Source organism: Protopterus annectens, chromosome 9.part0, assembly GCF_019279795.1.
Source record: "Protopterus annectens isolate FY-2018-M chromosome 9.part0, PAN1.0, whole genome shotgun sequence".
NCBI classification, from domain to species: Eukaryota; Metazoa; Chordata; order Ceratodontiformes; family Protopteridae; genus Protopterus; species Protopterus annectens.
This window is the reverse complement of record NC_056743.1, coordinates 1,762,223,753-1,762,367,931: the sequence shown is the minus strand read 5'-3', so window position 1 is coordinate 1,762,367,931 and position 144,179 is coordinate 1,762,223,753.

Genomic DNA, 144,179 nt, shown 5'->3' with positions numbered 1-144,179 from the left:
TAAGGTAAATAAACCTAAATTACAATTTTGTAAAACTGAAGTATGATATCTAGGCTATACCATTTCAATTGCTGGTAGACAACTAGATAACTGTAGAAAAGAAGCTATTTTACAGGCACCAATGCCCAGCACAAAAAAAGAAATGATGTCATTTTTAGAAATAACAAATTTTTGTCGTAGTTGGATTCCCAACTATGCAGAGGAAGTAAGTCCACTTTCAAAACTTATTTTCGCACTTCCCATGGCAGCACATGACGCGCTGCAATGGACGGATAAGGTAATACAGGCATTTACTAGGGTAAAACAGTTGATAGCAGGATCTGCAACACTTAGCTTCCCTGACTATACAAAACCCTTTGTTCAGACAGTAGGTTGTAAGCAGGGCTTTATGACATCGATTCTGTTGCAAACTTATGGGGATAAGTTGAGACCATTAGCTTTTTATTCCAGTAAATTAGACACAGTGGCACAATCTTTGCCACACTGTGTACAAGCAGTAGTCGCAGCCGCACAGGCTGTGCAAGCGTCTGCAACCCTAGTTTTGTTTCATGACCTTACCTTACGAGTACCGCACTCTGTCGCGGTAATACTACTGCAGGATAAAGTTACCTTTCACTCTCCTAGCAGACACTTATCCTGCATGACAACGTTACTGTCACAACCACACATGACCATTGAGCGATGCACCACTCTTAATCCAGCCCCGCTGTTACCTACAGCTGACGATGGTGCCCCTCACATGTGTTTAGATTTAATACACTCTAATGTCTTACCCAGACCAGACCTTAAGGACCAACCTTTGGCAAATTCAGATTGGACCCTGTTTGTAGATGGGTCAGCACGTAAGAATGAAGCAGGTATTACACAAGTGGGTTATGCAGTCACAACTGAGACTACGGTACTAGAGGCAAAACCCCTCCCCAGGAACCTGTCCGCACAAGCCTCTAAATTGATTGCTTTGTCCAGAGCATGCACCATCTCAAAGGATAAGGCAGTTACTATCTACACAGATAGTCAGTATGCTTTTTCCACGGTCCATGTCTTTGCACAGCAATGGAAAAATATGGAAATGGTTACATCCTCAGAAAAGAAAATAACCCAAAAGGATTTAATCCTTAGCCTCTTACAAGCTGTCCAACTGCCACGGGGATTGGCCATCTGTAAGTGCGCAGCACACACGAATGCCAAGGATCCGGTATCACTTGGAAATGCACTGGCTGGCAAAACTGCAAAAAGTATAGCCTTAACCTCTACCTTTGCACTCGAGACCACACTGAAGGAACTTCACCCTACAGATAAATTTGATTTACAAACTTTACAGGTAATGCAGGAACTTAGTACAGTTCAGAAAAAAACAGCAATGGATTAAATATGGGGCTATTCAAAAGCAGGGAGTTTTTGTAGGTCCAAACGATAAGTATGTCTTGCCAACGAACCTTTTTAGGTATGCCTCATTAGTGACGCATGGCCCATCTCATCTGGGCCCTGCTGCTATGGTTCAAATAATCCAGCAAATTTTCTGGACCAAGGGCTTTATAGCGTACGCTAAACGATTTTGTTTATCGTGCCTGCTTTGTGCACGATACCATGGTGGTGGGGTGCGGATCACCTCAGCAGCTTTTCCGCTGCCTCCGTATCCATTTCACACAATCTGCATGGATTTTATTGAACTAACTCCTGTTCAACAGAAGCGATTTGTGTTAGTCATTATTGACGCTTTTACAAAATGGGTTAAAGCTTTTCCGGTAGCACACCCAGATGCACTATCAGTAGCCAAGGCCCTTACAAATAACATTATCCCTCATTTTGGGCTACCTACACGCATCTATTCTGATAATGGCAACACATTTCGTAAACCAAGTTATTCAAAAGCTGGCCGTCGTTTTTCAGATCGAGTTTAAACATCACTGTTCCTACCACCCACAGTCAGCAGGGTTGGTTGAACGCCATAATGGCATTGTCAAAGGCAAGTTACATAAACTCATGGCCGAGACACATCAGTCTTGGATAAACTGATTACCTCTGGCGCTCTTGTCCATGCGTACCACTCCCACCTCAAAAGGGGTCACACCATTTGAACTATTATACGGGAGAACTTATTACGTCCCACAGTGGCAAAATCTTTTGCCTGCGGAACGTGAGGGGGGTGAAGAGAGCAGATTACATGAGGAAACTGTTGCTGACCAGAACTAACACCTCTTTAACGAATGATTGCTTTTCAGATCAGAAGAACAACAGGATCCTGGAAGTGGAACCCGGCAATTGGATCTGGGTTAAAATTGTCAAGAGGAAAAACTGGGCCTCGCCAAAGTGGGAAGGTCCATACCAGGTTTTGATAGCAACACCGACAGCAGTCCAAATAAAACAAAGAGCATCGTGGATCCATCTGACACATTGTAAACTAGTAAAACAGTTTGAACTGAACAAAAATTTGGGTTCCCCTGAGGAACACTGATTAGTAGTAATCTTGTTTTGTATAAATATCTGACTATTGTAGCAATGCAGAAAAATACCGGAAGGGAGCAGCCCTTCCCACAAAAGCATTATAAAATAATTTTGTTGTTAATAAGTGTGATTGTTACTTTTCTGTTTTGGACGTTTTTATTTTCAAACAAGACTAACCAAGTAAAGAGAGATGAGAATACGGCCTGGCATCCGCCTTTTAATACATACCAAGCTATTAAGTATGCATATGCTCTATCTTTTAATGTTTCAAATTGTTGGATATGCACTGCTATCCCTACTGTACATGGTGGTCTAATGTTAGGTACAGTCCCTTTGGGGGCAAATGATACATGGACTAATTTACTATTTGAAACTTCAAAGGTAGCCTTAAAGGACAAAATAGCATTACCCCTCATGGGTCGCCAGAATAAAACTGTATGCTTCCAAAGAATGGGCAAGATTAAGGTTGGATAGAGTCAGTGTAATGTAACCATAATTCATAACTGTACAATAGATGGGCACTGTGCAACGAGTTTCAAGCCTATAAAAGTGCTTGTTAACAGTACAGGGCTTATTAATGACACAAGTTTCTTTGAAAAAAATGTTATCTGTGTATGATCTGTTGTTTAAAGGGCTGCAAGACAAAAAAAGTCACTCTGTTCCAGTCAATATTACACTTAAAGTAAATGATTGTTATTTTATCTGTGGTAAAAAAGCATACAAATGGTTACCAAGGAATTGGTCAGGCAGTTGCTTTTTGGGTTATTTAGCACCAGCTATAAGACATACATTTTCTCTTCCCCAAAGTAAAATACGAAATGTACGTGCTGTTAATAAACCTGTTAATCCCATAGGTAACGTTTATGCATCCTGGATCTATCACCACGATTTGGCCCATAGTAGCAGCAAGGGGCTATCACACATGGACTTGGGCAATGATGTTATTTCCTGGGCTGGTATTCTTCCAGCGTATGGGACAGTAAAATCCATTTGGGAGCTCAAAAAACTGTCAAAACTGTTAAAAACTCTGAGCAATGCAACTTTTTCTGCGCTAGAATTGAGTTGACTGCAATGAGGACTGTAGTGTTGCAAAATCGTTATGGTGCTTGATTTCACCCTAGAGGTGAAAGGAGGTACCTGGGCTCTTATCCAAGAGAAGTGTTGTTCATTCATACCGGACAATGAACACGACATTAACAGCCATCTAGAAATCTAGAAATCCTGCAGCAAGTTTCTAAACTTACAAAACCAGGACAGAATCCATTAACTGACTTTTTCCAAAATTGGTTTGGAAATTGGGGAACAGTACTTATAAATGTCTTAATTGCTATATGTGTTGGTGCCATTATATTCCTACTGTTGGGTTGTTGCTGCATTCCTTGCATCCAAATGATAATATCAAGTTTATTGTCTGCCAATGCAACTAAAGCTTATTATTCTAAATATACAAAACATGAGTCATGCGAAAAACTGTATGAATAAAATGTATTACTGGTGATACAAAGTGTTGTTAGGGGGGAAATGTAGTAAGAATCTTTGTGTTCAACATCTTTGTATCATGTATAGTAAGGGTTAAAATGTGAAACTGCATTGCGTGCAAAGAAATAAGCTAAAATAAGTTGTTTTTCTTGTAAAGAATTTGCTGACCAAAGAGGAATGCACAGATGTTACCTTGGTCCAGGCACAAGCTTATCTTGTGTCTGACCTCTGACCATCTAAGGCTCCAGTATGTGAATTTATAGCCTTGACTGAAATTCCTTGTCTAGTAACCAGCTGCTGTGTACGTGAAGAAGAGGGTATAAAAACCCATGTAAAGTGTACAGAAATTAGACTGCTGACAAACCATGTACTTTGTAGCATGTCTCCATGCATGTAAAATAAACCTTTTTGCTTACTTTTATCTGCGTGATTCTTCCAGTATATGTTAAGAGTATTAAAATCTTTTGACAGATAGCAAATGTGTACAAGTATCAGGTGTGCCCCCCCCCCAATCCTATGCAGAAATGTAGAAACAGTCAGGTGTGCCCCCTCCCAATCCTATGTAGAAATATAGAAACAGTCAGGTGTGTGCCCCCTCTTCCAATCCTGTGTAGAAATGTAGTAACAGTCAGGTGTGCCCCCCTCCCCCAATCATGTGTAGAAATGTAGGAACAGTCTGGTGTGCCCCCTACCCTACACAGACATGAAGTAACAGTCAGGTGTGCCCCCCATTCCTATTTAGAAATGTAGTAACAGTCTGGTGTGCCCCCCAATCTGATGTACACACGTTGTAACAGTCAGGTGTGCCCCCCCAAATCCTATATAGAAATGTAGTAACAGTCACGTGTGCCCAACTCCAATCCAATGTAGACATGTAGCAACATGTATGTGTAGGTATAATACCAGTGGAGCACAGATGGCCTGAGGTGGCCAAGGTAGCAAGATAGATTGTAGCATTTGTACAATATGCAGGTATGCGTGCATTAGGTTGGTGTGTGTTTCATATTGTGTGAGAGTGGTCAGTATGCATGCATGTTGAGGTTTGACCTGGTGGCCATTGCCCACTACTGCCGATGACAGGGCCAAGTCCCCACAACTGCAGTGCCAAAGAAAATCCCCCCGCCAGTATAACACATGCTAGCTGTAAGCCACTGTAAATGTATGGTGGTAATATGTGTCACCATCTGAAAGATGGACATGGCATGACTGTTGGGCTAGATATACAAGTAGTACACAGGGTAAAGTACCCCAGACATACAGTATATAATGTGTAACCATGAAATGGACACACCCTTGGAATTGTACATACAGGTATGCATCACATTATCTGGGCTTGTAGTAGGAAATACCAATGTCGTCTGGCCGAACACTTGCAGATCACAAAGGTGATAGGACTGATGTATTGGGAAATGGCTGATGTCCCTGCACAAGCCAATATAACTGGAATGCCCCATGCATATCTGTGAGTCAGATGCAAGTAGTGTCCATAGCACACATGCACCCAGCTCATCCAAACACCACTCACAGGTACCTCTCTGGTCATATCCCTGCTGTTGGGAATGGGTACAATATGATCTCCACCTGTGTATGGCAATAGCGAAAGAATGCAGCATGCAGTGCAGGTGTCCCATACAGGTGTGTCCCTAGCTGTAAGCAGCACCCTGCCAGCATCCACACCACCTGATCAATACTGATAGAAAGTATAGGCATGAACACCTAGCACACTGACCCTGTCACCCCGGGGGAATATACTGTATGGTAGTGTGGGACTGTAGGACAGACTGAATGCAATGGCCTGCTACAGCTGGCCTGCATCACCACCAAATGGCCTACAGGCCTCTGCGAAAGGCCTGTATCTCACCTGTACTGCCAATGTATGTTATGTCCTGGACACCCAAATAACAACATAATACACTCCACATAAGCTATATGCAAGGCCATGTGGACAAACCACAGTAACATGTCCACCATGTCCCAGTGCATGAACTGTGGACCAACACCAAAACACAGCTGTGATGAGGTGATAACTATAGGGAAATGATCAGAGAATGTATACATAATGTATGGAAGAGGACAGAATAATACAGGGGGGTGGGAGCATGGGCAGCATGGAATGTGCAAGGTCTGACACACAACTGTGTGCACATACTATCCCTGGCTGCAAACACAAAAATGGGTGGCTACAAACCTGCCCATACACCACAATAGGGATAATGTCCTGACTTATGACCCCTGCCTCTGGGTAACCTGTGTGAATCTGTACAGCTGTGAGGTATTGCCTCAACAAGATAAGGCCATACTGTCACGTTGATGGATGTACACATATAGTATCCTCTGCCAGCACTGTACCAAGGTGCTGAACTGGATACACAGACCCAGCAGCAAGTATCTGCATCTCCCCCTCCAGAATGACATAACTTTCCATGAATATGTAGGCGTTTGACCAAAATACTGGACACAGCTGCATTCACTCTGTGTTCCCCAGGACATCACTGTGAGCAAAAATGTCCACCTGACAGTACTTGAAGACATACATCACAATGTATAACAGTACACATGTCTGATTATCTCTGCTAACACCAGTACCATGTAGCAGTAGCAGCACAGACACAATCACCTACAGTACACACTATCCTTTGCACATTTTGACCCCATATTGCCAACTGATCTACAGATATCCTGCAGAAACAATTTGCTACCTGTAGGTGTAGAACACAAAGGTCGGCACTGGAGTACAAACTACATAGAATGGATCCACACATTCAATACAGAAGGACATGTTGGGAATGCTCACACACTTAGAGAAATGAACAACATACTGAAGGGTCATACTGGGCATGCTCACACACAAACAAATGAAGCCCATGTCTGCCAATAACAGTGGACCATACATATCTGACAGTTGCAGATGTTAGTGCACACACTCCTCAGTATGCACCAGTTATGCTTTGCACACACACTGGATAGGAATACAGACATATATCTAAGGACAACACACTATAATATGCCAAAAGTAGACATACATAGATGTCTGGAAGAGAGTGAGAGTGACAAAGAGCCTTCTATCACGAGGCCTGTCCCACCCAGCACACAGCCAAATGGCTACAACCACATGATGTGTAAATGTCACTCACTGCAGAAATTAGCCGGGGTATCCCTCAGCATTACAAACTCTGTGCTGCAAGTGCTAGCTGTGCTACATGAATGTACAAGGCAGTAGTTATTTAGCAGTTGTATACACGTACCTGTGGAATATAAACCTGTGTGTGCCTGAGTGTGGTGTGTCTACCTCTAGATGAATGGGTTATGGCCCATGAGCATGCACACACACACACACACACACACACACACACACACACACACACACACACACACACACACTGCCCTCCCCATAGCCCTACTATGACAAGCCTGCTGATGTCATTCACTTTGAAATACACCTTTGGGAAAGGAGTAGCCCAGTAATCTCTGTGGCACATCCTATAACTGTGTAATGCTGTAGTGTGATAAACTAATTAGGTAGGAGTTCTAATACCTGATATGGCAACTGTGTGTGTCTGTGTCTCTGCCTTCGTGGGGAGCAAGGCTTTTTAGGCTAGTCACACTCACTACAATTCAAATTCCCTACTTTGACAAGGCTGTTGATGTTATTCACTGTGAAATACACCTTTGGGAAAGGTGTAGACCAGTAATCTCTGTGGCATGTCCTATAACTGCGTAATGCTGTAGTGTGATAAACTAATTATGTAGGAGTTCTAATCCCAGACATGACAACTGTATGCGTGTGTGTGTGTGTGTGTGTGTGTGTGTGTCTGTGTAGGGAGCAATGCTTTTTAGACTAGTCAATTTCAGTACAATTCAAATGCCCTACTTTGGCAAGGCTGCTGATGTTATTCACTGTGAAATAAACCTTTGAGAAAGGAGTAGCTGAGCAATCTCTGTGGCACGTCCTTTAACTGCATAATGCTGTAGTGTGATAAACTAGCTAGGTAGGTGTTCTAATCCCAGACATGGCAAGTGTGTGTGTCTGTGTGTGTGTGTGTGTGTCTATCTGTGTAGGAAGCAATGCTTTTTAGGCTAGTCACACTCACTACAATTCAAATGCCCTACTTTGGCAAAGCTGCCGATGTCATTCACTGTGAAATACACCTTTGAGAAAGGAGTATCCCAGTCATCTCTGTGGTGCATCCTATAACTGCATAATGCTGTAGTGTGATACACTAGTTAGATCGGAGTTCTAATCCCAGACATGGCAACTGCGTATGTGTATGTCTGTCTGTCTGTGTAGGGAGCAATGCTTTTTAGACTAGTCAATTTCAGTACAATTCAAATGCCCTACTTTGGCAAGCCTGCTGATGTCATTCACTGTGAAATACACCTTTGGGAAAGGAGTAGCCCAGTAATCTCAGTGGTGCATCCTATAACAGCGCAATGCTGTAGTGTGATATAATACTTTGGTAGGGGTTCTATTCCCACACATGGCAAGTGTGGATGTTTGTGTGTTTCCTTGTCTATGTAGGGAGCAATGCTTTTGAGGCCATTCACAGTCACTACACTATCCACTGACCTACTTTGGCAAGCCTGCTGATGTCATACCTAGTGAAATACACCCTTGGGGAAGGAGTACTCCAGTAATCTCCATGGCGCGTCCTGTAACTGTGCAATGCTGTTGTGTAATAAACTAGTTAGGTAGGAGTTCTAATCCCAGACATGGCAAGTGTGTCTGTGTTTGTCATTCGTATTCTGTGTGGAAGTGGCTGTGAGTGTGTAATAACTGGACTCACTGTGGAGCAGGTTTTGCAAATTTCTTATATGTCAGCCCTATTATAAGTCACAATATCCACCTTATAAGGATAACAGATGTGAAATAGCTGAGAGGCTGGGGTGGCAATCCATACCCCTACATGTGGCGAAAAAAGTTAGCAGGCTTGTATTACACAGAGAACACTCTCAACCCATGTCTCGTACACAAACACCCTTGCCTAGGCAAAAACTGCTATGTTGGTAGTACCCTGCATACTGCCCACAGATAGTAACCATGGTGTGATTGCAGTGGACTACAGTGGGCATGGCACCTTGTCCATCAGTACAATAGGCATGTACATGCAGAAAGTGTGCCTTCACTATGTTATCCACTGGACGCCTGCAACACCTGTGCTGCCATCAAGTGTGTGCCTTAAACACATGCCCTGTATAGACAGATGCCACTGACACCAGGGAATACCTGTATCATGCTATCAATGTAGATGCAGGGTCAACCTGCTGTCCATTACCAGTTCCCGGCACATGAGGCCAGGACAGGCACATTTGATGATAACAATCTGTGTACACAACATGGGCCAGACACCCCGGTACAATTCCACATGTCACTGTACATGCAGTGGGATGTGTGCACATCCCAGACAGCATCCATGTCATGGACTAAAGAACACATACATGGCAAGCATTGCACAGTAATGGCCACACACAATAGTTACCCAGGTGACTGGATGGTGAATACAATACCTACCTGTGTGGGCCAATCCAGACACCACACCCCTGAGCCACTCTGCAGACCATTGTCATGTGGCCTGATGCCAAGGTATACCCTTCACCTAGCCTTGTGTAGCCTTCTGGCACAGTCAACCACTACACACCCATGAAGCAATGCACGCATGCATGTCAGCACTGGCACCCTGTGTCTGTGTGTGTGGTGGATGATGCTTTCAACCACATTCACATTCACTACAACTCCAATTGCCATACTGAAGCATGCTGTCTGATGTCAGACACCTTCACATACCCTTTGCCCATATAACCTCCGAATAACCCCTGTGGTGCATGTGATACCTGCAGATTACTGTATTGTGGCAAACTAGCTAGTTAGGAAGTGTATTCCTGACCCTGCTAAGTGTGTCAATGTGTGTGAGTCCCTGAGAGAGTGTGGCTGTTTTGATGCTGACACCTGTTCATGTGGACAGGCAAGTGTACTACACCTACCATATCGCTACCATATCACTGTTGCAGATGTCACTCACCATCACATATATATTTGGACAGCTTCTCAAAATGTAAGCTATGTGGTGCATGCAATAACTGCATAGACATGTGATAGCAATACATAGTTAATTAGGGGTTTGAAACTCTGTACTGGTAGGTGTGTGACACAAACATGCTTAGGTTTTACTCCCCCCCCCCCCTGACTTATGCTGTCTCTCTCACTCCCTCTCTGGTGGATATGGAGAACTAAATCTGCTTTGCTTAGGCAGCAGCTTGTGTTCTGTAAGTAATGCTCATGATCAGCTGATGGCCTCTGCATGAATTGCAGCCCTCCTCTAGCTGATTGCATGCGGAACAGCTGTGGTAACATTCCCATAGCCAATTGCATGGAAACACACTCCAGTATTTTGGAACATCATGTTGGTGTTGGGCTTTTTCATTCACTGTGAGCAGGACTAGATCTGGTGTTTGGCAAACAGCATCACAGATGTATTTGGGATTTACCTCTAACAACATACACTGTGGAAACAGGGCAACACACAGGAGGGGGATGTGCTTGACATGACTACAGAATGTAAGTGTTGCTATTCTGCATTTGGAGTTATGTTGGTTTAACAGGGTGTGCGTGGATATGGCTGGTCTACATGTTTTAATACCTGTCATGACAGTGCTATGTTTTTGAGGAAACCCCCATTTGTAGGGTCATCTGCAGATAGGGCAGTGTGTGGTGCCTTTTGTTTCTTGTGTTACTCACAGAACACCTATCTGAGAACTGCAGAAGCATAGTGTGAGGATTGCAGTCAGTACATGGTGACAGCCATGAGAGTTACTGACTTGATATCCCTCAGAAAACATATGTCACAACAAACCCTGTTACAACAGTAAATGTATGAGGTTATCACAGCAACATGTCTATATTGGCCCTATGTTTGTGCCTCCAGCCACAACTCTGTCAACCTTTAAACATATGTCATGCAGTAAGAGGTGCATATGTGCTGTACACCATTATTTATTGACATCATATCTGATAACAAGCCAGTGAGCTATCAGCCTGCTACACATGTTATATATAGTAGGGGTTATATTTGAGGACATAACCTGGGCATTCTGTGGTTGTGTATACAGTACTGAGGTCTGTGTACTTATGATGATTGTCGACAGTGTGTGTATTGCAAATATGTACCTTGGTCTGTGTACAGACTGTGGTAGATATCATTGTTCTTGGTCCTGTTCTATCTGATATTACATGCTGCTCCAGTGTATGGTACCCTATCGGCTTACATGTTTGTAGGGCCAAACACACACATGTCCCATACCACAGAGAGGCATTGGACCACAGTGTGTAGTGGCCCAGTATATGTAGGGTTAGTGTGTGAGTGGCACATATGAGGATGGTGTTGATCGGACAGTCCATATACTGTAATATTAAGCTACCTTATCATATCTGGCTGTTTTCACATTGGTTGTGGGTATGCACTTTCACACAGGTGTCTGTTACTCTGTGCTGTGACATGCCTGTAGAGCCTGCTATATTTGCAGGTACATGTGCATTCCCGCATAAGAAATGTAGGCCAGTGTTGTGGCAGTCTGACTGTAGCTTGCACAGTGCTTTGTTACATGCCTAGCAGCTTAGTGTACTTACCCAGTGTGATGTTATGTCCAGATATTTGCCAGATGTACTGCTGCCGGGCCACCATAACTGTCATGTATTTCTGACAAAGCAGTGGGATGCTGCACAGATGTATGTCACTAACTAGTGGGTAGTATGTTGCCATGTGACCTCTGCACCAGTGGTTATTATGTGTCAGGACAGACAAGAGTGTGTGAATGCATAATCTATGGGGGCATATGTATTCCATTATTTACGTGATATACCCATCTACATGGCTGTTAACATCCACATTATCAGGCTTGGTCCACATGTCTTGCACTAAGGGGTTCTGTGTGTACCTCTGGACTGACCAGAGTGTGTCAGACTGTCCACATTTATTGGCCATATATGTGCTGTAGTCCATAGGATCATTACTGTGCTAGCAGTGGTACTGTACTATTATGTCCTTAGGATGTCTGTCAGTAGCCAATGGCACACATGTTAAAAGCAGACGTGACCTCCCACACACAACATGTCTGTTAAGACAACCCCTATTGTAGCAGCAACAGTCTACATATATACCTGCAATGCGTACCTGACATCCCCTTGCACTAAGAGGTTGGGACTATTGGGGCTGAGGTAGGACTCCACTCCATGTCCTGGACATATGGTGAACATATATGTATATATAATTATCCATATAGCTATATAGATATATACACATATACATATCGACATACATAGATGGATATATATATATATATATATATATATATATATATATATATATATGTATATGTGTGTGTGTGTGTGTGTGTGTGTATATATATATATATATATATATATATATATATATATAAACACTCAAATATATACATATACACAGCAACATATTTCTACACATATACAGATATAGATACATATACACATATACTTATGGATAGCTACATATATATCGACAGTAATAGGTATATCAGAATAGATATGTATACACATATAGTTATAGATATCTACATATATATCTACATAAATAGGCATATCTGTACACATAGGATGTGCATACATATATAGCAATATATACAATATTTATATATACATACATCTATATTTATATGTATATACAAAGAGATCTACACATGGCCATATATATGATGCACTATACAGATGTGTATACAGACAAAGGATTTCTGCTGAATAGCTGCATACTTGAGCTGTTTGGTAAGCTTTTACATACCTACATCAACTTTATTACAAGCTAAGAAAAGTACAAACTTGCAGTGTTATAAGATAGTACTGCATTTTATTTTTTCTGTTTTGTTTCATTGAATATTGTGTTAAAAATAGTATTGCATTTATCTGCTTATTTATTTGTTCCACTGAAAATTGTGAGCTCTCTCTCTGTCTGCAGTTAGTGGGTTTATTCTTCTCACTTCATTGATATTCGGTGTAAAAGTCTTAGCCTAAAGGGTTTCTCTGTGCCTTAAATTCTTAGTCCCTTATCTCTGAAATTATTTCTGCTGAATAGCTGCATACTTGAGCTGGTTGGTTAGCTTTTACATACCTACATCAACTTTATTACAAACTGAGATAAGCACAAATTTGCAGTGTTATAAGTTAATACTGCATTTTATTTTTTCTGTTTTATTCTTTCATTGAATATTGTGTTAAAATAGTACTGTATTTATCTGCTTATTTATTTGTTTCACTGAAACTGTGAGCTCTCTGTCTGCAGTTAGTGGGTTTATTCTTCTCCCTTAATTGACATTTGGTGTAGAAGTCTTAGCCTAGAGTGTTTCTTTGTGCCTTAAAGTCTTAGTCCCTTATCTCTGAAATTATTTCTGCTAAATAGCTGCATACGTGAGCTGTTCGGTTAGCTTTTACGTACCTACCTCAACTTTATTATAAGCTGAGATAAGTACAAACTTGCAGTTTTATAAGATAGTACTGCATTTTATTTTTTTCTGTTTTGTTTAATTGAATATTGTGTTAAAAACAGTACTGCATTTATCTGTTTATTTATTTGTTACACTGAAAATTGTGAGCTCTCTCTCTGTCTGCAGTTAGCTTTCCCACCCACCCTTGCTGTTCTTGTTGAAAGCTTTCCTCACTGTGGCTAATGTGGGTCTGAATAGCTGTTTTTCGTGCTAATAATATAGACCTGAAAAATCCTCATCTCTGTATACCTTGATGCTGCATATGTACTTAAGTCCAAGGAGGAAATGCAAGAACTTCTTTCTGGGAAGAAGAAACTAACAGGGTTATAGAGACAAAATACACTAAACTGAATAACAGGATTGTGTTATTGTGTCACTGTGTCAGGAGTTTTGCACATTTGAGTCAAACGCCGTTCCCGTTCAGGAATGCCAATACTGTATTTGTGGTAATGGTTGAAATCTCTGAGTTGCTGTAATGGTCGATGAGTGGGCCTAATTGTGTTCCTTTCATTGCTGGGCTGAATAGCTGCAACAGTCATTTTTGGACTGGTTTGTCTGTGCGATGTTTGGGCCTTGGGCTGAATAGCTGCAACGGTCGTTTTTGGGACTCGTTTGTCTGTGCAACGTTTGGGCCTTTGTTTTAGCTCCCTCACAGCTGTGAATAGCAACCTTCTGTAAAGGGTGCTTGATAACTCCTTTGGATGAAATTTTGCCTGCGAGTTGTCATCTGTAGGGTTTGCTTAATGGGACTTGTTGGGACCTCTACATTTTGGATTTGTTGTAAATGACTGTTGAATATGAGCAGAGTTGCTTTTTAGGGACTTTGCTCACTACTTGCACTACTTAGCTGTTTTATTTCTTAGTTTTTATGATACTTCCTTTCTATCCTGCCTGAGTAACATTTGTAGCTTCACTAACTTGTTGCTGTCTATATTTCTTTGTGTTTATTTTTGCATACAGGTGTATTAACTGCTTTATTTATTGAGGGGTATTTCGAATGTTTCACAATATTGTAAGAAAAAGTATCCCTCTATTTACTATTGTCTTCATTTTTTGCAGATTATCTGCTTTTGTTAATCTGTCTGCATTTACTTATATGTCACATTTTAGTTTGGAAGTTTACTGGATCGGTGGTCAGGTGACTGCTGTCTGCTAATTTAGGAGACCGTGCTTTGTATTTTGATTAAGACAAACTTTGTTTGCAGTCTTATTGTTGGGACCTTTTGAGGTTTCTATATTGCCACGTATTTTTTGGTTTGTAAAGAACATATATTTTGTGGTATATCTTAATATCTCTTTAGTTTTTCTAGAGACTGCCTGTCACATTTAAAACTGCTTTACATATCATATTGTAACTATTGCCTAATGCCTATCACTAATGATGTTGCCATTTCATTTCCTCTTCCCTCTGCTATTTACACTGACATATGTCATATCTTATCACACTCCCCTGCAATTCTCCCCTTACCCTCCACTCGGAACCTACATCCCTCCCAAAATCTATCCAGGTCCTACTATATATACTCCGATATGCTTACACTCACTGTACTCTACCACACTATTTATTCTTTAAAATAAAATTACTCCCCTTATTAAAACTAATCTCAAACATAAAACCCACATTTCTCTATCCTCTCCCTCATCCTATCTCTTTACTCTCTATCCTGACAACAATCCTCCTTTCAGGTGATATACATCCCAACCCTGGTCCTAATATCCAACTCTTATCTTCTAATTCCTCTACTCCATCTACTATTACTATTACTTCTTCCCCCCACACCTCTAGCAATCCTACTCTCACTAGTACCTCCCCATCCACTCTCACTTCTACATACAAAACCAAAAGACTTAAATTCTTCTCCCTTAATATCCAGAGTATCTTCAACAAAATGCCTCATCTCCATGCTGTCATTCAACACTATACTCCCCACATTTTAACTCTCTCTGAAACTTGGATAAAACCCCACATCCACAACTCTAAGATCTGCTCCCCCCTGCTTTCAATATCTACAGACAGGACAGACCTAGCAAAAAGGGAGGTGGTGTCTCCATTCTTTTTTCTGACTCTCTTAATATTTTACCACTTTCAATAACTCCTCCCTCCTTCCACCCTGCAGAGCTACTCATAGTAACCTGTCATCTCAACAACTACCAAAAAATGGCCATAGCCTCAATTTATATTCCACCAGGGAATAATATCACCATCCTTGAAAACATCTTATCTTGGTGTTTTCATCACATCCTCTTTAAAACTATTATCCTTGGGGATGTAAATATTGACTGGAACTTAGTTAACTCTAATATACCGTCTCATAGTCTCAACCTACATGGTTTTACTCAACTTGTTTTCTTCCCCATCGCCTTGGCAAAAAACACTCCAATTCTATCCTAGACTGGATTCTTGTAAATTCTCCTAATTTGTACCACCAGCCAGGTACACTATCTGACTCCATTAGTGACCACCTACCTATCCATATTACTAGGTACTCACCCAAACTCACTTGTACTCATCTCTTTAAATACATCCGTAACCAAAGAAATTTCAATATCACTTCCTTTAACAAAATTCTCTTAAATATTAACTGGTCCTGCCTATATTCTTTACCTTTAAATAATGCAGTTAGCTACTTCAACCAGACATTCCTAAACATACCCAACTCTCTGGCCCCTATCAGGAAAATAAAAGTCAAAGCTAAACATGCCCCCTGGTTATCCAAAGAAACCTTCCACCTTATGCATAAAAGAGATGCTACTTGGAAACAATATCAAAAAAACAAATATTCTGTCTTCCTTCAATCTTACGTGGAACTTAGAAAACTTACAAAAAAAAAGAGTCAACCAGGATAGAAGAAAATTTTACCTCTCTGATCATTCTCTGAAACCTACTAACCCCCAGAAGTTCTGGTCAACCATAAAAACTAATCTCAACTCTGGCTCACCCACAATCCCCAATCCTTTTCCCAATCAATCTTCCTCAGATACCGCCATTCATTTTAATCACTACTTTATTGATACCATTTCTAAACTTGCACCTAACACCTCTAATATTCCCAACCCCATCTCTAATTCCACTTCCAGTACTATCACTTCTATTAGCACACCCACTTTTTCCTCCATACCCCCAGTCTGACTCCTCTAACCTCTCTGGCCCCTTCTTGCTCAAACCTGTATCTTAGTTATATTAAAACTCTCCTTAGTAAACTCAAACCGTGTTCCCCCACCCCTGATAACCTACCTTCCCGTAAACTCAAACCTTGTTCCCCCTCCCCTGATAAGCTACCTTCCCAATTCTTAAGAATTGCTGCTAACTCTGTGGCTCTTCCTGTCTCCATTCTAATAAACCGCTCGATCCAAGAATCAATTTTTCCCTCTATTTGGAAGGAATACTATACTATCCCACTACATAAGGGTGGAAACTCCACAGAACCATCTAACTTCCGTCCCATTGCTATTCTTTCTCCCCTCTCCAAAATTCTAGAAAAGTGTATTCATTCTCATCTGCTTTCCCACCTTATTCAAAACAATCTTTTAACCAACACCCAGTATGGTTTTAGGCCCAAACACAGTACTACCACAGCACTTTTATCCTTTTCTCATACAGTAGCTGAGGCCAGAGACAATAATAAACTTGTGTCTTGCCTTTTCTTAGATCTGTCAAAGGCTTTTGACACTGTTTCTCACAAGCTTCTACTTCAAATACTTTCTCAGCTGAACATTTATATCCCCACTCTAAATTGGTTCTCTAGTTACCTGTCCAGTCACTTACAAGCAGTTAAATGGCTAAATTCCTTCTCACTCTTTCTGCCAGTTCAGACCGGTGTTCCTCAAGGTTCAGTTCTTGGCCCCCTCCTTTTCAACCTCTTCACCAATGGCCTACACACTGCCAGCAAATCTCTCCCCTATCATACAGTATGCAGCTGATTCAACTCTGATTTCCATTTCTGACTCTATCAGTAACCTCCACCATATCACCCAGTCTTCATTTCACTCTGTTGAGAAGTGGCTCTCCAACAATCAACTTATCCTGAACCCCTCTAAAACTAAGCTCTTACTATTCCTACCTAAAGCTCTAGCCCATCACAAATCCACCTTTCTCGTATCCTCACTAAATGGCACCATCATATCACCAGATTTACACACTAAACTCCTAGGTGTCATCATTGACGATCAGCTTAAACTAGACCTCCACATATTTCATTCTATAAAGAAAACACACCAAAAACTGGGCATGTTATATAGAAACAGCAAATTCCTGACCTCCAACTCTAAACTACAGCTAGCCCAATCATATCTTCTACCTGCCCTCCTCTATGGCTCCCCTCTTTTTTCCAATTTACAATATAACCTGCTGGCAAAACTTGACCAAACTTATAACAAAATTGCTAGATTTGTCACCAGCAGCCCCTATAAATCCCATCACTGTTCTGCTCACAAAAAACTACATTGGCTCGAATTCCCACACCTTCTGACCAAATATCAGTTGAGCCAAGCTTTCCGAATTCTTAATTCTAACTCTGACTGTCCATCTCTGTCCAACCTGATCTCCTGGTACATCCCTCCCCGATCCCTGCGCAGCTCTGATAAACTCTTTCTACAAGTCTATAAACCCAATATTACATTGGTAAAATACTTTATAAACACTCCATCTCCCTTATTTGGAATAATTTTCCACTCCATATTAGAAGTCATACCTCTCTTCCTAACTTCAAACATGACCTTATTTTGTACCTCCATAACAACCCTGTATGTACCTGTAACCATCCTACTTAACTCCTCCCTTTCCATATTCCCATTTCTCCACTAGACTTATCAAGACCTTTTTCCTCTTTCTTATCTTACTTTATCCAATCTGCTCTTCTTTCTATACCCTCCCTCTTTATATAATTTACTTTATCCTACTGCTCTTCTTTCTATACCCTCCCTCTTTGTATAATTTACTTTATCCTACTGCTCTTCTTTCTATACTCTCCCTCTTTATATAATTTACTTTATCCTACTGCTCTTCTTTCTATACCCTCCCTCTTTATATAATTTACTTTATCCTACTGCTCTTCTTTCTATACCCTCCCTCTTTATATAATTTACTTTATCCTACTGCTCTTCTTTCTATGCCCTCCATCTTTATATAATTTACTTTATCCAATCTGTTCTTCTTTCTATACCCTCCCTCTTTGTATAATTTACTTTATCCTACTGCTCTTCTTTCTATACCCTCCCTCTTTATATAATTTACTTTATCCTACTGCTCTTCTTTCTGTACCCTCCCTCTTTATATAATTTACTTTATCCTACTGTTCTTCATTCTATATCCTCCCTCTTTTTATATAATTTACTTTATCCTACTGCTCTTCTTTCTATACCCTCCCTCTTTATATAATTTACTTTATCCTACTATTCTTCTTTCTATATCCTTCCTCTTTTTATATAATTTACTTTATCCTACTGCTCTTCTTTCTATACCCTCCCTCTTTATATAATTTACTTTATCCTACTGCTCTTCTTTCTATACCTCCCTCTTTATATAATTTACTTTATCCTACTGCTCTTCTTTCTATACCCTCCCTCTTTATATAATTTACTTTATCCTACTGCTCTTCTTTCTATACCCTCCCTCTTTATATAATTTACTTTATCCTACTGTTCTTCTTTCTATACCCTCCCTCTTTATATAATTTACTTTATCCTACTGCTCTTCTTTCTATACCCCCCTCTTTATATATTTACTTTATCCTACTGTTCTTCTTTCTATACCTCCTCTTTATATAATTTACTTTATCCTACTGCTCTTCTTTTTATACCCCCCTCTTTATATAATTTACTTTATCCTACTGCTCTTCTTTCTATACCCTCCCTCTTTATATAATTTACTTTATCCTACTGCTCTTCTTTCTATACCCTCCTCTTTATATAATTTACTTTATCCTACTGCTCTTCTTTCTATACCCTCCCTCTTTATATAATTTACTTTATCCTACTGCTCTTCTTTCTGTGCCCTCCATCTTTATATAATTTACTTTATCCAATCTGTTCTTCTTTCTATACCCTCCCTCTTTGTATAATTTACTTTATCCTACTGCTCTTCTTTCTATACCCTCCCTCTTTATATAATTTACTTTATCCTACTGCTCTTCTTTCTGTACCCTCCCTCTTTATATAATTTACTTTATCCTACTGTTCTTCATTCTATATCCTCCCTTTTTTATATAATTTACTTTATCTTACTGCTCTTCTTTCTATACCCTCCCTCTTTATATAATTTACTTTATCCTACTGTTCTTCTTTCTATATCCTCCCTCTTTTTATATAATTTACTTTATCCTACTGCTCTTCTTTCTATACCCTCCCTCTTTATATAATTTACTTTATCCTACTGCTCTTCTTTCTATACCCTCCCTCTTTATATAATATACTTTATCCTACTGCTCTTCTTTCTATACCCTCCCTCTTTATATAATTTACTATATCCTACTGCTCTTCTTTCTATACCCTCCCTCTTTATATAATTTACTTTATCCTACTGTTCTTTTTTCTATACCCTCCCTCTTTATATAATTTACTTTATCCTACTGCTCTTCTTTCTATACCCTCCCTCTTTATATAATTTACTTTATCCTACTGTTCTTCTTTCTATACCCTCCCTCTTTATATAATTTACTTTATCCTAATGCTCTTCTTTCTATACCCTCCCTCTTTATATAATTTACTTTATCCTACTGCTCTTCTTTCTATACCCTCCCTCTTTATATAATTTACTTTATCCTACTGGTCTTCTTTCTATACCCTCCCTCTTTATATAATTTACTTTATCTAACTGCTCTTCTTTCTATACCCTCCCTCTTTATATAATTAACTTTATCCTACTGCTCTTCTTTCTATACCCTCCCTCTTTATATAATTTACTTTATCCTACTGCTCTTCTTTCTATACCCTCCCTCTTTATATAATTTACTTTATGTAACTGCTCTTCTTTCTATACCCTCCCTCTTTATATAATTTACTTTATCCTACTGCTCTTCTTTCTATACCCTCCCTCTTTATATAATTTACTTTATCCTACTGCTCTTCTTTCTATACCCTCCCTCTTTATATAATTTACTTTATCCTACTGCTCTTCTTTCTATACCCTCCCTCTTTATATAATTTACTTTATCTAACTGCTCTTCTTTCTATACCCTCCCTCTTTATTTAATTTACTTTATCCTACTGCTCTTCTTTCTATACTCTCCCTCTTTATCGTACTGCTCTTCTTTTTTTTTTCCTCCTCCCTCTAGATCACTTCATTCCTCCTCTACTCCCATCTTCTTTTGCACTTTCCTTCTTCTGACGTTGTATGTAGCTATGTACTATTCCTTGGATTACATTTATTTTTCTTATCCATTGTATCCATAAGTTTGTTTTGCTCTTTATATTGTTAACTTGTCTCTCTTTGTATGTATTTGCATGTTTTGTTCAGGGCTTTTCCCCTCGGGTCTCCACTGAAAATGGGTAATTTCTTACCCAGTTGGACTAACCCGGTTAACAAATGTGAAATAAATAAATATTAATCTTGGTGGCCTTGGAATTGACTGCCCCTCCTGTAAATTTGTGTTTGAACACTCCTCCTGGGCCCATTTCATTTGCTCACTCAACCGAGTACAGTGAGATCATATTTTGATTTCAGACACTCCTACCATTTCCATCGATTCAGCCCTATCCCAGCTCTATCGTAGTCTAGTCTCATTAGCTCATCCTGCCTAATACAGAGAGAACATTTGAGTAGGCATACCCACTTAGACCCTGAACTTCTCTGATTGAAGACTGCTGGAACAGGGCTCAGTTTTGAGGTTTTTTACTGGTTAAATGGGTAGTTTGTTTAAATCAGTTTACTCATTTTCTATTGCTATATAAAAAAATGCACTTTTCTGCTTTTACTGTTTTTGTGTTTCTTCCTACTTATTACCTTATTTTGCTTTTGCCTCTTCTTAAAAGTACTCAATTGTGTTTATTCTGCTGCATTTATTACCACTTGGTAGTAGCCTGATTAAATTGTAACTGTTATTCTAAGTCTTTTAGTTAAAGCACTTGGGCTTCAGACCAGTTGTTTTACATTAAGAAGGTTTGTGGACTGCACTGTTGTGGCAGAACAGGTAGCTTACATCCTTCTAAGTTGGGAATTGCTGATTGTAGGCTCAGTGTCTGTATTTCTAAAAGTGTATTAGTTCTGGTTTAAGCACTTGGGTTCCAGGCCAGTTATTTTACATTAAGAAGGTTTGTGGTCTGCACTCTTGTGGGAGGAGAGGCTAGATTCTGCCCTTCTGATCTGGGAATTTCTGGTTAAAGGCTTATTAGGCCTGCTTATCTGAACTGTTTCTTTCTGAAATTTGTACGCCTTGCTTGCTGTAGCCCAGAAGTTAGTAGTTTATTGGCCATTTTGGGCTAATTTCTCTCTCTTTCATTTCCCTGCTATAAAAACCGCATTTGCGCATTTTTTTGCACTTGTATTCAGCTCAGCAAGTGCCTGCCAGGTGTCCTGCAGAGGTCTACAGCAGCAGAGAGACAAAAGAAACACTGGAGTATCATTTTTCTGCATTTTCTTGCTGTCTTTAACTAATTCCGCCTAAAACGCCGATTTTTAGCGTTTCTGTGATTTAAAAAGCATGTTTCTGCTACATATTGTACTTATTTGCTGCCTGCACTTGAACTAAGTCGTTTTTATGTTTAAAATACCTGTTTAACTGTTGTAGGCTACACACTAAAGTGTAATTGCCATTTCTGTGCATTCAAAGTGTTTTTTTTATTGTATCTGCTTTATTTCCTGAAAAAAAAAAAACTATACATATATATATATATATATATATATATATATATATATATATATATATATATATATATATACTTGTTTCCCACCTTCCTGAACTAGTATTGTCCAGTTTTCAGGTTAGTGCTGAATTCAGGGCTGTGTTACAAGTTTCTGTGTGCCCATACCTTACTTGGATAGAGGGAAGTTTCTCTGTTCACCTGTGAGAGAGGGAAGCTTTGAGCATCCTATCTGTCCCTGGAGGAGTGGTTTCAGCCCAGAAGTTACTAGTTTATTGGCCAGTTTGGACTAATTTCTCTCTCTTTCATTTCCCTGCTATAAAAAAATGCATTTGCGTGGTTTTGCATGCTGGGCAGCGTCAGTTAGTTAGGGTTAAACTATTCCCGGCTCCACGAAGTCTATTCTTCAATTTTTCCCTAGGAACTAGACAAACTTTTAACTTAAGCACTCAAACCATTCATTTCACAGCCCAGCACTTGCTCAAAACTCATAGCAAGCACTAATTAACCCTAGCACTCGACCCCCCTATACTGTCCAGAAGGACAAGGCTCTCTTTTTGTCCCTACCAGCCAATCAGTAAAACAGCTCATTTTACCTATTCAGGCATGTCCAAAGGGCAGTTTCAGGTGTACTCTCCAGTCCAACTGGTGAATCTGGGTATTTTGAGGCAATGTTGCAACTCCTCCTACCACCAAACACTAATATATGCGAGACATGCAATTATACAGCCAAACTGGATGCAAAGCTCTCTCAACCCAAGACTGTAACTGGCAGTCAAGAGGAGAAGGGAAATACTTGCAACACACCACCAGTCTCACATAGATCTATTAAACCAACAATGGCAAATAACACACATAAATACAGGGAAACATACTCAGAGGCTCTAAATAAAAATCTGCAAATCAAAACAGACCTCCAAAGCAGACATCCAGGCAACCTCCACACCCCATCACAAACCATGAAGCACATACTTCACATAATCAGTGTGTCACACAATCACAGCCCTTAAGGCAAAATAACATACCCAACACACTAGTAATAGGCGACTCTATAGTCAGGCACACTGATGTCCCACTAACTAGGCTGGACAAGGAGAAGGTTACAGTTAGATGCCTGTCGGGCACCGGGATCCATCACATAACATAAGCACTCAGGTTGCTCCAGAACAAGTACAAATATGACTCTGTCATTGCCCATGTTGGTGTGAATGACCTGAGACGTTCCTCCCTGGACTACATGAAAAGAGACATGGAAGAGCTCTCTGATCACATATCCCAAGCCGGTATGACCCTGACCCTGAGTAGCATCTTGCCCTCACCAAGAATGATGCCACAGTATAAAGAAAAAACGATCAATTTCAACAATTGGCTAAGTTTCTGGTGTCATTCAAAGGGGATCCAGTATCTGTCTGCCTGGGATGACATGCTCGACAAGCCACATTGCTTCACAAGAGATGGCTTACACCTGTTGCCCTTAGACTTTCGAATACTGGCCAATGCTTTTGCTGCCCCCCATAGTGCTTTTTTAGGCAAGGCTCAAAACACAAACCCACCACCGTAAATAGCACAAGTAACCAAAAACTGAGGGTAATGCTACTCAACACCAGAAGTCTAAACCTCAAAATGCATGCACTCGAGGCACTCCTCAGTATGGTGAACATCGATATCTGCGTAGTAACAGAAACCTGGTTTAAGGCTCCAGAGAGCACTCCAGCACTACCAGACTATAACTCATACCATACTTTTTGGCCACAGAACCTGGACCAAAACACAAAAGGCTGCGGTGTATCCATATTCATCAAGGATACCCACACCTCTAGGTTAGTGGCACAGCACTATGCCTCAGAGATCATCCATGTGTAACTAAAAATGGGTAAAACTGCAATTAAAATTGTAGCTTGCTACAAATCTCCCACCATGACCCAGGACCCCCATTCCACGTTTCTGGAGACACTGGAAAATATGAAGGTCCTACCAAATGCTCTAATATTGGGTGATTTCAATTACCCAAACATTAACTGGAAGAACTACTCAAGTACTAACTCCCTTGCCCAACGCTTCCTAGAATTTATAAACTCAAATGTCCTGGATCAACTGGTCAACACCCCCACCAAAGGTGACAACATATTGGATCTGGTCATCACAAACATGGACAACCGGTGTTCCACACCAGAGGTCAACCCCTCGCTGGTTAGATCAGACCAGAGACTAATCACTCTGGATATCCACATTCCACCCCCACCCCCAATCAAGGAAACCACTGTGAAAAACTTTTCAAAAGCAAATTTCACGTTACTTAAGCCCGAGGTGGAAAGGTTCACAGCCCCCATGCTAAAGGACAATGCTGTCCAAGCTGCTAAATCCCTTACAAAGGCACTCTATGAGCACCTGCAAGAATGCATGGATCATGCTATCCCAAGCAAAATCAAGACTCACTCCTCCAAGAAAAGGAAACCAGTCTGGTGGACCCCTGCCATAAACAAGCTATACAACAGAAGGAGGAAACTAATACAGAAAAGAGTAAAATCCCAAGAAGGGAAGACATCCCTGATCAGTATCAGCAAGAAACTACATTCCCTCATAAAATCATCCAAGGCTAGCTTCGAAAGAAAAATTGCCATGGACTCCAAAGATAACCACAAAGCATTCTTTAGCTATGTCAAGAACCTAAGTGGAAACTCTCAGATCTGCTCTGAGTTAGTGCAGAATGGCACAAAATACACTGAACCGACTGTTATTGCCAACATTCTGGCAGACAGGTTTAGTGCAAACTTCACACCCCCCTCACCCCCTAAAGGGCCCATAATCATACCAGAAGAATGTAGAGCCCCGGCAATCACTGACACACAGGTTAAAAAAGCCCTATCCAAAGCCAAAAACACAGCTTCAATGGGACCAGACAGCATCCTAGGATGCCTTACACGAGCTCCAAAATGAGCTAAACCCTCACCTAAACACACTGTTTAAACTCAGCCTCTCTACAGGCTACATACCCATAGAGTGGTACACAGCAAGAGTTATCCCGCTCCACAAAGGTGGAGCCACAGCGGACCCCAGGAACTATTGCCCTATAATCCTGACTAGCCTGGTCTGCAAGGCTATGGAATGCATCATCATGGAACTCATTAACAGAGACATTGGGAACCTCCAAACATTGGACATTACCCAGTTTGGTTTTGTTAAGGGCAGATCATGCCTCATAAACCTGATGGACTTCTTTGAGACAGTTACCAAGGCTTTAAATGATGGAAAGAAGGTCCACACAGCCTACCTAGACTTCGCAAAGGCTTTCAACACCATTCCCCATTCTGGTATTATAGACAAGCTCACCAGTCTGAACATAAACCCCTATGTCACGAGATGGGTTGCCAATTGGCTCATTGACAGAACCCACACGGTGAGAGTTGCAGGCTCTAGGTCCGACTCTAAACCGGTTACAAGTGGCGTCTCCCAGGGCTCAATCCTGGGACCCCTCCTCTTCAGTATATACTTCTCAGAGGTACAGACAAGCACATGAGGACTATGGCTGAGCAAGTTCACAGACAACTGCAAACTGGGGGCCATAATTGACTCTCCAGCTTATACAGACATCATCAAGAAGGGTCTCACTGAGACGGATACCTGGTGTCAAAATCATGGCCTCAAGCTAAATGCCAAAAAGTGCATAGTCATCCCCTTTGGAAAAAACAAATTACCCATGAACTACCACATACATGGTAGTCCCCTAAATACAGAAAATGTAATAAGGGATCTGGGGACCCAAGTAGATGACAATCTCTCCTTTGATAATCATGTTGCCAAGGTGGTTAGAAAATCATTCTATGTGGCCCACCTAATCACAAAAGGGTTCACATCTAGAACAAAAGAGGTTACTGAGCTCTTCTACTCATCACTCATCAGACTCAGCATAGAGTACAACACCCCATTTGGGATGTACCTTACAAGACACCTGCAACAGCTGGAAAGACCAATAAGTACCACTCCAAGAGGATTACTGGGCCTCAAACAGATGTCTTATGCAGCCCGACTGAAGAAACTCCAGCTGTACTTGGTTGCATACCGTTTACTCAGAGGTGATCTCTGCCTGACATACAAGGCCATGTCCAACCCAGAATTGATGGATATGCTCCACCTAAAAAAAAAAAAAAAATCCCCGAGAGCCACAAGCTCTAGGGATCTAAACCTCACCACAATGATAAATAGGACGTGCTGGAGGGATAGATTCCTGTCCCAGAGACTCCCCATGCTTTGGAACAGGATTCCAGTCTACATTAGGCAGAGCCCCTCACTAACACTCTTCAACAGAAACCTTGACGAGTGGATGGGAAACAGAAAATTTACCCCGGGGATCACTACAGTGGCTCTGCTGGACAGAGGCACAGGGAACTAATGGCTCTGCTGGACAGAGGCACAGGGAACTAATCTAAGGGGGCGGCAAAAGCCAACGCATTATGGCTAGGCTTATAGATGCCCTCGGGCAGATAGCCTAGTACTTACCTATGAACCTATGAATATACATGTATATGTACATGTAGACATATATCAACATATGTATATGTATATATCCATATTCCTGTCATGTGTAAACATCATGGTTGTGCATAACTTCCCAGATGTATCTGATATGTGTACATTATGATAAAGCAACATATGCGATGCAACAGTCATATTAATAACAAGTACTACACAATTGTGGAAGTAAAGGAAATTGTTCAATACTAATCAATATGTGTATTGACAGATATATTGGAAAAACAGCTGTATTCACAGTAGTCATGGCGTAGTGGTTAAGTGTTGTGACTATAGTGTACAGGGTCCTGGGTTCAAGACCTGCAAAGGCTGTTCATTTTTTTGCTGGGCAGAACATGGGCTGTAGGATACAGATTGGTTAAGGCAGTTTTTAGCAGCTTTAAGCGCGTTTGCGTGGGTTTGCACGAAGCTATGCAGTGCTAAGCTTCGGGTAAACTTACAGGCACTTACACAGTGTAGGCTTTGCTTACCAGCGCACAAAGCAGCTTAGCTGTTATATTGGAGCAATGTTGATACCTTCTAAGCATGGCTTAGCCCTGGTAACCAGTTCACACCACCTAGTCCAATATCACAGCAGGGTAATGACATCTGTAATGAGTGTATGTAATGCCATGTACAATACATGTGCCTATGTGCTGTCATTACAGTAGCAAGGGGTGTGAGTGTCATGTCTGAGATACACAAGTATATGAGGCCTGTACAGCACTGTTATCCATGTGAATGTGTTAAATACAGGGGTAGTAGCCCAGGGTACATGCTGTCACACTGGCATGCATAGCTCTCAACCTTCCATGTCCAAAATGAGGAACACTAGCCCTCATAATGTGGAACAAATGGGCAAAATGTGGAACACATACTAATGGCTTACTAGCAACTTCAACTAGGAAGGTCATATGATTGTTAGAATATGCTGGTTTTACTTATAAAGAAGATTTTTTAATGAATTAATATGATTAATTTCTATTTACAATGGATTTCACTTAAAAAAATTCCTAACACTGAATGTGTAACAGAGTCTTTCAATGTGGAACTTTGAGGCACTTCGAGGAACATGAACTTTTTAAGACCCCAAATGAGGTACGTTCCTCATAATGAGGTACACTTCAGAGGTGTGCTGGCATGTAGTGTATCATGGCGGTATTACTGTTGACAGTGCTTTCCCAGGCAAGAGTAGAGTGCTAAATGTAGTACTGCCAACAGGCACACCTGCAGGCAGAGCTGGACTCTGAGGCCTCCCTGTTGTATCCCTGGTGTGTGAGCTGTGTCACAGTATATATCCCCTACTGGATAATGATCCAACATGTGGAATGTACCTGTAGACTACCGTCTGTACAGCACATGCTAGTGAGGGCTTCCAACATGTAGTTATGGCATACATATTGTTGTCAAACATCTATCTGTCAACGCAATCATCCTACTGCATAGCTACTTGCCAAGCTGATGACTGTCAGTCCCTGTACATATGTGCAGATAGCAGGCATCCAGCTGGGATATGTACAGGCAACCTATACCTGACTGACCCTGACATGTCTGCCCAGCTGTGTAAGAAATGGCATATATAGGAGACAACACCCTGTATGCACCACATGCCATGGGTACCTCCACTACACTACCACAGTCAACAGAACATGCTTGGGTACAGGTCTTCATCACAGACACTAACCATGTGTTGTAATACATGTCAACTTGATCACTTCAGTGGCCATGTGCAGGAGGCACCCAGAGGATTGGCTGATGCATGTCACTCTCACCCTGAGGGTCACCACAGTGGTGTCTGTCGATAGATTGCCTGCTGCCACATGGCAGGTGGCAGGATTCCACTGTACACACATCCCCTACACAACCCATCTCTCCATGGACAATAGCTAGGTACACAGCTATGACCACCTGCAGCGATGCACCCCAGTACTGACACGTGTATGTGTGTATTATGGGGTATAGCAGTGTCTGTGCGTTAGCACACCTGTACTTGGGAATTCTATGAGGGCCTTCACAACCACCGCAACACCCATTGCCATAGCCATGTGGCTGCTGCTGTATGGGTCATAACATGTACCCTGTTACGCTCCTCTCCATGCCGGCTACACGAGTCTTGCAGTGCCAGCACAACAGTGCTGTACAAATGGGTTGATAGGCATGGGCTATCCATTGAGTTCTGGCAAGTGTGTGTATGTCCGTATATCTGTAGGGTACAGCATTCCGAGGCCACATACTCCTATTACAATACCCATTGCCACGCAGTAGTACAGATAGTGTTGCTGCTGCCCATAGGTGAGGCATGACAATGCAACACCCTACTATGCCTGTGGCATGTGCATTAGATACATATCCCTGTAGTACCACTGTTGGGATATACAATGGCTTGTATTGCAGTCGTGGGTAATGTGTGATGGTGGTTATGTCAGAATGTCATCATGGGTTTCAGGGAGTACAATATCCACTGGGGATGTGGGTGCTGTGTACACTGTCATTACACCAAGGTACGCCCAGTATATGTCCCATGTACCACTTTATGGTTACCACTGTCACCATCAACCATACAGGTAACTGATACCACAATCCAGCCCAGTTATGCATGTGATGTGTGCAGCCTACCTGTAAAACATTGGACACACGGTCAAGTTAGCAGCGATAGGCCTAGGTCTCTTGGACATGTGTCTGCCTGTTATGTTTCTGTTAATGTATATATGAAGGTATGTCACACTATGTATTGTCCATATACACCCTTTACATCCCCCATTAGCATACTGTACATGTCTGGGGATGTTCTGCATGTAACATGTAGCCTGGAACACGCCTCACCCTAAACGCTGTGTGGTGTGTGCAATGAAAGCCACACACTTCAGTACCACTACATACCTAGGTAGCGGTCTAGTCCCAGTGTTGCCAAGTAAGAGTGCGCGTGTATGTGGATGGGTCTACATCAGGCTGCAGATTATACACATCCCAGTGGGTCATCTGTCCATGTGGCACAGGCAATACCTGTTAGACAAACCTGTGACATGTGTTCAACTGTACCCCAGATATGTCACAGCCAAGGTGTCACCACAGTGGCATACACCATTGTGGAATATGACTGCAGACCATTCCCATGCTGACACATGTACACCTACAACACAAATGGATAACATTATGGTGACCACAATAAACCAGTGTTACTAACAGCTATAATGCATCATTGCTGGACGGCTACACTACCTGACATGTATGCATTAAACTTTACTCCTGACAACATGTTATACTACAGTACTTTGGTACACTGTAGTACAGTTACCGTGTGTATCAGAACCATATTAGCCTGTCCCTGCATCGATGTTATGGAAGACAGGGATGTGGCACAGGTATCATCATATGCACAGGGTGTGTTGTAGGTTTGCCAGTGGCTGGTACTGCTACTACAGAAACCCCTTGGTGTCCTAGCATGTCCACATTGACTGCCAGATGTTGGAGTTGCTGGCTTAAATCCACGCGACTGTCGCTGCACTCCCACCACACATTCAAGCATGGACAAACCACGATCGATGAGGGACATCATCTCACCAGACCATCTATCCATGAGCTCGGTATAAGCACGGATGGCACCAGACAGTTCAAGGAAGTTGTCACTTGCAGTTGTGAGAGCAGACCTCTGCAGCCTCAGGCCCTGTCTGGTGTAACGTTCCATACGTGCCTGTGGCTCCATGACAGCCTGAAACATGCGCCTGCTGGTACCAGTTGTGGCGCATCTGCCAGAGGCATAATGACCAGCGGCCCTACCACAAGCACCCTGGGACATCTGCCTATGTGGTTCCCTGCCAGACATCCGGCTATGCCTGTTGTGACCAGACACAGTAGGCATGGTTACTACACTCTCTTGTGCACTGCCACCAAACACCAGCTGTCCCTCCGCTATGGCCACTGGTGATGGGGTATGTATAGTCACTGAAACTGTGTGTGTGGTTGGGGTGGCTAAAAGGGGGATGTCAAATGATGGTGCTGTTTTGGCCCCTGACAACTCCACCTGTGCCTCAACAGTACTACCAGATCTTTGGTGTCTGTATGGACACCAACATCAGACTGCATGCAGGAGGGACCCTGACCCACCTTGCCACCTGTGTGGAAAACAAGAAATGCACTTTAAGAACTGTACAGCATTGCATAACAGTATACACCCACACACACACACACACACACACACACACACACACACACACACACACACACACACACACACACACACACACACACATCACCTTAATACATAGCTGTCCATGATTTTACAGACAGTCCCACATTTATTCCCATGTGTTCTACATCCTGCATCACACTTGGTCACATACACTCATTAATACCACTCATTAACGTATCATTCCTCTAAATGCCTAGACAAGTGATCACAACACAAGACCTGTTACTCCATTACCTCCCTGACCTGAGTGGAGTAGTTTTACATGGCCTCACTGCTGTCATTCAGTGTTCACCCTGTGTATGTCCGGACATCGTGAGCATGGCCCCTATATGTGAGAGGCTACTATGTTCACTCCATAATATCACGCACTGGAGTGTCATGTGTAAGTATTGCTCAGTACATGCCAGATATGCTGCTCAATCAACCTGTCATGTGACAACTGTAATATATGAATACACTCCCTGGTGTTGTGTAGTAATTCCCCAATGCGTCTGTAGTCCTGCATACGTGGGTTGTCAGTCCCCTCTCTGCTGAATGCGATATTAAGGATATACCTGGTGTCTACCTTCCCTCCAAATGCATGTTCCATGCTACAGACCTTATTATACTATCAGCTTTCCTGTGATTAAATACAAGACAAGTATACCTGGTGTGTCATGTGTCAATCCATGTCCATGTACTGCACGATCCTAAAGAGAAGTACTGCTGTATGAACAACTCCACAAGCACACATGTGCATACATGGACACCCGCACAAACACACACACATGCATCCTACATGCATCACCCTCCCTCCACTTCATCGAAGTGACCCTACAGACAAAATAACCACCGACTGAGACACACACACACACACACACACACACACACACACACACACACACACACACACACACACACGCACACACACACACAGACACACACATACAGGTGAGGTTGCACAATGATAGTACACACAGTCCTCCTATTACCCATCTGTCAACATGCATAACATATGGTACACAACAGCATGCAGTGCAGCTATAGTCAATTCATGCTAGCAACAGTATACAAGTGTGTGATGCATGTGCTGTGTTAGTAGGTGATGCCCCTTCCCCTGGATACCACTGCACCCATGTACACAGTATTCCTGTGCACCTGTTCTGCACCCTGCCATGTACTGTGCACCAAACCTCACAGGTGTATAACCCATTGCTGAATGTGTAGTACTGTGTCAGTTATGTCAGCTGTAATAAGAAACAACAGACAACGGTACTGATGGTCAATAAAGACTGGAAAAAAGATAGCTTTAGCGTATAAAAAGCTTTATTCTACACTTTCGTCTCAACGGGACGTCTTCAGAACAAACAATAAAAACCAACTCAGCACAATCATATTAATATACCCAGTTCAAATATATATGAAAGAATGAAAGCATTTGATTGAATGATTGATTAAAACCAACTAAATTGCACTTAAATTCTTAAAGCAGCACTCATAACATATAAAACTGCTGAGAAAACTGGGCAAACTTGATTAAAACTTCCTAATAGTAAGTTACCTATATTTAAAAAAAAAACATTTAATATTAATGGCATAGTTTAAGCTGGGCTTTTAATCACCTCCCAATTTAATCTGCCAAGCAGTTTCTTTTTGTTCCACAAAATTTTTTAACAACACCCCCCCCCCACCGGGATCAACAGGTACTTCTTCTAAAATACAGAAAAAAAATGTTTTATATTTGGTACATTCCACAGTGTGTTTATACAAAGCATTATTGGGGTCTTTGTTCTTAATATTGTACACATGTTCTCTGATATACTCCATTAAAGTGCAAGTGGTCATTCCTACATAATATGCATCACAGCCACTACATAACCCGATGTACACTACCCCCACCCTACTATGTCAGCTGTAATGCTCACAGCCCCTATGTTTTTCAGCAAAACATACCTGGGATGATATGTGGACAGATGTCATTTGTGAATGCCTGATGTCTGGTTTACAGATCTCAACATCAGTGGACCATGTATGACCAATCCAATACTATTACACTGACAACTGTCAGAGCATACCATGGCTATGGGGAGTGTACACACCCTTATTGAAATGATGCACCCTTCCTTGATCTGTGATAGGACAACATCACCGCATATATTAACAGTATATGAGCCCGAAATGTGACATATGTCCTGTACATTCACATGCAGTGTCTACAGAATGTGTTAGGTGTGCGGATGCTGACCGCAATGCATACACTCAGTGTGCATATGTGTGCACACCCTTATCATGATGGTTTGTTGCACCTATTGTTATGTGCACTGCAGCAGTCACTACTCCTGGCAGGGGTATACTAGCATAGGCCATCTGCATTTGCCAGTGTATGCTCAGTCTGCCCTACACATGTCCCCCAAATCTGCATGATTGCAAGGTCTACTCATGTGCACATCCCTTGGTGTTCACACACTGCTGTCACTATTGCTGTGGGGGTAGGGTTACATCTGCCATAGTTCCTGAACCTGACTGTGTGCAGATACAGCCATTCTTAGCATCCCGATCCCTGCTGCAGTGCACTGGTGTGTCATGCTGACACCCCCTCTCCACCTTCAGCCTATTTGCAGATGCTTGACAAGTAAGGCCTACACATGTGTGTCAGTTTGCAGTGTCCCATACACTGCACACCACATGTTACAGCCTAGTCCCAGCTGATAATGTGGACCACAGTAATACATTATGCCATAGTGTAACTCTGTAACACTTGCCGTTGTACTACTGGTATATACACTGTTGTTGCACTGTATATGGGTGATGTTTCACACATGTCCCCCACCATTACGTTACTCCCTGTGGACAAATTCCTCAATGACAGGATGTTAGTTATCTCGCAGGTGTCTGACATACCCTTCCAATACCCCATCATGGTCACCACTGCGATGCCATGCATTTAACAGCAATACATGCACATGTCACATGTACAGCATGCATTCTGTGTAGGTGTGTTACATGTGTGCATGGAATATACCATAGCATTACATGCCCAGTGTATTGGCAATTATCAACATAAACCATACTCATCGGCTACAGGCTGCTGCCTTGGTGGTATACTGGAGGGACCTACATAAGAGGGTGAGAAATGTGAAGTCAGTGGCCACACCTGTGGCATCCCTACTTCACAGAAAAAGGTGGGTGCAGCATTACAGTACATCAACAGTACATGTCCACAATACTGCCACGTATGCACATCTGTTTATCATTACTATGCAGCAACAAACTATATCTATGACATGTCAGATATGCATGTTCTACCTGTACAGATGCAGATGCATACGCAACAGTGGTTTACCGATGTGCCCTGTGGCCTTAGCTGCACGCTCCTCAGCCGGTGTGTGGGTAGCACCCACATCCACAATGGTGTCTGGCAGTTGTTGGCTATAAGGATGAGCAGGTGCCACGAGGCTGGCGAGGAGCTCCTCAACACATGTCGGGGAGGATGGATGGCATGGTCCCCTCCCCTGTTGCAAGGTGATCCCCCCGGACTGCAGCAGGATGACAATGGGCATTGCAGAGCAGGTCAGAACAATGATGCCAGACCTGCTCATAACTGCGGTTGTGCAGTTCAACATTTTTGACCCTGTGGACTAGGTCGTTCTTCAGGATGGTCCACTCCTGCTGCTCATGGGTGGCCCGGCCAAACAGGACAGGGTACGGCTGGATTATGTGGTTTATCACTATGTTGTTCTCAGCAGCTGAGTAAGCCGTCCATGTGACATCATGCCTGAAAGACATAAAGATGGAAACAGGTTTGAGCAGCTCATGCAGCAAGGTCACCACCGTTCTTTAATACACATCTCTGTCACCTCCCCCCACCATATCAGCAACAACAAACTGTATACACAACTTAATAGGTATGGCTACAGCTTACCTACCAGTGGAACAGATATTGTATTGTACTATATGTTTGTAGCCATGTTTCCTGTGTGAACACTATCATTGCTGGCCTGACTATTCACCTGCATGCCATTGTCAGGGCCACTGTGGTTCCATATATGCCTGTGGTATGCTTGTTATGTGATTGCTGCACATCTGACATTCTGTGTTATTGGGGATATCTATGCATGCTGTTGGACATGTTCCAGTATTGTGTAGACTATTACTACCCACATATGTTCTATAACAGTGACACAATAGCATGTTTAGGGAATATTTGCCAGCAGAGCCACCTCTCCAAACCCATCTGCCCATATTACCAGGCCACATCACATGTGGGACCCACCCTGGGGTCTCCTCATGTACTGGTCCAGCACTACCTTCAGGTGGAACCAATTCAGGGGATGTTGTCCCTCCTGGGGGCACACACAGACATGATCCTGTCCCCCGAGGTCAGGTCCAGGGTCTGTTCCACAGCGGGCTCCACAGACACATGTGGGATGTGCTACATCACCTTGAGGCACCCAGTACACATTCACAGGGTCCACATACTCCTCCTGCTCAGCCTCAAGGCCAGGCACCTTTGGAACATGGACTGCTGTTGTGAGTAGCAGTGGGTGGGAGGCTTGTTCCCATTGGGTCCATATTGGGGCCCATGGGGCTTCCACATCCACAGACCACACACACCTTCGATACAATACCGCACTCGGGCATTATAAATAAGCTCACCAGCTTAAATATAAACCCCTATGTCACTAGATGGGTTGCAAACTGGCTCAAGGACAGAACCCACATGGTTAGAATTGCTGGAGCCATGTCAGACTCCAAACCAGTTACAAGTGGCGTCCCACAAGGCTCAGTCCTGGGACCTCTCTTATTCGGTATATATTTCTCGGAGGTACAGGCCAACACGGAAGGACTGTGGCTGACCAAGTTCGCAGATGACTGCAAACTGGGTGCCATAATCGACTCTCCAGCCGACACAAGCATCCTCCAAAAGGGCCTCACAGAAACAGACAAGTGGTGCCAGAGCCATGGCCTCAAGCTAAACGCCAAAAAGTGTATAGTCATTCCCTTTGGCAAAAACAAAGTGCCCACAAATTACCACATAGGTGGTAATCCATTAAGTACAGAAGAAGTAATTAGGGACCTGGGGACCCAAGTTGATAGCAATCTCTCATTTGACAACCATGTGGCCAAAGTGGTTAGAAAAACATTTTATATAGCCCACCTAATCATGAAGGGATTCACATCTAGATCAGGGAAGGTCATCGTGCCTCTTTACTCATCTCTCATCAGGCCCATAATTGAGTACAATGCCCCTTTTGGGATGTACCTTACCAGACACCTGCAGCAACTGGAAAGACCCCAAAAGTATCTCACCAAGAGGATCAAAGGGCTCAAACAGATGCCATATGCTGCCCGGTTAAAGAAACTCCAGCTCTACTCAGTGGCATACCGCCATTTCAGAGGCGATCTGTGGCGGACGTATAAAGCTATGTCCAACCTGGAATTAATGGACATGCTGCACCTCAGAAAATCCAAATCCCATTGAGCTACATGCTCGAGAGACTTGAACCTCAGCACTGAAATAAATAGGACATGCTGGAGGGACAGATTCATAACCCAGAGGCTCCCTTCACTCTGGAATAAAATCCCAGTCCAGGTTAGGCAGAGTCCCTCATTGACTCTATTCAAGAGGAATCTTGATGAGTGGATGGGAGATCGTAGGTTTACCCCGGGTATCACTTCTGTGTCACTGTTAGACAGAGGCACAGTATACTAACCTCGAAAAAGGGCATAGCAAAATAAATTTAAAATGGGTGGCGAAAGCCAAACACATTCTGGCTAGGCTTATAAATGCCCTAGGGCAGATAGCCTAGTATGAACCTATGAACCTATAAAAGTACCTCAACAAGAGGATCAAAGGGCTCAAACAGATGCCATATGCTGCCCGGTTAAAGAAACTCCAGCTCTACTCAGTGGCATACCGTCTGCTCAGAGGCGATCTGCGGCTGACATATAAAGCCATGTCCAACCCGGAATTAATGGACATGCTGCACCTCAGAAAATCCAAATCCCATCAAGCTACGCGCTCGAGAGACTTGAACCTCAGCACTGAAATAAATAGGACATGCTGGAGGGACAGATTCATAACCCAGAGGCTCCCTTCACTCTGGAATAAAATCCCAGTCCAGGTTAGGCAGAGTCCCTCATTGACTCTCTTCAAGAGGAATCTTGATGAGTGGATGGGAGATCGTAGGTTTACCCTGGGTATCACTTCTGTGTCACTGTTAGACAGAGGCACAGTATACTAACCTCGAAAAAGGGCATAGCAAAATTAATTTAAAATGGGTGGCGAAAGCCAAACACACTCTGGCTAGGCTTATAAATGCCCTAGGGCAGATAGCCTAGTATGAACCTATGACCCTATGGAACCATCCAGGGTGTTTACTCACCACATGTGTCACATACCACCCCTGTAGGCTGTCCTCTATATCTACCAACCTGGACTACCTCCACAACTATACCTGCCATACTTCCATTATTCCCATTCCCTACTTCACAGAAAAAGGGTAATGTGGTCCCAACAAGGGGTCCACATGGACATACCCGTCCATGTTGCACACACTGACAGCTGTATATATCTGTGTGTATTGCTATGTGTGCTGTTCCCCCACACATAGCATGCAGCACTGTGGTGGTAATATAAGGGACATGTATTTACATACATATATGTGTGTGTGTGTGTGTGTTTGTATATATGTAGACATGTGCACATAGGTATATATCTATATATGTGTAGATATATATGATGTATATATGTATTTATATATATGTCTACATATGGGCATCTGTATATCTGTGGACATACATGTAGATATATATATATATATATATATATATATATATATATATAAATATACACATATACATACCTATATATGGGGTACATTCAGACATCAGGTCCTCATTCTCACAACACCTTCCTGCACAGATGCACTGTTCTGCCTTGCTACAACACAGACAGGTGCCACATATGGACACAGCCTAACATTAGGGGAGTATATGTAGGGCCAGATTGCAGGTAACCCTATTACACACCTATGGCATTCCAGCATGCTACAGTACAGGTTAACCTGAGTATCCTGCAAGTAGTGGGGTGTGGAACCCATGTTCATAGATTCTTAGGTTCACGTATTCATCATTATGCCATTACTTCCACCACCAGCTATTCACCACAGTAGTATACATGCTTCTCCTTACACAACACACACACTATGATTGCTTACATCTTATCAGTCTGTGTTGCTCTGCACAGTTGACGGGTATGGCCCACTACCCACAGGGACAGACACTACTGTCCTTAGCAGTTGTTCAGCTGAACATCATTACAACAACACCTGATGGCACATATAAATCATTCCACATCATCTATCCCATTATTATGGACCAAGTACTACAGTCAATTACATACATATATACTTCACATATCTGGATAGTTTGCTGGATGGATATATTTTTTTTTGCCTTTCATTCACTCTCTCTCTCTATCTTGCTCTCTCTCCAGTAAATGGATTGAGCTGCTTTGAACAGATTGCAGCATGGCTTTTGTAGGTGATGCACATGATCAGGTGATGGCCACTGCACCAATCAGTGTCCTTCACTTGCTACCTGCATGTAGCATGCTGTGTAGTACTTCCGATTACCACTGTCATGGCAACCCTTGTTGTATGTATTGTCTAGCACCAGTGTTATAGGGTTTGTGTGTACATAATAGTTTAACATGGAACGTAGTCTGTCTGCATAGCTATCCACTTGATGGCCAGAGGTGTGCCTGTTATGTTTTGTCTGTCCACCACACAGGTCTTGCAACAGATATATCACTGGCAGTGTGTATGTTGAGTGCTATCAGTACATGGCTACATCCGTTTGTGTTTCTAACTTCATATTCCTGACTAAGGGTATGTTGCAGACTATCCTGTAACACCAGCGACTTGCTTAGTGTATCACAACACATATGGGCCTGTGTTCCAGCCTCTGTTCTCCACCTACATACCAGGCTTTGTCCATGTTATGTAGTGTGGGCTGTGTGTATGTCATGCTGCCATTCCTGCCACCTTTTCACTGCTGTTGTAGCCCCCACACATATTGTGGGGTTGGGTCCTTATATGTGTGAGCTTCATCTACACAATATATGTGTGCCCTTAAGCACTCCAGAGGCCAGTGTATGTAATAGTGGTATATGGCACTGTATGTCAGTCGATGGGGGGGGGGGTGCACCATAACTAACCTAACATGTGGGGGTATCACTGGTAAGCTGCCTTAAGGTATCTGGATGTACATTACCATACAATTCACCTTGGGCCTACTGCTTCCTGCCATACAGATTGTTCTGTCTGGCAGTGTGATTGTGATGGTGTCAGTTATGCCTTGCTATGTAACAGATACATCCTATTGTGTCAACCAAGGTCTTTAACCCCAAGGGATTGTGTAAAGAATGTAGATATAGGCTGCTGGACTATACATCTGCATTAATTACATAGGTTCATAGGTTAGTACTAGGCTAACTGCCCTTGCGAGCCATTGTAAGCCTAGCCAATTATCCATTGTGAGACTCAATCCCTGCACCTTGTGTTTGTAAGGCAAACAATTTAACCATTAGGCCACCCTCCCATCACATATAATGATCCTTCCTGTGGCCCAGTCTGTCTTTACTGTTGTACTACTTGAAGGCCTTGGTCTGGACAGCAACATATGTAAACCTTTCTAGAATACTGCATTAATTTATCTGTTTGACAGTTGCATAAGTCTGTTTATATGTATGTCAGAGTCTAAATAGTACACAGATAAAGCTTTCCCATGTATGAAAACCTGTGTGTGGTGTTATATCCTTTCACTTCTCTGTTTGTATATGTTGCAGGCAACAATTGTCATTTGTATGGGTGACTCATACAATGTCCAGTTGGTAAGGTGGCAACTGTAGGCATAGTGGCTGTTCTGTATTGTGTGCACCTTCTACATATGTATCTTCCTGTACATATCTCTGTGTGTGTATGTGTAGTTGCATATATACATATATATATATATATATATATATATATATATATATATCTATATATATATATATATATATAAATATATATATATGTATGTATGTAACTGCATATATGTGTCTGTGTAAATGTATCTTAGGAATGTTGATTGCTTCCACATTGTACATTCTCTATGGTAGCCAGACTGTACTGCCTGATATGTTACTGATATCAGCCTGACATCATACAGGTGGGATGGAGTACTGTTAACATCTTGTGCCCATGTTTTGTCAGGTTCTGGTTATGGGATTTGTAACAGTTGGTATTGTATTGCAGGGCAGAAGTGTTTGGCTGGGGGGGGGTATATCTATACGTACAAGACGTATGTTGTTTGGGTCCCCTCACCCCCATTAATGGTGCATGTGGACATATATGTTTTTGTTATGTTCTCTTTTATATCTATAGATATGTCTGTATATACATATATAGATATATATTTATGCTTATATATATATATATATATATATATATATATATATATATATATATATATATATATATATATTGCTGTATATACATATATAGATATATATTTATATAGTTTTATATATATATATATATATATATATATATATACATATATAGATATGTTATATCTATTTAAATATAAATATATACACACACACACACAACACACACACACACACATACATCTACATGTTTACATACATTTCCTGTACTGTTGAATGACTGGGCTGGATGATATGTTTGTGAAAACAGCAGGGTTATGTATATTTGACATGGCTTAGTGATAAATCACTTTGGCCATGGTGTGCAGGGTCCTGGGTTTGAGCCTTGCAAGGGCTGTTTATTTTGTTGCTGGGCAGAACAAGGGATGTTGGATACAGAGCGAATAATGCACTATTAAGCAGTTGTAAGCGGTTTTGTGCGGGTTTGCTCCGAGCTAAGCACTAACTTCCGGTTACAGTGTCTTATACTGATTTAGCTTCTCAATTTCGTAACCTGTGTAGGCATTGCTTACCCCCGTGCAAACAAGCTTAAACCTGCTTACTGCTGTTTAAAAGTGCTTACTCCCGCTTACCCCTGCACTAATTTCTTTAAAAGAAAAGAAAAAAGGGTCGATAGGAAAGTGGTGAAAAAGGGGCACAAAGAGGGACAGACAGTAGGGAAAATAGCTAGGGATGTGCAGGAAGGGTGTAGGGAAGGTCCATAGCTGCCCATTTCTTCTACAACAACAGCTGTGCATATACACTGAATTTGGAGGTAGATTTGGATACTCAAACCCCTGAGAGAGGGGTGAGAACAACAATAATATGTTGTGATGTTAATTAGACCAGATTATGTGTCCAGTGGACACGTGTGAAATGGACAGCTATGTATGGGGCGAGATATATTTTTGGGAACAGATTGCCCTTTTTTTTTTTTCAGGTGAGAGTAGGATGTTGGGGAGGGATAGTAGGTATATTTGGGGAGGTAGGTTGGATAGGTTAACAGACAAGACAAACAAGACACATACAGGGGCAGTATATGACACATGTGGGGGGTACACACCTTGATGGGGAGGGGTGTTGGGAAATCAGAAGCCCACGGGCCCCCTAGTGGAAACAGTGGGAATGAGGTCCCCACCCATGGGCAGTCACCACTGCATCTTCACAGCCCCGAAGGTGGCTGTGCTGGGGGCTGAGTCAGAGAGCCAGGCCAACCCCTGAGTCGCGACAAGCGGCCCTCGAGCTGGCGTAGCAGATCTCCAACCTCCCTGCGGAGCTCACTACACACCACGACCCGGACCTGGCAATGGGTGACTGGTTCCTTTCTGTGCCCGCTCCTGGTGGGGGGGTGAGTCCCATCCCCTGAGGCAGTTCCAACCGAAGGTGGTGCAGGACCAATGGACGAGGAGGTCCCGGATTGGGCCCAAGACGTACCAGCTGAGGTGGGTCTGCTGGGACCCGCATTCCCATATGTGCTATGGTGTTTATGTTTTATCAACATATGTGGGTTAGTAATAGTCAACACATTCCAGGATTAGGCATAACAGCATGCGTATTTATTCCCATTAACCCAGACACCAGATATGGAACAGTTGCATAGCAAACAGAACACATGCATATATGGGACCACAGTGGTAATTACAACAGCATGCAGGTACATTGATGGCACCATGCCACCAATGTGGGAGTATTTCAACATAGCACATGCACAGAAACAGAATTAATTATTAAACAATAGGACATATGTCCCAACATTACACTGAAGTCATCACATACCAATTGAGTTGGGTATTTAGTTTATTGTTTCAGCTATGTTGGGGAGGGAGGAGAAAGATGTCGAATAACACCTAGTACATTCTGGTAGTTTGCATTACTTTCCTAGTCAGTGCTGTTATCTGTACCTTACAAGTATTACTACACTACCCTATTGCCTTAGTTTGGACAGTGATATGGCTGTCGATAACTATATACATGAACTGGTTTTACCTGCAGTATGCACCTCTTACCTGGTATACCTGTGGAGGAATTGTTTGTTAACACTAACTGTTTCTACACATACTCCCAGATTCCGGGTTGATGTTATGCACATACCTATCCATCCCTTTTTGCACAGACTCTGGCCATGTCTTGACCACATGCAGGTGAACCGGGACATATGTACACTATTGCCGTTTTCAACCTTTAGTGATTTACAACACTCTTATACAGGATTTCCTAGAGAGTTATATTATGTAGCACAGTGTGGGTGACAGTGATGAGTGATATCTTATTATTCAGAGCAACTAAAAAACACTCACAGTGCCATACGATACCAGAGTAAACAGTACCAGTACAGGGTATCAGTCTTTTATTTCTGGGCACAGTGTTCATGTCTGACAGACCTGTGGGAGCAATGTTTGTTAGCATTACCTGAATGTTGCAACACAAAGAACCAAATTTTACATTAGTATTATGCCCTTACATCTCACTCTGTTACTGTACGCACACTGGTCACAGCTTGACAACATGTGGGTGTAGATGGGACATACTTGGCTTATTACTCTCATAACAGTTTGGGGAGTTGCAAGAGTGACAGGTTTGTTCTTATAGATGTGTGGCAATCAGTTGTATTTCTTGTCTGCAGCCTATACTTCTGGGATCATCCCACTGATTTCCTAGGGGGACAGAGTGAGAGGCAGCAGATATGGGCCACTTTACTGGACATTCTGAACATATCTGTGCAGTTGTGGGGTATGATTCTGTATGCACACTACTACCTCTCCCAGGATTCGAACCATGGCTGTCTCTGCTAAAAATGCAACAGTTCACATCTCAGTTGCGTGTGCTATTTGGATTTTGTTGTCTGTATTTTCACTGTTTTCTGTCTATGTCTCTCTCAGTTGTACTAAATGACCTCTGGGGATTACACCAGTCATATGCAGACATTCCTACACATTTTTTATTTGTGTTGCACAGTGTGGGTAACAGTGCTTAATACAACAGTACTATTAAGTGATTGCAAATCTACATTACCATATGGTACCAGAGTAAACACATGCAGTTCAGCAGTTAGACCTTCATTGTCAAGCTATTATGCTTTTATTTACATACAACCTATATGAGACTCTTCCTGCCATAGTCTCTGGTGTATGCAGTACTTGCCTTAAACAATACAGGTATTATACAGGCAATTAACTTACTAATACTTTTAGATTTATTTCCTATGACAGTACATGCAAGAATATTACTAACCTGCCTCGCGTCACAATCTCTCCAAGCGACATCCATGGGTCTTCTCGTTTGCAGCCCACTCACGTGCCACTGTGAAGGACATAAGAGGAATATTTAGCCATATCTATCCATAATATACATGAGCTAGCAATTATTAAAGAGGTAGTGGAGTGATACTTACACACTGCTGGGACCTCCCCTGTCCTCCTAGCCTCTTGCATCCACTGATCCAAGAGATCCCCCTTTTGCCGTTTCAGGTCGGCATAATGATGCCTGACCTGCTCACCAGTTTGGGGTATGCCAGTGGCACTGGTGAGGTCACGGGTGAGACGGTCCCAGGCTTCAGCTTTAAACTGGGAACCTGGGTACTGGCCCTGCAGCAGTCTCTGCTCATGGACTTTGACAAGGTGTCTTGCCATGACTCTGGACTCCTGGATGCCCCAGCACTGCACCCAAAAGCACACACCCTCTCCCATTCCAGACATGGTGCCTGCAAGGGGAAGCTACAACCAGTTATGAGATACATTCTCGCCTATTGGGTTTAAATAGAGCCGATTTCCCACACTTTGCATTGACTGGACGGTTTTGAAAATGCTAAACTATGGGCAAACTTGCTTACCTAAGGTTGGCATTGTTTAAAGGGGTATACCAACGGGCAAATTGAGTTAGCAGGCCTACATATTGCTTACACCTACTAAGCTGGCTTGTGCAATGCTTAGCGTTGCTTAATATTTAATTTGCATTATATTTGCTTTTTGGCATTGATTTGTTATTCATTATATGCTGTAAATATATATATATATATATATATATATATATATATATATATATATCTATATATATATATATATATATATATATATATATCTATATATATATATATATATATATATATATATATATATATATATATATATATATGTCTGGTATCCATAATTCATGTGTACATACACTGTATGGAGTCCTTGTGTTTATTAGGGGACTTCAACACTTTATTACAATTACACCTCACATCTGGGCTTACTGTAGTACTTCAGTTCACATATTTATGTTATATAGTAGGTTATAGAACATAAGACTGTATACAGATTCCTTTCACATGTTCAGTTTGATTTTACTATAATGAGGGTTTGTTTGGTGGTACCTCAATCTTATGTACTGCTGTGATGGCTTAGTGGTTAACTACTTTGACTATAGTGTACAGGGTCCTGGGTTCAAGACCTGCAAAGGCTGTTCATTTCTGTTTCTGGCCAGAACAGCAGCTATTGCATACAGAGTGAGTAAGGCACTTGTAAGTAGGTTTGCTCAAGGGTAAGCAATGCTAACCTTCCGTTAAATATGTCTACAGAGAGTTAGCTTCAATATTGTTTAGCCTGTGTGCACATTGCTTACCCCTGCACAAATGGGCTTAAACCCACTTACTAGTGCTTACATATGCTTACTCCCACTTACTACTGCTTAATAGTGCTTACACTTGTTTGCTAGTGCTTACTCCCGCTTCCCACTGCACTAATTTAGACAGTAATGTCTAATGGTTCTTGGGAAGGTGGGGGATTTGGAAGCTGTATGGAGTTATCATTCATTACACATTTTACCTTCCATTTTTATCCCTGATTCCTGTGTACATATACTGTATGGGGCACATGTGATTATCTGTGGACTTTGCAACATTATGACACTGACACCTCATATCTGCATTTAATGCAGTACTCCAGTTCACAAATATATGTTATTTAGTAGGTTATGCAACTAAAAATATTGGTCATAAAGTGATTTGACATGGAAAATGGAATTTGTTGCAGTGGGACTCAAACTGGGAATGACCGCTCATAAGGTGAATGCTCTGCTCACTATACTATTGCTATACTGCTTCATTTGCATATATCTTGCTTTTTATCCTCTTCTGCCATTTAAGCTGCATTAACCTTAGGTAAGCGATGGGCAAACCCGTGCACCTACGGTTAAATGTAATCTGTTTCATAAAAAAATAAAGTATCTTTATATTTGTTGTGTTAACTATTGCTCTTCTACATGTGGGGGGATGTTGCTGGGGGCATGCGTATATCTATGAGCGGTCTCGCTCATTCTTTTAGGACTTTCTGCTGTTCTTCATTGCAGAGGCATGTATATTCTGAGAGCTCTGCTCTCAGACATGCCCCCTGCACTCTTACATGCTCCATGTAAGATTAGGAGTTCAGGCAGCATGCCTTCCTTAATATGCATGTGTGCTGCCGTCCTGCTCCTTAATGGCCGGTTCCATGCAGGACTACGCTGGTCCTGCATGGAAGAATAGTAAATCCGGGGGAATATCTCTTTCTCAATGTTTACACAAAGTAACTCAAGTACACTCCTTATATACAGATAGCCAGCCTATCACCAGAGAGTCACATGACCCAATTAAAAGCAGTATATAATTATATAAACAGCCCTAAAACCTCCATATAATACATTAAAACATAAAAAAATATATATATATATATATATATATATATATATATATATATATATATATATATATATATATATATGCACGCATACACACACACACACACACACACACACATAAGACACATGAAAAAATTTATTAGGCATGTTTCATGAAAAGTCACACTTGAACTTCAGCACAGGTTTTATACTAACAGTATTATTTAACCCTGGTAAACTATCTGTCCTAAAATAATTTATCCATTTATACTCCACCAGATAAGATATTATAGGCTCAATGGGTGTTTAACTTGTGTAGCAACAGCATTAGGTAATTTAATTGTACTGATGTTCTTTCTAAGACATTCTCCTTGGAGGCTGATTGATAAAAGGAAATCAGCGAGGTTTGCTTTTGAAATTGCAGTGCTAGTCGATGGCCGTTGTAGTTGACAGGGTGTGGTTGATTTTATGAGAGTTGACTTCTTCTTCTTTGGGCTTTTCCCGGTTATGGTCACCACAGTGGACCACCTGTCTGCTCATGATTGGCAGTGGAGCTTTATGCAGTTGAGTTGCCAGCCCAGTGCCCAACCTTCCACAGAAGGCACACACATGTACACACTTACACCTAGGGCCAATTTAGAGTATCCAATCCACCTACAGCATGTCTTTGGGATGTGGGAGGAAACTGGAGCACCCAGAGGAAACCCACGCAAACACAGGGAGGACATGCAGACTCCATACAGAAGACACCCCAGCCAAGGATTGAACCGGAGAACCTCTTGCTGTGAAGCAGCAATGCTAACCGCTGCACAACTGCAGCCGCCCATTATTTATTTATTTTTTTTTATGAAAATTGGCTATGGGTAATATACTCACATATTACTGCAAATGTTTATTCGTATTCTCTCTTATTACACATAAAAAATACTATTTGTTAAAACACTAGAATAAGTGAAAGAGGTACTAGCTACTTTCTACTGCAGTTATGGAACTCTAATTCAACTGTGGTATGCACCCCGATTTCGTATATTTTAAAAATGCATACAAATCATTTTTAAACATATTGGTGTTATGTCTCAAATGTGCTGTTACCTGACAACCTTAGCCCATAACTTCACTCATAACTTAACACAGATAGGTTCTGAAGTTCATACACTATCTACCTTTTTGTTTCATTTTTTTTTTGTTTTATCAATTTTTGACTGAGTAAACCCACTGGACAAATTGTCCCTTTTCAGGGGATAATTTGGGAGCACTTTACAGTTAATTGACTTGCTCAAGAGTCACACAGACAGTAAATGAAGGTGGAAGGAATCAAACCCTGGACCATGTGCCCAGGAAGGAGCCCATTTCAAGCACAGAGCTTTAGTCATCATACCTTTATCCCTGTTCTCCTCTCTCTTCGTACCCTCTTACCTTTAACTAAATTTCACATCATAAACCCATCCTTATTTATATTATCAATACATTTTCTTTGTTGTTCTCTCTCTAGATCATCTGTAAGAAATCTCTGTTGTAAATATCTTGTATATAGTGATTAGTGTTGCACTTTGTAGAATGTCTTTCAATCTGTAATCTACTTGATTAATACTGTATACATTGCAGAATATATTTAATTTCTAATCTGTTTCTGAATACTGTTACTAAATGTATGTATGCTTGCCTTTTTCTAGGTACCCTCTGAAAATGGGCATTGTCCAAAACACTGAAATAAATTAAACACAACATATGCAATTCTGTATATTTATATTTATTTTATGACCGGGAAAGCCTGACTAGGACAGAGCCTAGTTTCAGTGGAGGCCTGGAGAGAAACGTTCCAGATGCATGTCTTTGGAATGGGGGAGGAAACCCATGTGAATGTAGGGAGGACATGCAGACTCCACATAGAAGGCACCTCAGCCGAGAATTGAACCAGATAACCTCTTGCCATAAGGCAACAATGTTAACCGCTGCTCCGCCATATAGATATATGTTTATTGAAATTATACACACACACACACACACACACACACACACACACACACACACACACACACACACACACACACACACACACACACGTATACATATTTTTACATGGAATTTTGTCGTTGCGTACTTCCTGCTGTTTTATCACTGCTGTTGCTGTATTTTGTTAAACTCTTTGATGTATTGCATGTCAGCTCTGTGTCATTAATGTCATTTTCTTGTATGTTGTTTGCAGTACACAATGCAGCTTTAAGTGTTTGGGGCTACATACATACACATATTAATGTAGTTTTCTTCCTGTGCTTTCTGTGGGTGGAGTTTTAGTTCAATATCAGATCTAATCCAGAGCTAGAATGGTGTTCTCTAATCTTCAAAATAAAAATAATACTTCTCTTTGAATAACACAATGCCATGTACCCACACTACCCCCTCAAATTTTCTGCTGGGTGGACTAACTTCATCAAGAAAATTTAACTAATCTAAAATCAGGAAATATATAGCAATTGTACAATGATTTAATTAACTGTGGAAGTATAGTGGAATAAAACTAAATATATCTTGCTAGCTAAAATGTAGTCTGTATTTTTTTTACTTGTGCGTGTCCTTCAAAACCAAACAAGTGGCACTAATTTATTGGTAAACAATGGTGTTAATTAAACATTAATATAATTTCATTAATGGCTACTTGCATATTCCAAAAAGTGCTCAAGAAATTCAACAGCTCTGATGGTTTGAACAATGTGCCATAAAATAACCAGCATTTCATTTTTCAAGTGTCAATTACATTATCATTTAATCCATTTCACAATTCTTCTGCTTTTATTTGACATTTCAGTTTATTTAAACTCAGTTCATGAAACTGCATTTCATTTGTTTAAAAAACCCAAATTAAATAACACACTTTCCATTAATCTTACTTTGAACATGATTCCATGCAGTTTTCCTTTAAGCAGTCTTTATTATTTCTTGTGTTTATTCCCATTTCACCATGTTTAACCTCTTTGGTTTATCTATTAAAAAAAAACATGAAACCTGCCATTTAGCATTAGAAACCATATCCGTTCATATTACAGCTTCTGGCTGCATTTAAGATTCTCATTGCTCTTTCTGCTACCTGAAATGTTTAATTAATTCTCTTCAAATTTACATATTTTATTTTGTTCCTTTGTCACTTTACAGCCGAGCTCCAGCTGTCTCTTCCCTAAATACTGACACATATGGTATCATCAAATCCATTTTTACTTTTTCCTAGTACAAATTCAGATGCATACCCTCAGAGTACCAAGAAACTGGGGATTAAATGTGCATACTTAGCAGTGGACAATACTGCTAACATTTATGTAACTCATGACTTTTATATCCTTTGCATCTGCTAATATCCTCAAGAGGATATCACAGTAATGGTAAATGCTATTCCACCTTAAAGTTTGCTTATATACAGCTATATGCAAAATATTAGCTACTTTTGTATATATTTTTGCATTTTACTTTTAGTTTTGCATTATTCTCTCTGCTTTTGCTTGTACCACAACAGTCTTGACCTACCCTATCCAACCCCATCTCTCTGCTGCTATAGGTCATAGGCATTCTCTTCCTTCAAGCTAAACTAACCTCAGGAATGGCATTTAAAAATAAGTTTCTGTTCTAGAGAATGGAAAGAGAATGTAAAGTACATCTCCTGCCTGCAGTGTGTATGTCAGCATTTACGTGAGTGCAGGGTGACATTCACATCCAGCACCTGGTGCTACACCCATATCATACTATGGCAAGAAACAGTCATGTGATGTCAGTACATAAATGCTGCAAATGAAACTGTGCCCTCTACACACAATCACAAGATGTTATTAACAAGCAAACTACACAACTACATAATCTCCCCACTGCTGTGTATTAAATAGAACATATACAAAATTCTGAGGTAATACTGTTGCAAACAATGCACAGGGTAGGGAGCCTGACCCAAGAGGAAAGGGTACACCAAGCTGGGGATGACACAAGCAGCATCATGAAGTCTGCCACCATAGCCCAGAGGGACATTACTGAGATCTGTTACCGGCTGAAGGATCATGCCCAGTGGCATGGGACACCCACTCCTCTAGTGGCTCAAACGCCAAGGTCAAGTGAGAAAATCTGCAATTTCCTCCAGGTGGATCTCCATTCTGGGGATGCATCTGCAGATTGCTCCCTTAACTGCAGCCTCTACCACTGTTAAAGCTGTTGCTAGACCACACTGATTAATGAGGTATGGCTACCGGTGAAAGAGAGAACCCCCTTGAGACCCCCATCCAGTGAGGTACTTCCAGTCTCATCCCCCCCCCCCTCCCTCCAGCAGGGATGGGCTTTAGTTGATGCACTTTTTAAGCACATCTGTCATCCAGACTTGTAGAGAACAGACACAGCAGGAAGTCTGCCTTAAGTAACCCTACCCTGTAAATGAAATGACCATATATAATACAGGTCACCATTTTGCAGTATAACTAACCCTGTCTGGTGACTAGTCTCTCCTGCTTCCTGCAGTAGATGACTCAGTTCATGTTTGGTTCTGCTTGTGATAAAAGACAGACAAACAGGATCACATCACAGAACAGTGCCAGGTATAATGTGAGATGCCAGAACAATGCTTATGAGCTACGGTTTCACACATATGTCCTATTAGATGTGCCCCAGGTAACAGAAAGGCATGTGTCTTCCATGCATTAACTGGCATACACCAAAATAGAAATATAGCCTTGATATGCATAAAGATACAACAGGAAGTGTGCAGCACACTGAGATAATTCAACAGAAGCACACTACATAGCCAGTCCCTGCAGCACCCCACAATAAATATAATGGCCATATTATACTACATGCCTCCACCACACTCTGCCTGATGCATGAGCACCCCACAGTACCCTACAAACATTTGCTACTCTGTCTGAGGAAAAGACCTATCAGTAGCAAGAACAGTCTCTCAAAGATATGAAAAATAAACAAAAAAATACAATGTAAGCCACTTACAATACCATCCAGGGCGATGTCTAATCATTGCTTCCCATGTGCAGACAGCATCACAAATGGTGTTGAGCACAACAATGGACATTACCAGGCATCAGCTATTCAGAAAGGATCATCACTGTCACTCCTTGAACAAGATGTGAAGGAGTCAGAACATGGTCTTGCAAGACATTCTCCACTGGGCACTTGTACAAGTAGCCACCACAGTGCTAATACCCACAGAAAATAGTGCATGTTGCTGAGGAGTAAATAGTTGCCTATGAATCATGCACACAAAGGGATTTCTGAATTATGACCAGTGCAGCTGATAACTGCATAGAAGTGCAGTGCACATACTTGTGCATGTCTCTTGCACAAGTGCCTGGCCAGTGCAGCGAACTGCACAGAAATGCCGTGCACATACTCATGCATGTCTCCTGCACAAGCCCATGGCCAATGCAGCTGATAACTGGACAGAAGTTCAGTGCATATACCCGTACATCTCTCCTGCACAAGCCCAGGGCTTAATAAGAAGTGACAAGCATGCCCTTGCTGACCCACAACACAAGCTGTTGATCTACGTCTAGCTATGGGTTTTGCCTCTGAGGAGTGGCGACCTGCAGCTGTCATATCTCTACATGAGGGGGGCCATATCACCAACCCTTGGGATTACAGACATATCAGCCTGACCAGCCTCCATGGAGCATATTATAACCGATACCACAAATTATATCAAACATTTTCTTAGATATGTCTCCCAACAGTTTGGCTTTGTCAAGGGAAGATCCTGCCTATTAAATCTGCTTAACTTCTTTCAGAGGGTCACACAGACAGTTTACATTGACCATGCAGTGCACACAGCTGATCTAGACCTGGCCAAGATATTTTGACACCATACGCCATGGTGGCATAATAAGAAAGCTCAATAATTTAAAAATAGATTCTTATACTGAAATATAGCAAAATGGCTAAAAGACAGAAACCTTACAGGACGAGTTGCAGCAGAAAGTATGAATGCGCCTACTGGTGTCTCTCAGGGCTAAGTGTTGGGGCTTCTACTTTTCAGCATTTACTTTTCTGTGCTCCAGTGTTAAGTCCTCCTCTGACACCTGAACCCTCCAGCAAGAACTCTGCCCTCAAACTCTGGTGTACTGAAAATAGGCTAAAATTAAATGCTAAAAAAGCAGTATCATCGTATTTGGCAGACAACCCCTCCACTCAGCATACCACATCGCCAATACATCACTACAAAATGAAAATGAGTTACAGACCTTCGAAATTTGGGTTGATAGCACCCTATTTATTGATTGACGTATGACAATAGCATTCAGGAAATTCTTCAAATTGGAACAATTAATCACCAAGAGATTATCATCCAGATCTAAGGAGGTTATCATTCTCTTCCAGTCTGCATTTGTTAGGCCAGTTCAGTTATTCAGCACAACAACCCCTTTGGGAAGTACCTCTCTGAACATATCAAACAATTGGAAAGGTCACAGAAGTTCCCAGCAAAGAAGATCACAGGTTTAATGACACTGAACTACCAGGAGAAGTTGGAAGCACTGTTCCTTTACTCAGTATATTATAGATCTTTAAGGGGAGAACTTTACCTAGCCTACCATGCCATTGGATATCCAGTTGTCCTTGATCTTCTGTAATTCTGCAGGTCTAATACATCCACTAACTCCAGAAACAGGGACCTAAATCTTCACCAACAGAAAAATAAGACAGTCAGGAGGACATATTTATCACACAGCACCTCCCTCATCTCTGAAACAGACATCCCTTGCAGGTTATAACAGTGGGATTCAATAGCAACCTTCAAATGGAACTTGGATGATTGGATGGTCCCGACATACGTATCTGTGAATCTCTGCGATGGGGTACGGGAATGAAATAACCCATCCATATCCTTGTATCTGTTGCCAGGCCTAAGTTGAACATTAACACAAAGCTGCTGCAGTGATAAAGCCCACTTTCACAACTTTGTCTTTACATCCCATTGTTTGTATAAGCTCAATAGGGTGCACAGTCGGTTTGCAAACTCAAGGAAAGGGATGTAGAGAAGTAATGGATCTCAGTTCTTACCATCTTGTTTACAAGCCCTCTTTAGCTTAGACTTCAATGTTTTACTTGTGTACCTCTAAATAATCGATTTTAAGGTGATGCATTGAAGTTTTAACCTTATTTTAGTGCATTACCCTGGACATATGTGGGGTTTCCTGGTTCTTGGGCTGGTTCTTGGGTATTTCTCTAAGTATCCCCACCCAGAAGAAAAGCAACACAAGCTTTTTGGCTAGTGGCTTAGCACTGGCTAGTCACAGGGTTACTGCTTCTGGAAACTTAGTGGCATGGTCAATAATCATCAGAATCTATTGGTAGCTGTTGTTAGGCTTTGCTAATGAATCTGTAAGACCTACAGCCATCTGTTGAAATAAACACAAGTCTCAGTGGATTTCTAAAACTAATATGTAGTGCAGTCATTTGACATTCTGTATATGCTGCACAGGAGATTTTGATGTATTCTATTATCCCAAGCTACAAAAACTAGCTAAAATGCTAGCTTTGGTTTTGTCCATCCTTACATGCCCTTCTAAAATATGGCTATGTACCAATTTCAACTTCATCTTCAGTTTTATTTAGGTGTTTCATCACAAACCACCATTAACAATGCAGTAAAAAGAAAGTCATAATACACAAGGGAGAAACAATAAGTACAATATAAATATGATTAAAAATAAAGTAAAACAAAAATTATCCCACCCCATCAAAAACAAGTAAAAAAGGCAGGCCTTAAGAGCCCTCTAAAAACAGCAAAGATGGGCAATCCTGACGCTACCTCACTAGGTGATTTCACAGGTGGGAAGCCTGGTAAGAAAAAAAAAAAGAATACAGAAATTTTAATATAAACCAGTGGAACTGCCAACAACCCTGGATAAACATAAAGCCTGGGCCAGGTTTTAAGACAAACTATAGAACTGACAGCAATCCTGTCTGGATACAGAAGTCAGACCAGGCAGTAAAGTACCAACAGCTTTTTCAGGTATAAAAAACATGCATCATGTGTGGACAGATATTCTACCGCTAAGGTCTTATAAAGGAATTTGTAATCAACAGGTAGTCAATGTAAGTTGTGCAGAACAGGTGTAATATGTTGGTTATACAATATACCACTTGGTAGCCATGCAGCAGAGTTCTCCACATCTGTAAATAACCCCACTCAGTGCTAGGAAGTCCCAAGGACAATGTTATGCAACAGACAAGCCTCAAAGAGAAAGTACTTGATCCAAGAAACATTTTCTAGGTGAAAATATGAAGATAAAGATTTCACTATGGTCTATGTGATGCCGCTGCACTGGCCCAGTAATCAAGGAGCCTCAATCCTCACCACTAACACCAGTGAGGGACATGCAAATTGGGAGGATCACAAGTACACACACACAGTAAAGTACAACATCCCTTAAGAGCACACAGAGATCACAGTCTGTCTGCGGCTGGTTTCGCCCTCTCTCTCAAGATCCCCAATAAGACTCCCCACTGGCACAGCTATAGGGTTAAGATCTCAGCCAAGTGGTCAAGCCAAAACTTCCAGCACCCTGTCTGTCCAACCAGTGCTTCATGTCCCTGCCCAAGTAGCTGACACATACACACGTTGAGATTTGATTTGTATACAAACACACAGACACTCCTGGGGAAGGTTGGCACAGGTTCAATAGCTATGCCCCCTTCTGCCCTGATTAAAAAGTAGTACCAGGTGCCACCAACCACTCTTTACCAGCTACTATAAGATCCTTCCCAAAGGGTGACCAGTTCTACTGTGTAATGTTACTATTATCCAAATGGTAAGTGTGACCAACACTTTTAAAGCTATTTAGGAGTGGCTTATACAGTGTCACCAAATACACTATCTAACTCAAAAAGTATTTAACTTAGTAGAAGACTGGTTCCTAAAACGCTGCCTTCTTTTGAACGCCAAAAAAACCAAGCTTCTACTCTTTGCACCCACCAGTAGGTCCTCTCCTATTGATTTCTCTATTATATCTAACAACAGTACCCTTATCTCTCCCGAACACACTACCAAACTATTAGGAGTCACAATTGATAACAACCTTAACTTTGATATGCATATAAATAACACCATTCAAGCAGTGAACAGAAAAATCGACTTCTTATACAGAATCAAACCCTTCCTAACTCCTCTAGCTAGAACCACCATTGCCCACTCTCACTTAATCTCAACTCTTCTCTATGCTTCTCCTATTTATACTAATCTAAAAAAAAAAATCTTCTCAAACTATCAAACTCCTATAACAATATTGCCAGGTTTGCCACTGGCAATGCATTTCAAACACACCACTGTCTGAATCTTAAGCAGCTTGACTGGCTTGAACTCCCTAACATGCTAACTTTTTCCCAACTCACCATTGCTCACAAAATCTTTTACAAACCTAATAATACTCCAATTCTCGCTAACCTCATTACCCCTTATAACAATCTGATTTCTACGCTCTTCAGGTAAATTACTTGCTAGTATAAGTAAGTCCAATAACTTGTCAGGCGACAGCATTTTCTCCAATACTGTTGGGAAACACTGGAACCTTCTACCTACTAATCTAACTCTACTTCCATCACTGTCACTCTTTAAGCAAAAACTCAAAATCCACCTAAAATCACACTGGTTATGTCCCTGAACTAACCCTGATTAATTAATTAATTAATTAATTAATTAACCACCTTTCCTTTTTTCTTTTTACTGCCTATGGTTCTACATCTTACTCTATATACCCCTCTGTATGCTAATATCTGGTCTCCGAAAACTTATAACCACAAGTGTTTATGTTAACCAACAATGAACCATGGTGTATCTCGCTTATCAAACAATCTCACAACTGTTATATTATTGACCTACTTGCATTTTTACTTTGAGTATGCCTTCTTTTGATTGTATATACCTCTTATTTATTTATTTTTTTTTGTACTTGTTTTTGTTATATAATTGCATATACTGTTTGTACTATGTTGGAGATTTTCTCCCCGGGCCTCTACTGAAAATGGAAATATATCCAGTTAGACTAGCCCGGTCAACAAATGTAAAATAAAAATAAATAAAAATAAAAAATATGCAAGTACTCTAAGAGCTTAAATATCTCTACACAAACCAGCCACAATTAAAAGGTTTAAATATATTTAATAATAAATAATAAAAGCACAAGACAATACTCAATAACTCAACACAGTGACAGAGTTCAGAATCACAAGAAATATTTTAAAACAACATGCAGGACAGTCTCACATAAATACAGGAAACATCTAAACTAATATTACTATATTCCCATCTATCTCTAAGAGAGGTTACTGTACCTAAATCTTACTTACAGAGCCAGGCAAATATAAGTGCTGAATGTATGTTTACAGGCCCAAAGACAAGATACAAAATGCACAGACTCTCTGAGATAATTTTTAAATTATTATCAAACATTTCTGCTGGGTTATCTCAGATTACATCATTCTTTGTCACTTCTGCCTTCAGTTCCCAGGCTAACAGAAACTTTAAATTTTAGCACCTCTGTGTCAAAAAGACTTATCTCTCAGAAGCTTGCTGGGAACTGGAAGTCGTAAAATAGTTAAATACTTTTACCTTTGAAACCTGTAATTATTTCTGTTTCCAGACAATAGGCAAACCTCCTAGCTCTAGACATCCTGTCTCTTTGCATTAACTAACCTCATAGCACAGTTGTAAACATCAACTTATTTCTTAGAGTTTTGCAAGTTAAGTCTATGTGTTCCAACCTCTACCATGAAAACATACATTTACATAGGCATATAGTCCATATACATTTCTGCTCTCCTGCAGCAGAGTACACTGTGGTTACATTCTAGAAGCTCAGCACATAACATCCAGTTTAACGCATACTTCTGCACCAGCAGTTTAATACACACGACATAAAGTTCTCTTACATTTGGATCATTTTAATATTCACAAATGACATAGAATGATTTGCAAAATTCTAGCTAGCTGGGCTTGCAGACTCATAATCACCCCCCCCCCCACGAGAACTCAAGCAAGTTTTTCAAGTGACCCTTGAGAAACATTGCTTGAAAGGGTTGAACCTATCTGGGAATAACTTGCCCTACTCCTTGCCTTGAGAGCCCATCTGCATTGGCATTGCTACCCCCACTCATATGCTTGCAATCCTAGGCTCCACCTTAATAACTTGGCATTTTGCTGTCTGGCTCGATGTAGCCATGTTAAGGAATTGTGTTCTGTAACAACAATGAATTTCCTTCCATACAGATAAGGCTGAAGTTTCTGCAGTGCCACACTATGGCTAGACATTCTTTTCTACAGATGCATAGCACTCATCCCTGAGTTGGAGTCTATAAATGAGATAAACCACTGGGTGTTCTACTCTCTCTGAAGAAATCTGGCTATGTACAGCCCCCACCCCATGGTTTGAAGCATTCACCTGGACAACAAATTCTTTGGTGTAATCTGGACTGGCTAACACAAGGGGTCCTCCCAAAGCTCCTTTAAGCTTCTGGAATGCCTGCACACATGCTGGGGTCCACACTACCCTATCTGGCCTGTTCTTCCTTGTCAAGTCTGTGAAGGGAGCAGCTATGGTTCTATAACTGGGGATGACCTTTCTGTAGCACCCTGCTGTCCCTAAAAATGCTCTCACCTGCTTTTGATAACAGGTGCAGGCCATGACTGAATGACTTCCACTTTGACAGGTTCTGGCCTGATCTTACCACTCCACATTCTATGCCTATGCAGGAGACCTCTGCCATACCCACCTGATATTTGCTGGGTTTAATGGTTAACCCTGCCCTCTGTAGTCTGCCCAGCACCTCCATGACATGCTGAAGGTGCTCTTGCCAGGAAATGATGTAGATTGCAACATCATCTAGGTAAGCAAGGGCAAAATCTCCTGCCCCAGCTAGGATATGATTTACTAGCCTCTGGAAAGTTGCTGGGGCATTTTTCATCCCAAAAGGCAACTTTGTGAACTCATACAAGCCAAAAGGAGTCACAGAGGCTGACCTCTCTCTCTAGCACTGGGAATCAAGGGCACCTGCCAGTAGCTCTTGGTAAGATCAGTGGTGGTAAGATACTTAGCCTCACCCAGCTGCTCTAGGGCTTCATCTGTCCTAGGCAAGGAATAAGCATCTGACTCTGTGTGACTATTTAATTTCCTGTAGTCCACACAGAACCTGGTGCTGCCATCCTTCTTTGGTACCAGCACTACTGGGGAGGGCCAGGGACTGCTGGACTCCCAAATTACCCCTAGTTCCAACATTTCCTGCATCTTCTCCCTAAGAGTCTGTTTGAATCTCTCAGGTACCCTATAAGGGGCCTGCCTAATATGCCTTTGGGACCCTGGATCCACAATGGTGCTGCACCAGGTGGGTGTACCCTAGTTTCCAAGTGAACAGGCCCCCAAACTACTGTAACACTGCTTGGATTTCTCGAACCTGGGTAGGGGATAGCTGCTGGGATATTACTACCCCTTCCACTGAGGTGGAAGTCTGAGTCTCACTGAGAAGATCAGTCACCAGATCTCCCTCAGACTCCTCCTGCAATCCAATGCAAATACTCAGCACAAGGGCCTCCCTACCATGACAAGGTTTCATCATGTTGACATGGTACAATTTGTGCCCTCAGCTCCTGCCTAGCAGTTTCACCATGTAGTTAATATCACTGACCTTCCTTACTACCTTGTAGGCTCCCTCCCAGGCTGCCTGCAGCTTATTGTGTCTGACAGAAATGAGAACCATTACCTGCTGCCCTACAGCATACTCTCTAACTTGAGCTTTCTTGTCATACCAGACCTTTTTCTGCTGTTGGGCTTCTGCCAGGTTCTGCTGGGCAAAGCCCATGAGTTCCCTGAACATCGTCCTGAGGTTTAGGAAATATGCTACAACAGACTCCTTTTGAGATTCACACTCACCCTCCCACTCACCTCAAATTAAATAGGTCCCCTCACTCTATGCCTATACAACAACTCAAAGGGTGAAAAACCTGTGGATTCCTAGGGAACCTCTGTAAGCAAACAATAGACGGGGCAAATATTTGTCCCAGTCCCTCTTAAACTGGTCTGCAAATGCCCGTAGCATGGTCTTGAGTGTAGAGTTTAACCTCTCAACAAGACCATTAGTCTGGGGATGGGAGGGGGTTGTCATTAGGTGCTTCATCCCACAGTACTTCCACAGACAAGCCAGCAGGTCTGACATGAAATTGGCACCTCTGTCAATCAGTATATCTTTTGGGAAACCTACCCTACTGAAAATCCCTAACAATGCATTTGCCACCTTTTCTGCCTCAATGGAGGACAGAGTCACTACCTCAGGGTATCTGGTAGCATAATCTATTACCACTAGGATATACTTTTTCCTGTGGAACTTGGGGTACTCAGCAGCCCCAAAATATCCATATCTACCCTCTGAAATGGCTCCTCAATCACAGGCAAAGGCATCAAAGGAGCTTTCACCTTGTCTCCTGCCTTGCCTATCTTTTGGCACTGCTTACAGGTCCAGCAGTGCCTTGTTACATCTCTGGAAATCCCAGGCCAATAGAAGGTCTGCATAATATGTCTCTGTACGTTTTATGATCATATGACCTGCAAAGGAAATATCATGGGCTATGGCTAGAAGTGCCAGATGGTAGGCTCTGGGCACTACCAACTGCTGTATCCTCTCACTCTCTAGTCCTCCCCCAGGGGTCTACTCTCTATAGAGTAATCCTTTGTCCCGGTATACAGATTCCCCCCTTCCCTTGAGAATCAGGTGCTTCACTAGCTACCTCTCTCAGACCTTGTAATGTAGGGTCTGAGAGATGAGTCTGTCTCAGCTCTCTCTTTGTAACCCTTCCCAGCTCCCCTTCCACAGGAATTCTGGTATCCTCTGACAGTGGTGCCTCACTGTCAGCCTGGGAACTACTACTCACCTCTGCCCTTGCAGTCACTCTGTCCAAGGGAACATCAGTACCCACAAGCATCTGTGGCTCACCTTTAGTCTCACTGCTGCAGGGTAGCTCCCTCCCTGAAGTAACCATCTCACCAGTCCTGGCTGCAAGTGTGCAGTCTGTCTGGGTCTCCCCTAGGCTACCAGACCCACATGCTTATCTCCAAGCCTGACTGTGTGTAACTGCATGAACACAAGGTACTGCCTTATCAAAATCATCCCCTATCAGGACATCTGCAGGGATATCCTCAAACACACCTACTTGCTGGCTTCCTTTTCCACCCACAAGACAGGATGAACCCTAGCCAAATGTACTTGGAAAGGGGTCCCTCCTAAAGCTCTGACTGGAGTGGACTGCCCAAGCAAGTAGTGCTCCTCTGTAACCATTGCAGGCTTTACAATGGTTAGGTCAGAGGCTGTGTCTCTCTTAGCAATGACCTCTTTCCCATTCACTAAAATAGGATATAACATTTTTTAGTAGTTTGGTACCTTGTTGTCTTATGACAACCTACTCTTGGCATTTTGTCATTCCCACTTACTGGCTCCCACACCTTTTGTTCCCCACCTTGCCTCTGTGGACTTCTATATGCTATATCGCCCCACTGGTTGCATTTAAAACATTTAATGATAGGTCCTGGATGTGTACCTGGACTACTGGCTTCCTCTGCTACTGATGGACTCTCTTGGGGCAGTCTGGGCTGCCCACCATGGGTTCCCTTAGACTGAGCAACACTGGATGTCCCTTTCGTGTGCAGTGATGCCCTGTTTGCTAGGTATAGGTCTCCCTTCTTCCCCAACATATCTACAGTAGCGCACTGTCTATCAGCTAACCAGATCTCATGTCCTCAGGCAAAGTGCTAATGACTTGTTCCCTCACCAAAATGTCTGACAGCCCTTCAAAAGTGGTGACCTGACATCCACTTACCCACCTATGAAAATAGGTGCTTAGTTCAGCAATATATTCACACACACTTTCATATGCCTTGCGGTTATGCTTTTTCCTATAAGCTTCAGGTGTTAACAAATTTTAGCAAACAGTTCTTTACAACATTGTAATTTAAACAGTCAGTATCAGACAGTTTGGACATTACAGTTACAGCTTTACCATGGAGTAAGTGGGTCAGGAACCATACCCTGAGCCCCTGGTCAGCATCATACTGTTTACATACCCTCTCAAACATATGAATGAAACTACCAAATTTATCCCCCTCTATAAATTTTGGAAAAAATTTACTGACCATTGTTGCTTCTGTGGTTCAGTTACTCCCTTCCCCATTACCTCCATGACTCTGGTGAAGAGTCAGCATCTTCTTTTCATGTTGCCTCTGCCTCTCCTCAGTGTCCAAGCATCACAGTTTCTCATTTTCCTCAGTCTCTAGACACACCAGTCTCTCTGCTGCTTCTATTTTAAAATGCTTGGCTCCAACTCAAGTCTCTTTAACTCCACATGGATTTTTAAGTCCTCAGTGGAAAGGTGGAGCTGTCCATTTTCTGAGAATTGTACATCTCCACGGCCAGTTTTATTGTCCTCCTGGTTGCTAGTCTCTGATGCAGCTGTGACTAAAGCTGCAATCATGTCTGCTTTAGTCAGGTTGGCATGCACCACTCCTTTAGCCTGGCACATCTCAGCCAACTGGCTCCTTATCAGCATGCCATACTCCTCTGCTGACATGCTTGCCTGCTCTCCCTGACTAACTAAGCTAACAAAAAAAATAAAACAATTGTGATATAAACTCTGAATGTTCACAGCGTGGTTGATTGAGAGTACAAACTCCTTCAGTGATCACTGTACACACGCTACAGAAATTCAATATTCACACCACTATAAGCCAATTAATACGTGATGTGGCTAACTCACCACTATCAACCAATTAATATGTGATGTGGCTATCCCACTACTGTCAAACAATTAATATGTGATGCCCCTGCACTGGCTCAGTAATCAAGGTGCCTCAGTCTTTACCACTAACACCAGTGAGGGACATGCACATTGGGAGGATGACAAGTACACACACAGTAAAATACAATTTCTCTTAAGAGCACACTGAGATCACAGTCAGTCTGGGGCTGGTTTATCCCTCTCTCTCCAGATCCCCAATAAGACTCCCCACTGGCACAGCTATAGGGTTCAGATCTCATCCAAATGGTCAAGCCAAAACCTCCAGCACCCTCACTGTCCAACCAGTGCTTCGTGTCCCTGGCCAAGTAGCTGCCACACACACTCTGAGATTTGATTTGTATACAAACACACTGACGCTCTTGAGGAAGGCTGGCACAGGTTCAATAGCTATGCCCCCTTCTGCCCAGAATAAAAGGTAGAACCAGCTGCCACCAACCACTATTTATCAGCTACTATAAGGCCCTTTCCAAAGAGTGACCGATTCTACTGTGAAATGCTACTATTATCCAAATGGCAACTGTGACCAAAATTTTTAAGTCTATTTAGGAGTGGCCTATACAGTGTCACCAAATACATATGCAAGTACTCTAAGAGCTTACATATCTTTAAACAAACCAGCCACAATTAAAAGGTTTAAATATATTTAATAATAAATTATAAAAGCATAAGACAATACTCAACAACTCAACAGAGTGACAACAGAGTTCAGATTCACAGGAAATATTTTAAAACAACATGCAGGACAGTCTCAGATAAATACAGAACACATCTAAACTAATATTACTATATTCCCATCTATCTCTAAGAGAGTTTACTGTACCTAAATCTTACTTACAGAGCCAGGCAAATGCAAGTGCTGAATGGATGTTTACAGGTCCAAAGACAAGATACAAAATGCACATACTCACTCTCTGAGATAGTTCTTAAATTACTATCAAACATTTCTGCTGGTTTATCTCAGATTACATCATTCTTTGTCACTTCTGCCTTCAGTTACCAGGCTAACAGAAACTTTAAATTTTAGCACCTCTGTGTCAAAAAGACTTACCTCTTAGAAGCTTGCCAAGAACTGGAAGTTGTAAAACAGCTAAATACTTTTACCTTTGAAACCTGTAATTATTTCTGTTTCCAGACAATAGGAAAACTTTCTAGCTCTAGACATCCTGTTTCTTTTCATTAACTAACTTTATATCACAGTTGTAAACAACTTCAACTTATTTTCTTAGAGTTTTGCAAGTCAGCTCTGTATGTTCCAACTTCTACCATTAAAACACACATCTGCACAGGTATATAGTTTATAGACATTTCTGCTCTTTTCCAGCAGGGTACACTGTGGTTACATTCTTGAAGCTGAGCACATAACATACAGTTTAACACACGCTTCTGCATCAGCGGTTTTACACACACAACATACAGTTCTCTTACATTTGTAAGACAAGCTTATGGATCATTTTATTATTCACAAATGGCATATAATTATTTACAAAATTCTAGCTAGCTGGGCTGGCAGCCTACACCAGCTGTCAAAGCGTAAGCCTACAGTCAAGAATGACTTCTAGATTATGCTTCTTCTAAAAAAACAGGCTTATTGGCCTGATTCATATAATGAAATTGGGTAAAGAGGCCAAGGAATCTTGCATGGCCTCTGTTTTTGGGGGTGTTGAGATTCAGCAAGTTTTGAATTAACCAAAAGTATATGACCCTAGCCAGCAAACAAATACTATCCTTACACCTTTTGAAAATGGTCAGAGAGTTAAGTTATAAACCACTCTAGAACTATTGTTGAAATACCACAATACATTAATAAATGTTCTAATATAACGCCATGGTCCACTGCATCAAATGCCATTGAAAAATCCAGAAGGACCTACACTGAATAACTCTGCTGGTCTCTAGCTTGAAGTAGATTGTTAACAACCCTCACAAGACCTATCTTCATAATATGGTAGGTGCAAACGCCTGAGTGAAAGGGGTCCATGAGCCCAATAACTGTTGTTTATAGATTACTTTCTCAACACCTTTCCCCAGAAAGAGAAGGTTAGAGATTAGGCAGTAGTCCAAATATATTAAGGTTCAGGAATGGTTTCTTGGGAGTGGGGACAACAATGACTTGTTTACAGCCAAAAGAAAAAAACATCTTTCATTGTTGAAAGCAGACTCTGATAAATCACTAGTTCAAAAACATCAAGACATGCCATCACTAGCCTTATTGAACATCGATCCAACCCACAAGTCATCGGTTGTATGCTTGAGATAACAATGGTGAACTCATAACAAGAAATGATAAACACCATCCAAAAGATGGACAGAAAAATAATCTGGTAGATTTTCACCACAGACAGAAGGTCAGATTTGATAGTTCCAATCCTTTAAGTAAAAATTCCAGCATCAGCTTCACATTGTGAGGTAGATTACACTACACTAGTTGCAAGACAGGCTGGATTGTACAGACTCTCCACAACTCAGATGACAGCTGCTGGTTGGCTGATGGCTGAACAGATTTCTCCAGCCAGGAATGCTGCCTTTTCTTGGGGAATCTCCAGCAGGTAGGTTGCACGTTGTTCATACAGGCCAAGTTTGTCACTCCACAAACCTGTCCTGTGCCAGTAACACTCCAACCTGTGCCCTTCTCATTGTAGGAGATGGAGATTATGATCAAATCATGGTTTACATCTCCCAGTACAGATTGGGTGAAGATGACCTAGAGCTAAAGACTCCAATGCCAGGGAAAGCAGTGTTACAATTCATGACCAAGACACCTAGAAAATCAGCACCGTTCTCTGAAGGGAACTGAAAGACTGCAGTGGAAATGAGTTTAGAAATTACCTTCAGTTCAAGATTGGGGGACTATAATGCAGTTGTTTAAGGCCAAAAGAAATCAGGAAGTGGTCACACAAAGTGACTAGTTCTACTATCAAGCCTGATATTGTCACATCTATTTAGGATGATCAAGTTCAAAGTATGGCCTCATTTATGATTTGCAGTGGTAATAACCAGAACCCCCCCCCTCTTATAAAGCAACTAAACCATTTTACAGTAGTCACTGACTTGTCATCGACACAGATGTTAAAATCATCTAATACCACTAAGTGATGGTGACCAACAACTGAGTCAACAAGGAGGTCAATGAACTCTTGTAGGAATGCCCTTGCACAATGTGGTGCATGGCAGATGAAGAAAAGCCTACAGTTTGTCCTATATCCAAGATGTGGTCAATGCAGCTGGTCTCCCTTGTGACACACTTGAGACAGCTCCAAGCTGTTATCACTGCAAATAGCAATCCTACCCTAAATCATTTCCCTCTTCAGGCACTGTATTACTGACAACCCAGGTGGAATAGCTGATGCCAAGTATGTGTACATGTTAGGGGGGTTAAATTCTTATCCAGCTAAGTCTCAGTAATAAAGACAAGATCAGAATCACACAACAAGTCATAGATTATCATTATCTTGTGACGACTCAATCTTGATTCAATATAAAATGCCCTAAAAGGGGCCCTAGGAGAAGAGGTTCTGATGCCTGCCACTGTTGGATAAACAGAACTCTGAGCATTACTTTGAGACATGGTCATGGTAGTTCACTACAGAGAAGAAGTTTGTGCCTGGCCACTTACCACAGGAATGCATGTGGGAGTACTTGCAGTGACAGATATACATTGATGCCCATGGTGTTTAAATAAAATTTGTAGACAACTAAAAAGATGGAAAATAGGCAGAAATAAATAATGTGGTACAAACATACATAAAGGAAATAAAACATATCTACTGTACTGCAACAGTCTTACAAGAACAGAATAATTGTTGAAGTGATTACTTAAGGTGAAGTAAACATATATAAAAAAGATGCAGATACAAATCAAATATAAAAACTTCAACAGACCTAAAATGGGGCTGAACTATAAGAAAAGAATCCTGATAAAACTGAAGAATAAATATTAAACAAAATAATACTATAAGAACAGTAGTTAACATTTAAACTAGTGTTTGATAAGGTATAGATAGTTTTTTCTCATTCATTCATTCTGCAAAATGTACTTAGCCATGTGTTCAACATGTCCTTGTTACTATGTGGGGATGACTTCTAGATGTTTGAAAAATAGAATTTATGAGCATTATTACAGAATGAAGAAACAAGATATGAATAATGCACTATGGAGGCATTGTGAGGCTAATAATGAATGTAGGAGATTTGAGTTTGGTATTCTCGAACAGGTTCAAGTGAATCCCAGGGGTGGCAATATCAAGATGAAATTATTGGAGAAAGAGACACGCTGGCAGATCAAATTAAATGCATCAGAGTACCCTGGTTTAAATGAATATATCTCTATTAAACCCATGTTAGTAGGTTAAGTGGGTGTTAGGTGCAATTATTAAATTTTAAACATTTTTAATAGTTATGAGTACACAAATATTTATTAGGGCACATAGTAATTAACATAGTCATCTGATAGTAATACACACCAACAGTATGTAGGAATTATCAGAAGCATATAAATTGTTGTTTTTAAAAAATACACATTTTTTAGTGTGTTTGTTAGTTAGGAGTTTTTAAAGTAGTTAGTATATTATAGAGTTAGCAGTAGGGAATCCAGCACAGTGCACTTTAAATGTTAATTAACAAATCAAGTATTGAGTGTTTTTAATTATTGTAATTAATGAATTAAAGATTGTATAAAAAGGATGTTAGCAATGGTTAGAGTGGTTCTGATGAAATCTACGTCAGTAGATGAAAGCGCTTAACCTAACCAGAAGCATTATCATTGTGTGTGGAATAAAGAAGGAGATTATTAGCAACAGTGCCTGTGCGGTCTTTTCGTTTAACTGGGACTTCTGAATAGCTTGTCAGATATACATTGATGCCCATGGTGTTTAAATAAAATTTGTAGACAACTAAAAAGATGGAAAATAGGCAGAAATAAATAATGTGGTACAAACATACATAAAGGAAATAAAACATATCTACTGTACTGCAACAGTCTTACAAGAACAGAATAATTGTTGAAGTGATTACTTAAGGTGAAGTAAACATATATAAAAAAGATGCAGATACAAATCAAATATAAAAACTTCAACAGACCTAAAATGGGGCTGAACTATAAGAAAAGAATCCTGATAAAACTGAAGAATAAATATTAAACAAAATAATACTATAAGAACAGTAGTTAACATTTAAACTAGTGTTTGATAAGGTATAGATAGTTTTTTCTCATTCATTCATTCTGCAAAAGACAACTCATGTCAGTGACTTTATTCTGCATTTGCTTTTGGCAATTTCTTTACTTTTATCTCAGGAACTTCTGCCTCTTTAAATACCTTTACTGACAGCCCGGTTTATAGCTATCCCTTTGTTTTGACATTACAGAGGGAAAACTGTGACTCACTCAGGGTCCCTTTTTTCTCTTACTGACTTTTATAGGTAACCATTTGATAGTCCAAGACTCATTAGTGCGAATCCAAGAATAGTGGGATTGAATGACCAGAAATGCAGACTTACGTATACCAAGTCTGAAATTGTGATTTGTTGGAATATTCTCTTTTCTCCAGTGTAGTGTCATCTTGGAATTAATCACCATATATGGGGTGGAGAGGGTGATGTTCATTTGCATTTTCAGTCACTTATGGATCTCAGAATTAATACTGGGAGCTGAGTTTATCACTATGGGTCTCTACAATGTTGTTTGTACATAGGTATCCTTTGTTACTCACATTAACACCTATGAGGTGCAGAATGTTGCACCTCTTACAGTCTACACATATCCTTGCATTAAAGAGCATTTTTTGAAGAATCAACATAAAAAGAAGAAGACAATCAAGGCTTTTCTACAGCAGGACATCCTAAATTAACTATATTGGTGTCATCTTATTAATAAATCCTTCGTCTTTCTCATTCTGCCTATTAAACGCTACTGAAGGTATGGATACCATAAGGAGCTATGGCCATTAACTGGAAGTATACAACAAAGGTGCTATAGATTTTAATGAGTTAGCTGGAATCCTCTGACAAGGTTTCAAGTCATGCAATGGGTGATCTTCCCCATCAGTTTCTGCACTAATTTATGTCATTAAATTAGCAAATTGGGGATTCTGGCATGACTCAGTAACAGGTTTTCGATATCACATAGGTTAGCAAATAATAATTGGAGCAAAAAGTAAGAAAAGAGTGGTATGTTATCAACAGCTGCTTCAGGTAGGGGTCACTTACCATCTAGAGCTTAACAGGCCAGAACCAGGACCTTCAAGGTAGTACATGACTGAACAGTAACCAGTGCAGACTCTGTAAATTCACTCTAACATACCAGTAGTGTGAGATACTACTAAATATGCAGACCATAGATCTGTGTACCAGCTACAAGTGGTGATATTCTGAATCTGGAAGCCCAAGTAACAAGTAGCTGCAGCAGTCAAATGGAAAAGAAACCAGGACATAAGTAACAATCAAAACATAAGTCGCATGATAAGTCCCCAAGTGGAATGAGATAAGTAACAACCAGGACATAAGTCACATGTGATAGGTCCCCAAGTGGAATGAGATAAGTAACAACCAGGACATAAGTCACATGTGATATGTCCCCAAGTGGAAAGAGATAAGTAACAACCAGGACATAAGTCACATGTGATAGGTCCCCAAGTGGAATGAGATAAGTAACAACCAGGACATAAGTCACATGTGATAGGTCTCCAAGTGGAATGAGATAAGTAACAACCAGGACATAAGTCACATGTGATATGTCCCCAAGTGGAAAGAGATAAGTAACAACCAGGACATAAGTCACATGTGATAGGTCCCCAAGTGGAATGAGATAAGTAACAGCCAGGACATAAGTTCACATGTGATAGGTCCCCAAGTGCAATAAGGTCAGGAATTGCTTAAAGTACTAGGTGTCTGGGCTGCAGCATTGCCACATGATTTTTTTTCCTTGACTTTTCCATTCTTGGCATTTAGAAGTTCAAGCATGTGCAGTTGTGTGGAGTTCTAATATCTGTATTAAAAAAAAATGTTGTCATACTCAGCTGGGCAGATTTTTAAATAGTCCAGAGTTTTTGCATACTCCCTAACAAAGAATATGACATTTTTGGCATATAATATGCCCTTTTCACATCATTGGTGGCAGAAATCATATTTCAACTGCCAGCACGTTGGTCTGCTAGACAAAGCAGCCATTTTCCATTGGCTTTGGCTGCCTCAGGTGACTGGTGCTGGAGATAGTCTTAATTAAAGTGAAATAACTGTTGTGTATGGACTTTCACCATGCAAGCACTGGAAAAGTTTATCTTTCTTTTTTAATTAAATAATACTGTAGTCTGCTATTTTGTTGCTTGTTAAGGTTATGTGACAGTAAAACAGTGCCATGGTCAGCCAGCCTGCAGGACAGTATGTATTTTTTTAATATTTGTGTGTGTGCATGCAAGGGGATTGGGCTGCAGTGGGTTGCACTTTTTGTGCATGTCTTAGTGCACAAACTACCTCTTAAATGTGTTTTGCCAATCTACTTTCTTAAATGCTTTCACAAGTCTAGTTTTATCTAATATACTCATATTATGTCTCACTGTCAGACACCATGAATAAAGTGACTATAACCACTTCACATATCTGAAATAAACTCTGTCAAAGAAGATCTCACATGTATTTTGAAGAGGAAGCCAAGCTTGTGAATTAGTGTATGACCAGTTACTTAAGTAAAATTGTAGCCAAGTTCAGAGTTGACACTCCCTCAGTATCTTTCCAACCCATTCTAGTAAGCCCCACTCATTCAATTGTTTCAAGCTGCTCCTTTTTCTTTGAAGTCAACAACTACCACTGACTAAGATGCATAATAAGGACAATATTCCTGTCCACAGGAACCAAAGTATTACAGGACCACAAAGAGAATAAAATGTAGTTTTAATGAAGCGCTTTTCATCGAGTACACTGACTCAACTTCTTCAGATAAACAATTAAGCATAAGTCCATGCTTAAAACTCTAAAAAGCAATCATGTGTCAAGGAACATTAACATATTAAATAACTTAATTAAACAATTAGCAGCTCGATGGTTCTTAAAGATAAAGCTGCTCTCCTTCTGGCTTTAGTAACTTTTTAAAACAGGAAGCATACTCTATCTATAGTTGTTTTGTGTGGAATCACATAGCATCCATACCTTTATAAGCAAGAAAACAATAACAATTTATATATTATGCTTGAACTAAACACCATGAATATGGATATTCTATAAAAGAAGCCATAATAACATTCAATTAGTGCCAAAAGACCAAGACAAACTGTAGAAAAACAGATAACGAAGTAGGCAGCCAACAATACCACAGATCTGGATAAAAGGAAAACTCTTCTTTATTCAATTAAGTGCTTTCGTCAGACTCCACTGCCTTCATCAGAATACAAATACAAATGCAAAACACTGCTTAAATAACCCATCACACCCTACAAATTAGTTACATCATTTCCCCCAGGAAATTAACAATGAATGACATGACAAGGTACAACACATTTTAAAAGAACCACAACACAAAACCACTCATTGTTAGTTGGTAATCACTCATAAAAAATACAAAGACTTCAGTTTTAGTAGAGTCATGATACTGACCCTGTCATTAAGCCCAGGTTTTTTACTGGTATTAAGTTTAATTTGCCACTTTAATTCAAGAAGTTCCAAAAACTCTTCCAATGGTCCACCCCTTGATCCCAGGTCAGCATGATCAATGGCATGATATTATTATATGAGTGATTACCAACTAACAATGAGTGGTTTTGTGCTGTGGTTCTTTTAAAATGCGTTGTACCTTGTCATGTCATTCATTGTTAACTTCCTGGGGGAAATGATGTAACTAATTTGTAGGGTGTGATGGGTTATTTAAGCAGTGTTTTGCACTTTGTATTTGTATTCTGATGAAGTCAGTGGAGTCTGACGAAAGCGCTTTATTGAATAAGGAAGAGTTATCCTTTATCCGGATCTGTGGTATTGTTGGCTGCCTACTTCGTTATCTGTTTTTTTACAGTTTGTCTTTGTCTTTTGGCGGTTTTTGGTTACTCATGGAAGGAGGAGAGCCTATCAATTCCACGGCTGGTATGGATAAGGACTTTGACACAGGCATTAGCTTCTTTATCAGCTTCAGTAAAAGACTTACAAGCTAAATTCATTAAGTTGGTGCCTTTGCAAACTAATATGGCTGGTATCAGCATTTGCTCCCAATTTGGGGGGAGCACAGGGTGTTCGCAACCTTATGAACCGTCGCTCATTACCCCTGCACAGAGGGAGCATTCCCATGGTAATGAATCACAGGGGAGGAGCCACAGTTCGAGTTCCACGTCTGGTAGCACGAGAGCTACACAACAAGGCAGACCCAGAAATGGCGATGTGGGTGTTGCGTTCCTTTCCACAGAGCAGTGACTCAAGAACTAAGTACAGTTATGTGACAGTGCTGATAAACCTGATGATACTGCTGGGTCTTTGGACTCGCAACTCAGGTCATTTCAGGACTTTATTTTTAAATATAAAAAGCTTCAACTGGAAAACTCCTATTTGCAGGAGTGTGTTAACAGTGAGCAAGTGCCTAAAGGGCTGAGACTTTTGAAATACCCAACGGGACTTATTAAAAATTCACAGTTACACACGGACCTTACTTCTTTTTTCAACAGGCAAGGTTGTAAACTGTTAAAAATACTTATTAGTGACAATAATAGGAAAATGTCTATGCTTTTAAGAGATATTGACAAAGTTGAAGTTAGTATTAAGAACGACTTGTTATATGAGAGTGTCAAAAATGATTTTTTAAATGTTTTTAAGATTGTTGACAAGAGGTTGACTGATTTAAGAGGTAGAAAACAGCAGAAGCTGTTAAGAGATAAATGGGACTACGATGCTGACAGAGCATACCCCGACCCCCCAGAAGGGCAACAAGCCCGTTATTTTGTTAGAGTCCCTGTGGAATATGATGAAGCTCATGAGGAGATTTTGGAGGTAGATGATTACCTGAATAGGGATGTCCCTTTAGAATCTCCACAAGTGAGGAGAGCTGAGAGAATTCAGAACCAGAGGGAGATGAGGCCTGGCAATTTCAGGTATGGGCAGACCTACCAAAATCAGTGGAGGGGGATGAGGGGAGCTCATAACAGATGATTGAAATGGCCAATGTTGTTTCAATGGTCAAAACCTTTGATGGCGATTTTACAGTTTATAACTATAGCCATGTTCATGTTGATTTTAATTGGGCTAATTTATTTTCAAAAGGTTTAAACTTTGTTCCAGCTAGGAATGCTAACTTGGTTGATACTATCTTAAACTTAAAACTTTTTTGTAGGAAAATTAACTTGGCTTTGTATTTCAAGAACAACAACCAAACAGTGGTTTCGCACTTACCTCACAGGCCCAGTACATTTATTCCACCGGTGCACCCTCTTACTTCAATTTTTGAAGCTTTGTATGAAAATGAAATTAGGGAACTTCTCATACACCAGAAACAAACCGTGGTCAATAACTTAAACCACCAGGAATGGTCACCTCTCCAAGATGTTATTAGTAACCCAGAGATTAGGTTAATGAAACCTGACAAGGGTGGGGGTCTCGTTATTATGAACCCTTCTGACTATGATAGTAAAATATTTGATTTGCTATTTAGTGATACATATGTTGAGACCTCTGTGAACAAAATGAATATATCTTACAGAAACATTGGCCTTACCTTGGATGAATTGTTAATGGACAAATCAGTTTAGATATTCATAGTCTTCTAGAGCAGAGGTCCCCTAGGTTCCCTACTATTTTCGGGATCCCAAAAATACATAAATCCATCTGTAGCCCACCCCTACGACTAATTGTTGATGCTAAGGCCTCCAAAACATTTGGCATAGCCAAATACATTGATGGGAAAGTTAAGAACATTTTGGATGGCAGGGAGTGGGTTATTAGAGACTCTTGGGACTTCCTTGCAAAAATCAAACCAGATATGTATGATGATGGGCTTACTATGGTCACTTTAGATATCAAGGACCTTTTTTCTGTGACACCTCATGAAGAAGGCCTTGAATGGTTTTATGAATATTTATGTTTCAATACCGACTGTGATCATGGGACAATATTGACCCTGAGGACATTTATGCAATTGATTTTATAATAACTACCTTAGTTTTTATGGTCATATTTTCAAACAAAGACAGGGGGTTGCTATGGGTGCTTGTTGTGTCCCATCATTGGCAAATATAGTATTGGCCTATTAGGAGGATGAATTCCTTAGGAACTCAGAGTATAAAAGGTACTGGGTCTTGTATGGGTGCTACCTAGATGATACAGTAATCTTGTGGAAGGGTAGTGAGGCTAAACTGGAAGAGTTTGTTGTTTATATCAATGCAACCACTGATTTCCTTAAATTTACTATGACTAAGGATAAAGATAGCCTGAACTTTTTAGACATTAAAGGACTATACTAAAAATATTTTTATTTCTCTGTTATATAGGAAACCTATGCATTCTAATGCACTATTGCACTTTGAAAGCTGACACCCTGAACACCAGAAAAAGGCCCTGGTTAAAGGCCAGTATGTCAGGGTTGCCAGGATGGCGTCAGAGGATGATGATTTTCAAAAAGAATGTGAGACACTAAAGGGCATGTAATTTAAAAGAGTTTACCCCCCACCTCGTTTTGTTAATATTATTGAGAACGAAGTTAAACACAAAAGGCACACTGGGTACATTGTTAAATTGCTATGTGGCAACACTGAGTCTGTTGGGACCCCTCGTTTAGACCAGGATAGGTGCTCTAGGGCCTTGACTATACCTTATACACTTGATTTCTATGACATCAGGAAAATAATTGAGAAATTATGGGAAAGTTTTGTTATGGATGATGAGAGTGTTGGAGTCCTTGGTGATAAACCAGTTGTGGTTTATAAAAAAGACACCTGCTTTAAGGGCCTTTTGGAAAAGAACTCGAGGTTTTTAAAAAATGGCGGTTGCTTTAAATATGGTATATGTGCTCACTGCCCATCTATTGTGGACAGAGGGGAGATCTTCATTAAGAACTATGTGTTTATTTACCCAAAGAAAAGGTATTATTGTTTTTCAAAAGGGGCATTGTATGTTGCTTTGTGCGACTTGTGATGGATTTTATGTGGGTAAAACTAAGAAGGCCCTCAAGCAAAGGGTTTATGAAAATGGCTATGAAATTAGACAGAAAAACAACAAAAATGCATTGTACAAGCATATAGAGATGTTCCCTTTGCACAGGTTTACGTTTTGTGCCATTGATCATGCAGACCTGGGTTCAAGGAGTGGACCGTTGGAAGAGTTTTTGGGACTTCTTGAATTAAAGTGGTAAATTAAACTTAATGCCAGTAAAAAACCTGGGCTTAATGACAGGGTCAGTATCATGGCTTTACTGAAACTGAAGTCTTTGTATTTTTTATGAGTGATTACCAACTAACAATGAGTGGTTTTGTGTTGTGGTTCTTTTAAAATGTGTTGTACCTTGTCATGTCACTCATTGTTAATTTCCTGGGGGAAATGATGTAACTAATTTGTAGGGTGTGATGGGTTATTTAAGCAGTGTTTTGCACTTTGTATTTGTATTTTGATGAAGTCAGTGGAGTCTGACGAAAGCGCTTAATTGAATAAAGAAGAGTTTTCCTTTTATCCGGATCTGTGGTATTGTTGGCTGCCTACTTCGTTATCTGTTTTTCTAACATTCAGTTAGATAAACGTCCCTAAATAGACTGATACTAAAATAATAAATACACTCTGGTAGAATTACCTTATAAAAGTATCTCATAAAAAGGAAAACTATAATGACATAAACACCTTACAAATACTTATGTACAAGGCTAAAATGCAGTAATAAGCAGATTATAAAAACTGGTTAAAGACACATCCTTAAAAACTTAATATTCTATGTTTTATAATAATACTAACCCTTGTTCTTACAGACTATAAAGTTATCTGGTCAAACTTTTTAATTTTAAATAAGGTTGAATGGAACACATCTCATTTAATCCAGGGTAATGGTGAGCATCAACATGTAGCTGCCAGAGAAGTTCTAAATATTCTAAAAGTGGTGATACAGGCCCACCTCTAACATCTTGGGTAATTTGGTCAATTATTCTAAATTTATATCTATTTGTAGGAAAATTGTTAACATGTCTAGCTAGCGCATTTTCAGTTTTAGTCTTCCTTCTACTGTACAGGTGTTCATATATTCTTTCTTTAAACTTTCTGTCCGTTTTTCCAATATAGAAAGCTGGACAGAAGTCACACTGAGCTAAATAAACCACCATTTTTGTGTTACAGTTAAACCTTATTTTTATGTAATATGTTGTGTTTCTGATAGAAAATCTCTGGCATGTTGATATATATCCACAGTAGTTACAAGCTTCACACTTGGAACATCCCTGGAGTTCTAGTGAAAGTTTGTTTGGATAACTCCATTAAGTCTTTTAAGTTGTTCCCTCTTCTAAAGGTAAAAGTTGGCTTTTCACCTAATTTGTCAGTGATACTGTTATCATTAAGTAAAAAGTTCCAATTTTTAAAAATAATTCTCTTTACATCATGAGCCTCCAAACTATATGTAAAAATAAAGTTAATTCTACAGTTGTTACGAAGTTCATTGTCTGGAGTTCTGACATAACTATTATTCATTGAGTTAATATCTCCTAAAAGTATCTCATCCAAGCGTAGTGAAAAATCAGTATCTCTATAGCCCAAAATGGGTTTGTATAAACCTAATGTTCTTTTATGGCTGACTTCCATAATCAATTCGCAAATTAGTGACTTTGGGTACCCTTTCCTTAAAATCATTTGCATAAGATAGTCACATTCATTGGTAAGATCAGTGTCTACACTAACCATCACAGCTGCCCTAACTAGTTGACTTTTAATGACTGACCTTTTTTGGCTGAATGGGGGGAAACTGGTAAAATGTAAAAATTAATTAGAATAAGTTTCTTTGCTGTGGATGGTTGCTATATAACAGTCAGAGATACTATCTTTCTTTAACAGTACATCTAGGTAGGTTATGGACTCCTTGCCAAAACTAGATGTAAATTTTAAAAAATCATAACTTTTATTAAATTCATCTACAAGTATCTTAGCTGTATCTACCTCACCCTTTAAGACGATAAAAATATCGTCCAAGAATCTTGTGTAATAATGGATGTGATTCATGATGTTAGGATTGTTAAATATACAATGGTGTTCCCAATGGGCCATCACCATGTTGGCAAAGCTAGCCCCACATGGTGAGCCCATTGTGATACCTATTTTTTGTAAGTAGATATCCTGACCAAAAAGTATGTAGTTATTGGACAAAATAATAGTGAGTAGTTCTTCCACCACTCTGATGTCTGAAGGAGGGGCTTGGTATTTGCGCATCATACTTAATACTGACTGAATCCCTTCCTTATGAGGGATGGAACTATAAAGGTCACACACGTCCACAGTTAGAAAATTAAATTCTCTTTTAAATGTTAGTTGGTTTAAATCTGTGAGGAACGACCAAGAGTCATGACTAATCTGTTTTTCTTGTACCACGAACTTTTTCAAGACAGAATCAACAAATTTGGCACTAGCATAAGTAATAGATTGGCAAGTGTTCACTAGTGCTTGTATTGGTGGATCAGCTATATTTCTGTGAATTTTTGGCACTCCAAAAATTCTAGCAATTTTAGGAAAGGACATAGTTCAAGGTTTTACATTTTCAGTTAGTGCCTCAATAGATATATCATTTAAATACATGTTAATTTTACGATATGCAGTGTGCAGTTCGTTGATACTAACTTTTAAATAAGTTTCACTACTCAATATATTATACATTTTATCTAAATAATCAGTGTTATTCATAAGTACCAAGCCCCCTCCTTTGTCAGGTTTCATCATTCTATCTGGACGTTGTCTTAAATCATTTGAAATTCTATACTCATTCTTGCTTATGTTATTATCAGTTGTGATTTCAATATATTTAATTATTCAAGCTATGAGGTGAACAGTGACCTCGCTCAACTTTTTTCTAAAGGTATGACATTTGTTCCGAGTGTACATTCAGATATAGCTAACGTTTTAACGGACTTTAAACTTTTTGTAAAAAAACTAAATCTACCACTTATTTTTGGTAACAATGAGCTGTCTAATAGTGATTTGTATATTTCAAGCACTTACAACCCTCCCCTCCATTTCAAGCACTTACAACCCTCCCCTCCACCCTACTTTAAACTTATCTGACCAAGTTTGTGAACTGGATATAAAATCTTTATGTGTTAATAAGCATACAGCTTAGCTACAGTTAGCAGCTTAGACACCAGAAGAGGATAATAAGAAAAATATACGCAAATTAAGCAAAATAGCGATAGCATAGTGGTTAGAGCCTTCGCACAAAGAGGAGGCATTCCTGGTTCGAGTCCCACTACTGCATGTTCCATTTTCTGTTGGAAATCTGTATACAAAAATATTTCCTGACATTTTTTATGTATAAGTTTTGTAAAAAGCATTGAAAAGTTAAATGTAGTAGTGAACGAATTATATATATATATGAAGGTGAAATGGTTATGCATTCTGAGGCATGAGTACCCTATTTTAAGCAATATAAAGTACTGCTAAGCACATTTTACCAGTACTGAGCATATTTAAATCCAGTTGCTCGTAGCTGCGCACTGCGTTAAACAGCGCAATGTCTTTGCACGTAGCTGCGCACTGTGCTAACCAGCACAATGCTGAGCAACGTTGGGCAAAGATGAGCAAAGTCGGTTAAACACGGCCGCACCTCCTTTACTGTTCCTTAACCAGTCAGGTCTGCTCAGTAGGAAAATAAAAAACAGTGACAGGGTTTGAACTCAGGCTACTGTGCACTATAGTCACAGTACTTAACCACTAAGCCACGACAGCATTTCATAAACATGCACTTTCAACAGACACAAATCTATCAAAGGAATTTTAAACACTGCCAACATCAGCTAAGCAGGTGTGCCTACAGCTGAGTTTTTCCAAAAGTGGCCAATCACAAATAAGTGCGGGAAATGAGGCATATTTAAGTTCCAAAGGCGGAAATACTTGCTATAACTGGTTGTAGCTTCCTTCTGCAGTCAGCATGGCCGATGTTAGAGAAGGCACTCGATTTAGAGTGCAATGCTGGGGCATTGAGGAGTCCAAAGTAATGGTTTGGCTCCTTGTCCACAATCATGAGGAAAGAGTCCCAATATAAAATGGAGGCCTGGAACAGTCTTGCCCATGATCTCACCAGTCCCACTGGTGTTCATCGGACCGGTGAGCAGGTCAGGCACCATTATTCTGACCTGAAGCGAAGTAGGGAAGATCAACTGGACCAGTGGATCCAGGAATCCCGTGTGATGCCTAATGCTCCAGTACTGAGTAAGTAGCCATTGTATTAAGTATTTAAGAATTGCTATGCTTGTCTATGCTATGGATAGGTATGTCTCAATATCACCGCATTTACTTCACAGCTGCAGGTGTCCGGGCTATGAACCAGCAAGCCTATGAAGATAGGCTGCAAAGGCTGCTTCATCAGGCAGGTTAGTAATTATTCTGCATGTACTGTTATATAAAATAAATGTGAGAGCCTTCAAAAAGTGTTTTAACCCAATAAATAAAGGTGTACTAATCCTTTAATAAATGTATAATTCCTGGAGTGTGTCTGTGTCATTTTCTTTGATATGTTGTTGTACTGTGGCATTCTACAAATAGTAGTATTGTATTAAGCAGTGTCAACCCACACTTGGGTAGGCCCATATAACGTGGATGAAGGGAGTGCCAGTAGCTTTTATGCATATTTACAGCCCTCAACTGTTGGTTCATGCCCAGCATGTACAGGTTAATCTGGCACATGAGTAGCTTGGTACTGTGTTCCCCAGAAATGTCAGTGTGCTGCCAGAAATGTAGGGAGCTGTTAACATATAACTGATACTTTCACCTGAACATATCTAGATAATTATATGAAAGTAAAGCTGTCAGTGTACCATCTTAGCAGTAGTGTGTGTGAGCAACTCTCAAAATATGTTGTAGTAACATCTGCATATTGGACAGTTTGTATGTAAGATACAGCTCATGTATATAATGATCTAGCAAAATCCAATTGCACAATATAAGGGCATTGGGTAGTGTAATAATACATGTAAGGGACATATAAGGGGGTTGGGGAGGGTGGCCTAATGGTTAAAGTGTTTGCTTTACAAACACAAAGTACAGGGTTTGAGTCTCACGAGGGATAATTGGCTAGGCTTAAAAATGGCTCGCATGGGCAGTTAGCCTAGTACTAATCTATGAACCTATGAATCTATATAACTGCAGTTAATAGGAATGTAGTGAAAACTAGAAGGATATATAAGTTGTTAATTGAGCTATCTTTTTCCACCCTACTGTATGTGCATAAAAAATGCAATTCCACACCTCAATCCGTATGTCTAATCTCAAAACATTTGTTGGGACATATGTCCTATCGGTTTATAAATATTTGCATTTATTTCTATGCATGTGCCCTGTTAAAATACTACAATAATGGTGGCCTGTTGCCATCAATTCAACCTGCATGCTTTTGTAATGTCCACTAATATTCTATATATGCATGTGTTATGCTTGCTTTTCAGCTGTTGAAAATCTGGTGTGTTGGGTTAATGAGAATACTTCTTCATGCTGTTATAACTAATTGGGAATGCTGTTGACTGTTACTAATCCATATCTTTATTAAACTCTCTAAAACATAGTCCCAGTGGACCCACCTGTCCCACCTCAGCTGGCCATGACACCTGGCACCAGCAGATCTGGTGCCCAGCCTGGGTCCTCCTCCTCCATTGGCCCTGTGCCGCCTTTGGGTGGAAGCATTGCAGGGGATGGGGCTCGGCCCCCCCATGCAAGCATGTGTGGAGGAGGGGCACATATCACCCTTCAAACTGTCCAGGTTGTGGTGCATAGAGAGATTGAACGTTCTGTTGCAGAACCTCTACACCAGCTTGCGGGCCGAGTGGCACAACTCCCGGGTTAGCCTACCCCTCCTACACAGCCCCCAGCACAGCCACCCTCTGGGCTGTGAAGGTGCAATGGTGACTGCCCATGGATGGGGACCTCAGTCCCACTGTTTCCATCTGGGGGCTCATGGGCTTGCGATTTCCATACATCCCTCCCTGTCAAAGGTGTTCACCCACCACGTGTCATATACCGCCCCTGTAAGCGTCTTGTTTGTCTTGTCTGTTTACCTCCCCAACCTATCTCCCCAAATATACCAACTTCCCCTACCCCACATTCCGCTCTCACCTGAATAAAGGGGCAATTTGCTCCCAAAAAAAAAAATTACGCCCCATACATTGCTGCCCATTATGCACACATGTCCACAGGACACATAAAATGTGTCCAGTGGACACATGAAATGTTATTTAATTGACATTACAACATACTTTGTTGTCCTCATCCCTCTCTCAGGGGTTGAAGGTTTCATATCTACCTCCAAATTTATTGCATATGCACAACTGTTGCTGTTGAAAAAATGGGCAGCTATGGACCTTCCCTACACGCGTCCTGCACATTCCGAGCTATTTTCCATACTGTCTTTCCCTCTTTGTGCCCCTCTTTCACCACTTTCCTATCGCTCCATTTTTCTTTTCTTTCAAAGAAATGAGCGCGGGGGTTAGCAGGAGTAAGCACTATTAAGCAGTAGTTAATGGGTTTGCACGAGTTTGCGCTTGGCTAAGCAATGCGCAGCAATGCACAAACCCGCTTACAACTGCTTAAAAGTGGCTTAGTCACTCTGTATGTGAGGGCCCTTACTCTGCTCAGGAGCAAAATAAAACACCTCTGTAAGTCTCGAACCCTGGACCTTGCGCACACTACACAACATGAAGTACCACTAAGCCACAGTAGATATACATCAAGTTGATGCTTAAATAAATATATCATGAGTGATGATATATATCATGAATGAGTGAATGTAAAGGAAAAATAGGGATACTATACCACACAACTTGTACTGTGGATGCTGACCAACAGTTGTTGTGGGATTACATTACATGACTGTGATAAGAGAAGCAGCCATTCTAGCAGGAAATAATGTTACACCATCACTTTACAACCCCACACAGTATCACAGTAGGACAAACACTGGCATATCTGTTTAGGGCAGAGGCCATACCTCCCAACTGTCCCTAATTTTCAGGGATGTCCCTGATTTTGAAACAAATTTTAGCTCTGTCCCTCTGAATCCCTCCGAAAACTACTGACTTTGGCCAGAAAGTTGGTGAATTACACTTAATGAATAATGACAATAATTAAGAGTTAGACACTTCTTTTACTTCAGAAAAGGTATATTAATTCATATGCTCTGATTCTCTCAATGTCTCATCTTAATGGCACTAAAATTTTAAAGGTGTCCCTGACTTTTTCTTTACTTTTCCCTGAGTCTGTTCAAATATGTACCTGAGTGGTTGAGAGGTCTGGCAGAGGCAGAAACACAGAGGCATATCAGCCTTTCTGCTGTTACACACTGTGAAAATAGCTTTAGAAGGAGTTTTGCAAGCATACCCTTATGTAGGAATACAACACTGAAATACAAATGGATGTAGCCATGTACTGGTAGCAACCAACTGTAAGAATGCCATTGCTCTATTGCCGAAAAGACCTGTGTGGTGCACAGACAAAAAAAATAAACGGCTATTCTCTGGCTATCATGTGGATAGGTCCACAGTTGGGAGTTACGCAGACAGACTACCTGCCTTGATAAACTAACATGTACACAGCAACCCTGCAAGTCCAGCAAGATAAAATCCACACAATAATACTTACGCTCTCTGTACTTCTGCACCCCTACCCAAATGTAGAATATACCTGTGTGTGCAGGGTCTACCAAGGATGTAGGTAAGCATACTCACAGTACTGACATGTGTCCAGTTTACTTGAGCAGCTTGTGCTAATGTCAGCACTAAAAAAGCACAAACTGTTTAGAACTGAGTAAATGAATATTCACAGTATAGCAGTTCACAAACAATTCTTGTGCCAAAGGAATACATCTCAATAACTAGCTTTGTATGGCAGTTAATTATAAAAGTTGAAAAAAAAGTACATCTTTCCATGTATCTTGGGGTAGCATTTTGAGGGGTGAGTACATTTCTACACTGAAAAGTGGGTACTGGAAGCAGCAACATTAGGTCTGAGTACAAAATGTAAATCTCTGGCTACACCCCTGGCTTCTGATATAAGAACTATACCAACCTTCTGTCTTAAACAATGATGTCCACAGCAAACAAGGATGATCTCCATCTTGGAAAGCTGAAAGGGCCACGCCTAAATGAGTCAGCAATTTATAGTACTGGGTTGCTATGACAGTGATTACTGCAATTACTACACAGCAGGCTGCATGCAATTAGCAAATGGTGGCCACTAATTGGTGCAGAGGTCATCCCATGCTCATGTGCAAATTCCTACAAAGGCAGGCTGCAATCTCTGCCAACAAACTCAATCACTCTATTGCAGAGACTGACAGAGAGAGAGAGAGAGAGAGAGACAGAAAAGGAAAAAGAAAAAAAAATATTACCAAATCATACAAAGGAAAGGTTTGTGACACATATGTATTTACTGGCATGTAGTAGATATTATTGAAGAATAGTCTACATAATGTGAACCCATTCATATGTGGCAGCAGTACTTCTTTATGCACAGATGTTCTGCTTAACTACTGCTATGGACAATACTGTGTGTACCTATGGGCAGTGGGACACACCTGTGAAATGTGTAGCTCAGCATTAAATGTCAAAGATCTGATCCATGTTATCTGTGTTCTGTACAGTAGTGTGACCAATGGCTGTTGAGGGGATTAGCGCTGACATTATATAAACATGGGTGTGACAGAACATGCATGATAGTCATATTAAAGTATCGCTTAGCATTAGCAAATGCTGTAGCAGTCTAGTATGCTTATCTAGCATCTGTAGTCATATATACCCTCCCTAATGTTAGTGTGGGTGTTCATATGTGACACCTGTTTGTGTTGCAGCAAGGCCCAACAGTTCAGCTGTGAGGTCCAGGGACTTACAACAGTGTGGACCTTGTGTGTGTATGCCACACACATACGGAGAAATATATATGTGTTATATATATTCACATCTGTATATGTGCATAGAGCAGGGGACATATTGCAACTGTTTGTGAAGGGTGGAGATATATATATATGTTGGTGAAGGTTAGTATGCGCATATTTGTATGTAGGTTTTAGTGTGTGACAAACAAGACAGCATACAGTGCTGGTATACGACATGTGGTGGTTAAACACTGTGGGTGGTTTGTTCAGTTTGCAATGTTGAAGCCAGTAAGGCCTGCTACAGCTACTTGGGCTGTGAACACCTTCAATGCATTTATCTCAAGACTGTGCAATTTTATTACATTCTCTACCCTCCACCTCTTATTCTACTCTCACTTCCTCTTCATCTCCATCACCCCCAAATACCCCCTCTTCCCACTCCCCACTTTTCTCATTAAAACCTATACCCACATCTACCATAAAAAACTCCTTCAAAAACTGAAGCCATGCTCTAATGCTCCTGACAACATTCCTTCACACTTTCTTAGCATAGCTGCCGAAGCGATTACCTACCCCATAAGCATTCTAATCAACTGCTCTATCCAAGAAAGCATAGTACCCCAAATCTGGAAAAAGGCCTTTATCATACCTTTACATAAAGGAGGCAACAATAACAATGTTACTAATTTCCATCCCATTGCTATCCTGTCTCCCATCTCTAAACTCCTAGAAAAGTGTATCCAACTTCAACTCTTACCACATCTCTTAGACAATCACCTACTAACTCCCACTCAACATGGTTTCAGACCAGGCCACAGCACTATGACAGCCCTCCTCTCCTTCCTTGAAACTGTAAACAAAGCCCGGGACTCTGGTTATATTTTTTCTACCCTACTACTTGACCTCTCTAAGGCCTTTGACACTATCTCTCACAACCTACTTTTAACTAAACTCTCTAAGCTTAACCTATCTCCTTCCTCTCTGAACTGGTTCTCCAGCTACTTATCCAATAGATATCAAGCAGTAAAATGGAAAAAGGCCACCTCCTCATTCCTTAATACTCCAACTGGAGTTCCCCAAGGTTCCATACTGGGTCCCCTCCTCTTTAATATATTTATAAATGACTTCCACAACTCTATCCCTTTCTCAAATATCATCCAATACGCAGATGATTCAACTATTATCTGTTCTGCCACATCTATCCCTACACTCCTAAAGCTTACTCAAGATGCTTTCTCAACCACTGAACAATGGACGAATAAAAATCACCTAGCACTCAATGCTTCTAAAACCAAATTAATGGTATTCACTCCCTCTAAAGTCACCTCTTTCGACACAAACACATTCTCTATTACTAGTCATAATAATACAACTCTGGAACTGGTATCAGAGACCAAGTTACTTGGGGTCCAAATTGATAGTCAGCTCAAATTCAACTCCCACTTACAACTAAACATCAAAAAAACCCATCAAAAACTAGGTATGCTCTACTGACAAAATCATTATCTTACATCTGCCACTAAAATCACTCTCTCTACATCTTTTCTTATCCCCTCCCTTCTCTATGGAGCTCCACTCCTAACTAATCTACAATCCTCCCTGAAAATACAACTGTCCTCCTGCTACAACAAAATTGCCAAGTTCGCTACCAGCCATAAGTTCTCCACTCACCACTGTTCCTCTCTCCACAAACTGAAATGGCTAGAACTACCCAATCATCTCACCTATACTCAACTTACTCTTGCACACAAGCTCATTTTCAACCCTTCCCTCTGTCCTTCCCTTTCCTCTGCCTTTAAAATGCACCTACCTGACAGAGTACTAAGGTCTAACAACCAAAATCTATTAGAAGTGTACAAACCAACTCGTCCCCCAGGCAAACATCTTCTATCCTATGGTCTAGCACATCTCTGGAACTCCCTACCTCCATCCATTCGTACCACTTCTAATTGCTTTATTTTCAAAAAAATCTCTTCACTCACATCTAATATCCCAGTGGGAATGCTCCTGCTCCCACCCCACATAACCTATGCTGCCAATTTCTGTCTTCTTTTCTTTCCCCTCTTTACACAAGCAATCTCCTTTTACCATCTCCCCCAACTCATACATCCCTGTAATTACTAAGCTGTTTGCAAAGTATGCATTAGGTTGCACCTCTTAAGTGTAAGCTTCCTAATATGTATTGGCTCCGCAGTATTTATTTTGTAATGATCCCTTACTAGTCTGTATCACCTGTAATGCTCATCACTAGTCTGTACTGTTTGTAATGCTTGCTCTAGTCTATAACACTTGTAAAATTATAATCTATAAACTATTGTAACCTTGATTGTTTTGGAGCTAACTTGCAGCAGCTGGAGAGGCCACAAAAGTTCCTCACCAAAAGGATAAAGGGTCTCAAACATCTGTCCTATGCTGCCCGACTGAAAGAACTCCAGCTCTATTCAGTCGCTTACCGCTTGCTCAGAGGTGACCTTTGCCTAACATACAAGGCCATGTCAAACCCAGATTTGATGAATATGCTTCACCTCAAAAAATCTAAATCCGTCAGAGCCACAAGGGCGGGAGACTTAAACCTCGACACGGCTATTAATAGGACGTGCTGGAGGGATAGATTCATCACCCAAAGACTCCCTATGCTGTGGAATAAAATCCCGGTATATGTGAGGCAGAGCACCTCGCTGGCCTTGTTCAAGAGAAATCTTGACCAATGGATGGGAGATCGCAGATATACCCCAGGGATTACCTCAATGTCACTGCTCGACAGAGGCACAGCAAAATAATGGGTATAGTTCCCCATACTAAAGGGGTGGCGTAAGCCACAAAACTATGGGCTAGGCTTGTAAATGCCCTCGGGCAGATAGCCTAGTATGAACCTAACCTATGAACCTATGAAACCTATTGTAACCTTGATTGTTTTGGAGCTTTTCTCCCCAGGACTCCATTGAAAATGGGTTCATATTGGCCCAATGGACTATCCTGGTAAACCAACTGCAAATAAATAAAAATAAATAAATAAATAAACTGCACACCTTACATCCTTTGTATAATTGATATTCTCACTATGAAAGGTGAAATGTATATGTCAAAGGAAAAAACTTCAAAGACCAATACACATAAGGTTCAGATAAGGCACATTTAATAACTTGCTGCAAGGAGACAAAAACATGCAAATACAGGATTTTGCCTAACTACTAACAGGAAGTATGCTATTCTTATACTGTTCTACAATACATTGCCTTCTATGGTTGACATAATCAAACACAACTTTCAGTATTGTGATACAGCAGATGTTACTCAGATTTTCTGCTGACATGACTGGATTTATGAAAAACATTTTGAGAAAAACAACCTGGCCTTGGTGGGCTCTAGCCTGTTACAAGCTTCTATTGTGTAGTTCTAATACATGTGTTACATTTCAAGGTACTTTTCTAACTTAGGCACAAGCAAATGCAGGTTTTAGTGTGTGACATTGCAAATTGCAGTTCATATTTTCAAGCAGTCTTTGTTCTGATTATCTATAGCTTCTGCAGCTGTGTATTTTCTCACAGCACAAGCGGAACTCCTTGTCTAAGTCTCATAACATTAATACAAGTGTTACATCTATTCATTATTTTCCTGACACAAGCAGAAATTATCTGCTTCCCTGTAAATTTCCAAAGCATAAGCAAAGATTATAGTTGTGCATATTTCATGACAATACAAGGTTAGAAAGCTTATGCAATTTGTACAGATTTTATGCAGTGTGAAATAGAATAAATGTGTTAACCATTTTCAAGCCTTAAATGCACTAAGCATATTACTAATGCATACACTAATACATATTTTTCTGACATTCCCCCCCCCCTTTTAATACTATTATTCTACTTTCAAAATAAGCATTAAACAGTTTTTTCTTCTCCTAACCTCTTCCCACTTAGGATTTGCAGTTAAGAGAGTCATTCAATTTAAACTTATGAAATCATTTTCAATCTTTTAACAATTCTTCAAACTCAGTACTTTGATATAAGGTTTCAGAAACTGACATGTCTATAAAGTCTTTAATCAGTCTTTTCATGCAGGGGATGCCACAGCAAACACATACTCCCAGTAGGATCATTCCTACATAAATGGCAATCAGGATGTTCATTAGGATAGTACTCCACCCCCAAACCATTTCTGGAAAAAGTCCGTCAGTGGGTTTGGTCCTGGTTTGGCCATGGCCGACACTTGCTGAATTACCTCAAGGTGATTGTCTATCTCGTGTTTATGGTCAGGAATATATGAACAGCACTCCTCCTGGATTAAAGCGCAAGTACCGTCTCTCGCCGCTAGGGTGAAGTCGGGAGCCATGCAGTTTTGAAGCACTACAGTTCTCATGGCATTCAGTTCATCAGTCACCAATTTGAGAGTGGAAAAAGTTGCATTACTCATTACTTCGAGAAGTTTAGACTGTTTTCTCAGCTCCCAGATTGATTTCACTACTCCATATGCTGGTAATATGCCTGCCCACGATATAACATTATCACTCAAGTCCATGTGTGTCAGTCCTTTGCCTATAGAATGATGTTTTTTCCAACACGCATCGATTTGCCCCACTGGATTTACAGGTTTCTTGACGACTTCTCGGACATTCTGAATTTTCCCTCGAGGCAAAACTGCAGTGTGTCGTATGGCCGGGAACAGGTAGCCCAAAAAATAACTGCCGGACCAATTCTCAGGTAACCACTTATATGCCTTTCTGCCACATACAAAATAACAGTCCTCTACTTTAGTAGTAACTTTGCTGTGAATATACACTTGCCCCGCATGAAACATTTTTCTATCAATTATAGACAGTTGTTTATGGAGAACAGAATTATGTTTTACTTCATCAATTGTTTTGTGCATCAACTCAAGAAATGAGTCATAGTTTGTATTACAATAAGAACCTGCATTGTTAGCTTTAGTGTAACATTTATAAGGAACAGTCACATTGCAATTGCTCCAACCCACCTGAACAGTATCATTTTTTATAAAAACACACAATTCCATTTTGTGGAATAGACAAGTGCAATGCTATTTTATCTTGTGATGTAATGGTTGAGGTATCATAAATCAAGTTTTCCCAGGTCTCGTTGACCCCTAGGGGGACTGTAGTCATTAATAACCCTCCGTATGCTGTCGGCAAAGCTGTGCAAATCCAGCAATTCGAAACATTGAAAGTCTCAGCATACACATATTTAATTGCCTGGTAAGTGATGAAGTTTGGGTGCCAGTTTATGAGTAAAGCTTCACGTTTATTCAGTTCAGTTTGTGTGGCTGGAAAAAGGAATGGCCACAACAAAAAGATTATTGTCACTAATACAGTTAACAGGATGATTATGCAATACTTCTGAGGAAATGGTTGTTCTGCATTCCTGTTTTTTCTGGATTCTATCATTTTTGCTCTTGACATGTGACAAGATTTTTGTCCAGTTCAAAGTTCTTAACTAGTTTGCAGTGTGTCAAGTGGATCCAAGAGGCACGCTCTGTGATTTTGACTGCAGTAGGTGTCGACAGAAGCACTTGATTGGACCTTCCCACTTTGGTGACGTCCAATTCTTCTTTTTTATTGTCTTCACCCAGATCCAGATTCCTGGAGCCACTGCCACTTCTGATGGTCTGGTTTGTTCTTTATCTGAAACAGAATTTGACTGCAACAGATGTTTAGAATTCAATAAATTTCTCATATACTCTGCTAATGTACAGTCGGCTTCCTGGTCTGCGGGCATGAGAGGTTTCCACTGAGGTATATAATAAGCCCTTCCAAATAATTTTTCAAAAGGAGTCAATCCTTTTGCATTCGTAACAGTTCTCATGCTCAACAGTGCCAGGGGCAGACAGTACACCCAATGTCTCTTTGTTTCTGCTATTAACTTTCTTAGCTTACTCTTTAAAATCCCATTATGCCTCTCAACTAACCCTGCAAATTGCGGATGATATGCACAATGATTTTTTAAAGAAATACCAAAATGTTTACTTAACTGTTGTATGGTTTGGTTTACAAAGTGTGTACCGTTGTCACTGTATATCCTTTCCAGAATGCCGAATCTAGGGATTATTTCTTTAACAAGGATTTTTGCTACTGTAGCCATGTCTAGATTTTTGGTCGGAAAGGCTTCCACCCATCTGGAAAACATATCTATAATGACAATACTTCTTATTTTCACATTTGTTCAATTCTATGAAATCCATACAGATAATATGAAACGGATATGGTGGTGTAGGGAAAACTCCCTTGCTTGGGCTTTAACTCCCCTTGTGCATGATGTTTGTTACAAACGTGGCACATTAAACAAAATTTTTTAGAGTAGTTTAAGAATCCATATGTCGTGAACACTCGGTTCACCAGCTGTACCATCCCCCCTGTTGAGACATGGCATTGCCCATGGCTCAACAAAGCTGCATATCTAAACAAATTAGATGGTAATATCGGTTTCCCTTCTTTAGAGATGTACAGCCCCTTTTCGAGAATTGCTCCTCGTCTTACCCATCTTTGTTTTTCAGCCTGCGTAGTAAGTGTCTGCATTGTCTTTAACATTTCTGTCTAAAATCTCAGAGGGTTGTAATTCCTCATTTAAAAGAAATACTTCTGAAGCTGCCTGTTTTGCAGCTGTATCAGCTCTCGCATTACCTTTTGAAATCCTATCCTGTTGTTTGGTATGAGCTGTGCATTTACAAATAGCTACTTTCTGAGGTAACTGAATAGATTCTAAAAGATCTAAAATAAACTGTGCATGATTGATTGGTTTGCCAGTAGATGTTACCATTCCTCAATTTTTCCACTGTTGTGCAAAAACATGTACAGTAGAAAAAGCGCACTGGCTGTCAGTACAAATGTTCACACATTTACCCTTTGCTAAGGTACATGCCCGTGTCAAGGCAATCAATTCTGCGGCCTGTGCAGATAAATTGTGTGGTAACGATTTCACTTCTATAATCTCAGTATCAGAAACTACTGCATATCCTACTAGGTTCTGTCCTGCAGGACCCCTTTTGCACGAGCCATCCACGTAGTATGTCACCTCGGCATCATCCAAGGGGACATCCGTGAGATCTTTTCTAGGTAGTGTCTTTTGCTCAATCACCTGCAGGCAGCTGTGTGGTGTGCCATCTGCAAGGGTTGGGAGCAAGTTAGAAGGGTTTAAAGTCATGCATCGTTCAACTGTCATATGAGGTTGGCTCAACAATATAGTCATACAGGAAAGATGCCTAGCAGGGGAAAGATATGCTACCTTCTCTTGCAGTAAAATAATCGCGACTGCATGAAGCACTCTCAATGTGAGAGGGTGGAACAAAACTACTGAGGCCGAAGCCTGTATTGCCATTGCAGCTGCAACTACTGCTTGTACACAGTGGGGTAAAGACCATGCCACTGGGTCTAGTTGTGATGAATAATAAGCAATAGGGCGTTGCTTGTCCCCATGCTGCTGTGTTAACACTGATGTCATATAACCTTGCTTACAATCTACAGTTTGGAAAAAACATTTATGATAGTTTGGTAATCCTAAAACTAATGAGGATGCTATTAACTGTTTCAGTTTGCAGAAAGCAGATTCTGCTTCTGGTGTCCATTGTAACAAATCCTGTGCTGCCATAGGCTTTTTATATATCAGGTTAGTCAGCGGTGCAGATTCCAAGGCATAGTTTGGAATCCAGCTCCGGCAAAAATTAGTCGTAACCAGGAAGGACATAATTTCCTTCTTGGTAGTGGGTTTTGGTGCTTGCAAAATCGCTACTTTTCTGTCCTCATCTAATGTCCTACCCTCTTTGGATATTACATATCCTAGGTATTTATCTTGTTTTTTCCAAAGCTGCAGTGTATTTTTGTTTACTTTATGTCCTTCAGTGGCTAAAAATTGTAATAGCGCTATGGTATCTTCTTTGCAATCTTGCTGGGTGGGGGCCGCCAGCAGGATATCATCAACATAAAGTAAAATCTGACTGTCTCTTGGTGGGGTGAATCCCGCCAAGTTGCTTGCCATTTCTTGTGAGAATATTGTCGGACTTTCACAATATTCCTGTGGTAGTCGCATATATGTATACCTTTTCCCCTGAAATGTGAATGCAAACCAATATTGGCTGTCAGGGTGTATCGGTATAGAAAAAAAGCATTGCTGATATCTACCACAGAAAAATATTTCTGCTGAGGTTTTAAATCATTCAACAGGGTGTGTGGGTCTGGCACTGTAGGTGCCCTTGGTATTACTGCGTCATTTACAGCTTGTAAATCTTGGACCATACGCCATTCTCCATTCGTTTTCTTAACAGGAAATAAGGGTGTGTTACATGGTGAATCAGGAGATTCCACCAGCACCCCTTCCTTAAGTAAAGCTGCTATAATAGGTTTGATTTCTACCTCCGCATCTTTTCTTAAGGGATACTGTCTTTTCTGTGGTCTAAATGCTGACTTTGGCGTGATAGTAACTGGTCCCGCTGTACGAATAAGTCCTACATCTGACTTTCCTGTTGACCAAAGAGTTTCTGGTATATTCTGTAAGGCATTCTCTTCCTCCTTTAATAGGAGTGATAATCAGCTGTCCTTGCTAGACTGCAAGTGCACGGCTGGGTGGGTCTGAGTTATCCAATTCAACTTCTGCATTTGTATTCCCTGTTCTGACAGTTCTAACTCTGTCTGCTTTTCCCATCTCGTGACGTTTTCTCCTAAGTCTACCCATTTTACATTCTTGTCCTTAGTTAAGCTAACATGTGGTAATCGATTAGATTTATAGAGTGCAAAGAACTCCTGGGGCAATGAACAGCTGGCTACATTGTTCCCTTCCATGTCCCAGTACAGATTACATAGTATCAATCTGTTTGCACGATTTCTAAACAATTTTTGCTCATATTCCTTATCAGGTCCTGGTGTGTTACAATAATACAGTGTACAGTGCAACAAATGTTGTTTATCAGTGTCAAGGGAGGGGAACTTGCTGATGGCTACGTTCATCAACTCTTCGGTCACTGCCCCTGGACCAGTCGTAACCAAGTCCTGGCTGTACCAATAGAACATTTCACCCTCCGATTGCACTGCAAAGGTATCAATTTGTCGCTGTGCTTCCATACCATGCATAGTCGGAAATACTGTTATACCAAATAGCTGCATAAGGTCTCTGCCCAAGAGGTTTACTGGGCATTTTGCGGAAACAACAATTTTGCTTTTCTGGGTCAATCCTGAAACAGGATCAGTTATTGCAATATTATAGGAGAGGGGCTCCCGATACAGCTGTCCATTAGCTGCTTTCACTAGTATGTAATCAGGTGACTCTGAATTCTCTGGCAGTTTGGAGGGATGTATCAGGGTCCGTGATGCCCCTGAGTCACACAAGAATTTGACCTCCCTCCCTTCTACCAGGAGTGTAACTTCTGCTTTTGTGTCTGCTATATAGAGCTCTAAGCTCAATAAGGCTAAATCTAATATTTCATTTTCTTCACTATCCGTAACTTCCTGCACTTCCTCTATTTCTTCTGTCACATCCTCTACTCCTTCTATCACATTCTCATTTGTCCTTTCTCTGCTTTCCCCTTCTAGTGATTCTTGACTATCATATAGTCAGTCTTCACCCTCCTTGTCTTCCGTGGTTGCCTTCTTGTTTTTCTTGCAATCCCTTACCAAGTGTCCCTTTTTACCGCATTTAAAACATTCACCCCTTTTCTTTCGCCCTTCAAAGACCTCTGATTGCTGATCAGATTGTTTGTTTCCCCTGGGCATTTCTCTTGCCCTTTTTCCCAGACTGTACTACATAGACTTCTGCTCCATCTTCTACAGAAAATACTTGGGCTTTCTTTTTCTTTTTGCTATTAAAATGCCTTTCGGCATGCCTAGCATATTCAAGTAATGACTGTAACCTGCTTGTACGATGATCTACCATGTGCTTTGTAATAAAACTGCTTATGGGTGCAATGCTGCCTTTTAAAATGCATTCTTTAACTGCTGCTCATATGGGGAATCTTGTGTCTGATCTTCAGGAACCTGCATTCCACAATGGTTATTAAAACATTCTAACAGTCTGCCATAATATCTGTCAATAGTTTCACCTTCTTGTTGGATGCATTGATTAATGCAAGTCCAGTCTGTCCTAGGCTTCTATTTCTCAGAGATGCAGTCTGTAAGACCTTTAACTCTGTTGTCTAGTTCTGCGCTGCTATGTGGGAGGGGTCTGTGTGCAGTGTCTCGGGGATTCCAGTTGCCACTAATCATGTGCCAATCTGGTCCCACAATTTGTCTGACTACTTTTTCTACCTCTTCTCCATTTGAATTATAACTTAGCCTCATTCCTTGTAAATCTTCTAAGAACTTTCTAAAATTAACTTTTGGATGGGGAATTCCCTCAGTGGCTTTCCGGATGTCTTCCAGAGTCCAGGGTCTATACACTAGAATAGTTGGGTCCTGACCTTCTTGCCCTGCCTGAGGATTAGGTACTTCTATGAGTGGGCATATTTCTTCTTCACTCATAGATCATGAATTCCTACCCATTTGATATAATTCAATGTCCCCTTTTGAGTTACCTGCCCGTGTTCGAGACCTGGTCTCGATGGGATCTCTAATAAACGGTTTTGCTTTTGTAGTGTCTCTGTTTACAGTGGCAGCAGGATATCGCGGGGGTGGATTAACTTGTTCACTTGCATCATACTCTGGTAAGGGGGGCGGAGGGGCAGATGCTATTACTAAGTGATTGTTCTCCTTATCTAAAAACTTTGCTTTTGAATTATTGTTCTTTTGTTCCCTACGGTTTACTTCCTCAATCCACCTGTGTGCCTGAGGAATTCCTAATTGGCGCTGCTTTTTTACCCGACCTTTGGAATTGGTTTTAAGCTGTTTGACAAGTTTGATAAGTGAGGATTTTTCCAATTTACCATCAAATTCATACTTATTAACCCACTTTGAGTAGTATTTAATATTATCAGCATGCTGTGACAGCATGTATCTTGCGCCTTCGGTTAACGGCGGATTTTGGGGTCTTTTTGTGCAATTATTACCCATTTTGTTCTACCCTTTTTAATCGTTACGTAACTCCTTATTTTTAACGTGGTACCACGGATTTTGTTATAGTCTCTTCAGAGTGACTGCCTACCTACTCTGTTTCCCTGATCTATGGCAAGACAGTAATCTTTTCTGTCCCTGACTTGTAAAAATACAGTCCTGACAAAAACAATACAAATCTAGTCCCTGACCTAAAACAGAAAAAAGGTAGATTCACCTTACCTGAACCTTCGTGATTGATCACCTAGTTCATAAAAAACCCGTCCTTCAGTCGCAGATCAGAAAGTGGCTGGCCTCTTTTGTACGACAATTCAGTCGGAGGGCTTTTCAAATAAGAAGAACCGATGTGGTTTCTTCCCTGTACAGTTTCAAGCCACCTGGCCTGTCTGATCCGAGGCGAAGTGAGGGTTTCTGGTCCGAAGGACCAATCTGTCAAAGGAAAAAACTTCAAAGACCAATACACGTAAGGTTTAGATAAGGCACATTTAATAACTTGCTGCAAGGAGACAAAAACATGCAAATACAGGATTTTGCCTAACTACTAACAGGAAGTATGCCATTCTTATACTGTTCTACAAGACATTGCCTTCTATGGTTGACGTAATCAAACACAACTTTCAGTATTATTCTACAGCAGATGTTACTCAGATTTTCTGCTGACATGACTGGATTTATGAAAAACATTTTGAGAAAAACAACCTGGCCTTGGTGGGCTCTAGCCCGTTACAAGCTTCTATTGTGTAATTCTAATACATGTGTTACATTTCAAGGTACTTTTCTAACTTAGGCACAAGCAAATGCTGATTGCAGTTCATATTTTCAAGCAGTCTTTGTTCTGATTATCTATAGCTTCTGCAGCTATGTATTTTCTCACAGCACAAGTGGAACTCCTTGTCTGAGTCTCATAACATTAATACAAGTGTTACATCCATTCATTATTTTCCTGACACAAGCAGAAATTATCTGCTTCCCTGTAAATTTCCAAAGCATAAGCAAAGATTATAGCTGCGCATATTTCATGACAATACAAGGTTAGAAAGCTTCCGCAATTTGTACAGATTTTATGCTGTGTGAAATAGAATAAATGTGTTAACCCTTTTCAAGCCTTAAATGCACTAAGCATATTACTAATACATACACTAATACATACTTTTCTGACAGTATATGTGCCTACATATATATGTATATGTAGAACAACGGCTGTGTATATGTGTGTGTGTGTATATATATATATATATATATATATATATATACAGAGTTATATATACTCATACACACCTACATCTACTTGTTGCAATAGATTCTCTGTACTGTTGACTGACTGTGATGATCAATATGTTTGTGAATACGTCAAAGATATGTATCTGTGGGATAGCTTAGTGGGAAACTGTTTATGTCATGGTATTATGGGTCCTTGCTTTGATCCTAGCAAAAGCTGTGTATTCTGTTGCTAGGCAGAACAAGTGCTATTGCATACAGTGTGATTAAGTCCCTTGGTTTTAACTAGGGTGTGTCATTGGAGGCTAAAGCACTACATCTATGATTATTGATTGGTACCGATGTTGAATGCAAATCCTGTGTGTACTGTAGTACTACTTGAAGCTCTGGGCCTGTACAGCAAAGTATGGTGTATGTCCACATTGCTTGCATCCACTGTTTTGTGTGGTCCCTGTATTCATCACAGATTACATTTCTCAAGATTAAGGCTGTGTAAGTACTGACACACAGTACTGTATAGTACACACTGAAAGCTTATCTGGGTTGTCATACCTTTGTGTCCGGTAATTATGTCTAATGTGTGTGTGGGTATGTCTGTAACATGTCCTTTGACATATGTGTGGTAAAACATATAACTGCGTATCTAGCAACATTCATAGTGTACTACAGCAGTATGCGACCTATATTCCCAATTGTGCACATATTTTGGCCACGGGTTTGCCATTAACAAGTTGTGTGGTATAATAGTAATACATTTACTGGACCTTACACTCATTGTGATGGATGATATATTTCTTTACACATCAGCTTGATGTATATCTGCTATGGCTAGGTGGTGCATTGTGTTGCATACAGTGTGCCAGGTACACTTGTATAGTCTTATATAGTGATTTTATTTTGTTGCTGTGCAGAACATGGTTCATTAGATAGAGAGTGAGCAAGGCACTTTCAAGCAGTTGTGGGGTGAGCAGTGATAAGTGGCAGTTACAGTGTTTCACTCTCGGTTAGCTTTTAGGTTGCTATATATGGCAGAAAAAAATATTTATCTTGCTACTTGTTGCACATGCAGTGCATTTTATATAGGCAAGACTAAGAACAGTTTAAAACAACGAATATATCAGCATGTATACAGCATAAAAAAGGGGGACAATAGAAGTGCATTGGCAAGGCATGCTGCATGTTGTCAAAACTTCAATAAGTTTGTTTTTTTGATACTTGAACAAATTACAACAACACCATTTTTAGGAGACTGGGAGAACATTTTATTGTACAGGGAAATGTTGCAGCAGATTAGGTTAGATGCAACTAACCCACCAGGGTTAAATGAACACATTTCAATTTCAAGTGAATTTAAAAAACGTTCACTTATATTTTAAAGTATATGAAGCATCTATTATATTCAGTAATATAGCTGTAACATCTAGTTACTGTTGCTTTATTTCTGTTTGCTATGTTTAATTGGTTGATTGGTTCTATTGTAGGTTTCAAATGGGTGTGTCTTTGTATTGTATTTAGAAGTTTTTACTTCACTATTTGTCTTTGTTCTGAGGATGTCTTAATGTAGATGAAAGCGCTTAACCAAGTGGATTTGTTACTTTCAAAGATTTTTATATTAAAACTGTGTTTTAGCTTTCTGGCTGGCTTCGTCATCTTTATTATTGGAATTGTTTCACAGCCTGGATACTTGTGGATTATTTTGGTACCTCTGTAAATGACAGTATCCGTGACCTAGCAGGTGCCATACGTAACTACATTGAGGTCATTGATGGACATTGGGGTGAGACATTGGATGTCCTCCACAATGTCATGTCCATGTGTCAGGACAGTGCGGGACGGTTGAGACATTGACGTGGATGTATGCCAGCAACATCAGCAGCTGGAGGTTGCCGTGGACGTCCAGCAAGTCACAGCCGCTCCCGTAGTGCCAGTACCAGCCCCAGCAATGTTGGGGGGCTATCCATAGACCGTCCTAGCAGACCACGTGCACGTGGCTCTGGCCAGTCCCAGCAGGGACCCAGATCCTGTGGACATATGTCAACCTCTTTGGATAGTACCCAATCTGGATTAGTACCTGATACTGTCTGTAGCACCCCTGCCAGGCACAGGTTCCATACCCATGGCCAGAGACAGTGATCTGTAAAGCCTGCCAGGTACAGTCTGTAGCTGTCTCACAAATCCCTGTATATGGCAGCCATATGGTGGAACTGTGTGCATGCAGACACACACACATAAACCAGAAACCTAGGGAAAACACATACCCGCACACATTACATCAACTTTGGCCCATAACAGTACTCTTGGCCCTCACACACATGTCGATTGTATGGCTCAGTGTAGGCCTCTGGCAAACCAACAACACACCCTGTGCATATGATGAAACCTGTGCCACCTTCTGTCATCTGTAAAATTGATGCAGGAGCAGGCTAACATGGTGCTGATGCACAGGGTGACTTTAATAAAGTATAGCAATGGTTGGATGTGTAGCATGTTGTCAGCAGTAAAGTGTAATGATATCCTTGAAGGTGTAGCTGAGCAGGCATGATGCATTAAAGCTGTAATTAGCAATGTTGTATTGTTGTCACCAGTGTTTATTCCAATTGTGTTTTGTTTGTCAATGTGCCACTTGGCTGATGTGTGTAGTTGTGTCAGCATGCGTTATACAGTGGACAGAAAGTGTGGGGTGTGTGCAACACAGGTTTGCAGGTGTCCATTTGTAAACATGGTGGAGGTGCACTGTCTGCATGTACATGCATATTGGACACATGGGCAGGGTGACATTTCTTGTATTGGCCAGTGTTAACACTCCATAGTTTCTATTGGTGGCCAGTATGCATTGTACTGCACACATTTTAGAACTTGAGTATGCATATGTGTGTGTATGACACGGGTTGACACTGTGCTGTGGGTGATGCTGTTGTTGCTATCTGTCATTGGTTTGCATTACTAAGGTTAACACTGTCCCAGCTGCATAATCCTTTAGTAATGCACACTGTTCACCTACAGGGTTGCATGGACCGTGCTATCACAAACACAAGAAATTCTCACTTATACAGTAAAAGTGCATTAGTCTCATGGACCCCTGCCATAAACTAAATATATAATAGAAGGTGTGAAGTTGTACCAAAAAAGAGTTACATACCAAGAAGGGATAACCTCTCTGGTCAGTATCATTGGGAAAATACAATCCCTCAATAAACATACAAGGCAAGCTTCAAAATACAAAATAGCAAGGATTCCAAAGACAACACTAAAGCTTTCTTTAGTGTTGTTTATAATCTACAGGGGAAATCTCAGATTGGGTCACAGTTAGTGTAAATGGTCACAAAGTACACTTATCTGACTGACATTACCAATGTCTTGTCAGACAGTTTGAATGTGGATTTCACCACCCTGTCATTACACAAGGGCCACATTTCTAGACCTGAAGAATGTAAAATCTGATGATTCACAGACACTCTAGTTAAAACATCTCTTTACCAAAGTCCAAACCACAGTGGCAATGGTACTGGACAATGTCCCTGGCTGTGTCATACACAATCTGACATATGAAGTCACCACTCACCTAAACACTGTCCAGATGCAGCCTCTATACAGGTTACATACTTGTGGAATGACACACGGTAATGGTGTCCACAGTCCACAAGGGTTGAGCTACAATGTCTTCTTCTCCTTTCAGATGCTCCCATTAGGGGTCACCACAGTAGATCATCTGTTTCCATTTCTTCCTGCCCTCTGCATCTTGTGCTGTCACACCATCCACCTGCATGTGCTCTCTCACCATAGCCATAAACCTCATCTTAGGCATTCCCCTTTTCCTGTTACCTGGCGGCTTCATCCTTAGCATCTATTTCACAAAATACTCTGCATCCCTCCTCAGCACATGTACAAACCATCTTAATCCTGCCTATCTGGCTTGGTCTACTAACCTTCAAACCTGGGCTGACTCTCTAATATACTTATTCCTAAACCTGTCCACCCTCGTCACACCCAGTGCAAATGTTAACATAAATTGATTAAGGGTAGAAGTACAACAGATCCTGGAAACTCTCACCCTATAACCCAGACAAATGTTATCTGGAAGGCTATGGAGCACAGCATTATGAAACTCATTAACAGAGACATTATGAACCTGCAAACACTGCACCATACCCACTTAGGTTCTCTAAAGGCCAGATCATGGCTCCTACACCTAAAAGACTTCAAGCCAGTTAACAAGGCTATAGGTGAGAGAGGGGTGGTCCACACAGCCAAGCTACAGCTCACCAGCAATTCGTACCCATCCCACATTCTGGTATTATACATAACCTCAACAGACTGACCATAAGCGATTGTTAGATGATGGATTGACAACTGACGCACAGATGTAGGACACACAGTAAAATTTGCAGCCTCCATGTACAATTATATGCCAGTAACAAGTGGTATTCACCTGCACTCAGTCCTGGGACCACTCCTGTTTGGCATATAGCTTTCTTAGGTACAAGCAAACAGAGTAGGGATATGTCTGCCCATGTTTGATGAAAATGCATACTGTGGGCTATACTTTATTCTCCAGATGACACACACATCCTCCAAAAGGGTATCATAGAGACAGATACCTGGTGTCAAACTCATGCTGTAAAGCTATAAGCCAAAGAAAGCATAGTTATCCACTTTTAGAAAACAAAGTATCCCCAGAGTACCACATAGGTAGTAGCCCCCAAAATGTGGAACAGGTACTAATGTATACATAGAGCTATGTGTTTACTCATCTCTCCATTGATAATCACATTACCAAAGGGTTTTGGAAATCCCTCTGTGGAGCACATAAGGAATAAAGGGTCTGCATGCAGATCCACAGAGGTTGTTGCACACCTATAATGATTAGTCATCTTTGCCAGACACTGCTTGCTTTGGAACAGGATTCAAATATACCTCAAGCATAAACCCTCACTCACACTCTTCAATAGAAACCATGATGAGTGGATGTGAAACGGAAGACGTAGCCCAGAGATCACTGCAGTGGCTAAGCTTGTCACAAACATACAGAAGTGACCTAAGGTCTGGAAAGCACCAGCACGCTCTGGCAAATATAACAGATGCATTCATGGAGAAAGCAGAGTACCCACCTATGAAATAATTGAGGTCACATGTATGTATATGGCTTTGCCCCACAGCTATCTTACATGTGTAATGCACATACAGTTGTCATTGTGATATGTCATACACTAGGAAAAATCAAAACCCACTCCACATTGACCAACGGTGTCACACACCTGGAACACACACAGTCAGTAAGTGCAAGATTCAAACTTCTTTCTAAGTACATTATGATACTATAGCAGTATGCATTTAAATGACATGCTATGCACATCACTGGGATTTCACCTTTCCACAGGTATATTTGTGGGATGGTGACATCATCAGACTTGTCAAAGATGAGTATACCACTTTTAAGGGGTGTGAGTATTCTCCAAAAAGGTTACTCCTCCCCAGGGAGATACAGACACACACACACACACACACACACACACACACACACACACACACACACACACACACACACAGTTGGCAAGTGCAGGATTCAAACCCCTACCTAACTACATTATGATACTACAGCAGTACGCAGTTACACGACACGCTATACACATTACTGGGATTTCACCTTTCCATAGGTATATTTGTGGGATGGTGACATCATCAGACTTGACAAAGATGAGTATACCACTTTTAAAGGGTGTGAGTAGTCTACAAAAAGGTTGCTCCTCCCCATGGGGGGCACACACACACACAGTTGGCAAGTGCAGGATTCAAACCCCCTACCTAACTACATTATGATACCACAGCAGTACGAATTTACACGACATGCTATACACATTACTGGGATTTCTCCTTTCCACAGGTATATTTGTAGGATGGTGACATCATCAGACTTGACAAAGATGAGTATACCACTTTTAAGGAGTGTGAGTAGTCTCCAAAAAGGTTGCTCCTCCCCAGGGAGACACACACAGTTGGCAAGTGCAGGATTCAAACCCCTACCTAACTACATTATGATACTACAGCAGTACACATTCACACAACACACTATACACATTACTGGGATTTCTCCTTTCCACAGGTATATTTGTAGGATGGTGACTTCATCAGACTTGACAAAGATGAGTATACCACTTTTAAGGGGTGTGAATAGTCTCCAAAAAGGTTGCTCCTCCCCAGGGAGACACAAAAACTCAGACAGACACACACACACACACACACACACACACACACACACACACACACACACACACACACACACACAGTTGGCAAGTGCAGGATTCAAACCCTATCTAACTACATTATGATACTACAGCAGTACACATTTACACAACACGCTATACACATTATTGGGATTTCTCCTTTCCACAGATATATTTATAGGATGGTGACATCATCAGGCTTGACAAAGATGAGTATACCACTTTTAAGGGATGTGAGTAGTCGCCAAAAAGGTTGCTCTCTCCCCAGGGAGAGACAGACACACACAACCAGTTGGCAAGTGCGGGGTTCTTAATCCAAACTAAGCACGTCTTTACACTTCAGCAAGCAATATGGAGTTATAGGGTGCAATACAGACATTACTTGCTGACAGTTTGCCCAAAGGTTTTTTTCAAATTTGCAAACCTCAGCAGGCTTATCATACAAGGTGTATTGTGAGTGTATTGTATGCATAGGCCATGACCATATCATATATGGGTTGATGCACCACATGCTGGCACACACAGGGTCAAACCGGTGGCTAAGCTCTGTCAACCCAATGCTGGACAATACATTAAGGAGGAGTAGGGTCATACAACCACAACACCAACTGTCTCACATAGACCTACAATATAAGCACCAGCAAAACACACACATAAATATACATTACCATACTCGGAGAATACAAATATTAATCTGAAAAAGAGAGAGTGTCCTCCTAAGCAGACAAGCAAGCAACATGCACCTCCAAGCACACGCCAGAAAACACATAATACACCAAAGCAGTGTGCCTCACAACAGGCCCTAAGGCAAAACAACATACCCAACACACTAGTAATAGGTGACTTCATAGTCAGGCACACAGATGTTCCACTTACTCGGCTGGACAGAAGGTTACTGTCAGTTGTCTGTCAGGTGCTATGATCCACCACATAACACAAGCACTTACATCACTCCAGAGCAGGTACATATATGACATGTTCTTTGTACATGTCAGTGTAAATGATCTGAGACATACCTCCCAGGACAACATGACAAGAGATATATATTAGCTCTATGATCATGTAGCCCAGGCTGGTATGACCCTGACCTTGAGTAGCATCTTACCTTCACCTACATGATAATGCAATATAACAGAAAGACAATAAACTTCAACAATTGGCTGAGCTTCTGGTGTCATTCAAAGGGGATCCAGTCTGCCTAAGATGACATGATAGACAAGCCTCGTTGTTTCACTACAGATGGTTTGCACCTGTCACCCCTATGCTTCTGAATACTGGCCAAGGCTCTTGCTGTCCCCACATTACATTTTTTAGGCAAGGCTCAAATGTTCATAGGTAGGTACTAGGCTATTGGCCCTGGGGCCTATACAAGCCCAGCCAAAAAGGTACCCTGGCTTTTGCCACTCAAGAAATGTATTTTCCTGTGCCACTGTTGAGCAGAGACACAGAAGTGATCCCCGGGGTGAATTTCCTATTTCCCATCCAATCATCAAGATTTTTCTTGAAGAGTGCTAATGAGAAGCTTTGTTTGATATAGATAGGTAGTTTATTCTGGAGTATGGGAAGTCTCTGGGACAGGAATATATCCCTCTGGCATGTTCTGTTTATTTTGTGACAAGGTTTAGGTCCCTAGAGCGTGTAGGTTCATAGGTAGGTACTAGACTATCTGCCCAAGGGCATTTATAAGCCTAGCCAGAATGTGTTGGCTTTCGCCTCCCTTTTAAATTAGTTTCCTGAGCCTCTGTCTAGCAGGTCCACTGAAGTGATCCCAGGGATAAATTTACAATTTCCCATCCACTCGTCAAGATTCCTCTTGAAGAGAGTAAGCGAGGGGCTCTGCTTAACATAACTGGGATTCTATTCCAGAGCGAGGGAAGTCTCTAGGACAGGAATCTATCCCTCCGGCACATCCTGTTTATTGTTGTGCTGAGGTTTAATTCACTGGAGCATGTTGCTCTAAGAGATTTGGTTTTCTTGAGGTGGAGCATGTCCATTAATTCCGGGTTGAACATGGCCTTATACATCAGGCATAGATCACCTCTGAGCAGGCAGTACGCAACCGAGTAGAGCTGGAGTTTCTTTAGTTGAGCTGCATAGGGCATTTCTTTGAGGCCCATAATCCTCTTGGTGAGGTACTTCTGTGGTCTTTCCAGCTGTTGCATGTGCCAATTAAGGTACATACCAAATGGGGCACTGTACTCTATTATGGGCCTAATGAGTGATGAGTAGAGGGGCACAATGACCTCTCTTGATCTAGAGGTGAACCCTTTCATGATTAGGTGGGCTACATAGAAGGAATTTCTAACCGCTTTGGCAATGTGATTATCAAAGGAGAGGTTACTATCTACCTGGGTCCGCAGGTCCCTAATTACATTTTCCGTATCTAGTGGAGTACCACCTATGTGGTAATTCGTGGGCACTTTGTTTCTTCCAAAAGGGATGACTATGCATTTTATGGCATTCAGCTTGAGGCCATGGTTTTGCCACCAGGTATCTGTCTCTGTAATACCCTTCTGGAGGATGTCTGTGTCGGCCAGAGAGTTGATTATGGCCCCCAGTTTGCAGTCATCTGCGAACTTGGTCAGCCATAGTCCTCCCGTGCTTGCCTGTACCTCAGAGAAGTATATACCGAACAGGAGGGGTCCCAGGACAGAGCCCTGTGGAATACCACTTGTGACTGGTTTAGAGTCGGACATGGTACCTGCAACTCTGACCATGTGTGTTCTATCCGTGAGCCAGTTGGCCACCCATCTCGTGACATGGGGTTAATGTTCAAACTGGTAAGTTTGTCTATGATGCCAGAGTGGGGAATGGTGTTGAAGGCCTTAGCAAGGTCCAGGTAGGCTGTGTGGACTACCTTCCCTTCATCTATGGCCTTGGTAACTGTTTCAAAGAAGTCAACTAGGTTTAGGAGGCAGGAACTGCCTTTAACAAAGCCAAATTGGGTAGGGTCCAGTGTCTGGAGGTTCCCAATGTTTCTGTTTATGAGTTCCATGATAATTCACTCCATAGCTTTGCAGAGCAGGCTGGTCAGGCTTATAGGGTGATAGTTCCCAGGTTCTGTTGTGGCACCACCTTTGTGGAGCGGGATGACTGTTGCTGTATGCCATCCTTTGGGTACATAGCCTGTGGTAAGGTTGAGTCTGAACAGTGAATTTAGGTGAGGGTTTAGTTCCTTTTGGAGCTTGTGTAAGACGCAGCCTGGGACACCATCCAGTCCCATTGATGCTGTGTTCTTAGCTTTGGAGAGGACTGTTTTTACCTGTATGTCCGTGATGTCTGGGGCTCTGCATTCTTCTGGGATGGACACGGGCCCTTTTGGGGGGGGGGGGTTGCACTGAACTTGTCCGCCAGGATGTTAGCAATGTCAGTTGGCTCAGTGTATTTTTTGCAATTTTGTAGAAGCTCACAGCATATTTGAGAGTTGCCACCTAAATTTTTGATATATGCATGGTTGAATACATTTATTCTTAGAATGAGAAGTTTGTTTAGGTATTTTAAACAGATATATTTTAAGTATTTTAATAGATATATTTTTGGAACATTGTATGATTTATTATTTACTTATTTATCATATATCAGGTTATACTCATGAATTTGGTTTGATATATATGAAATTCATACACAGGGAGTTTCTAAACAGAAGTGATATTTTTATATGTGCATTTGTTTCTGAAAAACTTTTTTGGTTTGTATTATAAGTGAGGCGTTGTGTTGTTAACTTAATTTAATCTAATTTAATCTAATTTAATTAAATGAATTAACGTAACTAAAGTAATAGGAAAAGAATTTAATTAAAGTAGACAACTGATTGGTTGCAGAGAGATTTGAACTATATAAAACTGAACAAGGTTTTTAAATGTTTTTTACTCTGATGAAACCCACGGACTGGCTGGGTGAAAGCGCTAAGTGTGTAAACAATAAAATTTGATAAACGGTGACATCAGTCTATGGATTACTTTTATTTTTATTACTAGTTTTTCGTTGTGTTTCTACATTTCGTTTTACAGTTCGTTTGTTAAGTATTCCGTTTTTCTGGTAAACTGTTTAACATAGAGAGTCAAATATAATGGAGCAACTTTTAAAACAGCAATTGCTGATCACGCAACGCCTACTAGCTACATTGCAGGAACAAGGAACTGGCACTACAGCTTGTAATGGGATTAATAATAATTTAGAAAATGAAAATGGTAATATTTCATTGACAGAGACTGAGGAACAATTGTTCACGATACATTCCACACCAGGTACATCACGGAGTGTTCCGTCGGCTAGTGATGGTTCGAGGGATTTAATTGGAAGCCGAACATTACGCTCGAGGACAGGAAACCAAGGGCAGGAAGTTCCGCTTCCGAATTCCAGTATGAACGCTAGAGACGGTGTAAAAACTAATGGTCAGAGGATTCGAGATATAAATGAAGTACTTTCAGCTCCAAAATTTGTTATTCCAACTCACAACAATGTTCGTGACATGGGGTGTTTAAACCAACAACTGCAGGACTTCGAAAAGACTTTGAGAAAGTTTAAGACACTTCAAATGGACAACGTTTATCTTGAGAGGTCGTTGGAGCTAAAACAGGTGCCCAAAGGACTTCGTATGTTTAAATTACCGTTTGGGTTTGAACATAACAGTGAGTTGTTAAATGAAATTATGGACATTTTTGACAATACAGGTATGGAATTGATGAGACTGATTATTAAGAATAATAATTCAAAACTTGCCAGGTTGGACGAAACATTGATTGCTTTAGATAATAGTATAAGAAATGATTTACTGTTTGAATACAACAAACATCGATTTGATAATGTTATTAATGACATGGACAGATTTGTTAATAAGGGATTGGATATAAAAAATAGTAAATTACATAGAGACACTCGGGACTATACAAACAAAAAGGCTTATGTACATTTTAGGGAGTATAAGCGTTGTATAACTACAACACATAACAACACAGGTACAAATGATCACATTAATGAAGGTGATGGCATGACACAGCAAACAGAGGGTCAAAACAATACAAGGGGACAATACAACAAGGAAAATATAGAACAAGCTTTTTTAGAGGAACCATATGTAAGGAGGTCAGAGCGTATAAGGGATCGTTACCAGGGTCAACACCTACAACAGTACCAAAGGAGACACAGAACCAATTCACACTATTGAATGAACAGGTTGACACATCAGTAGACAAAGTTGATAAAACCTTTGAGAAGGAAATGAACACCTTGTCTGACATTGATGTAACACAGAATGAGTATGTAGAAAGAGAGAAGGAATTATATGACAACAGTATGTATAATGATTCATTTTTTTCTAAATGTGTTGAAAATATTGAATTTTTGGATGTGATGGACAGCAGAGACATTAATCAAGAGTTTAGCTGTGCAATAATAAAAGAAGGTGGATTTACAGTATATAATTATACGGATATAAATCTTTGTCATAATTATGTGTCACTTTTCAAGAAAGGATTTAGTTACGTTCCCAATTTTAAACTTGATATTGGGAAAGTTATGGTTAACTTAAGACTGTATACAAGATTATTAAATCTAAAAATGTTCTTTTCAAAAAGTGTCAACAACAAAAATATTGAGAAAGATACAAAAAACATTATTTTAAAGAGAACAAGTACCTTTATTCCACCTCAAAATTCAGTGATTTACTTATTTGAGATGCTGTGTGATATGCAGATCAGGAGGGCGTTAAAGGGACGGTGTGAATATAAGGATAATTTAACAACAGCTGAAAGGTTTTGTTTAAAGGAGTTGACAACATCCGATAAATATAGAATTATGAAACCTGATAAAGGAGGTGGTGTAGTGGTGATGACGAAAGTGGATTATCAGAATAAAATGTCGGATATGTTAGGAGACAATGACATATACGAAAGAGTTTCAAGGTATGAAATGGTAAAAGCATACACCAAGATTGATTGGCAACTGTATGAAAACTTGATTGAAGGTGTGATAAGTAAGGAAGAATATAACTATTTATTAGTGGAACATCCAATCACGCCTTCGATTTTTGGTGTACCGAAAATCCACAAAAACACGAACAACCCACCCTTTAGACCAATAGTTTCAGCAAAATGTTCTAAATTTGAAGCTATGGCACATTATATAGATGTGAATTGTAAAGAAGTTGTTAAGAAACTACCTCATATTCTAAGGGATTCCTGGCATTGCTTGGAAGTCGTGAAGGAACATTTGTTGAATATCAATAAGGACACCATTATGGTCACAACTGATATAGTCAATTTATTTTTAGTGATACCACATGATCTTGGCCTGAAAATGTTTGAGGCAAGTTTAGAGACCTACAGTGATTTGCATACGGTCAAGCGAAGATTGTTAACAGAAATGATGGAAATGGTATTAACCAACAACTATTTCCAATTAGAAGGTGAATTCTTTAGGCAACGTTCAGGTGTGGCCATGGGAGCAAAATGTGCACCTATTTACGCTAACTTAGTATTAGCAAATTGGGAGATACAGAAAATATTTAAAAGTAGCTTTTGGTCTAAAATTACATTATACTTTAGGTTTTTAGATGACATAATAATTTTTGGGAAGGGAAAGGAAGAAGAGGTTTTGGAATTTGTGGCATTTCTGGAGAATACCACTTCTTTCTTGAGATTTACGTTTAACATTCACAAAGACAGTTGTGAATATTTGGATATTCAGCTGCAGAGAAAAGAAAATAATATAGAGTCAAATATATACAGGAAGAAAACATATTCCAACTCGTTTTTACATTTTAATAGTTGTCACCCGTATTTTCAAAAAAGGAACTTAGTAAAGGGACAAATGGTGAGACTGTCTAGGATCATAAGTAACGAGATGGTTTACAAAAATGAGATAGACAAAAACTGATTGATATGTTCTTAGACAGAGGTTACCCAAAATTGTTATTAACTGAAATAAAAAATGAAGTTGAGGTTAAAAGGAAAGATAATTTTAAACCTATTTTGAGGTATGGAAGTACAATAAATACAAGCGAAAGAACTAATAAAACAAGTAAAACAGGAGTATTAATATTACCATTTAATATTAACACCAGTATAATTATTAATACGGTCAAAGAAACATGGGAAAAGGTATTTAATAATAAACTGGAGATCACGAACATTATAGGTAAAAGTCCCAGTATTGTATTTAGTTAGGGGGAAAAATTTAAAAGAATATTTTGAGAGTGAACGACAATACAAGAATTCAAAAATGAATAAATGTGGTTTATGTAGAACCTGCAAATTTATAAATGATGGTCCATATGTAATGGTGAAAAATTTTAACAGATCTATAAGATGTCCGGGTCATGCTAACTGTAACACTAAGATGGTAGTATATTTAGCAACGTGTTTATCATGTCCTGCCTACTACGTAGGTAAAACAATAAGGAAATTAAAAGAGCGCATAATGGAGCATAATAGAGACATAAAAAATAAAAAGGTAACAAGTTCCTTATACTTACATAGTACAACATGCCTGGATTTTAAAAGGTTTATATTTTTTATAATTGATAGGATACCGGAGAATAGTAACAAGGAAGGAGATGTGAACAATTTATTGGAAACAAAGGAATATTTATGGCAACTCAGGCTTAATGCTAGTAATATGCCTGGTATAAATGAACATATTTCCATTTCTAGTATTTTAAAGAATAAATCATATTGTATTTAACATATACATTTTATAACAAACAAGTAGAACAAAGAATATATGTATAGTAATTATAATAGATAACACTATTATTTAATACATATTAAATATACTTACTGTAACTTATTTAATATTTAATATTTACATTTTATGTATTTATATATATGAAGAACTGTACAAGTTAGATGCATGGTTGAATACATTTATTCTTAGAATGAGAAGTTTTTTTAGGTATTTTAAACAGATATATTTTAAGTATTTTAATAGATATATTTTTGGAACATTGTATGATTTATTATTTACTTATTTATCATATATCAGGTTATACTCATGAATTAGGTTTGATATATATGAAATTCATACACAGGGAGTTTCTAAACAGAAGTGATATTTTTATATGTGCATTTCTTTCTGAAAAACTTTTTTGGTTTGTATTATAAGTGAGGCATTGTGTTGTTAACTTAATTTAATCTAATTTAATTAAATGAATTAACGTAACTAAAGTAATAGGAAAAGAATTTAATTAAAGTAGACAACTGATTGGTTGCAGAGAGATTTGAACTATATAAAACTGAACAAGGTTTTTAAATGTTTTTTACTCTGATGAAACCCACGGACTGGCTGGGTGAAAGCGCTAAGTGTGTAAACAATAAAATTTGATAAACGGTGACATCAGTCTACGGATTACTTTTATTTTTATTACTAGTTTTTCGTTGTGTTTCTACATTTCGTTTTAAATTTTTGATATAGCTAAAGAAGGTTTTGTGGTTACCTTTAGATTCCTTGGAAATTTTTCTTTAGAAACTGGCCTTGGATGATTTTATGAGCGATCATAGTTTCTTGCTAATAATGATCAGTGATGCCTTTCCTTTTTGGAATTTTGCTCTATCATGTAGTAGTTTCCTTCTTCTGTTGTATAGCTAATTTATGGCCGGGGACCACCAGACTGGTTTCCTCTTTTTGGAGGAGTGAGTCTTGGTTTTACTTGGGATGGCTCGATCCATGCATCCCTGTAGATGCTCATAGAATGCACTTGTAAAGGATTCTGCGGATTGGATAGCATTATCCTGTAGCAAGGGGGCTTTGAAACTTTCCACTTCGGTCTTGAGAAGTGTGAAGTTTGCTTTTTGAAAAGTTTTTCAAAGTGGTTGCCTTGACTGGGGGTGGGGTCGGGATGTGGATGTCCAGTGTGATTACTTTATGATCTGATCTTACCAGCGAGCGGTTTACCTCTGGTGTGGAACACTGATCCCCCATGTTGGTGATGATCAGGTCCAGTATGTTGTCACCTCTAGTGGGCATGGTGACCAGCTGTTCCAGGGTGTTTGAGTTTACAAACTCTAGGAAGCGTTGGACAAAAGAGTTTGTACTTGAGTAATTCTCCCAGTCAATGTTTGGGTGGTTGAAATCTCCAAATATCATAGTGTTTGGTAGGACCTTTATATTTTCCAGTGTTCTCAGGAATGCTGAGTGAGAGTTCTGAGACAAGGTAGGTGATCTGTAGCAGGCTATGATCTGATAAGCAGCTTTTCCCACTGTTAGTTGCCCCTGGATGGTCTCCAAGGCCTCGTGCTGTGCCACTAACCTGGAGGTGTGGGTATCCTTTATGAAAATGGATACACCCCCTCCTTTAATATTTCAGTCTGGGTTTTGGGGCTGAAGCTCAGAGGGATTGGGATTTCTTTAAGTGGAGCATGTCCAACAGCGCTGGGTTTGACATAGCTTTGTATGTTAGGCAGAGATCACCTCTGAGTAGGCGATATGCGACAGAGTAAAGCTGGAGTGTTTTGAGACGGTCTGTGTAGGGCATGTATTTGAGGCCAGTAATCCTCTTTGCGAGGAATTTCTGTGGGCTTTCCAGTTGTTGTAGATGTCTTGTGAGGTACATACCAAAAGGGGTGTTGTACTCTATAATGGATCTAATGAGTGATGAGTAGAGGGGAACAATAACCTCTTTTTTTCTGCATGAGAAACCTTTTGTGATGAGGTGTGCCACGTAGAAGGATTTCCTGACTACTGTGGCGATGTGATTATCAAAGAAGAGACTACTGTCCACCTGTGTCCCAAGGTCTCTTATCACACTTTCAGTGTTAAGTAGACTACCACCTATGTTGTAGTTCATGGGTACAGAGTTTTTACCAAAGGGGATGACAATGCACTTTTTGGCACTGAGCTTGAGGCCATGGCTTTGACACCAGGCATCTGTCTCAGTGAGGCCCTTTTCTAGGATGTCCACATCGTTAGTATTTTTGATTCTGGCTCCTAGTTTGCAGTCATCTGGGAACTTCATTAGCCAAAGACCTTCTGTGTTAGCCTGTACTTCGGGGAAGTAGATACCATACAGGACAAGACACAGGACTGAACCCTGTGGTACTCCACTTGTTACTGGTCTGAAGTCGGATTTGGAGTCTGCTACTTTCACAGTGTTGGTTCTGTCAGTAAGCCAGTTGGCAGCCAATCTTGTGACATAGGGATTTATACCTAGTTTAGTGAGTTTATCTATAATTCCAGAGTGGGGGATGGTGTCGAAAGCCTTGGCAAGATCTAGATAGGCTGTGTGAACCACCTTACCCTTGTCTATGGCTTTGGTGACTGCTTCAAAGAAGTCTATCAGGTTTAGGAGACATGATCTGCCTTTTACAAACCCAAACTAGTTGTTGTCCAGAGTTTGGAGATTACCAATGTCTTTGTTTATAAGTTCCATGATGATACGTTCCATGGCCTTGCAGACCAGGCTCATCAGGCTAATGGGGTGCTAGTTCCTGGGTTCTGTGGTGGCTCCTCCCTTGTGTAGTGGGATAACCATCACTGTGCGCCATTCAGCAGGCACAAAGCCTGAGATGAGGCTATGATTGAACATGGTACTTAGGTGTGGTGCCAGTTCGTTCTGTAATTCATGTAGAATGCAGCCTGGGATGTTGTCTGGTCCCATGGATGCTGTGTTCCTGGCTTTGGAGAGTGTTTTTTACCTGTGCAGCCGTGATGACAGCAACTTTGCATTCTTCCGGTATAGAGATGGGCTCTTTCATGGGTGAGAGGGGGGTAAAGTTAGCACTGATCCTATCTGCCAAGATGTTGGCAATATCAGTTGGGTCTTTATATTTGGTGCCATTGTGCTGTAACTCAGAGCAGATATGAGTGTTGCCATTGAGATTCTTGACATAGCTATAGAATGCTTTGTGGTTGCCTTTAGAATCAGTGGCGATTTTGTTTTCGTAACTAGCTTTGGAGGATTTTATCAGGGATCGCAGCTTCTTACTGAGGCTGACCAGGGAGCTCCTCCACTCATGTGATTTTACCTTCTTTTGCAACAGTTTCTTCCTTCTGTTGTACAGTTTGTTTATGGCAGGGAATCACCAGATTGGCTTCCTTTTCTTGGAGGATAGCGTCTTGGTTCTGTTTGGGATAGCACGATCCATGCACTCATGTAAGTGCTTATAAAGTGCAATTGTGTAGGATTCAGTAGTCGTAACTGTATTTTCCATCCGCATGGGTGTCCTGAAGTTCACCACTTCAGTCTTAAGAAGCATGAAGTTGGCTTTGGAGAAATTTTTTAACATGGTTTCCTTAATGGGGGGTGGGGGCAGAATGTGGATATGTAGGGTAATTAGCTTATGGTCAGCTCGGACCAATGAGGTGTTGACTTCAGGTGTGGAACACTGGTCACTCAGGACAAATCAAACCCTGTAACCAACACAAATAACCACAAAGTGAGCTAAATGCTACTCATTGCCAGAAGTCTCAGCCTCCAAATGCACACACTCGAGGCACTTCTCAGTATGCAGAATACTGATATCTGTGCAGTAACAGAAACCTAGTTCAAGGCTCCAGAGAGCACACCAGCACTACCAGGATGCTACTCATTCCATACCTTCCAGCATCAGAACCTGGATCATAGCACATAGGGTGGGGATGTATCTATATTCATCAAGGATACCTACACCTCTCTCTACATCCTCTCTACAGGACATGTACCCATAGAATGTTGTACAGCCATGTTCTTCTCACTCCACAGGGGTGGGGCCACAAAAGACCCTTGGCATTCACACTTTATGAGCCTGACAAGTCTAATTTGCACAGCAATGGAGCCAATCATAATGGAAGTCAACAATAAAGACATTGGGAACCTTCACACAGTTGAGCACACCCAGTTTGGCTTCGTCAAATGCAGATCACGCCTCCTGAACTGGACGGATTTCTTTGAGACAGTTACCCAGGCTACAGATGATTGAAATGAGCTCCACACAGCCTACCTATACCTCGCTAAGGCCTTTGACAACATTCCCCATTCAGGTATCATAGATGAACTCACCAACCTGGGCATGAATCCATACATCACAAGATGGATTGCAAACTGGCTCACAGATAGATCCAACAAATTAAGAGTTGCTGGCTACATGTCAGACTCTACACCTGCAACAACTGGTGTCCCCCAGGGTTCAGTCTTGGGGTCCCTCCTGTTTGGTATAGACTTCTCAAAAGTACATGCCAACACAGGAGGGTTGTGGTTGACTAAGTTTGCTGGGAACTGTAAAGTGTTTGCCATAATAGATTCCCTGGATGACACAAATATTCTCCAGAAGGGACTCTATGAGACAGATGTGTGGTGTCAGAATCATGGCCTCAAGCTCAATGTGGAAGAATGCATAGTAATCCCCTTTGGTGAAAACAAAGTACCCACAAACTACCACATAGGTGTTACCCCTAAAAACTGACAAGGTAATAAGGGATCTGGGGACACGAGTAGACAGTCATCTTTCCATTGACAACCATGTTGCCAAAGTGATTAGGAAATCCTATGTGGCCCATCTAATCAACAAAGGGCTTGCATCAGGATCAAAAGAGGTAGCGGTGGCCCTCTACTCTTAAGTCATCAGACCCATCATTGAGTACAATGCACCATTTTGGATGTACTCGACTAAGCATATCCAGCAGCTGTAGAGACCACAGAGGATTACTGGCCTCAAACAGTTGTGTTATGCAACATAACTGGTAAAACTAAATCTGTTCTCCATTGCGTATCGCCTACTCAGAGGCACACTCTGCCTAACATACAGAGCCATGTCCAACACATAACTGTTGAACATGCTCCATCTACGGATAACAAAATTGAGTCACACTACACATTCCAGGGATATGAACCTCATCACAACAATGAATACAACATGCAGGTGGGATAGAGTAGCATCCCAGACACTTGCCTTACTGTGGAACAGAGTCCCAATGTACATCAGACAGAGCCCCTCACTGACACTCTTCAATAGGAACCTTGATAAGTGGATGGGAAACAGACAATTCATGCCAGGCATCACACCAGCAGCCCCACTAGAAAGGGGGCTTAGGGTAGTAACTATTAGAACTAGGGCTTAGGAGACTACCCAATGGGGTTGTGAAAGCTGCACAACTTGCCTAGGCTAATATATGCCTTTGTGAAGATAGTCTACTACATACCTATGAACCTATGTGACAGGTACATGTCTACAGATAGTAGATGTGTACTTCATTGTACAGTCATGTTGTACAGCAGGCACATGGACCACATACACTGTAATGCTTACAGATACTGGTGGCTGTTATGTACAGTGGGTGAGATGTACACCTCATGTCTTTTGTGCCATTGGGATGTGTGCTGGGTGGGACAGTCCAGGATGGCTCCCTGTCATGGTCACCCTCTTACACACATCTCTGCCCATCCATCTTTGGCTTATTATACTGTGTTCCCCCTACATATATATAGGTACATAGTTAGGTAATAGGCTATCTGCCTGAAGGCATATATTAGTATGGCCAGAGTGTGCAGCTATCACCACACATGGGTTTAGTTCCCTAGGCCTCTGTGTAGTAGAGCTGATGAAGTGATCCATGGTGTGACAGTTCAGTTTCACATACACTCATCAAGGCTCCTCTGGAAAAGTGTCAGTGAGGGACTCAGCTTAATGTAGGTTGGGAGCCTGTTCCAAAGCAAGGGAAGTCTGTGAGTTAGTAATGTATCCCTCCAACATGTTCTATTTATTGTTGTGATGATGATATCCCTAGACCATGTGGCACAGTGAGCTTGGGTTTACTTCAGATAGCGCATGTACATCAGTTCTGCATTGGACATGGACTTGTCTGTTGGGCAGAGATCGCTTGAGTAGACAGTATGCAACAGAGTAGAGATTGAGTTAAATTCAGTCTTGTTGCATGAGGCAACTGTTTGAGGCCAGTAATCCTCTTTTTGAGGTACTTCAATGGTCTTTCCAGCTGCTGAAGGTGCCTAGTCAGACTCATCGCAAGTGTGCCGTGATACTCTCTGATGGGTCTGATGACTGATGAGTAGAGGGAACCTCCTTTGACCTACATGCAAAGACCTTGGCAATTTGTGGGAACACATAGCATGACTTTCTAACCACTTTGTGAATGTGTTTCTGGAAGTAGAGATGACTATCCACATGTGTCCATAGATCCCCTATTATTACCTCCATATTTAGGGTGTTGGCACCTATGTGGTATTTGTATGACTGTAGCTCAAGGCCATAATTTTGACACCACATCTGTCTGACTGAGACCCTTTTTAAGGATGTCTCTGTTGTCCCAAACATCGATTATGACAACCTTTTTGCAGTCATCCACAAACTTTGCTAACCATAACCCTTGTGTGTTTGACTGTATTTCTGAAAAGTATACGCCAGACAGGAGGGGTCCCAGGATGGAGCCATGGGGGACAGCAGTTGTTACCAGCTTACAGTCCAACAAGGAGACCACAATTCTTACCTTGTGGGATCTATCTGTGCCGCAGTTGGCAATCCATCAGATGACATACGTGTTTATGCACAGGTTGTTGATTTTGTGGATATGACATGTGTGTGGGATGTTGGAAAAGGGCTTTTCAAGGTCTATGTAGGCCGTGTATAGCTCATTTCATTGATGTATGTCCTGGGTAACTGCCTTGAAAATTGCCTAGCAGGTTTAGGAACCATGATCTGCCCCTGACCAAACCAAAATGGGTAGGTTTGGATGTTTGTAGGCTCCCAATAGCTCTGTTTATGAGTTCTATAATGATGGACTCCATGGCCTTGCAGATCAGGCTTATTAGGCTTATAAGACTATAGTTCCCATGGTTTGTTGTGCACCAACACTTGTGAAGTGTCCCAAATATTGCTGTAACCCATTCAACAGTTTCATATCCTGTACAGAGGGTGAGTCTCAACAGACTGTTCAGGTGCAGGTGTTCTGTTTGTTTTGGATTTCACATATGACACAGCCAGGGAAACCATGTCATCCCATAGACACCGTGTTTTTAGGTTTGGATAGAGCTGTTTAACCATTGTATATGTGATTTCTGGGTTTTCAAAATCTCCAGGTATGGTAATGGGCCCTTTTGTCAGTGAGAGGGGGGTAAATATGTATGAACCTGTCTGACAAGATGTTGGCAATGTCAGTCATGTACATGTATTCATTTACACTTTGCACTGACTCAGAACATATATGAGTTTACATTGATATTTATGACATAGCAAAAGAAAGCTTCATGGTTCTCTATGGACTCTTTGGCAATATTTTTGCCAGAACATGGCTTGGATAATGTTAGGAGTGCTCATTGTTTCTTGATGATACTGATCGGAGATGTATTGATTTTCTTTGGATTTTCACTTTCTTTGAACAACTTAAGTACTTGTATTACATAGTTTGATTATGACAGGGGTCCAATATATTATATGGGTCTGTTTTCATATCACTGTGTGCGCAAGGCAGGATTGGTGAATAGTGACAAGTGTCTGGAGTAAGAACTGCAACTGCCAGATATGTGTGGCCCACTGCTGTACTCAGACATGGCCTAAGTGTGTGAGCATGCCCAGTATGACCTTTCAGTATGTTGTTGACTGACATTTGCTTCGTTTGTTTAAGTGTGTGATCATGCCCAGTATGACCTTTCAGTATGTTGCTGACTGAAATTTGCTAAATTTGTTTAAGTGTGTGAGCATGCCCACTATGGGCATATATACTATATATGTGTGAAAAATCAAGTTGATTTTTACTTCAGGGCTCACCTTTGTGTTGTACATCAACAGGAAGCACGCTGTGCCTGCAGGGCTTCCATGAGTCAATTTGCATAGACTTAACATTTCTACATATGTGGGGACAGCTATTTGTAAATTTCTATCTGGGGGGCACACCTGATTGCTTCTGTGGGTGTACATAGGATGAGGGGTACACCTGACACTTATACACATTTGCTAGGCCTGCACTGCTATGTCAGGTACTCCATTTCAGTCTGTACTGTTGCCTATCGTACTGGCTTGAGGCATACCACTGTACTACAGACCTTAACTTCCAATTACATGCATATTAGTTTGTGACTTCACAGCCTACCCAACCCACATCACACTGTCTGGCCTGCTGTTATCTGTCTGCATAGGCCTGGGGGGAGGTTACTCATATGCCTCTTCAGAGGACATGATACAGCATTTGTTTGTCTTAGTGTTTGTCTACAATTGTCCTGCTGGCTGTGACTGTTAGGTATGTGACCCCCCCAACTGGTATGTGTGAGTGACTTAAGTTGTGTCTGTGCCAGTGAAATGCTGTCGTGGCTTAGTGGTTCACTACTGTGACTATAGTGCACAGTATCCTGAGTTTGAGCCCTGTCACTGCTTTTTATTTTCCTGCTGGGCAGACCTGACTGGTTAAGGAACAGTAAAGCAGGTGTGAGCGTGTTTACCTGACTTTGCTCGAATTTGCCCAACGTTGCGCTGGTTAGCGCGGTGCGCAGCTACGCCCAATTGTATTTAAATATGCTCAATACTGGTAAAATGTGCTTAGAAGTGCATTATATTGCTTAAAATAGGGCACTCATGCCTCAGGTGATGCTGTAGGGCTGCCTCTGTCGGATGCACATAGTACACTCCCTATACATGTTTGAAAATAGGTAGTGTCAAGTTAGGCATCTCTTTTACTGTATGTGCGAGTCAGAGAGAGATGTCATTTCCAGGGTTCCTACTGAGTCAGTGTATGTGCTATGTGTTGCCTCTTTGCCAAGGCCAGGGCATACTGGGCACACCTCCTTCTGCCTACTGGGGCAGGCTTAGGTTGTTCCTCCTCCGAGTCACGCTGTGCCTGTGCAGGCCTTGGCAATGGTGGGGGGCTGATTGGTCCTGTCCCATGCTGTTCCTGCTGCAGCTGTTTCCCCAGGATCATATTGTGCAGCATAGCACATACCATAACAATTTGGGTACATGTAGTTGGTGAGTACTGCAAGGCTCCACCAGATGTGTGCAGGCACCGGAACCATGACTTGAGCATCCCAAACACACGCGCAAGTATGTTTCTTGTTTGTGCGTGTGCCTCACTATGGAGTTCTTGTTCAGGTGTGTGTGCATTTCTGATGGGTGTCATCAACCACTGCTCCAGTACATATCCAGCATCCCCAACTAGGTTACCGTCAGGGATGTCCCCATTGGCAAATCTCTGGTACAGCTGCGTCTAATGCCAGATGTGGGAATCGTGATAGCTTCCAGGGCAGCCAGCACACACATTCATTATTATGCCCTAGGCATCGCACACAACTTGGCAGTTGATGGAGGGGAAGCCGTTGCGGTTGATGTAGACCCTACCCCGCTCATCGGGTGGTGCTTTAATGCATATGTGCGTGCCATCTATTGCACCCACTACCTCAGGGTATTCTGCTATTTGGTGGAAAAGACGCATATTGCTGGCCAATGTCTCACGGGAATTGGGGAAATATATGTGGTCACCGACATGTGTTGACATGGCATCCAGGAACTGGTGGAGTACCCTGGATGCTGATGCCTGTGAAATCCCCATCATATCACCAGTTGGTCTCTGGAAGGCACCTGTAGCTAGTATTCTTATGCCAACACATACCTTGGTATCCACTGGGATGAGTTCCCTCTGTTGGTTCTGTGCGTGAGGCGTGGCCGGCACAGCTCAACAATTTGCTGCAGGAGGTCTCTGTCCATCCTATAGCGCTCCACTATCTCCAGCTCATGTAGCCCCTGGTAGGTTACCGTGGGTCTGTACACACTTCTCCATCTCCTCACTGTGGGTTGTTCAGCAGCATTCACAACATCACCACCCTCAGCACCTTGCACATGAGGGTTTATGATAGCAAGAGCAGCCCCTAAGATTTTGTCTGACTTAAGCTTTTTAAGCTTTCCCTCTTTGTATACTGCAGTGTTGCAGAGTTCTTTGGAAAAACAGGGAAGAATGCTGTTTGCAGAGTTTAAAGTGCTGGGCTGGACTGGGCTAGTCTGCTGCCTGTGTAATTGGCTGGTTCTGATATATTTCACCTGGCAGCTCTGCTAGTTCTCCTTGGTTAACTTCCTACTACTTCTTTTCCTTCCTTTTCCCTTTCTGTTTCCGCCCGGGGCAGTGCCTCGCAAACACGGGCACACACTCGCACACGTGCACACATGAGCGCACATGCTGTGTGCATGTTTGCAAGAAATTTCCAAACTTTTAACAGTGTCCACCTTTGGTTTCAGGTTTTCAAACAGGACAACTGTAGGCACGCCTCTTGCAATCCTGAGCAATTTAGGGCAAACACAAGCCACTGTGCTCCAATTAGCTTACAGCCTTTCTGACACCCCCCCCTCATGATGTCACCTATATTCTACTCTACTACTCACCTACTCCTACTCTTACACTCTTGGGACATGGCTCACATGCTGGGGAAAATTAGGATTCACTATCCTTATCCTCATTTGCATAGGATTGCCTACTAATGCATGGTTACATCTCTCACACTGAGCCCCCCCCCCCCCCCTTAGCAACCACTATTCAGTGGCCATGTTGTCTTCAGCCTACCATTCACCTGCACAGCAGGATAAGCTTTTTAGTGAAAATGCCTATTTTTGTCTATTTTTTAATTATTTTCTTGTTTTTTAAAGCGCCGCACGTTTGCGCAGTGCTGCACTATGCTTAAACATCGGAGATCGGGGGAAAAAAAGTTAGATTTTAATAATTTTAAACATTTATAAATGCCAATGGCCTTATATTTGGCCATTGGCATGCTTCCTCAACTGTATGCATCCTTTATTTGGAGCTGTCATAGCTCTGTTTAGCTATTTGCAGAAAGGTACTCCGTTACCAACGGAGTACATTTCTGCAGATAACACTAATCTTCCATGGACAGGTTAGTGTTTCCTGGATTGCAAATTTACCTCATTTGCATAGCTTTCAGCAGCAAATGAGGTAATTTGCATACCATGACGCTGTCTGTGCAAGAGTAGCTTTAGCAGCTCTCGTGCATGCCCCTGCCGGCTGTTCCTGGATAGCACAGCAGACATATTGCCTGTTTGGCGTCTTACACTACTCTACAACTCCGTACAAGCTTTCGTAAATCCAGCCCAATATCTCTGACTGTTATATATTTTACCACTTTCCACCCATTCAGCCAAAAAAGGTCAGTCATTAAAGGTCAACTAGTTAGGTCGGCTGTGATGGTTAGTGTAGACACTGATTTTACCAACGAATGTGACTGTCTTATGTAAATGTTTTTACGGAGAGGGTACCCGGAGTCACTAATTTCCAAACTGATTATGGAAATCAGCCGTAAAAGAACATTAGGTTTATACAAACCTATTTTGGGCTATGCAGATACTGATTTTACACTACGCTTGGATGAAATACTTTTAGGAGATATTACCTCAATGAATAATAGTTATGTCAGAACTCCAGGCAATGAACTTAGTAACAACTGTAGAATTAGCTTTATTTTTACATATAGTTTGGCGGCTCATGATGTAAAGAAAATTATTTTTAAAAATTGGAACTTATTACTTAATGATAACAGTATCACTGCCAAATTAGGCGAAAAGCCAACTTTTACCTTTAGAAGAGGGAACAACTTAAAAAACTTAATGGAGTTATCCAAACAAACTTTCACTAGAACTCCAGGGATGTTCAAGTGTGAAACTTGTAACTACTGTGGATATATATCAACAGGACAGAGATTTTCTATCAGAAATACAACATATTACATTAAAAAAAGGTTTAACTTTAACACAAAAATGGTGGTTTATTTAGCTCAGTGTGACTTCTGTCCAGCTTTCTATAATGGAAAAACAGACAAAGTTTAAAGAAAGAATATGTGAACACCTGTACAGTATAAGGAAGACTAAAACTGAACATGCGCTAGCTAGACATGTTAACAATTTTCCTACACATAGATTTAAATTTAGAATAATTGAAAAAATTACGCAAGATTTTATAGGTGGGCCTGTATCACCACTTTTAGATTTAGAACTTCTCTGGCAGCTACGTGTTGATGCTCACCATTACCCTGGATTAAATGAGATGTGTTCCATTATACCTTATTTAAAATTAAAAAAGTTTGACCAGATAACTTTATAGTCTGTAAGAACAAGGGTTAGTATTATTGTTTGTCTTTTCGGCTTTTCCCGGTTAGGGGTCGCCACAGCGGAACTCTGGTCCACTAATGATTGGCAGTCGATTTTTATGGTGCCGAGTTGTCAGCCCGACGCGCAACCTTCAGCGAAGGCACACCCATTCACGCATGTCTTTTGAAGGCCACTCGACCACGGGGCGGACATGCAGACTTCACACAGAAGGCACTCCAGCCGTGAATCAAACAGGAGAACCTCTTGCTGTGAGGTAACAACGCTACCACTGTACCACCGCGGCTTTATAAAACATAGAATATTAAGTTTTTAAGGATGTGTCTTTAACCAGTTTTTATAATCTGCTTATTACTGCATTTTAGCCTTGTACATAAGTATTTGTAAGGTGTTTATGTCATTATAGTTTTCCTTTTTATGAGATACTTTTATAAGGTAATTCTACCAGAGTGTATTTATTATTTTAGTATCAGTCTATTTAGGGACGTTTATCTAACTGAATGTTATTAGGGCTTCTTTTATAGAGTATCCGTATTCATGGTGTTTAGTTCAAGCATAGTATATAAATTGTTATTGCTTATAAAGGTATGGATGCTATATGATTCCACACAAAACAACTATAGATAGAGTATGCTTCCTGTTTTAAAAAAGTTACTAAAGCTAGAAGGGGAGCAGCTCTGTCTTTAAGAACCATCCAGCTGTTAATTGTTTAATTAAGTTATTTAATATGTTAATGTTCCTTGTCACATGATTGTTTTTTTAGAGCTTTAAGCATGGACGTATGTTTAATTGTTTTTCTGAAGAAGTCGAGTCAGTGTACTCGATGAAAAGCACTTCATTAAATTTACATTTTATTCTCTTTGTGGTCCTGTAATTCTTTGGTTCCTGTGGATTTTTTTGGTGCTTGGTTTTACTTTTCATTTGTACTAGACAATATTCCTGTGATGGAACAAAAGGACTTGACAGCTGGCACCTGGTTCTTAGCAGTTTGTCATCCAGAGCTACCACAAGATTATGCAACTTCTAAACATAAATCTAGTTCATCCCCACCATGGATGGTGTAGGAATTTAGAGCTGTAGCACTGAACGTCTGGAATCTGGCATGTTTTGCCACTGCAACTGTCATGGAGGTGTTTAACTTTTGCCGGTTATGGGTCACTCATTGGTTGACACAGTCCTGATTGCCCACCACTGACTCCCATGGAAGGAAAACTCTAGGTGTAAGTAGAACACCTTCTCCTGAACTTAACAAAACAAAGGTTTAAGACCACAATAATCTAGATTGTCAGGATCTATTAAGAATAGGGGCAATTAGTTTCTCCCTCAATATAGAAAACAAATCCTGATTCTAGGAATAAAACTATGATCTGATGCAGGAGACGACTCAGAATGTCATATTGCCAAGACAGGAAATGACCAATCTAGCTGGGTATAGGTCCAGCCCATGTGTGGTATGATGCATACTAGAAACCAAGGAAGTGAAATAAGTGGGAGAGAAAACTCATCTCATCTTCAGATGGTAGTACTTTCTACTTGATCAGAATATGATGCAGGAAGCACACTGCATGTTATACCTGATATGATCAAAACCAGATTTCCACTGGAAAAAAAAAAACTAAACTGCCAACTCATCTCAATCGCAGGAAAAAGCTTTTCAGGCAATGAGGGATGCTGGGCTGCACATCACATGAAAAACGACAGCTGGTCACAGTTTGAAACATCACATATCTTTCAAGATGATTGCAAGGATTTCTTCCTCATGATCTCTGTTTGATAAGCAGTGTAATGATCTACCAGCTGATGTCTTTTCTTTGAATAGAAGAATGCATTACCAGCTGCTCACATGCCTTTATGCAATCCATTGCATGGTACAATGCTCAAAATCTCACTATGGCTCATATTTGTTACATGCACTCAAGCCTTTACCTTGGCTACCTCGTGATACAAAGCTCAACATTATACTATGGCTCATAAAGAAGAAAGTGGACTGTGTGGACATTGCATGAGACAAGTAGATCCAGAAAGGATGCCAAGGCCTTATGATAAACCTTAAAAACTTAATCTGGAGTGACTGAACTGCTATTGTCTAAGTGCAGGAATAAGACAAGACCGTGCAAGTCTGGGATAATCAGATTAAAATTCCTGAACTGCAAACAAAAAAAAAAACCTAGTTAAGAGGGTCGCATATAATACAACTTGACAGCAAAGCTAAGCAAATGAGACAGTGATCCATACAAGTGACTGGTTTCATCACTACGGCAAATATAGAAACACTCAGCTGAAAGGCTAAGTTTAGAGAGTTTGCTGGTGTTAACTGGCAGCAAAGTTAACAACCTTAGCAAACCAAATCCCTTTATAGTGCCAACAAATACTTTTGCAAGAGTCACAGAGTCTTTCTTGAATCAGATGCTGATGTCATTGAACAAGAAGCAGTTAGAGCTATTCAAAGAGCTGAAAAAGTTGCCTGTGACTTCCAGAAAATTATTTTCACATGACTGGCTGGATAACAGACAATGAAGTACCATTGTTTGTTCCTGTATCCACAACATATTGATAGAGTTGGTAATGACTTCTAATGTTATGGTTGCTTACAGGACAGAATGACAGAACATTGCAAACCCACCTCCTCGTAACGTAATATGGGTGAGAGTGATTGGTAAATAAGAATCCACGGGACACCATGGATGCTAAGGTCAGACCAAAATTTTCAAGTTAGGTCTCGATTACAAACATTAAATCACAAGTCCTAACCAAATTAATTATAATCCATGGCTTGTTTGGCCTGTTCTGGATTGATCTAACATTAAATTCCAACACCAATATTCAGACATCAGGAACACAGGGCCTCCTTACTTCTTGCTGAATATAACTGGAGTTGTGGGATATATTTCATAAGGCAGCTGATGGCCATACAAAAGGATGTTTCATGCTATAGGAGATAACAGGCAGCCTAACTATAGGGTCCCATGTTCAAGAATATCCAGCCCCAGGTGGAAAACATGACCCATCCATATAACTTTTTAAAAACATAATCCTGTTACAGCTCACAAAACTATATTTTGGGAGTCCTGAATGGAAAGAAACAGATATAAAAATCTAGATCGGCTAAGGTAACAACTGAAATACTGAATGACAGCGATTTTTTTATGCTGGTGAAAAAAGAGAAAAGATTTGCTGAACAAAATACAATTCAAATAGCAGTGGATCTTCCAGAAACTAAAATAAGAGAGAAAACAGCGGTTAAGTCTGTCTGAAGGGAAATATGAATAACATGAGCAAATGACACAAGTACTGTTCAAAGAAACAATGCAGATTTGTGTAAGCAAGTTGTTGTGCCTTTCAGCTATTCCCGGTTAGGGGTCGCTATAGCGGAACTCCGGTCCGCTAATGATTGGCAGTAGATTTTTTACGTGCCGAGTTGCCGGCCCTGACGCACAACCTTCAACGAAGGTACGCCCATTCACGCATGTCTCCACACAGAAGACGCTCTAGCTGAGAATCGAATAGGACAACGTCTTATTGTAAGATGACAACACTACCACAGCACCACTACCACAGTAGATTTGTGTAAGCAAGTATTTACTTGAAAAGAATGTCAGCCATTTTTCACATTAAACCAAATAAGCAATTAAATACATACGTTTTAAGAAACTAGTGCTCCAAACAATTCTATAACCTGGCAGTGGAATGTGTTCTGAATGTACCTTGAACTAAGATAAACTAAGTATCAAAAAATGCAAAATAAGTGAAAATAAAACCAAGAATACTAAAGGAAAAGATGTGAAAATAAAACAATAACAAATTAAAGCAAAATTCATACAATATTTAAAACACAGTAAATAAAACAAAAGCTGATTTAGACATGAATATGAACAGAGAATAGTGAAGTCCAAACCATGATTCTAGTTAAATCTCTAGGACAGGACAATAAACCAAAAGAAAGAAACTACTTCAGATGAATAACCATATCCAAGATTTCAAAGGGCCATAGTGCAAAGTAATTCATTATTGAACTATAGACACAATGAAAGGCTCACGTTGGAAGTGAAGGCAAGCAAAACCACGAATGTCAAAACAAAAAGGGTCAGTCATACTAAGAGAATGATGAAAACTTCATGCATCCAGACTGCATGTTCCAAAAACAGTCTATGTCCTTCCAGTATTCTTGAGATGATATCAGTCAAAGATGCAAACAGCTGAACCTGAATGAGCAAGAAGCAGAGCTGTGGGGGGAGTCCTCACTTGTCTGTCATCCAGGCTGTTGTAGGAAGTGTGTATGGTAGCCTTCTGTGCATCTAGCTGTTGGAAAGATGGAGCACACACTCTCCGCTACAGGAGTGCACAAAATATATCCTAGAAGTGAAGCTGTACAGATGGATCATCTGTTGGAGCTGAGCTTGAGGGAGTAATGTCTGGGTCTGTAAATAGTGTGTATTGGATGCTATCATAACAGGAAAAGCTGGCCCTGATTACCAAAGGGTAGTTCTATCACAAGGAGTAGTGCTATCATCAGTGCCTGGTCATACTGGTTGTATGAGAAGAAGTCCATTAACAAATGCATGGGAAAGGCCAGTAACACTGTCAACTTCTGAATGTGAGGAGGTGATGAAGAGTACTACCCCTCATCATCCTCCCATTGCAGGTGGTGTTGACTGCAAGGCATACGGAATGAAGTGATATCTCAACATGAGTTCGCAGTTATGCATCCACTGTGGACAGGCGCATAGGAAAGACTAGTGAGGAGGAAATGTGACACTTCACTAGAAAGGCATCACTGCAGCAGAGGTAACAGCAGGCGGGGCTTATCAAGTGCACAGAAAACCTTTACCACAGTAATGGATCTGACATCTGAGAAGGTACTTCTACAGAAATGAACACTTCATGATTCACAAAGGTGACACTGACGACGGGTGACATAGAATTTGCCTGCTGACCATAGAGATGAGCCCCTATTACCCCACACATAGTTCCATGGGGATGATTCATAGCATTGTCCTAGCATGAGAAACTGTGTGTGAGTAACTGTACACCACTGCTAACTGGACATGGTGAAGTCCTTCAGGTAGGGCTCTTTATTCTACTGCTTCAAGACCTGCAAGTTCCAGAAGGGTATAATTGGGTATTTGATTCCCCCACTACGGCCGGACAGACAAGGAGTATGGGGTTAACACCCCCCCAATACATAGTTCTAGTCTACAGGTGCAAGGCTGTTAATGCTTTGTGGTCTGCACTCCCTGGAGCCAGTGCCCATTGTTGCCTATATCACTAGGGGCAGATCATCTCATGCAAGATCCTTAAACTAGGGCTGTGGCTGACTGATGGAGAACAGTTGGGAGGAGTAGCACTGCCATTTCCAGGCCTTGTGCAGGTTTAAGATGGTGGTTGAAAATAAAACTCCTCCAGGTTGTGTATCCTAAACAGAAAAAAAAAACATGTGGTCACCTTCAAAAAGTCCATTATCTGTGGTTTGTCATCATTCCTTAAGTGCAGTAGGCTGGCTGCCTGCTTGGAGGCTCCGTGCAAGGTGCTGGATAAGAAATACAAAATATTACACTGGTTCCAACATCCATACTGTCCACATGTCAACAGTGAAAGATACAGGTGTCCACCCCATGCTCAAGCCACTACTATTTCCCCGGTTTCCTATTAGCTTGTCGAACACTCAAAAGAGCGAACGCTCTTTGATCGACAGCTAATAGATGAAACCACAAAAAGTCGAATGGCCGGAACAGAGATTTTTTCCCCAGGGAAAAAAATCGCTGGGCCATTGTCGGGACTTTTTTCCTCCACTGTGATGCGATCTCGGAATTGGTATTTTTAAGTAGGGGGGCACAGCACCTGACGATCGGGGTGTGAAGAAAGCCCCCACACACTTTATTTTGTTTGTATTTCTTTTAAATATGTATTTTTTTATTGGGAACAGTGATTTCTTTTTTCCTTGGGAAAAAAATCGCTGTTCCGGCCATTTGACTTTTTGTGTTTTTTGTCTATTAGCTGTCGATCAAAGAGCATTCGCTCTTTTGAGTGTTCAACAAGCTAATAGGAACCCTATTCCCCCATGCATTACATGCAGTCTCTGTGCTCTGCTGGCCTGTCCTTCCTTGAGATTACTTGTTTCTGAGTACAGTTCTGCACATGCAGCTGTGTTCTCCAGGTTTGGAGGGCTTTACATTTTGTCAGTTAGTTGTGGATCAGTATATATGCTATTAAAAAATAGTGTAAGAAACTTCTCTATGTGGAAGATTATCAATCCATATATATCTAGTTAATCACAGTATATTAATCAGATCAGATAGTGGTAGTAGAAGTAGCGAACTTAAACTCGTCCTAAGTCAAAAAAATAATAAAAAATATATAATTTGAAATATTGTACAGAATTACTAAATAAATATTCGAAAGTTATCCAAGCAGGATAGGCAGTCTGTTTCCAGTCGAAAATCCTTTATTAAGTACACAGACAAGTGATCCAAGTAAAACAAAAATAACAGGGTAATAGTTTCCTCACAAGCTTTCTAACTATATATATATATATATATATATATATATATATATATATATATATATATACTTTTTATCAGGCAAGAGTGTGGTTTATCGTGCTGTAAAACAAAGTGTTATTGGTATACATGTTAAATTCATGGTCCTGCCCTGCTTAGTAGCTGTCATAATAATATAACCCTTATGTACTTTAAATAAATTAAAAATATGATGTGGTACCTCTTATTTAACCGGATTATTAAGTCTGTGATTTTATCCAAGACAATATACTACATGTCTCAAAATATATAAACCTTAGACCATTTGGCGATCAAAACATATATATAAATATATACATGTACACTTTGCATGTAAAAAATCCATTGTAAAAATCATATTCTATTTTCATAACCTATTGTTAACAAAGATTGCTTTGCTAGACTTCATCAGGTCTGTGTACAAGAACCCTAATAAATATCTAGAAAATATATTATATAATAAGTTAGTATTGTTATTACACATCATTTTGAATGTTGTTGTGTCTTTCGGCTTTTCCCGGTTAGGTGTCGCCACAGTGGAACTCCAGTCTGCTAGTGACTGGTAGTTGATTTTTACGTGCCGAGTTACCAGCCCTGACACACAACCTTCAACAAAGGTACGCCCATTCACGCATGTCTCCACGCAGAAGACGCTCTAGCTGAGAATCGAACTGGACAGCGTCTTACTGTGAGGCGACAACGCTACCGCAGCACCACCACCGCGGGTATTACACATCATTTTGAAGTCCAGGCTTCCTAAAAGAGTTTAGCCTTAATTGCCACATGGGTTCATGTTTCTCCAGAATATTTGGGATGTCACCTTCAAGATCATCCATGTATTTCTGATCCAGTATCTGGAACTTAAAACCTGTGTGTCTTTTATGAAGCGAAAGCTGTTTGGCTAGTACATTATTTTTACATCCAGAGCGGATTTCTGATCCTATGCTTAAGTTTATTTACAGTCTTGCCCACATAAAATGCATTACATTCATTGCACTGTGCCCTGTAAATTACTTTTGTAGTGTTACAGTCACCCCTTGCACTGGTCTTAATGATTTTATTTAAATAAGGGCAATAAAAACTATCACCTTGCTGTATAAATATACAAAATGTACAATTAGCTTCACATCTTTTAGTGTTTCTCTCATATGGTCTAGGTTTAAATTCATTAAAGCTTCTAATGTTCCTGGCCTTCCTATAAACAAAGTAGGGGGCTTCACCTAAGATGTTAATCAAAAAAAGATTTCCTGAGACAATGGCCCAGTTTTCTTCAATAACATTTTTGATACTATGATAATCCAAAGTGTATGTCAGGATGCAGCTATTTTTACATTTGTTATTCTCTGTGGAATTTCTGGTACTTTTCCGTTATCAGGGCAACACTGTTAATGAGCGGTTTTGCAATTTCTGTAATCAGCCCAACATTGGAAAACAGTAATTTTTTTTTGACAATAAGAATTATAGACTTATTTTACTTCAGCAAATGTTTATCAGGTCACTTTCGCTTATTCAGCCCAACATCGGAAAACATTTTTTTTGTTTTTGACAATAAGAATTATAGATATAGTTTACTTCAGCAAATGTATATCACTTCACAGTCGCTTATTCTGCCATTGTCTTGTCTTAATAGTATTAATATTTTAAAAGTGTCCATGATTTTCTTTGGATTTGTCCCTGATTCTGTTGAAACGTGTCCCTGATTGATTGAGAAACGTGCCCTGGGCTGACATAGTGTTTTTAAACATTATGACAGCAGCACGCATACGTACGACTACGCTTCTGCATTAACACTTCATGCTAAGTGAGAAATAACTTACGTACAGTAAGTATACTATAACTACAGAGATTAATACACATATGACATGGTTAAACGTTGCTCCTATACACTTATAAAGTTGCCAGAATGACAGAATTTGCATTAGCATGCATTTGCTGAAGGATATGATGCCTACAAACAAACTGTCACTGTTTCGTAACTGTAGTATTCAATTAAGTGCCACAAATGTTATTAGGAACAGACCGATATATAAGGCCAAAAGTGGACATTCTGTATTTCGAGGCAGTTGGGACATATGCGTAAAACAAACAAGCCAAAAAAAAAAAAAAAAACTAAAATCATCAGAATGTACACTCCTCAATGAAATCCTACTGCTAATATGCTGATTTCTTTGCAACATTTGAAAAAACGTCTGCCTAAAAAAGGGGTAGATAACTAACTATTCCACGGAAAAGCTACGCATACTATGATTAATAAATAAACATCGTTAGTTTCTATTAATGTGTCATTTCCAAGGAAAGCTTATGTCTTCGGGAAGTTTGTTCTTTAACAGTAAGAAAAAACGGAGCATGTGCTTCTGAAGAAAAACGCAGTTCAGCTTTGGTAACAGCATTATCTGTTTATTAGAGTTAACAGTGTTGCCCTGATAATGGAAAAGTACCGCATTTCTTAACATTCTCCTACTGGGGAGGTTAAGTGAAGGTGCTTCAGTCCTTTCCAGTTCTATAATGGGTTCCAGGATGTTTTTTTAACATCTGACTTTCATAGCCTCTCACTAGAAAATCATTCTATTAAGTTGTTCAGGTTTCTCAAAAATGGTTCCATCTCTGTGGTAATTCGAGCTAATCTATAGCCCTGGGACTTCACTACATTATACTTGGTTTTTGAAGGATGCAGGCTTTTACTGTGGAGTAATAAGTTAACCCTCGTTGGTTTACTGAACAGATCAGTGGTGCTTCTATTATTCTTGGTGTCCTTGGAAATATGCATATCTAAGAAAGTGGTTGAAGTATAGTTATGGGAAGAGGTAAACTTCAGGAAGGGGGTTGTTTGATTGAGGTAAGTGATAAAATCTCCAAACTGGAAGGTGTCACCTTCCCACACAGTAAAGATGTCATCAATAAAATGTAAATAGCATGTAATATGCTGCATGTAGTCTGTGTTGTTTAACACAATGTCCTCCTCCCACTTGCCCAGGGCTATGTTAGCTATGCTGGGAGCCATGGCAGCCCCCATTGTTATACCTGTTTTTTGTTTGTAGTGTTTGCCATTGAAAGTAAAGAAATTAAAGTCAAGTACAAGATTAATGAGCTTGCTTAACTTTTACAGTTGTGCCTGTGTACCTTGATTATGTTTCTTAAAAGATTCCATAGCTGCTGTTATATAGTAATTGTGAGTGAGCGCTGGGAACAAGGATTCCACGTCGATAATTAATAAAATACTGTCAGCTTCCACTATAATGTTTTTTATTTTCCTCAAAAAATCCATGGAATCTCTTATGTATGACTTATTCTTTTCTGCTAAAGGTAAGGGAACCTCCACTTGCTACCACTGGTCTATAAGGTGCGTCTTCTCTGTTCTTGTGTGGCTTCGGTATTCTAAAAAAGTAAGGTAAACATGGGCATGGGCTCCATAAATAATTATAAAGACTTTTAATAATAAGTTTTTCTTCCCATAACATGGTGAGATTAGTGTTCCATAAATCATATGCTCTTTTTATATCATCCATGGAAAATAAATCATAAAATCTGTTATCCTCCAGCATGTTCTCTATCTTTTGGTTGTAGCTAGTGGTATCAGTCACAAGCATACCTCCTAAATACAATAAAATACAAAACCTGGGCAATCCCAACTGGAACCCCGACTGCAAACCAGCTATAATAACAGGTGCTCCACTTATCTGGAACCATTCTATTAAAGCACTGACTGAAGATGAAAAAAGTGCCTTGTTAAAAGGACTTACTTTTGTACCAAGCTGCAGGAGTGATCTAGCTTAGGTACTGATAGATCTTAAAATGTTTGTTAGGAAGCTCAACTTAAGGTTATAGTTTCATGGCAAAAATAATGACATTAAAAATAAGCCTATTGATGAAACTATAAAAAGGCCTAGGAACTATTGTCCTCCACAACATCAAACATTAGCTGCTTTCAAAGTGAAATGTGAGATGGATATCAGGAAATTAGTTAAAAACCCTCCTAAGAAAAAACATTATAACTATTATTATACCTGATACATGGTACCTGTGTACTATGTTTGTATTCTACCTATGTTGCCAATTTCAGCTGTACACCACAAATATATTAATTATCTTTATTTTTAAGATTAATATTTTTTGTTTGTTCTCTCCACTGTAACTGTTTATGTGCTGCATACCACTGTAAAACATGTCTCTTGTAATTTGTGTGTATACTGATTATGTCTAAATAACTAAATGTGTCTGTAATTTTTCTTTGTGGAGCTTTTCTCCCCAGGCCTCTGCTGAAAAAGGGCCTTTTCGGCTCAGTCAGACACCACCGGTTAACAAATGTAAAATAATAAATAAATAATGTTATCACTAACCTCAATCAAACAACACCCTTCCTGATGTTTACCTCTTCCCATAGCGATACTTCAACCACTTTCTTAAATATGCAAATCTCCAAGGACACCAACAATAGAATCACCACTGATCTATTCAGAAAACCGAGGGTTAACTTATTACTCCACAGTAAAAGCCTGCATCCTACAAAAACCAAGTATAATGTAGTGGAGTCCCAGGGCTATAGATTAGCTAGAATTACCACAGAGATGGACCCATTTTTGAGAAACCTGAACAACTTAGAGAATGATTTTCTAGTGAGAGGCTATGAAAGTCAGATGTTAAAAACATCCTGAATCCTGAGCAGATTATTATTGAGAGCCTCCGTGAATGTTTTTGTGTTTCTATGTGTGAATTTTGGTGGTGTAGGTTTAGTGGGACTATGTGAGGAGTGTGGTGTGGTGCAAGTGTTTACCTTCTCCTCTTGACTGTCAAGTTTAGTCTTGGTTGGAGAGAGCTTTACCTCCAGTTTGGCTAGATAAGTGCATCTCTCACAGACTGCGGTGTTGGGTGGTAGGAGGAGAGGGTTGTCTGTGTACATGAGGCAATTGCTACATTGCCCCAAGATGCCCAGATTCATCATAAGAAGGAGAGAACACTGGGAGCTGACCCTTGGACATGCCTGAATAAAAAATACTTTCCTCTAGACAAGTGAGGAAAGTGAGTATAAGAGCTGTTTCTCTCTAAGCAAGTGAGGAAAGTAAGTACAAAAATCTGTTTTCCTCTAGGTAAAGAGGAGGGTTGAGTGCTGTAATAATTTGTAGCTTATTTATAGGTTCATAGGTAGGTACTAGGCTATCTGCCCGAGAGCATTTATAAGCCTAGCCAGAGTGTGTCAGCTTTCGCCGTCCCATTGATTAATTAACTGAGCCTCTGTCAAGCACAGCCAATGAAGTGATCCCAGGGGTGTATTTTCTGTTAACCATCCACTCGTCAAGGTTTCTCTTGAAGAGTGTTAGTGAGGGGCTCTGCCTAATGTAGATAGGAATTTTGTTCCAAAGCATGGGGAGTCTCTGCGACAGGAATCTATCCCTCCAGCATGTTCTATTTATTGTTGTGTGGAGGTTTAGCTCACTAGAGTGCGTGACTTGCAGTGACTTGGATTTCTTTAGGTGGAGCATGTCCATCAATTATGAGTTGGACATGGCTTTGTAAGCCAGGCAGAGATCACCTCTGAGTAAGCGATATGCCACTGAGTACAGCCAGAATTTTTTCAGTCGGTCTGCATAGGACATATGCTTGAGGCCAGTAATCCTCTTGGTGAGGTACTTTTGTGGTCTTTCCAGCTGTTGGAAGTGTCTTGTGAGGTACATCCCAAATGGGGCATTATACTCTATGATGGGTCTGATGAGTGATGAGTAGAGGGGCACTATAACCTCTTTATTTCTAGTTGTAAACCCTTTAGTAATTAGATTGGCCATATAGAAGGATTTCATAACTACTTTGGCAATATGATTGTCAAAGGACAGATTACTATCTACCTGGGTCCCCAAATCTCTTATTACCTCTTCTGTATTAAGGGCATGCCACCTATGTGGTAATCCATGGGTGTTTTGTTTTTCACAAATGGGATGACTACGCATTTTTTTGGCATTTAGCTTGAGGCCATGACTTTGGCACCAGGTGTCCGTCTCAGTATGGCCTTTTTGGAGGATGTCCGTGTCAGCCGGAGAGTCAATTATGGCTCCCAGTTTGCAGTCATCGGCAAACTTGGTTAGCCATAGTCCTCCTGTGTTTGCCTGTACTTCTGAGAAGTATATGCCGAACAGTAGGAGTCCCAGGACCGAGCCTTGCGGGACACCACTTGTGACTGGTTTAGAGTCGGACCGGGAGCCTGCTATTCTTACCGCGTGAGTTCTGTCTGTAAGCCAGCTGCCAACCTATCTTGTGACGTACGGGTTTATGATCAGGCTGGTGAGTTTTTCTATAATACCTGAGTGAGGAATGGTGTCAAATGCCTTGGCAAGGTCAAGGTAGGCTGTGTGAACCACCTTTCCCTCATTTATGGCCTTGGTGACTGTCTCAAAGAAGTCAACCAGGTTTAGCAGGCATGGTCTGCCCTTAACAAAGCCGAACTGGGTCAGGTCAAGTGTTTGGAGGTTCCCAATGTCTTTGTTAATGAGTTCCATGATGATGCGCTCCATAGCCTTGCAGACCAGGCTAGTCAGGCTTATGGGGCGATAGTTACCAGGGTCAGTTGTGGCCCCTTCTTTGTTGAGTGGAATAACCGTTGCTGTGCGCCATTCTATGGGCACATAGACTGTGAAGAGGCTGAGGTTGAACAGTGTGTTTAGGTGGGGGGTTAGTTTGTTCTGTAGTTTGTGCAAGACACATCCTGGGCAACCATCTGGCCCCAATGATGCTTTGTTTTTGGCTTTTGAAAGGGCTGTTTTCACCTGTGTGTCTGTGATTTCTGGGACACTACACTTTTCCGGTACTGTTGTGGGCCCTTTTGGAGGTGGGGGGGGGGGTGAAGTTTGCCCTGAATCTATCTGCCAGGATGTTGGCAATATCAGTAGGTTCAGTATATTTTGTGCTATTTTGCACTAGCTCAGAGCATATCAGTGAGTTGCCACTTAGATTCTTGACATAGCTAAAGAGGGCTTTGTGGTTATCTTTTGAATCCTTGGCTATTTTTCTTTTGAAGTTAGCCTTGGATGATTTTTATGAGGGACCTTAGTTTCTTTCTGATACTGATTAGGGATGTTTTTCCTTCTTGGGATTTGCTTTTTTTTTCTGAACTAGTTTCCTCCTTTTATTGTATAACCTGTTTATGGCAGGGGTCCACCAGACTGGTTTCCTTCTCTTAGGGGAGTGAGTCTTGGTTTTGCCAGGGATGGCATGATCCATGCATCCTTGTAGGTGCTCATAGAGTGCATTTGTAAAGGATTCTGCACCTTGGGCAGCGTTATCCTTTAGCGTGGGGGCTGTGAAACTTACCACCTCTGTCTTAAGTAAGATGAAGTTTACTTTAGAAAAGTTTTTCACTGTGGTTTCCGTGGTTGGGCGTGGTGGTGGGGTGTGGACATCCAGAGTGATTAGTTTATGGTCTGATCTAACCAGTGACAGGTTGACCTCAGGTGCGGAACACCTGTCGCCCATGTTGGTGATGACCAGGTCCAATATGTTTTCACCTCTGGTAGGGGAGTTTACCAGCTGATCCAGGACATTTGAGTTGATAAATTCCAGGAAGCGCTGAGCCTTGGAGTTTGTACTCAAGTAGTTTTCCCATTTAATTGTAGGGTAATTGAAATCACCCAATATCAGGGTGTTTGCTAGGACCTTCATGTTTTCCAGTGCCTCCAGAAAGGCAGAGTGGCGGTCCTGGGTCATGGAGGGTGATCTGTAGCAGGCCACAATTTGCATTGCAGATTTGCCCAATGTTAGTTGCACATGAATGATCTCAGAGGTATCATGCTGCGCCACTAACCTGGATGTGTAGGTATCCTTGATGAATATGGATACACCCCCCTCATTTTGTGTTTTGGTCTGTGTTCTGTGGCAAAAATGTGTGGTATGAGTTGTAGCCCGGTAGAGCTGGAGGGCTCTCTGGAGCCTTGAATCAGGTTTCAGTTACTGCACAAATGTCGAGGTTCTCCATACTGAGGAGTGCTTCGAGCACATGCATTTTGAGATTTAAACTCCTGGCGTTGAGTACCATAACCTTCATTTTTTTATTTCTGCTGTTTATGGAGGTGGGTTTGACTTTTGAGCCTGGCCAAAAAAGGAACTATGGGGGCAGCAAGAGCCTTGGCCAGTATTCAGAAGCCTAGGGGTGACAAGTGCAAGCCGTCTCTTGCGAAGCAACACGGCTTGTCGAGCATGTCGTCCCAGGTTGACAGACACTGGATCCCCTTTGAATGACACCAGAAACTTAGCCAATTGTTGAAAATGATCATGTTTTTCTTTATACTGAGGTATCATTCTTGGTGAGGGCAGGATGCTACTCATGGTCAGGGTCATACCTGCCTGGGCTACATGATCAGAGAGCTCTTCCGTGTCTCTTTTGATGTAGTCCTGGGAAGTACGTCTCAGGTCAGTCACACCAACATGAACAATGACAGAGTCATATTTGTACTTGTTCTGGAGTGACCTGAGTGCTTGTGTTATGTGGCGGATTCTGGCTCCCGAAAGGCAGCTAACAGTAACCTTCTCCTTGTCCAGCCTAGTGAGTGGGACGTCAGTGTTCCTGACTATAGAGTCACCTATTACTACCAATAAGGTACAAGTTATTTCGCCTTAAGGGCTGTGATTGTGCGGCACATTGATTTTGTGTTTTATGTGTTGTCTGGTTTGTGACGGGAGGTGCAGGTTTTTTGGGTGTCTGGTTTGGAGCTCTCGGATGCTTTTGCAGGTTTTTATTTAGAGCTTCCGAGTATGATTTAGTGTATTTATGTGTATTTTTTGCCAGTGATGGTTTAGTAGGTCTATGTGAGGCTGGAGGTGTGGTGCAAGTGTTAACCTTCTCCACATGACTGTCTGTTCCAGACTTGGGTGGAGAGACCTTAGCCTCCAGTTTGGCTGTATAACTGCATCTCTCGCATATGTTAGTGTTTTGTGGTAGGAGGAGAGGGTTGTCTGTGTACATGAGGCAGTTGTAACATTGCCTCAGGATACCCAGGTTCACCAGCTGGACTGAAGAGTACACCTGAAGTTGCCCTTTAGTCATGCCTGAATAGTAGGGTGAGCTGCTTAGTCGCTTGGTTGGTGATGGGTGGATCAAGAGCCTTGCCCTGCTGGGCAATCAAGTGTCGGGGTATATTAGTGCTTGCTATTAGGTCTGAGCAAGTGCTGGACTGTAGGATACTTTTTGAGTGCTTAGGTTGAGAAACTAGTTTCAAAGGAAAAACTGAAGAGGAGACTTAGTGGAGCCAGGAATAATTTAACTGTAGCTAACTGGTGCTGCCCGGCACGCAAAACCGTGCAAATGTGGTTTTTAAACTACTAACTTCTGGGCTAGTACCACTCCTCCAGGGACAGATGGCTGCTCAAAGTTCCCCTCTCTCACAGGTGAACAGAGAAACTTCCCTCTATCCAAGTAAGGTATGGGCAACTCAGAAACTTGTAACACAGCCCTGAATTTAGCACTAAACTGAAAAGTGGACTATACTAGCTTAGAAGGGTGGGAAACAAGGAATGTTTTTTTTTTTTTTTTTTTTTTGAAAAGATAAGGCAAAAACAATAAAAAGTACACTAAAAACAGCTATAAACAACTACAAGCAATCAGAAAAGGCTATCATACTTTAATGTGTAGCCTACAACAGTTAAATTATTTAAACAAAAAAACAACTTTTTAAAAGTGCAGGCAGTCAAATAAGTACAATATGTGAAAAAACAAGCTTTTAAATCACAATAAATGCTGGAAAATCAGCGTTTAGGCGGAAAACAGTTAAGTACATTAAGAAAATACAGAAAACTGATACTTAATCACTCCAAAGACTCTCTTTTAAGTTAGAAGGCGTGTATCAGTTTAAGGCTTTCTAGTGCTTTCCAGTAGGGTAGTTACAGGAACGATGGGAAACAAGTGCAGATGTTGTCTTTTAAACCAGAGGGTTGAAAGAGATGGACAGCTTCCTAAATGGCCAATAAACTACAATTCCTGGGCCAAGAACCACTCCTTTTGTGGTAGACAGGCTACCTAGTACTTACCACTCCCACTGATAAGCTAGAAGGCTCCACTCCAACACAAAGGCTTGGGGGGCTCAGAAGCTTACAAACAGTCCTGGATACAGCAAATCTGTACCTGGACTAGACTAGTTATGGGAAAGGTGGGGATCAAGTGCAAATATGGGCTTTCTAACCAGAAAGTTGAGAGAGATGGAAAAACTGCCCAAACGGCCAATAAACTACAATTTCTGGGCCAAGAACCACTCCTTTTGTGGTAGATAGGCTACCTAGTGCTTACCACTCCCACTGATAAGCTAGAATGCTTCCCTCCAACACAGAAAGGTTTCTGGGGCTAAGAAGCTTACTAATAGTCCAGGATACAGCAACTCTGTATCTGGACTAGGCTAGTTACAGGAAAGGTGGGAAACAAGTGCAAGTGCGGCTTTTAAACCAGAAAGTTGAAAGAGATGGGAAAAAACTGCCCAGACGGCCAGTAGCTATAATTTCTGGGCCAGGAATCACTCCTCTTGTGGTAGATAGGCTACCTAATGCTTACCACTCCCATTGATAAGCTAGAAGACTTCCCTCCAACACAGAAAGGCTTGGGGGGCTCAGAAGCTTACAAAGAGTCCTGGATACAGCAAATCTGTACCTGGACTAGACTAGTTACAGGAAAGGCGGGGAACAAACACAGGCTTTTAATCCAGCAAGTTGAAAGAGATGAAAAACTGCCTAAATAGCCAATAAACTACAATTTATGGGCCAAAACCCACTCTTCCCATGGAAGATAAGCTACCTAGTGCTTACCACTCCCACTGATAAGCTAGAAGGATTCCCTCCAACACAAAAAGGCTTGGGGGGGCTCAGACGCTTACCAACAGTCCCGGATACAGCAAGTCTGCATTTGGACTAGACTAGTTACAGGGATGGCAGGAAACAAGCGTAAATGCGGCTTTTAAACCAGAAAGTTGAAAGAGATGGAAAAAAAACTGCTCAAACGGCCAATAAGGTACAAGTTATGGGCCAGGGACCACTCCTCTTGTTGTAGATAGGCTTCCTAATGCTTACCACTCCCACTGATAAGCTGGAAGGCTTCCCTCCAACGCAGAAAGGATTGGGGGGCTCAGAAGCTTACAAAGAGTCCTGGATACAGCAAATCTGTACCTGGACTAGACTAGTAAAAGGAAAGGAAGGAAAAAAGCGCAAACACAAGCTTTTAAATCAGAAGGTTGAACGAGATGGAAAAGCTTCCCAAACGGCCAAAAAACTATAATTTCTGGGCCAGAAACCTCTTCTCCTGTGGTAGACAGGCTACCTAGTGCTTACCACTCCCACTGATAAGCTAGAAGGCTTCTCTCCAACATGGAAAGGCTTGGGGGGCTCAGGAGCTTACAAACTGTCCTGGTGGACTAGACTAGTTACAGGAAAGGCAGGAAACAAGCTTAGAATATTTATTTTTTTACAGAAAAGCAGCTAAAACAGCAGTATATACAATTCAAATACAGTGCAGGCTAGCACAAATGTGTAGCAATATTACGGCAAATACAGTTTAATTAAATGCAATTAAATTAACAAATGACTAAAAAACAAGTGCAGAAGGCATTAAATTAGAAGGCTACTAAGAAGCAGTAATAATTGCAGAGTAAGAGCGACTGAACAGATAACAGCACGCAGAACAGCAACTAAGACACTTACAGTAAGAACAGCTAAGTAAAGTGTATGTATATATATATATATATATATATATATATATATATATATATATATTTTTTTTTTTTTTTTTTTGTTTTTTTGAGAGAGGGAACATAGCAGGATTAAGAGGCTACAGGGGTTGTCCTTCCCAAATGCTCTCTTTGTACACAGTAGGAGTGCCTGAAATCAGAATATGATTTCACTGCACTTAGCTGAGTGAGCAAATGAGATGGGCCCAGAAGGAGTAACCAAATACAAATTTACAAGAGGGGCGGGCAGATTCAAAGCCACCAAGATTACCACCAAAACAAGAACACGGAGAGTGGGTGGGAAACACATTTAGTGCTAATAACAAGTTCTAAACAAGTGCTAAAACTAAGAATTTGTACCTGGATCTTGTGGTAGATAGGCTACCTAGTGCTTATCACACCCACTGATAAGCTAGAATGCTTCCCTCCAACACAAAAAGGCTTGGGGGGCTTAGAAGCTTACAAACAGTCCTGTATACAGCAAATCTGAATCTGGACTAGACTAGTTACAGGAAAGGTGGGAAACAAGCACAAATGTGGGCTTTTAAACCAGAAAGTTGAAAGAGATGGAAAAACTGCCCAAACGGCCAATAAATTACAATTTCTGGACCAGAAACCACTCTTGTGGTAGATAGGCTACCTAGTGCTTACCACTCCCACTGATAAGCTAGAAGGCTTCCCTGCAACACAGAAAGGCTTGAGGGGGCTCAGAAGCTTACAAGCAGTCCTGGATACAGCAAATCTGTATGTTTTGATCGCCAAATGGTCTATATTTCCAAACGTGTAGTATCTTGTCTTAGATAAAATCACAGACTTAATAATCCGGTTAAATAAGAGGTACCACATCATATTTAATTTATTTAAAGTACATAAGAGTTATATTATTATGACAGCTACTAAGCAGGGCAGGACCAGCTCGAATGTCACACTGATGAGGGAAGGGATGTGAATTTAACATGTATACCAATAACACTTTGTTTTACAGCACAATAAACCACTCCCTTGCCGTGAGGAAGCTATTCCTCTGCTATTTTTGTTTTATTTGGATCATTTGTCTGTGTACTTAATAAAGGATTTTCGACTGGAAACAGACTGCCTACCCTGCTTGGATCACTTTAAAATATTTATTTAGTAATTCTGTACAATACTTCAGATTATATATTTTTTATAATTTTTTTGACTTAGGATGAGTTTAATTTCACTACTTCTACTGCCACTATCTGATCTGATTAATATACAGAGATTAACTGAATATATATGGATTGATAATCTTCCAGACAGAGAAGTTTCTTACACTGTTTTGTTTTTGGACACACTATACTTGTTTAGTGGGTTGTTTGAGACTTCGGGGATACCACTGGAATTTACTTATTTCTATGTGCTATTACCAGACAGACATGGCTGTGCTGTCTAGTGATTTGTTTCCATTCCATGTATGTGCCATGGAGTTATTTTTTTTTTAATGGCTTGGCAAGTCTCTGATGCGTGTTGTTTTACTGCTTTGTTTTCTATCTGGCTTCACCTACATGCCTTCTTGGGGCTGGCATTTTATTTTGCCACTGGTCCTGCTACCTGTTGCCATAGTAACCTACCTGTGTAAAGAATGTCAGTATACCCTGCAACAGTAACTGGCTGCATGTAACAGCACTGATTTGTGACAGCCTGCCTTCGTTTTATCTCTACATGCAGATGTATGTGAGGTGAATACTTGTTAGTATCCCTGTGGGTCCCCTGAATCTATCAGCCTCATATATGTACTGTGACATATTTAGATGCCAGGGAATGCTACACATTTGCAGTCTTTTCAGGGGGAGTCTGCCCATCCTAGCTTGGTTTTTGTCGGGGGAGCTTGTTATGTGTTAAACTTTTTTAGTGGTTGCTCACTTTAATGTACAGTTCTTACGATAAGGCATAACAGCTGTCTTTTCTATAACTTGAAAAAAAGGAAATTTGATGACAGGGAAATGCTTTATGGACTTACATTTAATAAAAGCATAAGAATTATGGAAGCTAATAATGGGGTCTTTAGGCCTTATGAATACTAAGGATCATAAATGAAAAATGTATGGTATGTTAAGCAATGATGAACGTCATTTTAGAAAAGTAACAAGACTTATTATTCTACCAATTGTCGCCCCTTCTTTTGTAGTGCTCCTTACCACTGTTTATTGTTCCCTTGAATTTTCTGCCCTCCTCCACTCATCTGGCTTTGCTTTATACACCATTTTACCATAGCCAGGAATCACATGTCTCTGTTTTCCATCCTTATTCACTACTTTTTTTTTCAGTTTTGTGCCAGTACACTCTTTGGGCCACTTCCAAAAGACTTGCGTTTAGTGTAAGTTACTTACTTCAGTGTAAACCAACTCTAAATCCAAAAAGCTAGATGTAAGTGATGTACTGCAGTGTAAGCCTGCTTTATCCTGCCTTATAGTTCATAGGATCATAGGAGATTACTAGGCTATTGACCCGGAGCTCATTTTAAGCCTAGCTGTTTCATCCCAATGTAATACCATGAAAATGTTAGTCAATACCCAAAACTGCATTTAGTGATGACTGCCCATGTCCAGGAGGGTTGTGGGTGCTATCTCCAGTAAGAATTTACAGTGCCCCATCCACTTGTCCAGGTTCCTCTTGAACAGTGTCAGAGATGCTCTGTTTCACATGAACTGGTAGCCTGTTCCAAAGATGCAGCAGTCATTGGGAGATAGATATGTCCCTTCAGCATGTCCTATTTAAGTTGCAGGCCATATTTAGATCCCTTGAATGCGGTATCCCTAGTCCCGTATGATTTACTGATATGCAGCAAGTTCATTAGCTTTGGGTCTTGGATTGCTCTGTAGGCCAGGCATAAGTCTCCACTAAGAAGTCTATACAACATTTATTTATTATTTATTTACTTTACATTTGTTGATTGGGAAAGTCCGACTGGATGCATGTCCATTTTCAGCAGAGGCTTGGGGAGAAAAGCTCCACAGTTAAATTTTAAGCAAAATATAAGGTGTATACAGAAGCATTCAAATTTACATAGATAGTACCAAACTTAACAATGACCAGTAACATAGCATTGAAGCTTAAGACTTAACATATTTGCATAGACTGAACACATCTTTTACAGTTTTAGGTTGAGGCATTACATGATGGTGAACACTGTTAGTGGGGGTTGCATTTTTTGCTTAGCCACAACAGGGAGTATAGCAACAAAGGGAGCAAAGCTTAAACATAGTAGGGAGTACAGTAGCAGGAGAAGAGACAGAGATGGGAAATTGGATAACAGATTAAGTAAGAAAAGTGGGATGTGTAAGTAGCTTAACTATAAGGTAAGAGTAGAGTTGTAAGGAGAAAAGTAAAGTTTAGCAATAGATAGTGTCCTAGCAGTGACATATGGGTATTGGCTAAGGGGTTAGAATTAGAGGTGGAACTGGAAGGAAGCTAGAGAAGTTGCATTCTTTTGGTGATGAAGCTGAAGTCAGAGGGCAAGAGTAAGGGGAGAGGGTGGTGGTGGGGGGTCAGCCAGGTGGGGAATATGTGCATATCCAAGTGTGCTTTAGGTGATCTTTCAGGAGTCTTTTAAATGTAACCTTTGAGCCTCCTGACACAATAGCAGTAGGTAGGGAATTCCAAATTTTGCCTATGTAGTTAGGGAAGAGGGAGTTCCCTGCTGTGTTGTTGGTCTTGGTGACCTTGATTCATTTTTTTGTTACTGCAGTGAAGTTGTCTAGTTTTAGCTTGTAGTTCTAGTAGATTGTCCAGAGCTGGAGTTTTGTCTGGGAGTAGTAGGAGATTGTGGGCAAAGGAAAGTTGATGATAGTTTAGGAGATTAGGGAATTCAAGCCAGCCAAGTTGTTTTAGGGAATAGCAGTGGTGAGCTCGGTAGGGGGCACTGGTAGCAAATTTTGCAATTTGATTGTAACAGGTGTTGAGTTTGGCAATTTCGGTTTTGGGTAAGTTAGTGAGAATGGGTGAGGCATAAAATAGTGTGGAAAGGAGGTGAGTTTGTGCAGTTGTTATCGTAGCAGGTTGTGTTAGAAATGGTTTATTTTTATATAGACTGCCTAGTTTTTTGTGGATATTTTTAATGGTTTGATTTATATGCTGATCAAATTTGAGGTTATTATCAATGGTCATTCCTAGCAATTTAGTGTGTGTGTCAGGGGAGATGACAGTCCCATCTCTGGACACAATATTAAATGGGCTAGGTATCGTGGTAGATTTGTTAGGTGTAAATAGCAACAGTTTTTTTTTTTTTTTGGATTTAGTATCAGGTTTTTGTTAAGAAACCTGTTTTCAGTGGTGTGGAAGGCTTTTTCAGATTGGCTAAACAGACAAGTGTTGAGTCGTCAGCATATTGTACAACTGTTGGATCTTGACAGATGCTGTGGAGATTATTGGTGAAAATGGAGAATAGGAGGGGACCTAAAATAGGACCTTGTGGGACTCCTGTAGTGATGGGTAGCAGTGTCGAGAGGTTGTCGTCCCACCAAACTGCTTGTTGTCTTCCTTGTAAATAGTTCAGAAGCCAGGCTAATGCTTGGTTACTAAGGCCAAGGTCAGTAAGGGCTTGTACTAGTTTAAGATGGTTGACCATATCAAAGGCCTTTGATAGGTCGAAGAATATGGCAGAAGTCAGATTGCCTGTGTGTTTGTTTTGGTTGATGAGGTTTGTGAAAGAGAGCAGGACAGTGGTTGTGCTATGAGAAGGCTGAAATCCATGTTGGGTAGGAGAGAGAAGTTG